The sequence below is a fragment of the Chironomus tepperi genome, unplaced genomic scaffold, assembly GCF_022539635.2.
Source record: "Chironomus tepperi strain 1889 unplaced genomic scaffold, CSIRO-AGI_Ctep_v1 contig_338, whole genome shotgun sequence".
NCBI classification, from domain to species: domain Eukaryota; kingdom Metazoa; phylum Arthropoda; class Insecta; order Diptera; family Chironomidae; genus Chironomus; species Chironomus tepperi.
Genome location: NW_027226460.1, coordinates 1 through 144,179, shown reverse-complemented (window position 1 = coordinate 144,179; position 144,179 = coordinate 1). Strand labels below are relative to the sequence as shown.

Sequence of the window (144,179 nt, the reverse complement as noted above, 5' to 3'; positions counted from 1 at the left end):
AAGTCGTTGTTTACGCAAATGTAAACATGTGATATTGACAAGAAGAGCTTTCTTCTTCTTTCTTGATATCCAAAAAATTCCTCTTATTCTCACTTTTATGTAGGATGTTAAAAATTTTCTTTTCGATTCATTCAAGTGTTTACTTGCTCCTTCATACTTCTTGAAAATACATGAGAGAAATAAGTAAAAAAAGATTTTCATCAAAACATTCACTCATAGAAAGAATGAAAATGTTTTTTCTTTCTTGAAAAGATTTGATTTCTAAAGTAAACTTTTCACATTTTTCTACCTTTTCATTTTGTTTGTTTACTCATCATCCTTGATTTCTTTTCGTTTTATCAAATTTATGCTGCATTCTGAAAAAAATTCTTCTCTTCAATTTGTCCTACAAATTCCTAATGAAAGAATTTAGTTAAATGATAATAAAATTGATAACAAAATATTTTCCTTTTTTATTCTCATTGGAATTTATTTTAGAAAATTTTGTTAATAATATTAAAAATTCTTTCAAAAACTCTACACAAACTATTTTTATTTTTGCATTTATAACTGAAGAAAAGAAAAATCAATGAATGTTTACACGAATGATTTTTAAAAAAAGGGAAGCTTGAAAATTCTTTTCTCAATCAAACATTTGCTCAAAATCATCTGATGCGTGTCGTTCAGATATAATTTTCAACACTCCAATAATTTTTCATGGCTTTAAAGTGCGGAACGATGATGCTTCCTATTTGTAGAAAATTATTTCTACATCAACTTTTTAGCGAGTTTAAGTTTTGGACTTGATAATTCTTAATGAATTATCTATAAAAGTTTACTTTGTTTCTTTGTAATTTATTTAATCATGCATCGATCCTATACAAATTTCAAAATTTTTTGAATTTTTTCACCACAGAAGTTGTAGGACACTTGTCAAACTTATTATTATAATTAACAAAATTTTTTTCTCTTTTATTTACAGTATGTAGACTTCGATTACAATAATTCATCAATGCAAACATCAGCCATGATATTGTTGTGTTCAGTTCTAATTTTAATATTTATTTTCGTATCATCAATATTTATTTGGAAGTGAGTATTTCACATAATATAAATTTCATGGAATGAATTAAATCTTAATTTTTATTTTTTTTTATTCGCAGACATAAAAGAAAATCAAAAGATTCGGTACCATATAAAGCATCAAGTTCAACTGGTAGTCCAATGGATCCATCAATAGTTTTTAATGGTTATGAAAATCCCGACGCATTTATGATTCGATATAAGACACTTGAGAGGCAGCAACAACATTTTAACGTAAGTTTTTAGACATTTTGTTAGATATTATGAATAAAGAACCAAATCATATTGTAGTAAATTTCTTTCCACTTAATTTTATACTCCATATTATATTTATCCTTGTTAAAAGTTTGACCACCGTCAGCTAATACTTGGATATTCTTTTGTTTTTTTCTTCAACATTAGTAAAAAAATGAACTTTTATATAACATTCCCACAAAATAACAATTTTCCTCTTTTCTCCACCCTTTACAGATGTTGCAACCAAAGACTGTTCATTATCCAAGTGGCTTTCCAATGCCACAAACACCGCCTGTTTTCATATGCTCATCACCAGGGCCAGATCCATATGAGTCGAATGATAATCTGTATGAAGAATTAGACCAACCTGATTCACAATCAGATATGAGTCACAATGATAGTCATAGAACTTTACCACATCCAGTACCAGCTGACAGAATGTTGGATAATTTAAACTCATCTGCAGATACGGCTTCCGTAACAGATGAAATTGCAAATAACAATGAAATAGCGACATCATCATCCAATACTAACACAACGAATGGTCTGTGCAATAGAAATATGACTGTAACATCAGCACTGGGTGTAAATGAGAATGAGGTTGAGCGACGTAACCGCATAAATGTTCAAATGTCCAATACAGCATTTAGTGTGGCAACAATATTCAGAGATCGTAATAATATGCGTTTTGGTCGACAACATCATCAACATCCCGCAACAACAACGAGGGCAAACGCTAATTATTATGCACCATCACACAATATGACAATGAATGTTAATGGTATGAGTAGTAATCGAGTGAATATTAGCGACAGTAACTGTCAATTTTTAACTAATCCACGTGCAATGCATTGTTGGGGAAGTACGACTCAATATGAACCAGTACTCCCGTCAGTTTATAATTCACAATGCCCACCATCAAACAATTATCATCATAATCAAGGTGGCAGTAATGAGCCGCAGCATTTTTCCACAGTGAGAAGTTTTAATAGTTTAAGGAGTCCGCATCATATCAATCAGAATACGATAAATTCAACAAAAAATTTATGGAGCTGGTTTAGACGAGTAAGAACTTAAATTAAAATTTTCGTTTCCATTTTTAAAATTGTAAATTTTTTCCTTATCCTAGACTAATTAATTAATTTAGTTGAGTAATAATAATTATTCTCCCAAAAATATATGATTGTGATATTGCCAAGTAATTATTAAATAATTTAAATAAGTAAATAAAAGAAGAAGATAGGAAAATATTTTCCTTAAGGCTTCTTGAGAAAAGGCTGTAAGTGGGGATTAAAATGGCAACATTAAATAATTATAATTGAGATTTTTAAAAAGTGAATTTGTAGTTATTGTTAAACTAATCAAAAAGACTGAGTGCCATGTCAGGCAGATTTTTTAATTTATTTTCATTTTTTCTCTTTTTTTATTCTTCAATTAATTGTATTTCAAACAATTTTTTTTTATTATTTGAGATACTAAAATAATTCACTTACTTACAGTATGAAAAGTTTTGGCGACAAAATTATAAAAAAAAAGATGATAAAAATGAAAATATTAAAAAGTACGAAATAAAAAACAAATTGTTTTATTAAAATAGAAGAATATGTCTAACACTTGCTTTTTAATAAATTATTTTCAGGCATTAAAGATTTAACGGCACTTTTCGTACTTTAAAATTCTTTATTTTCCTTTTTCCTATGTACTTAAATCTTTTTTTAAATTTTAAATTTCAGTAAAAATTAAAACTCTTACTCCTCTATATTTTTCTCCATCCGTATCCTCAACTTTGTGAGACCTTATTCTTATATTGCAAGGGAAAAAAATCTTTCGTTGCTTTAAGTTTTACAGATTTTCATTTTTTCATCTCATCTTGTAGAATCAGTAAATAGTTTTTTTTTTTGGCGCTCTTAGAATAGCTTTAATTCTCATGAAAAAGCATAGCTAGGAAGTTGAATAAGAAAAAAAAGTACAGGAGATTCTTACAAATAATTTAGTTCAGTAAATTACTCTCAACGCGCACCTCATAAAAGGTAATACCACATACTTATTTGCTCATTTAATGCTATAGTAACAAGAAATTTTACTAGACTAGAAAGAAGTTAAAGAAAAAGCGGGATGAGGAATAATAGTTACAATAATAGCAATGAAAGATAGCAGCAAATTATGCAAAGTCACATACACTGAATAAGTGAATGAAAAAAGTACCAAAACGATGAGAAGAAGAAGAAAAAGAGGAAAAGCTAAATGAGAATTTGAAAGGCAATTAGAATTGCCGTATTTGTATGAGCGACTCAATTTCCTAATAAGTAAGTAAGCAAGCTAAGAGGAGGTAATTATCGGCTTTAAAAAGCTTTTTCTGTCTTTACAAGCGAAGCAAGCGTACACTAAATTGACTCAATATTCAATTCATTTTCGTTCTCTTATTATTCGTGAGCGATAGATGAAAATTATATTATTGATTCCCTTTCTGATAATGAGTCTCAAATCTCTGCTATTTATATCTCTCCATTTCACTTCCTCGCTTCTTCATTCAATCATTTATTCATTCATCGTTTCACTAGTTATTTTTTCCTTCCTCTTCTCTATAAATACTGTGTTATATATTGGAGTTATAGTGTACATACCATATAATATGATGATGATGAGCCTCTAATTGCACACAAGAACGAACAATTTCAAGTGAACAGGAAATGATTCGATAATTTGAAGCCCAAAGTTATCTCATTTTCAATATATCTATCGAATTTGAGTCTCTAATCATGATTCAAAATGCTTTATGTCTTTTATTTATAGGCTTAATACATCGAATGAATGCCAATTAATTTATTATTTGAATTAGATAGCTTCTTGTGTGCTTTAGAACTGGAAAATTGATTGCACCGCATAAATAATTGATCAGCATAGAGAAGCATTTTCCTTGTTGCTGAGGAAACTCATTGGTTTAGTTTTTATAAAAAATTATCATTGAATTTTCTTGTAAAAATTTGCAAAAAGGTAAGAATAATTTGATATTTTTACATATTTTGAATCCCCAAAAGAATACATCAATAACAATCTTGTTGAATTTAAAATATTTCATCAGATTAATAATAGACAATGAAAATGATTTAGATTTTTAATAGCAAGTTGCTATAAGCAATAAAAAACTGTAAACTGAGTAGAAGAGATGGCCGATGTAATGAAAAAGAGACTTTATGACAAAGCAACAATGAATTATATTAGGATTCGGGTACAAGAGGAAAAGAGCAAAGACAAGGTAGATAAGGAGTTGTGCTTGAGAACTTTTCTGTTTTTCGTCTTCCTTCCTCTTTATTTTATTTTATTTTATTTTATATTAAGTTCCACAAAGAAATCTTTTTTTTTTTTGCATTTCCATTGTTGTGTTTTTATGGAAATTATTTCCTTTTTTGTATGGTTCAGTCAACTACAATTCACCTATTCTATGCCCTATACCATGTTATAGCATGAAAAAGTATCATGAATTATCCTCACAAATTTGTTATCTTTGCTCTTTGGCTCTCCCTTTCATTTACCGTATCTATCTAACCGAGGGTCTCTTCACAATGGAAAAATTGGATGTATATAAGAAAAAATTTTCTTTTTTATTATACAAGAAAAAAAGGAATAATTCTTCGTATATATTCACTTCTTCATGTATATTCATTCTTTTGTTTTATTATTTCATTTTTTTCCTCATTTTTATTCTTTCAGTATCAATATCTATTGTGACGACAAAGAAAATATTTTAAAGGTTTTATGCAATGAAAGAGAAAGAAAAAAAATAAAGATTTTATTGGATTTTTTTTTTTCTGAAAAACACAATATAACAAAAAAATTAATTTAATTTGAACCAAATAATTCGTAGTGGTTCATGGACTTCTTTCAAGAATGTAACTTCAAGTCAAAGTAAGTTCCAAATTTCACTAATCCATGAAAAATTACTAAAATATTTATACGCTTTAAAATAAAATGAAATCTAAATAAACAACGAAAACAAGAATCAAATAGAAGGATAAAAAGGAAATAAGCAAAGGGATATGCGGAAAGGTATGAAATGAAATTTCATTTATCTTGCTATGATAAACAAAACAAATAAATTTATGAACAAGTGAGCCTGAGAAAATGATGAATTTGATAAAGATTCTCCTTCGGATAATTAGATAAAGGAAAAAAAATAATACTCTGATAAATATTTTTTATAACATTTTCAAAAAAAGTCTTATCCTTCAAGATTTGTAAATTAAATTAAAAAACACACCTAATTAAAATTAATTTGTACATTTATTGCAAAAAATTGAAAATAACCACAGTAGAACAAGAAATATTTTAAACAAGAAAAATAATTAAGTTATTAAAGTAGTTTTATTTCTAAATTTTATTATTTGTTGTAGAAAATAAGAAAAAATATTTGCAATCAAAATTTTTAATTACGAAATAAATAGAGAAGAAAATATGAATAAACTTTTAATTATTTTTATCCACAGCAAATGCATTATCAATTTATTTATAATTTCTAGAAGAATTATTCATATAAGATAATGAAAAATTCATTTTATTTTACACTTTCATATTGCATAGCTAATAAAAATATGAATGAATCGTTCTTTTATCCTATCTATCTCACTTAATTCAAGAAATTAATTATTCATTAGAGTCTGTCTGTCTAGTGTCTGAATGAAATTTTTTAATCCAATTAATCTGCATTTTTTACGTGAATTATATCAATAGAATTCAATGCCAGCTTTCTGTGTCTGGCTTAACTTTGATTTACTCTTAATTCTTTTTTTCCTCTCATTTAATTTAAGGCCTCAAAACACCCACGAGAACAATAAATTTCTCTACTTTTATAATTAAATTTAACGAAAAAATTGGCTGTTTTATTAAGTTTACTATAGCAACAGAAGCAGTTTGAATAACAACAAAAAATATTTAGTGAAAGGAACGAATACAAAAGTTTTATGGAAAAAAGGCAGACCTCAAGGGAAATTAGTTTTGTTTGAAAAAAAGTGTGAATGAAGGAATATGAAAAATATTCAAGAGGGCTGATAATTTTTTTGGTGTTTGTGTCTTAAAACTGGCAAAAAATTGAATCAGTGGAAATATTAATTTTTTTAAAAGACATTCTGATAAAGTAAATTAATGCGTATACCTAAATTCAAAGTAATTTTAATTTTTTGAAACAATAGAATCAACATACTTAATCTATTACATTAATTTCTCTCTTTTTATATAAAATTAGAGTCTCATTTACATTTTTATGAAATATGTCCCGCAATTTAGTTTTTAAACATTTCTTTCCTGCTTGCGTCAAATAATATAATATAATGGGAGAGCTCTCAAAATTTCCACTTAAAAATATGTATGTGTACTATAAATTTTACAATTTCAGAAAATGACTTAATTATTGTATAAATTTAATGTTGAGTACACGACAAGACGAACAGAAGAGATAGTAGTAATGTAATATTGTTATTGTAAATTTTGTCTTGCCACTACTTTTTTATTCTTCTTCATGATATGAAACTAACATTTTAATTTTTTAATGGCCATTTATTATTCGCTTCATGAAATTTACTAACGCAACATATAAAACAGAACATAAATTGTATCATAACAAATAATATTTTAGAATTAAAAAACTTTTTATAACAAATAACAACAAAATGAGGGAATGGGGCAAGTGAAGCGATGAGAACACAAAAAATCTTATTGTTTTATGAGGGAAAAAAGAGTTGAGATTAAAAAATGAGAATGATGAATGTCCGCCATTGCTCAAACAACATTTTTTGCTTTCTTTCTTTTATTTTCATACTTTTGCGGTGTTTAAATTTAAAAATCATATTTGGTAGCTAGTATGATGTATGACTATGGCTACAAAACAAGAACACAATTTCCTGCCTTTAATGTTGTTCAGCTTGGGCTTTTTTGTTTTGAAAATGATGAGAGCCGCACATAATAAACTATACAAGAACCGCCTTTAAATTCACACATTTTTAATTACAACTCTTTTTTCGTTTCTAATTCTATACTCTTTTTTATGTACGCAGTTTTTAAAGGGGAAAAAATTTTCGACACATTGTTTTACAAAAAAAAAAAAGTTTTTCGAGTCATGTTAAATTGAATGAAAATAATATTGATAATAAAATTAAAATTAAAGAATTTTATTTAACGGAAATTCAGTAAATGTTTCTACAATTTTACTCTACAATTTAGTATAAAATAAAAATTTCAATAACAAAAGTTAATGTAGTGTACATATTTGTTTAGAATTTTAAGAAATTTAATCTTAAATATAAATTGAAATATTGTAAAGATATTACACTTTAAATAATTTATTCAATTTTCTGTTTTTTTTTTTTTTTTTCAAAAAGTTCAATTTATACATCAAAAAGAAATAAATCCAAAAATAATTAAAATATCACGGTAATTTTCAAATTGTCTTGTTCTTCTGTTCAAAGTCAAAAAAACAATTTCAGACGAAAATAATTTAGAATTACCGGAAAAAACCGATTGAGAGTCAATTTTGATGTCTATTTATATTAAATATAACTTAAATAACAAAGAATACCTCCGAGCAATTCAATTGATGAGTATTTTATGGAGAAATAAAAACAAGATTATAGGAAGTTTGAAGAGTTTTTGAAAAACTATCAATAGCTCTAATTATTTTATTTCCTCATGATGAGCACAGATGAGCACTCAACAATAACAAAACAATATAATTCGATGACTTGGCAGAAATGAAGAATATTTTAATGTTAATTTTCATCTCTGTTTCCATAAAAAAATAAAAATTTACCATGACATTGCTAGTAAATTAACTCTTCATATTACTCTTTTCTACGGAGTTTCTTATTTTATTATCGTATCGTCTCAACACTGAAGTTTTATTTTGAATTTGAAGTTCCTTTGTGAAATTCCATTTCTTATTCTTGCGTTGATCAATCACAATGAATGATATTCTGAGGAACGTGGAACATATAAATACATGCATTACTCATATTTAAAAAGGTAACAAGTTTCTAACATAATTGTAGCAGTCGTTGATTTGGTTCTATATGATGAATTTTTTTAGGAGACTACAAAGTCTTTAAGTCAAATTTATTTCAAAGTTTAAGAGCCAATTCTATTGAAGCATGCATGTATGCAATTGATTTTGCAAGTGTGCAGCAAAGTTACATGAATATACTTATATTCACACTGACATTGATATATTTGTGTTGTGAAAGGTGATTGAAAAAATTTAAAATACTGGAGAGAAAAACAATTCTTTTATTTTATTTCTTAATTAAGCCATCAAAAATTCATGCCCATTAAAATAAACTTACAACTCTTCACATCTTCATAAACTTACATCACGATAAAGCCCAAAGGTATGCGATGCAATTGCAATGAAACGAACATTATAAAAGAGTGATTTTATTATCTTTATTTAACTGAACATGTTGAAGGAGCAAAAATGAAAGAATTTTTTTTGTTCTTATTTTTCTTTCTCCGATTTTTAAAGTAATTTTTACATTTTAAATGCCAATTTTTGAAAATTAATTAGAAAAATGTTTTTATCTTTTTAAATAAAACTCATTTCATTTCGTAACATTTCCGCATTTTAACAGCTTATCTATGTTATTTTATCAATTTTCGCTTTTAAATATTTCAAAAAACTTCCCATCCCGAAATTTTCAATCACGATCCAGATCCCGAAAATTTATCAGGACCGGGATTTCGAGAAAGCATATTACCTATATGAATAATGAGAAGAAACTCAAAATTACCGCAATATTTTTTTAATAACAGTTTTTGACTGTATTTTTAAAGAAATTACCTGTATTTATGTGCAAGTTTGCATTAACACAACACAATAATAAGAGTTCACAAATATTGACAATTCCTTTAGTTATTTAAGGATATCCTACTAACTCGAATAATTTGATTATCATATTGCAATAAGAAAAATTCTACAGGCAACCTTAACTGCTATTCATATTATGCATATATGTATTTGTTTCATATCTTTCCTGACATTATCATGTAAAATGCAAGCTTGAAATGAGAAGCATAAGGCGTGAGGTTGTATATTAGTGCATTAAAAAATAATCGGGACTATGATTGAATGGAGAGGAGGAGAACAAAACAACAACTAAAATTAAGTATTTAACATAAAAAGAAAATGTTATTGAGATAATGACTGAAGAGTTACAGGAATCAGTGATGTAAACATTACCATGTTGATGCTGTTAAAATTTTTCATAAAATTTAATTTTTTTTTCATAAAAGTTCAAGAAAATTAAATTTTCAGAACGAGCATTTCCTTCGTTTTCTTGTTAATTTCTTCATTCTCGACTGATTTCGTCAATTATCACATCGGTAATTTACACATGGCTAAGAGCAACATGAAGTGGCTGGAAATTTTTCTTTCATATCATTTCAACTTCAAAAATAGACATTACCAATGTGATTAGTAGCATGTTATGCTTCTATCTAATAGTGATGATTATGATGATCATTGATGTTATATTTAATGGTAGATGATGATGAGCATTTGGATAGGAACTAAGGAGGTCGGTTCGTGTTTCTTCTCACATTTTATTGATTTGTTGACAGGAAAATCGACTTGGGTGATCAAAAATTTTTTTTTCGATTCCATATGATCTCATACTACAATTTTAGTTTATCTCAAACCATTTAGTCGCCTGAAAAATAATATGAAAAATTTAAAAGCCACAAAAAGCTGAAAAATCGTTTTTCCCACTATCCAACAATTTCAAAATTTCCATTTGTCTCAATCATGCTGCTTTTTATGTTCGAATTTTTTTTCGTACATAGATAAAAATTTTATTTTTGAGAATGATAATAATTAATAGTTGTTGGTGTGTGCGAGCGAAAGAAATCTTCTTACAATTTACTGAAATGATTGATTGCTTTCAGTGGTTATGTTGATCATCAAACTATAATTTTCTTATATAAATCATAAAATAAATTTCTCTCTTACTGTCTTCTCGTACTGCTTCATATTTTATTTGAGAGCTTATTCAAACTCACTTCAATCAATTTTCATATTTTTGTCTTGTTTGTTAGACTTTGAGATCTTGTACTCAATTTTCATTCGATTAAAATGCGCCTTTGGCCTTCAAAAGTAGTACAAGAAGATTAAAGAAATAAGAACATTAAATTTAAATTTTCAATATTTATTTGCCATTTGTAAGCTTCTTCATTTCTCATCGATATATCGACATGTTTGTGGCATAATTTTTATCGATTATTGTTCCTTTACATTTATCCAACTCATAGCTTTTGAGTGAAAAAAAGAAGAGACTATTGCCATGAAATATTAAAATTTGAATAAAATATAGATTAACGCTTTATAATACAGACAAAATAGAGGATGAATAGAATGAAAATTGATAGAATTGAATTGAAATTGATTATGATTACAATGGCACTTCTGTATATACATACAGACGAATGCTTAATGATGCTTATTTTTTATTCCATGAATTGAATGAACTTTGAAAATACGTAAGCATAGGAATTTGCAAAAATACAAACTATAATTGAAATGGAAATGTACGATAATAATGAATCATCATAACAGTTATTCATTATCAATAGTGAAGATGATTTACATTTATTAAGCTATTTAATAGTTAAATTAAAACAGAATAAGGTAACCTAAAACTTTTTTGTTAATAATTATTTTCAGCTAATGATTAAAAAATATTGTATCTTTGTGAGTAAATATTACATGGAATAAGAATCATCAAAGAAAACTCTTTGTTCAAAGAAAAACAAATTATAAATATGCTTGCATCATATGCAGAAGCACATGTTGTATTAAATCTGGGCTAAATTATTGTTCAATTTCAGACAAATTCTCTTTCAAATTTCATATTCGCACCAAAAATTTTACTATTAAAAATAATCAACGAATCCTTGTTTAAATACCTAAAATGTAGATATAAATTTTACAACAGCTAAAAAAAAGGTAAAGTAAGGTCAGATTTCATATTATAAATACGAACCAGAGTGTGGCTTTCTCAAAAACGACTGTTAATTTTTTCCAAAAAAAATTCGAATTTGAGACTGCCACACTCTGATACGAACATATACGAAAGATATATAGAAACGATATGATGTATTGAGAATTGTTCATGGTTATTGGTCTGATGGTAAAGTTGAAGTTTTCCGTCCAAATTAAATAAAAATATATCTCTTTCACGAAGTTATTGATGTTAGAAATGTATGAGAACCGAATATCTATCATTAATCATTTAGTTCTCATATTCTCTTAACGGAATTTCAACTCATTCCAATATATTTTTTTGTTTACTCAGAATAACTTCAGTCTGCTATCTGTTCATCTGTCTATTGCAAACAGAATTAAACAACGATTAGACATTTTCAGATTTCTAATAAGCAGCAGCGACTCACGCGTGTTAAAAAATTATGTTTAATAACAATCTTTTTCTAGTGGCATTGAAAACTCTTTTCTTAGCTTTAGAAATGACGTAGAGAATGAAAGAAAAATTTGACTATTGAAAAATGATTTGGCATCGAGCCGTGAATTGATCTGACACGAAACAGGCTTTCTCGCACTCAAAATGCTTGTTTTTTCATTCCTTTCCTCCTCATCGCATCTCATTGTATGTATCTTTCTTTTTGAATGACGAATGAATGAACAATCTTTTATCACCTCGAAGGCAAAAAGTTGTTTTTCTCGGTGCGTTTGATTATAACATGAAAAATGTGAAGAGATGAATACTTCTTGATGTTGCGTCATTTACAAAGTTACTTTGTCAGTTAGAGGAAATTTTTTCAACGTTAATAAGCTTTATATTTTCACAACATTATAAGTAACAGCAAAAATCATAACTGTACGATTAATCATAAAAAGAAGTTGTGATTGATAGGATGAGACGTATAAGAAAGTTTTTTAAAACATTTTTTAACCCTTAAAAGCCCGGAAAACATTATGAATTTCTTAAAAAAAATTGTTATGAAGAGTAAGTGTGTGTATGAAGGATGTGCATAAAAATAAAATGTATAAAAATGTATTAAAACTTTTTTAATTTTTTTAATAAAGTTTTTGCTCATATTTTTGACATTATTTTCTCGTGTCAAAAAAAAGATAAATTTCAATGATTATAAAAAGTCAAGAACAATTTGAATACCTTGCAATCATTGAAATTCCATATTTTTTGGAAACTTACGGTAATCATATGTATGTATAATTTACTAATATTTTTCCATAACATGAAAATAAAAACTACGAAATATAATAATACTGAATTCTCAACCCTCAAAAAATTATCGTTATCATCGTAATCATATTCATAGAGCATGGTAGATCACAATCATTTCCAGAAGCAGTTTCAGAATAAAATTTTAAATATTGTGAAAAGATGTTTTATATCACGAGAAAAAGAAAAAAAACTTTTCCTCTTTATGTGTTTTCAAGAAGTATTTCTTTTCAAAAGCAATGCGTTTAACTGGTAAGGATAAGAAAAAGAGAAAATATTTTAATTTCCAACATTTTTGATGTGGAACTTTAACATTTTTACAGCAAGATTTCTTTTTTCTTGTTCTGCTGCTGTATTCATTTTTTTCTCATTATATTGCTTTTACTTATCTTTTTTCTCGTGAGGATAAGTATATATGTATCTGATAGTAGAAATGATAAAAAAGGGAGAGAAAAAAAAATTGTGCCCCGAAGAAATTGGAGTTTTCTTTTAAAAAAATTACAATTTCATGTCAAAGTAGAAGAATAAGAAAAAAATACTTCCATTTTCTACATAAAAGAAACATAATTCTATCTAAAACTTCAATTTTAGACTGTGCTTCATTCGTATTACCGCAACAAATTTGAAATATCCATTTTGCCTCTCTCACTTTCTTGCTCGTAATGCGAAATATTCAAATTAAAATCATAAATTTGTGCATTTATTAAAATTTTCTTTCCCTTCTTGTCGCCGCGTTCCATAATTTTATTCTAACATCTCATATCTCTTCAAATTCGTTCCGTAACATATTTTGAATGAATTTTCATTTTCATATTTTTTCTTCATCCTTGTCTCACTCCCTCGTTTTTGTGTTTTGCGTAAAAAAATGTTGTCGTCGTTGCATCTCATAAAGAATAATATAAAAAAAACGTTATTGGATAAACTTTGCTTTGCCTTAATTTTTATCACGGTAAAGAAAAATTCGGACACGAAAAAAGTTTAATGGTACCAAAGATTCCTCCCAAAAAAAAAATTAATGAAGTGATGAAATTTTTAATTGATGATTTCAATTGAATTAGCGATTTATCTTTAAAGTTCCATAATTTTGAAGAGAATGAATGGGAGAAAGGAAGCATACTTTAATTTTGATAAGGGTTGAAATTGATATCCCATGAACTGTATCTGTTAAAATTTTTTGTTGTAACCTTTTTAAAAAAAGAATCTTATAGCAATTTTTAGCTTATTAGAAAATCATGACATATTATCCAGTTCAAGAATCAAAAGAATTTGAATAAAAACAAAGATCAATGAAGGTAAAATATCAAGTTGCGGAAGAATATCAAAAGGATATGAAAAAAATCCAAAATCAGCTTAATCATTTCACTTCTTTAATGTGAATCATTGAAGCTCATTATAATCAATAATACGCATTACTTTATTCTGCATGCATTTATCATCATGTATAATTTCCTTTTTGCAATAAAATATCGATCATAAAAATCATGTCATCAGTCATTCATAAAGAAAATGATGTATCATCGAGCGATGAAGTTAGCTGCATTGATGGCGGCAGTATAGACAAAAAGAGCGAGAGTGAAAAAGAGAAGATTAATTGATGAATTTCTTAATGCATGTCAACACAATTGCCGAATGAATGTTCACTATTGATATACAGCGATATGACATGACCAACTGAGCCAGTTTCTGTCGCTGGGAATGAATATGGAAAAATTATTAAATGAAAATTAATTTTTGCAGTCTAGCAATGAATCAGCACTGAAAATGATGTAAAATCATCATTTACATTCTCACTAAGTTGACATTTCGATGTCGGATAATTTTTTACCATATTCGCAATTCTTCGTTTTGTTTGTGAGAATACTTTTTTCATCTTTCATTATACTTTCATAAGGACATCATGTAAATATTATTTACCGGCTAAATTCAAATTTTTATTTTTTTATTATTTATACGCTTTTATTTAAGTTATTGTGTTTAAGTATTTCAAAATTTTCAAATCTCTTTTTCGACCACTTCTTTTTTACATAAAGGCTGAAATTTGACATAGTGTATAGTTCGGATACTAATAATTTTTGATAAAGAAAACTAAAAAGTAAAAAATAAAATTACGTGAAAAAAATTTTTTTAAAGATACGCTTTTATTTAGGTGCAATGAATAGCAGAGAATAATATTTAGGTTCCAGTCTCAGATTTAAAAAAGACAAATTTTTAAAAAGCTTTTTTTCACATTTTTATTTCTTTGTGTAAAAATAAATCTTTGGCCTAGAGACATTATAATGCGGATGTAAAATCACCAGCAAATGAGATTTTGAGTCAAAAGTGCTGTTGCGAAAAACATGAAATTAATATATTTTTTGCACAAGTCTCTTTCTTTTCACATTTACATCTAAAATTATCTCGCTTTGAGATAAACTTCAGTTGTAGTTAATCCAATAATATCACAAGTGCAAAAAACTTTGAAAATTAATGAAAGAGGAAGCTAAGCTCTCAAATTGTTGAATATGTTATTAACACTTTGTTTTGACTTTAACATCCCACAAAGAATTAAAAACTGTCATTCGATGATTTTCACATTTCATTCACAAAATAGAATCTGTAAACCACATTTTTTCCTCTTTTTGAATTAACAAGAAGCAACAGAAAAGTTGGCAAGTAAGTATTAAGAGTCAAATTTTAGACAACGCATTTCATTTTCTCAAATAAATTTATTGATTTTAATTTTTTCCATTATCTTTATGTAAAATTGATGTAAAATAAAGGAGTTCATTTTCTAACAATCATTGATTAGCGACAAACTGTGCTTAAATCATTTTATGTTTCATTTATATTTTTTCTTTTTAATCTAAACAAGCAGCAACGACAGCAAAAAAGATTTATCCGCTATGGAATGTGTCGAGAATTTCCATAAGTCTTCTCTCTATAAGTCTAAAGTGTCTATAGGATTATGTTAATTGATGATAGAGATTTTATTTTAATGCCTCTCAATGTGTATATTCGTTTTTTGCTTTTTAATTTACTTAAACAAAAAAATATTTCAACGCTTTAAATTAGAGACTTTGAATATTTTCTCCTCGATGTCTATGACTATCTTTTTTTTTCATTTCATTCTTATGTCTTTTAGCCATACATAAACAAATCACCACTGGCGATAGATATTTTGCCGCATCAAAAGGAAGAAATGAATAAACTATTATGAAAAAAATTGGAAAGCAAATAATTATGGAAATGTAGTGGATTAACAGAAAATATTTTTTTCGGTTGTTTTACTTGCGACTTCATTGTTAAATGTAGAGTACGGCTATTGTTTTTGTTTATACACAAATAATTTCATTCCATACGTGAACAGTTAATTTGCCTTCTTCTTTATGCCTTTCGGCAAGTGCAAATTGAAAAGTAAACACACACAAAGGATGTGCATACTGCAGATGAACATTTCTTTTGTTTTTGAGTGATTTTGCCACAACAATTTACTTATGAAATATGAATGACAGTTTATTGTCGCACATTTAAATATTTTTATGTGAGTTACATGAGAGCAGTTTCGTTTAAAACATCCAACCCTCCTTTTTATTGTTTTTCCTTTTTTTCAGAAATAACTGCTCGTTATTATCATTACTATTATGAAATTTTTGCTGCTTCTACTAAGACTCAAATGTCATCATTTTTTCCTATATTAATGTGTTATCTTTTTAATCTCTATTTTTGTCTCATTTGTTAATTTTAGGATTTCCTTAATTTTGGGAATATGCATTACATTTATTTTAAGAAATTAAATCAATGCCCTGACCTTTAAATACCAATAGAATTTATATAGAAGTTCAAGCATAAATTAATAAACTCTTCTTTATTAATAACAAAATTTTGAATGTGCGTACATTATTAATAAATTCTTTCATGTATCTGTTATGTTTATTTCTATTCAGTTGCGTAATATTCTTAGTCTTTTAATATTATTATGTGCATTTCGTTTTAGGTCCCTAAATGCAATAAATTCTATAAGTGTAATTTTATGAGAATAAAAAAGCCATTGTGAATATAAAGTTAATAATACGAATAGAGAATGACAATAACATTTCCATATTGTTTTTCTACTTCACTTCTGTCATCATCCCTCCTGTGTCTTTATATTACATTTATTTTTAAAAACTAATAAAGTTTCTAAGTAAGTAATTTATGGCGAAAGTATTGCCATTGCATGCCTATTGAATTATTGCGAATGCTTTTTTATTATTTTTATTTCTGTATAAAAAAATAGAATTCATTTTATTTCATTTTAATTTCAAATAATAAAATCTCGATGGAATAACAACACAACGTTTGAGTTGAAATGTCATTTTACATTCTAACAGGAGAATCATTATAAGCATGTAATATGAAGAAGAAGAAAAATGTATAAAGTTGAGCAAGTGTAAGGGCGATGAGCGAGAAGTATATCGCGATGTTTATCATTAAAATGTGAAAAGGGGATGTATGGAATGAAATGAATGTTGTGTGCCTGGTAAGAGGAAAATTAAGGTCGATAATTTAACGTTGAAGGGGTTGATGCGACATAAATAAACTCATTGTGGATTTCCCCCTTACATCATAGAATGAATATGAATGAATTTATATCCATGCCCGGTATCTCAATATCTCTCATTCCTTTAGCGCTCTTATCATTTTCCATTGCTTTTAATTAACATTTTTACATAATTTATTTCGGCATGAAACAACGTCAGGTTCGGTGTATGTGCAAAGGAAGAATGAGAAAATATATGCTATATTATAAAGTACTTCATACCATCTCTTCTTTTCCGGTTACTCATCATTCGACGTTAATTGAAATTTGTCCCAAAAATTTAATTTCGTGTGTAATTTCATTTTTCATTTTACCCCAAATAGAAAAGTTCTTTTAAACAAACCTAAATGGTTCTCTACAAATGAATATACGTTGGGCCATGTATCAAGTAATTTAGATATGAATATTGCTTATAGATGAGAGAATTAATGACATTAAATGAGGATACAAGATGATGATGATCATTTTATATCCTTTTCATAAGAGCAATTCTCATAAGACTGAAAGTAAGAGCTGTATTTGTAAACAGGTATAGAAATCAATACCTTTTCAAAATTCTTCTTCATTTTATTCTACATGCTGGGCTATCTCATTTTAGTTCGTATACGCACAAGTGAAATGACTTTATTAAGAATTTATGTGCTCCTCATTTCATCTAAATGGTTTCAAACATCAATCTTCTTTGAGTTGCCAAAAAATGATTTTTTGCCTTGATGATGTTTAGATAAATATTCAGTATTTTCAGTTAAGAGATAAATGGAATATAGTTTAGGTCTGAAGATTTTATTTAATTTTTGGCTACTTTGCAGATGTTTTACATAGGGTTTGGTAGCGAAACAACACGTTGCATTCAAATTGAAGTCCTATTTGATTTGCACATTAAAAATTTACTTCTAAAACCTTAGTTTTCGTTTAAATTATTAATTCAATTTTTTTTTTTTTTGAGACAAAAGTTTAATTAAATTTTTAAAAATTTCATAAAATTTCAAAAAATTCAGAAAAAAAGTCATATAAAAAAACGGAAAAACGGCTAGCAAAAAACGTCATCAGAAACCCTAGTTTTACAGTATTTTAAACATTTCAGATTAAAAAATTTCCTTTTTGATGGAACCTATTGTACTTACTTTACTTACTTTGCTAGCCGCACAGATCAATTGTGATCCATGACCTCCTTCAGATGCCGTTTTGACCATCATTTGTTTCGAATTAAATAAAGCTAGGTAAAACGAACTTAAATTTCTGCAAAAAGTTTCTATAGACTAAAATTCATATATCAATGGGTATCATCAATAAGACCCTTGAATCATCGGAAAACAATTATTTTGATCCTTTTGAAAATATCAACCACTTGGGTGAATAAAACGCCATAGGTTAAGATAAAAATATTGGAACGTACAAAAAAATATTGATCTAAAATAAAAAATAATTACAAGGAATCGATCACTCAAAGAAGACATTTGGACCTTTTCATCATCATCAATTCGTCGTCAGTTGACTCTTGTCGACAACATAGAAAATAAAGAATAAAGGGAAAGAAAAAGTTTTGAGGAATCTCCAAGATACAAGTGTCGGCAAAAAATAATAATATCGAAAGGTATTTTGTGGAAAAAATTAAATACTGTATTATATTGAAAGAAAATAACAGGTATAAGTTTCGATAAGTTTCCAATTACAGTAGAAGTTGATGGTAAAAATAAAAAAAAAAAATTTTAAGCAAACGTGAATTTGACCGACATTGATGTATTTCTTATTCCAATTTAACTCAATATCTTTTTACCATTTCATGTCCTGATGACAGAGACAAAACAAAATCAGAAAGTTAAACATCTGAAATAACAGACGGTCAACGGTTTTTAATGTCTTATGATGTCTTTATGTCTTCTCAGTGTCCTATATCCTATCTCTTTTTTTGTTTTCAAGCTGACAGAAAGTATCATTTGCAGGATATGTTACATTTTTTTTTCTTTCCTTTAAAATGTATGACAACGAAGGATTATTTATTTCTCAAAATTGTTTCTCTGTTTATATAAACACAGCAATATGGCAAGAAGGAGATATTTTGTCGCTTTAGAAGATAAAAAAAAACTTTTGCGATAAAGTCGTAACAGATTGTACTTGACATTTTCTTTTCTCAAAACTTCAAAAATTTCTTCTTTATCTTTTTATATTTCTTCTTTTTGCTCTATCGCTAAAGACCTCTTTCGATGTATATATTTAGAGAACAAACCATGTTCATTAATATGAAATGGTTTCTCGTAAAAGATAATATTTAGGAGCATCACGTGTGTTGTTTTGGTGTAAAAAATTGACTTCATTAAAAATAATTTAGTAGTACTACAATTATCTAAAATTTAAATGTATGAAAAGAGTGATAATATTAGTAAGTGTAAATTATATTGAGGAAAAAAGTTTTAAAATTTGAAAAACTTAGGTAAAACAACTTTTCCTAAAAACCTAGGAGTCCTAGGATCCTCTTAAACAACTAAATTTCAAAAGTGCTGTTACATTAGTTTAATGATAAGATTTCTTAGGTGTTATAATTCTCTCCTGCCAATGTTGAAAAATAAAAATAGGAAAATGTCAGTAAGAATTCTTATAGAGTGGTCATGCCTCACACTTGTTCATTTACTTTGTTTGAGTTTTATTTATTTTATTTATTTCTTACTTATGTTATATTTATGAGTTATGTAAACTCTACTTTTCCACCTCTCACTATTTTTCCTTCTTAATATCATCCTTTTTCATTAAAGTTTTTTCTCATTTCATTATTAAATTCTGGTAAGATCTTTTTTTCTTATAAAGGAATAACAATATATTCATTCATTCATTATTATGCAATATTTGGAATTACTTAGTTTAATAATGTAATGGTTTCCATTTCTAGTTCCTAGTCTAATATAACTTATATTGCTACTGTTGATCTACTAAATTTTATATAGCGTACTGTAACATTAATGTGATATAAATAAAATTTTATTTGGTTTATTAGTTTTTAGGGGTAGTGAAAAAACATAAATTACATTGAGGATTAGATGCACGTGGATGAATTTTTGCTAGATGAAAACATTTTTGCACAACATATTTATATGTAACTGTAAACAACTAATAATAAAAATGTGTGGTTAAGATATAATCTATTTGGTAAAATTCGATATTGCGTCTATTTTAAACACAAATAAAATGTTGAAAATTTCATCAAATTTTAGTTTAGAAGTCATCTAAAAAGTTTAACTGTACTTTGTATATTCTTTTTTAATCTTAATTGAAAAACCTTACTTATTTCTAAAGCTCTATTTCATGTAAATTTATTTGAATATTAGAAACATTAATTCAAGTTTTCATACAGGCAGATCTAATTCTGAATATGTATTAAAATTCTGTAAATTTGGCTATGGTAATTAAATTCAATAAGAATTCATTTTTGCCCTGTTGTTACATTCAATTTATGCTTAGCTTAAATTATGAATATTCATGAATTTTTGATTTTCAATTAAGATCTATTGATATTATAACTTGAAATTAATTGAAAGTAATAATCGATTTAATTTACTATATTTATGGATATTTATTTTTCATCAAGTGTTTGGATGGATAACTTTTAATATATTACTAAATAAATTATTAAAATTATTTGTTTTTTTTTATATCTAATGTAGTTTTTAAAAATTAATTGCTATATATTTCTTAAAATTTTCTTTTAGAACTCTAGATAAATAATTCTATTGTTTTTTAAAAAAAATAAAATATTACTCAAATTGTTTAAAATAAATTTCGTAAGGAAGAAATTTTTCAAATGTGTTGAAATTTAATTTTTTCTCGCTTCACTTAATTTTGTTATGCTTTGTTTTTAATGTAACATAAAAGAGAGTGAAATTAATGACATTGAATTTTTATTTTTCGATAAACGTGGAAAGGAAACAAAAGAATAAACAAAGCTTGATGCGAGACAAATTTCTTTTTAACAATATCTTTGAAATATTCATTTGTTTTAGGGAGACGGTGTTTTGTGTCTCGATATCTTAATTACAAACATCCCTTTCCGATACATTCATAACGTTGCTCTAAATAAATACAATATACAAAACTTCTTATTTATACAGGTACAAGTTAGGCTTGTAACACCATTATCATAGTCATCATCACCGTGAATGTTTTCCTTAGCTTAAAATGAACAAATAGAAATACATGTAATAATAGAAACCCTCAAAAAGGCTCAAATGAAAAAACCAAGAAGCATCAAGAAGTAAATTTATTATGCACATAATTTTTCTTAAAAAATTATCATCAACTTGGTCAATAAAATTTTTCCTCTTTTTCTCTAATAAAAAAAATTGATTGCTGTTGGTTTGAATCAATAAAAATAAAAAATAAAGTTTCAATTTTTTCATCCATCGAGCAAAGAGTAAAAGACAGAAAGGTTGATTAAAGACTATATAGTTTTTGATATTTTAATTCAGAGGTTATACACACAATAAATTTTGAGTGAAAAAACTACCATAGCGATAATATTTTATCTTTTAATAGAAGAGTCCCGAATAAAAAAATTAGATTGAGCTTAGAAAACACATAAACATACAAGAAATATGGCTAGGAAAGTGTTTTAGTTAATCTCTATATCGAAACAGAAAAAAAAACGTTCCAGGTAGACAACAGAAAAAGGTTGTGAGGGCCACAATATCTGTAGACAACCGGTAAATAAAAAATAATATATTAACACAGAAAAACAAAAAAAAAACAATAAAAACCCATCAGAGGGATAACACATAAAAATTGAACATCTTTATTGTATATATTGTTGTTGTTGTATTGGAAATATATTATTTAATTTTTACTTCTTCTTCTTTCTTAAATCGAAACAATCTAACTTCTTCACGTAAAGTAAAGTGTCTACGTTGTTAAGACATCAAAAATATATATAAGTTAAAATATAAATTTGTTTTGATATATAAGATATCAAAGACGCATTAGTGATTTTGTGTAACACATAGAATTATTTTATTTTTTAAAGATTTTAAATGAAAATATCGCAATATCTTACACTTATACAAAGTGCTAGTCAACAACTATTCGATTTGTTTAAAACCTTTTGTTCTTTATAAAATGTACTCAAATATTAATAAGTACTTTATAAGAGTTAGAATCTCTTAAGGTGGAAAGTTTTTAACAATCGTAATTTTTTTAAAGTGAAAACTTTTCAGTTGACAGCTTAACCCAAAGTGCTTAAGTAACAATCGAAGATCTTTGTTATCAAAAGAAATCTATTGAAGGATTGAGTCAAATAAGAACAAAAGAAGAAAAAATAAAATCTAATAAAAAGAATAACTTTTTCTTCTATCTCTTTTCTTCATGGAACAGAAAACAAAAGGTCGAAGAAAAAAGTTTAAAACAACTTCATTAACTCATCGTATCGTATCGTATCGTTTTCTAATAAATTTTTTTGTCTTGTATTGTTTTGCTTCGACAGATCCTCACTTCAAAAAGATTTATGAAAAACTAAATGAAGAAGTTAAAAAGGGTAAGCAAAAAGAATAATAACAAATATTGCAGTTGAATGTGATGAAAGCGAAGTTTCTATTTAATATTGATTCGAGGAGAATATTTTATTGGGTTTTTTAATCTTACTTCAAATAACATTCTTCATGTAATTTTTCTTTCGAAATTATTTCTCTCAATAACATCTTCCATTTGTGAATAGGCCATTTGTGACCAAATGTATATTCAAAAAAGTGAAAAAATTACAAAATTTTTGTCGAAGCGATCAGTAATTGATTTTTAAGTCAGTTCCCCTTATATAAAACAATAAAACAACCGATTCAGTAGGATTCAGGTCACCTCCAGACCCAAAAACAAGATCCATTAGAACACTTCCAGACCCACAAATTAAGATCCAGTAGGATCCAGGTTATTCAGACCCACAAAACAAGATCCAAGGATCTAGATCAATTTATTTAAGAAATGGAAATTTCATCATTTAACGGATTTTCATAATTTAAACCATATTATGGTCAAAAACATTGTTTAGTAAACACTGTAAAAACGGGATTATGTCGATTGTCCATTCACACTTGTCTACTGATTGTTTGCCCACTGACATTTTCCCACTAGTCTTTTTCCCAGTCAATCTCATAGACTAGTTTTGTAAGATTCAAAAAAACCAAAAGTGTTTACCACCTCTACGAATTTTGAGATATTGAATGCAAAAACCCCGAAGTCTCTAAGTGCTTCCTGCGTCGAATTTTTGTCTAGCCAGGAAGCCAGTCAAAGTAGGGCTTCAAACGCATTGCTTTTGAAGGAATATAATCAGTGGGCAAACGTACCAGTGGAAAAATATAAGTGGGCAAACGTACTAGTGGGCAAAAAGCTAGTGGGAAAATAATCAGTAGGGAAAAGTACCAGTGGGCAAAAAATCAGCGGGGAAAAATCAATGGGGAAAAGTACCAGTGGGCAAGCGTACCAGTGGGAAAAAGACTAGTAAGAAAATGTCAGTGGGCAAGTGATCAGCGGGTAACCGAACCAAACCCGTTTAATTCAGTGTTTGAGCTAAAATAATTTCACAAATGTTCACCATTATTGACACAAAAAGTTTACGAAAAATTGTAAACAAATTATTTTGCCCTGCGTGATGAAATTTTACGTAATTATGAAGCTTACGTGATGAAATTCTACTTAAAAATGTACGTAATATAGAAAAAAAATTACAAAAGTCCTCGTGTTATTGATCGAGGGACTTAAGCGCATTTTTGTCCCAGCGATCAGTAATTGATTAATAAGTCACTTCCAGACCTCAAACACAAGATCCAGGTCACTTCCAGACCTAAAAGCCAAGATCCAGTAAGATCCAGGTCACTTCCAGGCCTTAAACCAAGATCCAGTAAGATCCAGGTCACTTCCAGATCTTAAAAACAAGATTTATATAAAACTTCCAAAAATTTAAGAACTTCATCATTTAACGGATTTTCATAATTCAAACCTCATAACGGTCAAAAAAAATTCAAACATTGTTCAGTAAACACTGTAAAAACATCGACAAACATTGAAAAACACTGTAAAACAATGAAAAAACGTGTTATTGTTTTTGTTGTTGTTGTATATGAAAATGAAAAACTGTTAATTATAGTATTTATGCGTTGATTTGAAACTTCTAAATGACCGATAACCCAATAACTTGATAGAACGAAGCTATTAAAACAAACCAGAGCTCTCTACGATGTCTAGTTTTCGAGATCTCGCGTTCCAGCCGACCGAACAGCCGACCGAACAGCCGAACGAACGAACAAAGTGCATTATTAAGCTACCTTTTTGAAAAAAATTTCAAAAATGCGCTAAAAACTTTGATTTTTTTCATCATCTAAAAAAATGATTTTTTTCATCAAAGATTATTTTTCATTCATCTTAGTCTCTGCTTTTCATGCATGCAGTTAACATGAATTGATAGATGAAAGAATTTTTGCAACCTATGAAATATAAAAGTATCAGTTACATATGTGTCATACAAATGATGACATGTTCTATTTTGTATTTTTTTGTTCATTTTGAACTCTGATTTCGTACTTACTTTCTAGTTTATCTTTATTACTTGCTTAACGATGAATTTTGATATTAACGGCTTTTCTTTATTCATATTAAGTAAATTTAGATTCGTTGAATTTACCGAATATACCCTGAATTTACGTTATAAGCCAGTAACTTATCGGAGGAAAAAAGTTTTCAAAATCGTAAAAAAAGGCTTAATAACGAGTAATGGCTTAGTAAAAAAATGTAAACAAATTAAGAAAAAACGAAAATTTTCATGGAAATCTGAAAAATTATTAATTTTTTCAAGTCCTTACTGATTGTTTATTATCGAATATGCCATTTAAAATCGGAAACTTTATTTTATCTATTCTAATTAATGACTTTTTGGTGGTGGCTTATTAACAGATACTCAATTTTTTCAGAGTCAAATTTCTTTACTAAGCCAGTGGCTTAGTAACGGGTAGTGGCTTATAACGTAAATTCAGGGTAGTTTTAGCCTACCTATGTTGTTTATATTTTAAGAAAATTTGTGCGAGAAAGAATAATATTTTTCAAAAAGAAAGTTGTTTAATTAAATTAAGAGCCATTTTTATGAATTAAATTCTATTTTTTATATATTTAAAAAAATAAGGGATTAATAATCAAGAAGAATCGAGTGTTTTATTCAGCAGATTCAAGAAATATTGCAGATTTCCCCCACACATATGAATATATCTTATGCAACCTGATCGTATTTTTCTACGATTTAAAAAGTTTAAGGTTGAATCTTGTATTCTCAATTAGTTAATTGTTAAAACGCAATCATCTCATTAATTCTACTTCATGGTTTCTATATCTTCTTCTAGTACTTTCATGAAGCATCAACGGATGATTAATTAATCTTGATCTTAATATTATTCAACCTGTTGGTGATTGTTTCAGTAGCGATTTAAGTGGCTCTTGTACTTTTGAAAATTAAAATAAGAAATGAGACAAATTAAAGTATTCATTCATTGAACTTCTCAGCCTACACAAACAATAAATTCATCTTGATCGAAGTGAATGAGATATCAAATGCATCCCACATGAGATAATCATGCAATGAACAATTCAGCTACTCTTTTATTTTCAATTAAGAATGAAGTAAGATAAACGTTTCATTTTAATCTCAAAAAATTTTCAATGACGTGTTTGTAAGATTAAAATTGTGACATAACATGCAATCGACTCCTACCTGAAATAATATTTCATACTCTATTACTACTATACATTAAATAACATATAATATAATACTTCTCGATTTAAAGAGTAAAATAAGTAGCAGTAGTTAAAAAATTTCAAAAGTAATCGTTTTTATCGAGTTACTTCAGCGCATTTTGTCACAGCAATCAGTAATTGATTATTAAATCAGTTCCCGATCTACATAACAAGATCCAGTAGGATCCAGGTCACTTCCAGACCCACAAAACAAGATTCAGTGGGCTTCAGGTCTCTTCCATATAATTTAACGGATTTTTATAATTTAAACCACATAACGGTTACGACAAATTTAAACTTTGTTCAAAACATTGGAAAACACTGTAAACGATGATTCCACCGATGAATTTTTTCACAAAAAATGATATTTCTCTTAATTTATCACTTTTTCACTACTTTTAATGCCTTATATCATGTAATTACCTATTTACTATCGTTTTATGTCATCTAGTACGATGTCTAGATAAAAAGTTTTTGACGTCAGCCGAACCACCGACCGAACATTGCGTCTTATTAAGCTACCTTTTTTTAAAAAAAGCTTCTTTGGTAAATCGATGCGCTAAAATCTTATGGTGCAACAAAAAAGCTGATGCAGCATTGAATTGATTTTGAAAAAAAATACCACTCAATCGTTCAAGTCCGTATGAAAATACAATAACTCAAAATTATACTTAATTAGACAGCAATTGCTTATTTGAATGCTGTTTAAAAAGTGAGTAAAAAAGATGTTTATCTGGTATTCTTGAAGTGTAACTGCAACTGAATTAAATGTCATTTTGGAAATGATTAAATTTTAAAGAAACGGATTATTCAAGTAAAAATTTTCAAAATTCAACCAATTTTCATATGTAAAACGATGAAAAAACGTGTTGTTAATTTTTATGAAAATGAAAAATTGAATTATATTATATGCTTTGAAATATGTTTTAAAATGCCCGGAACCGCAATAACTTTTTGGAACTGATCTTTTAAAACCATTAAGATTACGATGACTTTAAAAAGTTTTTGACGTCAGCCGAACCACCGACCGAACATTGCGTCTTATTAAGCTACCTTTTTTTAAAAAAAATTCAAAAATGCGCTAAAAAGGGAGCAACAAAAAATGATGCAGCATTGAATTGATTTTAAAAGAAAATACCACTCAATCGTTCAAGTGTATGAAAATACAATAATCGATGCAATGATACAATCAGACGATATCTTATACAAGTAGTAAAAACCGGTACAAACAAATGAACAAAAAATCAAACCAAACAGGTAGCTGCAGTTAAATTTTCATTGTGTTATTTAATCATTTTTTTATTTTCGAACTTTTTTAAATTTAAAATTCTCTTTGCCTTGTTTTATATATGTCAATATACGCACAAAAAAAAAAATCAAGTATGTTGAATTAATTATTTATCAATGAAACAGGAAGAGAAATTTATTGAATATCAATTATATTTGAGTCAAATATGTTTTAAAAATTCTGAACGTTAAACTTTTAAGTTTTCAAAAATAAAAAAGGTAATATTGTTGAAAGACCAGACTACATAAGATTAAGGATTCGACTTTAATGGTGCTTGATTGAAGTCCAATAAATCTAGATGCAAACAAATTTTTATTCTCAATTTTCGAAAATTATATAAGAAAAAGATTGATGACAATAATCATATTTTACAGTTCTGTGCTTAATCAAGCATAGAAAAACATTTTAAAACTTTAAATTGCTTATTGTTGAAAAAAAAATGACCAAAAATTACATTTGAAAATCAATTATATATAAGTTGGAATATTACGGTAATTACCGGTAAATATCCGTTACTGTCAAATCCTGATTACCGGTAATTTTCGGACCTCTAATTATTATCATATAAATATACATAGTGTTATAGATATCTTTTAAATAAACTGATGAAATTATTGAATTAATGAATTTAAAATTTTTATTGCTATTCTAGATTTGAAAGTATTTAAATATCATAGAAATCAAACAAGATTTGGTCGTAAAATTGATCGTTGAAAATCTGCATACGAAATTGAGTCAACAAAGTTGTAATAAAATTTTATTGGAATTCCTTTTTTTGTAGAAAGAGTCATCATCAGCTTCTATATGAGTCCAATGATAACTTTATACTAGTTCTGCATTTATCCAAACAAATTAACCCGCGCGTTGATGTGAAGACATTAAAATTTGATCATAAAATTCTCTTTTTTTTTTTTTTGATTGCATCATTAATAAGCGTGAATCACATAATACAATCCAGAGAGAAAAAGAAGACAAAAACGAGATTGTCAAAGAGGCAGCATTTAAAGAATGTCATTTGAAATGATCGAAATTATATGACTTGCTGTTTTATGGGTTAAAATATGTTATTTCTTCTCACACAATTATTTCTTTGATTTTTGATATTTTGTTTTGGTACAAAATGCATAAAAAAAAACAGATTTTAGTACAATACTAAAATAAACTAATTTAACTTACGTTAACATTAACGTTTTTCGTTATGCTAAATTCAAAAATATTTTTTGTCCTGTAATGAATAGTTTTTCAAACCATTTTACAATCTTTACTAAGATGACTTGACTAAGCTAGAAAGTTTCAGTTCTTTAACAATTATTATATTTATCTATTGAATTTCTACAACAACTACTTTATCTTTTAATTTAATTCCTTAAATATGAGCATGAACTCAATATCGTTAGAAATTTAATATGTTATTAATAAACCGTCATTTATTGATTCAAATTTAATGAGTGCAGCATGTATAAAAGAAATAAATAATAAACATTTTATCAAAATCTTTTCCCATCTTTAACTTCTTATTGAGAAATCACGAATAACAAAAACAGATATTATAATGGCATTAAGTAATTTAATAACTTCTTAACTTATTTTCAAATTATTGCTTTAAAGGAGCTTCATTTGGCAAAACTTCAAGTAAGTGTCTATTTAAGAAGACTTAAATTTATTCTTATTGAATCTTTTCTTTTGATTCCTTGAATTTTTTATCTCTTCTTCTTACGAATCTTTGAGTTTTTGATTACAATTTTTTGATATGACAAATTAAAATGAGGCAGCCACACATTAAGAATTTTTATTTAAGCAATTTCTCAACACTTATTTTAGGTATGAATATGTGAGCGAGTTGTTTAAAAGCAAACAAGAATTGATATTTAAGGTGAGATAAGTTGAATACATTAGACTACGTTTTTAAGATCCATGGATCAGGATGGATTACAACAGGGAATAAATGAAAAAAAATTACAAAAGCCCTAGTGCTATTGATCGAGGGACTTAAGCGCATTTTCATCCAAGCGATCAGTAATAAATTAATAGATATCAGTTTTCCTACCAAAAAAAAAAAAAACACAGATCCAGTAAGATCAAGAACACTTTCAGACCAACAAAACGAAATTCAGTAGGTTTATCAAAAGAATATGCAATAATAATAAATTTCTCCTTTAACGGTTTTCTGGGATACAAACTTTCTAACGGTTTTGCAAGTTTCAAAATTTTTGTCTCATTTTTTTTAAAATCATTCTGAGCTCTCAACAATATCTAGTTAAAAAGTTTTTAACGTCAGTCAAACGACCGAACGGGCAAAGTGTCTTATTAAGCTACCTTTTAGAAAAATATTTCAGAAATGCGCTAAAAAAATAAATAAATAAGAAGTTGATGAAGAAATTACCACCGAAAAAGAACAGAAAAAAATGTATGCGGACACATAAGTTTCTAAAAAGCACATATATTAGAGTAAATGAATGAGCTGAGTGTTGAAAAATCTAATAAAATATAATTTATGGTTGATTATTTATCAACTGTCAATAGAAATGAAGAGAGAAAACGCAAAAACTGGTTAGTTAGATTGCTGACCATAACCTGACTTGGTAGATGATAATTATATAAAGAAAATCTCATAGCCAGATGTTTCTTACAGCTTATAAATTATAGAATTGTTAATTTGGAATAAAAGAGATAAAATATCTAACCTCATACATGAATATTTTATGATGACTACTTTGAGGTTAAATTTGAACAATGTAGTGTATGGCGTGTTATGAATGCATTATTATAATGATAAAAGTATTTGCTCCTCTCAATTGTCGAGAACAGTGAATGAATAAGAAGAAAGCATCGATCACCGTACATTAAATTTATACGATTCATTCATTCTTTTGATAATACTGTTTTATAAATTCCTTCTTTGATAAATTTTCTTTTGTGCTGTTTATACATTATTTATTCTTTGAAATTTCCAGTTGATGACGATTATGCATTTACATTATTTAAACAATCTATCAGTGTTTGAATCGACTGGCTGATATAAAATTGATATTTTTATCTTCTGACTCAATAAGATTATTAGATATAATATCAAAATTCACACATTTCTAAGTGCTGGAAACATAAAGTTTCCAAATTGAATGCCTATGCTCAAAAGTATACCTATTCTTTAGACATTTTTTATATCCTAATTTTTATTCTTTCAAAGAGTAACAGCACGATATATATAAACTTGAGATCTTTGGTTTTTGAAGTTAAATTAAATGAAATAAAATGAATGAGAGAAAATCAGCGATTTTTTTACTAGGTATCTGATTAAGTCAGGAAAAAGCAAAATAAGTAATATTAAACTAAAGAGGTGTTTAAAGGCTACGAGTTGATTTCCAAATTTTTGCATAAGCTAATCGTGTTTTCGTAGCTACTTTATTAATAATATATTAAAAGTATCAAAAACTCTAGTTTATTATTTTTCCCCGATCATTGGTTCTATATACATATTTTATAGTACTGCAAAACCGAAAGAAATGAATGGAATATGTAAAGAATGAGAAAAAAATCTGAATGTTATTAAGATAATAATAACATCAACAAAAATCAAATCTCAAATAATAATATTCACGTTATGATGATGCTGATGATGATGATTTTGATGAAGAGAAGAAAAAAAAAAAAACGTTGAAGGAATAACAGAGAAGTGGGGAAGAACTTTAATCCATATTTTCACATTATATTGAGTTATTATTCCTTATTCATCATCTCATTTTCCTCTTTATTCATATATATCTTTATCATTATTTTTATTGTTGTTTTACCTTCAGAAGGGGTTATAAATTCTTCTCTTACCTTTATTTTCTTCTCATGCACTCACTAATTCACTTAATATTATATTATATATGCTCATATTCGGAACGATATATCATGAGTTTATTTATTGTAATTCGTTTTATTATACAATGTACTTAAAATTTTGAATTGGTTCAATCGATTCAGGTGAGGGTTAAAAGCACTAGATTGATTGTTTATCACATACTTACTCGATTATATAAATTGCTAACTCGTTGTCTGAATACTAATATAATATTATTTGTCTGCAATAAAACCTCAGAAAATATGAAAGTTATGATTTTTATGAAATCGAAGTATTTTTAACAGACACGTAAATACTTTAAAAATGTTTTCAGACGAATCATAAAATACAAGATCCTTTTTTACATTTCATAATTTAAATATGAAAAAATCTTTCATCTTATGAGTAAAATCCATGAACAGATTCATATGATATCTTAATGTGATTCTTTTACTGATATTTCTCACTACTGTTGGCTATGTTGAAAATCTGAAACAAAAGAAAAAGAACTTGAGAGCAAAATTTAAGAAACATGAGGTGAATAAGTGGAGAAGAAGGTTCATTTTCAATAACAAGCATATCGTCTCAACATAACATAAAACATACACCATGGAGGGTATAAATCAAGAAATTAGCACATACATTTATCGAGATAGGTTTGAAAACATGAGAGAAAAAATATCAGAAATAAGTTAGCGAAGAAGCTGCAAGTACAAAAGGAAACATCTCAATTTATATACATCGGTTATGCATTTCATTTCCATGTTTCTTTCTCATCAACGAATCTCTTCTTTTTTCATGGTTTTTTCTCTCTTTGAAAATCGCATTAAAAACTAATCATTAAGTTGTAACATATGATGATGTTGAAGATTGAGCATGCTTTTGTTTGATTGAAACGTAAAAAGAAAATACAAGCAATAATGAGTCTTTAAACGCATAACATAAAAAATATGTGTAGAACAGAACAAAAGAAATTCAAGGGCATCTGAAATTTCATTTTTTCGGCACATGATTTTTCCATTTGTTAACTTTTGGTTTATATGAATAGACTAAGGAAAAAAAAAATAAAAGAACACAAAATCTTTTGTGGAATAGCATATGGAGCTATTTCTGTGGAAGCCAATAAAACATTCGGTTATAAATGTTGCAAAAATGTTGTTTCTAATCACTCATGAATATGTAGACAGGCGCATATCCTCATGATAATCCTCATATAGAAGACATCATCAAGTCATTCCCAAAACTCATTAAGCATTGCTTTCTTATCTACTGTTTGTTACTAGTTACTTTGATGGACAGACGCTTCATGGAGTAATTAGTTCTCCTTATATAATACAAATAATTAATGGAACATTCGAATACTTGAGATGTGAAATTCAAAAGCACTAAATGGAGAAAAAATATCAAGAATGTGTTAATGAGATGTTTTTTGGATCTTTATCGATATTTCTTTATGATACAAAAATGGAACTTTAACAGCTACAAATACAGAGTTAATTTTTGAAAACACCGACTTTATTAAAATTTCAAATAAGTAAAAAATATTTCCTAAAAGTTTATTTAACCTCGATTTTAACCTTTAAATTTCAATAGAAAATTTCTTAGAATTGAAGTATTTAATCTCAAAAAACTTTCACGAGACTAAAATGTTTACAAAAACTTATCGTTTGAATTTATATCTATCAAAAATTTTGCCAAATAAGCTAAAAAAAAAGGAAAAAATGAATAATACTTTTTTTGATATTAAACTTTGTAAATAAACTTTTTCTCTAAAATTTCTCTCTATCAAATTCTTTTGATCTTTTTCAAGATGACAAATTTTATTTATAAAGTTTCTGACCAAAAAATAAAATTAATGCAAAATAATTTTTCAATATTTTGTTACATACATATTTAGATTGATCATGGTAAATTAATTTTTTATATATACCTTATTTAAAACTCTTATGCCTTAGGAGAAAAATTTTAATTTATTTTTAAAGATATCTTGACAAAATTAAAAAAAAAAAATTGGCTTCCATTTATTTGATTCTGCTATTTGAATGTGCTATTTGATTGTTTTTTTGGGTAATATAGTTTCATAACTTTGTGCATTTCGACAAAAATTAAACATGGGAAAAATCCTTTTAAAATTTCAAATAATGTTCATTCTTAATATAAGAAACAATTCATAAAAGTAAGATCTGGTTCTTTTTATTCGTTTTAAATAAGAATAAAAGGCAAAGTGGAAGAATGGATAATTTCTTCATCATCTCATTTTTGCTTCTTCCTTTATTCTAACACAATCTTTTCACTTCGATTTTCAGTTCTATTCTATTCTTATTTAAAAAGAATTATGATTATATTCATTTCTTTCATTTTATTCTGAAGAGGCTACTTTTATACAATTTTTTGGTGTGAGAAAGTCGTCCATGCAGCACTCAAAGAATAAAAAAGAATATCGGACTAAACAAAAAATCAACGGATTTTATTTAAAAAATACTCTTAAAACTTTATAATAACAATAAAAAGAAGGTAGCAACAGCAAAAATAGCAAAGAAATGACAAAGAAAAGGAAAGTAATAAAGATGACACGATGAAAATGGTGCTATAACTTATGATCACTGCTATGATATCATTTTCGTGAAATTTATTTTTCTTCGTAGGGTACAAGACACAAAAAATTATCTCTCAATGTCTTCCTTTTATTCTCTCTCTTATATATTTGTTGTAGATTTTTATTTATACCTTTTTGATACTACATATAACACAAAAAACAGCAACAGACAGTAAAACATATTAAAATACTTTTAAAAAAGAAATTGATTTTTGTTGTATCTTAACAAGCCTAAAAACGAAGAACTTAAATAAATGAAGGATAAAGTTGTTTAGTGGTGATTTGAAAATTTCAACAACAATCGATTGAATAGAACGAGACGAAAAAGACATAAAGAATAATAAAGAACTTAATTTGTACTCTCTAATAATAATAATGCCATATGGCCGATATGGGTTTGCTTTAAATTAGATACTCCAATCTAGGATTTAAAATCAAAATTTTGTAACTTTCTTCTTAAATGTAGGAATGTAGGCACAGTACATTTTCAATAAATCTAATATTGATCTGAAGGAATTTTAAATGTATTACTTTTTTACTGATCGGGCAAAATTATTTTTGTCAGCAAATGAACATAATAAATGTTTATTTGTATATTTATGAATAAATTTAAGGCAATAATTTCGTATCTCTGCTAAATTAAATGAAAAATGAAAATAAAAAAACTAAGAAAAATGAGAGAGAATTTAAAAAACACTTTGAGGCATAACAGAAAGAGTAAAAGGAAGTATAAAGAGTGAAATATTATGATCACATTTTGGTGAAAACATTAAAGTCGAATAAAGGCACTCTTATGAGATTTAATGAAGATGTTAAGTAATAAATTGCAAAATGTTTCGTTCTCTCTTATATTTTCAGCTTCTTTTTCCTTTATTTTTTTAAACAATTTTTGGGATGAAACGAATTTAATTTCTTTTTGTTGTTATTTATATATTTTTCCTTATTCGCTAACTTCAATCTTACTATTAATAATGCCTTCTATCATCTTTTTCTTTTCACTTGAGTACGAAGAAAAAAAAGTAACTTAATTTATGCCATTTTTCCTGCCGCCGAATTGTTAACTTATAATTGTTGTATCTTCTTTTTAGTTCTTCATACGAGTACTAGCACAACACCCCATATTCTGATGGGAAAATATAAATTTATCGGTAATTCGGGCTTTTTTTGACATTTTCATTTTTAACATAAAAACCAAAAATTTATTAAACTCGTCGCAATTTTTGTTTTATTTATTATAAAGATTACTTCTAGCTATGATTCATAATTTGATTTGATTAACACAGTTCCTTCTTATTAAAAGTTATTAGCTTTGGAGAGTGTTTCTGAGTTAAATTTACGAAAATTTAAATTTGTTTAATAAACTTGAGCATTTTTTAAATCTGAAATGGTGCCAAAACATTTTCCCTCATTTGAAAATTATATTTTTCATATTTATAATTTAAATTATTGCCTCATTAAAAAGATATTTAACAAAAATAGCATTTCTAAATTAAATTTCTCCAAATTTTCAAAGCAAAAAAAAGTATACAAAACATTTGAAATCTAAATATCCGTTAGATAATTTCTCCGAGAAATAATATAAAAAATTTAAATTTTTTTATGAAATCTCATAAACTTCACAAGTGTAAAAATTTCATTTTATTCGATCTTAGTAGCGGTTTTTTAAGGTCTGGAAGTGACCTGGATTTTATTGGATCTTATTTTTGGGTCCTTAAGTGACCTGGATTTTGCTGGATCTTGTTTTAAGGCCTAGAAGTGACTTGAATCTTACTCGATCTTGTTTTTGAGCCTTGAAGTGCCCAGGGATAAAAAATACTCTCATCAATAGCATAGTTTTCCTACCAAAAAACCAGATCCAGTAAAATCTAGGTAACATCCAGACTCAAAAAACAAGAATAAATTTATGCATATTAAGAGGTGTTTCATGTAACGGTTTTCTGAATTTCAAACTTTCTACCGGCTTTGAAAATTTTAAAAAATTTCTGTAGAAAGTAGTTTACATTTTGTACTGAAATCAAATAGTCATTAATTAGAGTATTTATGAGTTGATTTGAAAGTTTTAAAAACGAACAGACAAAGTAAGTTTTTAAACTACCTTTTTGAAAAAAAAAATTAAAAATGCGCTAAAAATAAAATTGGAACCATATATGATTTGAGAATGAAATTCTTTCACCAGAAATTGTCAGAAAAAAAAAACAAAAAGTAAAAAACAACATTTTCATGCCGCGAAAATAAACGTTTTGAGAATTCAAGAAATATCCAGAACCAGAAATAAAATAAAAGAAGTTAAAATAAGGGCCATAAAGGGAGCAATTCAAATTCTGGAGAAAAAAAAATACAATGAATTGATGTTCTGAAATAACCAATTCAATTTGATTCCACTCTTTATTCGCCATCGACAATGTCGACAAAAATACGGAGAATAAAAATTTAAGTAATATTATATTGTCACGAATTTTACACTTTAATTGTTCCACCTTTCCATACTAAATTCAGCAACAGCAGCTACAAAAATGATACTGGACTTATGGCAATATCCATTCAATGAGGCAATGAGGGTCGTCAGCGAAGCGAGCAGCGAGTGTTTGTTGTTTCAAATAATGACAAATCAGATTTTTTCCTCTTCTCTCGTTTTACTTTTCAATCCTTCGTATGTACATTTTAAAATTTTTTTTTTATCGCTACTCACGATTGAAATTCCATAGAAATATTTATTTTTGATCTCTGTGTGGTCATTCTTCATTGCTTTCTGCAATCGATTTACTTCAAAATTATTCATTGTTTTGTATAAAGAATACAAACTTTAAATTTCTTTCAGATTTGGTTCTAAATTGATGTCTTAATATAATCAAAGAAATGTTTTTCTGATTTTGTATCAAAAAATCACACTCTTTTATAAATACAAACAAAATAAATCATTGTTTAAAAAGTTCACAGTATATTTGATAGAAGAGTTCCTAAATACAAGAAACTTAATTTAAAAATATTGTTATTTTTGCAAACCCCTCAGAATAGAGTACATAATTTACGTTTCTATTAAGTTTCTATAGAAAATTAGAAAATTGAACTCCCTATTCACAGATCTTTTTGATTTAACAAAAAAAACTTTTGATTCAATCACTGTGCACATAATTTGATTAAATTTCCTTTTCCTTTTTTACAACAGATTTTTAGGATGTACTTCTACAATTATTTATCATATACATAAATGGTTTCCTTTTATCTCACTGAATGTCAACCTTCAGAAAAAAAAATCTTTTACAATGAAATGATGAGAAGAAGAAAGTAACTGAGAAAGAATGTAAGAATTATTTTTGTAAATGGCACTTGAAGTATCTTGAGATGATAAACGTACTTGAAATTTGAATTTAATATTAGAATTTTCTATCATCATTATTGTAATGTAGGGAAGAAATTCCACGTACGAGATACTTGAGACATTCCAGTCATAAATGAAATATTTTTCTTGTTAATCTTCATGATTTATGAGCGTGTTTGTGATTGCATGAATATCTTCATACTTTCAAGTAGAAATGATGATTTTGTCGTAATTATTTATTTAATTAACCATTCCTCAAGTGTCTAATGCCTTCATCACAAATGAAATTAAATTTCTAAAAAAATATTCATGCCCGATGAATGATTAAAGTCTTCAGTAACTGCGATGTCAAATTTAATGCTATTCAAAATGATAATTGCATGAAAAAATCTCGTGTACATGCTTGAATTTCTTTCAATTGAAACGAATTAAAACGAATGAATTTAATGAAAAGTTCAAATACGAGATGAATTCATGTGCACATTTAATTTTATCCATACACACAAAAAACTTCACATATTAATGTTAAATTGCCGGATGGCAGAAAAATAATGAAGAAGAGAGCAGATTAAAATGCTCTCTCTCTTACTGTTGGTGCTTGCAACCGCTATGTATGATGCCATGCATTATGCGACAATAATTGCTCTTCTATTCAAAATTTGTCATCTAGAAAAGAATAATAATTTTGCCATCCATTCATTATGATGATTATTGTGCTGAATGTTTACAAATATTCTTTATGCACTCTAAAATAATCATCATCATGTGGATATGTATATGCATGTATTTTATGAAAAGGCAACAAAAACAAACAAAACTTGTCAATGGAATAAATAAATGAATAAAGAGGATGAAAGAAATTTTCATCCATTCAAACTCAAGTGGTCGGGTGGCAAAGTGCGAAAATTATTTCTGATAAACCTCGCCGTCTTTTTGTTGATTTAACTCTTCTTAATTGAAAGGTTTTAATCAATTTTGGATGAATTGATTTTAATGAGAGTATTCATTGCTTGAAACTTTATTTGATCGGTTTTACTTAATTTATATCTTTAACCAAAATCAGCTCAATTAAAATTAAAGTATTTCATTTAATTAATTTTGATAAAAATAAAATGTCACATCTAATCTTTATTGTTTCTACTGACCATTTTGAGTTGTAATCTTCACTTTAATTTACAGTTTAATTAAATTTCATCCCTTGCTTGTTCTATTAATTTATCATCCATAAATTTTCTGTTTTAAGTTTCTAAAGTATGCTACTAATTCCGCATAATTATTTAACCATAAAATAGCATAAACATTCATGTCGAATAAAACATATGGCGCTAAAAATATTTTTCCACTTATCGATTAAAATTACTTTTAGGTATATTTATTAAAACCGAGAAATTCATTGTCAAATACACTTTTGCCATTCATGTGCTATTGAATGAAACTAAAAATCAACAACAATGATTTGCTATCAAAACGATTTATGTTCGTGAATGCATTTGTGCATTCGTTCATCCAAAAAAAACCATTATCATCTGTTCATTATGTGATCAAAGATAAAAATTTTTTTTGATGGTAAAAATGCTTTTTCCATTCTAATTCTATATTTGTGTTTCCATTTACCACTTGCATGTCATACAACCTTTTTATTGTTGAAAATGAGAAAGGGAAACATCAAAAATTTATAGGAATTAAAAAAGGATTGATGTGCACTTGAAATGGAATGCATGTAATCCTCTGATTTTTAGATTTTTGTATGTGTTAATCCATTAAATCACCAATGTGGATTTCTTCTTGAATTAAATTCAATTACCTAGAAAAATACATTTTTAGTTGAAATAATATTTATGTCCTGAATGAATTATATGATTTAAAACTAATACACCAATATTTAAAAGATTTAGACAAAAAAAAAATTAAGAACTGCAAATTGAAAATTTAAATTCAACATTTAATAATCCGAATTTCTAATTTTAAATTCAAATCCCTATTCATGCCTAACTATAAATATTTGATCACCACAAATAACACATAATGTTTTATAGTCACAGTAGCATGTACAAGAAATAAATAAAATCCAATCAATGTGTGAATAAATTTCATCAGCTATCATATAAATTTTTAATTCCTTTATACATGCACAGTACGTGGCGTACTGAAAAAAGACACCATAAGGACATTATCTCGCTCTCCTTTTTTGTTCGTAAAAGAAACAATTTTGTTTGGTTCCATTGTATTCACCATTAATTCAACCAACATTGCTAACAGGATAGGCAACGATGAGCAATTTTTATTTTTTTGTGAGATAGGGGGAAATGTGTAAGGTCTATGGATGCATGACTCTATGATGAACATTTTGTCATATTTATTTTCCAGACAAAAGTGCTGCATTGAATAATAATAAAATGAAAAAAAAAAAAAACTCAATAAACTCAAAAAGTTTTTTTTTTTATTTATATGTGTATTTTATTTTAAAAAATAATACAAAAATGCCTGGGATCAAAATTATCCAGCCACCCTGGCTGAATAAAGAGGAATCATATATAAATGTATATTTTTTCGCCTGCCAAAGTGAGAGCAGTGACAAAATATGGTTCGGTTATAGTAACTTTTTATTGGAATAATCCTATTATCAGCGACACTATACAAAATTTATATATATTTGCCATATAATGCAGTTTTTTCATCACATTTCTTCCTTATTCATTTCGCTGCTGTTGCGGCTGTTGATGGTGGTGAACGTGTATGTTTCGTAATATATCTGAATTTTTAACGCGATTCTCCATGCCAATTTTTTCAGCTTTTTTTTTCACAATATTTCATGCATAATATTTCCAGGATACATAATCCTGGGTTAAATTTTAGAAACAAAAAAATATACTTTATTTGACACGACACTATCAATTTTAGGTAATGTATATTAAATATAATATTTTTTCATAATGACAAAAAAAAGGATAAAAGCATAAACGTTTTTTTTTTTGCAAAGAGTTCATGTTAATAGTAAATTTATGAATTAAGCAATAAGTAAGTATTTATTACACCAAAATTTTACCCTGAAAATCATTAAAGCTTTTTATAAAAAGTTTAACCTTATGAAATTTGTTGGAGTATAAGAATTGAGTGCAGATTAATTTTCTAATTTCTCCATCATTCTCGAGATTCCTCCTTTTTTAGTTACCATCTGTCCGAAGAATATTAATGTCCGAAGAATATTAATATCCTTGCATGTAAAATTTTTCCATTTATTGTTCTGATGATACCACATGAAAGTATAATATAAAACCACAATTCACTACCCTCTTTTTACAGTACTTTCATCAAGCATACATCTATTTAACTCTTTAAGGCTATTAAGAAAAAAGTTGAACCTCATTCTTCATGGTTTCTGTATTTCTGCCTTTTAATAATAATAACATTTTCCTTGAATGAAAATGAAACCGTATTTTTTTGTACAGAAAAATTAGATTATTCATAAATTTTTTCATACATACGCTGGCATCATTAAAATTCTTGTAAGCATTCATCCAAGATGTGGCATTTGCCAAATGACGTTTTACTTTTCTTTATAAATTTAGTTGAGAAAAATATTAAATCCTTCTCTTTGTTGTATTATTTTAATTTAAAACCCTTTAATTCTGTTTCTTATACATAAACATTTTATAGTATCTAGGTGTTTTTTTAGCGCATTTTCGAAATTTTTTTCAAAAAGTTAGCTTAATAAGACACAATGTTCGGTCGTTTGCACGGCTCCAACTAAAAACTTTTCATCTAGACATCTATAGAGCGCTAGTTTTTTTTAATAGCTCAGTTGAGTTATTATGTTGCCGGGCATTTAAAAGTTTCAAATCAACGCACAAATACTTTAATTAACAATTTTCATTTTTTTAGAATGAGATCTGACTTATTAATCAATTACTGATCGCTGGGACAAAAATGCGCTTAAGTCCCTCGATCAATAACTCGAGGACTTTTGTAATTTTTTATTATAATACGAGAACAATTAAAAAGGCAAATGAGGTATTTTAAAGATATAATAAATTTTTTCATATATTTCCAATTGATATTAGAAAATTTATATAAAATAATACAACAAAAAAAAGCAAGCATCAAGAAAAACGCAAAACCATTTAATATTAAAAAGGGTTGCTAAAAAAAGAAACTTCCTTTTGGCTTCTTCTCTTCGTTTAATATATGAACATTTGATTGAAATTAAAAAATAATTTCAAAGGCAGTCAGATGAACAACATTTGTCAACAAAAGTCTGTTATTTTTGAATTAGTAAAAATAATATAATAATAAAATATTTTGTAAAATATTTTTAATTCTTGTATTTATATGTTACAACAATTATTTAAAGTACTTATTTAAGAATTTACGATTTTGTAACAGCCTAAACAAAATTCTTTTTTACATGGACAGTTTGGAAAGGAAGGGGGTTCTAGAAATTCGATTTTTTGCGTAACGTAATAAGTGCCTAGGACAAAAGATTTTTTTGAGTTTCCGCCAAAAAAAATACACTTTTATGGCATGTAAAACCTAAGCTAAGTTTATTCCGATTCATTTTATCCACTTCTTCATCATTGCATGAAAATTTACTGAAAATATGTTCAACTCGACATCAAGTATCAACACAAAAAGAAGACTCAAGGAATTTTTATATTTTTTTCTTCATGCCACTAAAAGCATTTTATGATATGTACAGTACATCACATGCTGCTACTGATGATGATGATTAGTGGAAAAAGTTTTCCAAAAAAATTTACACGTTTAGCCTTTCTCACTTCCTGTATGCTCTGCTTTTCATTTCTACGTCAGAATTATGATGCTGTCAAAACTTTAATGCATGTAAAAAAATTTTATGCTTCACGGCTGTTGATTCCTTTTCACTCAAATTATGCTTTTCTTTAAAATTGTGTTTTTTTTTTATGAGACTATGGATGCTATAAAACAATGCTTTCAAAATGTATATTGTGTAAGTTTAATAATTCCAATTTTAATTTTGATCAGATTTTAACAATAAATAATAATAAACATTAGTATGACATACAGAACTGTTTGGATTCGTATTGTTTGTTTTAAACATAATATTCCATAATAAATTTGTTTATTTGACTATTGTGAAGCGTTATAAAAAATTGAGATTTCCGAGAAGATCAAATTTTAACGGTTTTGAAAATTTCGAATTTTCTTATAGTCATCTCAGTTGTTCTTTGATAAAAAAATGTGTTTAACATGAAATATTATTTTAGTTAATTTAAGTCATTAATAGTTAGTTTAAGTGTAAATAAGTGAACTTATTTAAGTAAATAGTTCATAATAGTTTGTTTTGTAATGGAGATTTAGTAACAAAAACTTTATTTAACGCAGGAATTGAGATTCAAAATTCCCACATTGAGATTTGAGATTCAGGGTAAAAGTAACCTGAAAGTTTCGCAAGTAAGATCTCAAAACAAACAAATACCTGCATAAAATCTAATTAATCTCATTTTATAGGATCAAATAAGTTCTAAGAATCAAATTAACATTGTAAAACCTCTTGACATTGTTACTGGAAAGCAATAAGTGAGTTGTTATTTTATATTTGAGAAAGTTTAGAAACTTACAATTTTGTATCTTACAGAAAGAGGTTTTTTGTTTTTTTTTTTGGGTATTTTGTTTGGATCTTTTGTTTTGATTTTTTTTTTTACAATAGTTGAAGAATTCAAAAATAAAGAGAATAAAGAATTTTGCAATATTGAACCCTATAAATTAGTTTGTTTCGCTACAAAACACATCACTTCATGGCCACTAAAAATTAAAAGCAATTTATCATTGAATTTATCAGATATGTACAATACAAATTTATGGTGCAAACTAAATATTTGTCAGAGCGTCACATTCTGCATACTGAAGAAGTGATAATTGATTAGTGGAAAAAGTTTGAGCACTGGATCCAAAAAAATTTACACAATTGTTATGAATCATCGTGCGACAGTCGATGAAATTTCAATTTTGATGACCGATATGATAGAGGAAGTCGATCGCATAGCAAGTCCATATTCTCACTTCAAATCTGTTATGCAAGAAGTCTGAACTTTTCATTACGGTCTACGTCAGAATTATGATTGCTGTCAAATTGTCACTTTAATTCACAAATCAGCATGAAAGTTTTTAATGTACAAAATTTTATGCAACGTTCACGGCTGTTGATTAATAATAATAGCCGGGCTAATGCTCCTTTAATAATATCTGTTTTATGGAAACAAGTCAATGGATTTTGGACAGAATTTAGTTTACAATTAATTTAAATTTTAATTTATTTTAAACCAAATGAAGTAAGAATTAAGGAAATGAGATTAATGAGAATTAGATAAGAATCTTATAAAAAATTTTGAGAAATCTTTAGATTTCCGAGAAGATCAAATTTTAACGGTTTTGAAAATTTCGAATTTTCTTATAGTCATCTCAGTTGTTCTTTGATAAAAAAATGTGTTTAACATGAAATATTATTTTAGTTAATTTAAGTCATTAATAGTTACTTTAAGTGTAAATAAGTGGATGCTATATTTAAGTAAATAGTTCATAATAGTTTGTTTTGTAATGGAGATTTAGTAACAAAAACTTTATTTAACGCAGGAATTGAGATTCAAAATTCCCACATTGAGATTTGAGATTCAGGGTAAAAGTAACCTGAAAGTTTCGCAAGTAAGATCTCAAAACAAACAAATACCTGCATAAAATCTAATTAATCTCATAATAAAAACATCAAATAAGTTCTAAGAATCAAATTAACATTGTAAAACCTCTTGACATTGTTACTGGAAAGCAATAAGTGAGTTGTCATTTTATATTTGAGAAAGTTTAGAAACTTACAATTTTGTATCTTACAGAAGGAGGTTTTATTTTGTTTGGATCTTTTGTTTTGATTTTTTTTTTACAATAGTTGAAGAATTCAAAAATAAAGAGAATAAAGGCCTTCAATCAAAACATCGGGGCTTATTATTTTGTGCAATATTGAACCCAATTTATTAGTTTGTTTCGCTACAATTGAAAATGTTAAATTAATTGATATTGAAATAAAGCGTCATTGTTTATTCCTTATTATTGTCAGTATTTCTACTTAAAAATAAGCATTTTCATGAGCTTTATCATACAGTAGAAAAAGTTTTTAATTACAAAGTCCTGTGATGAAAAGTGTTATGAGTTTATGTCATTTTGATTTTGCAGCGCATGGTAGACCAAAAATACATAATGTGAGCTAAAATAAAAGCAAAATCACAAAGTAAACGAAAACATACAACTTCATTAATGCAACATGAAAGGCTTGAACTTTATCTATACATACAGGAATATTTGAATGAGATACACATACAATTATTTTTGTGAAGGTATGAATTTTGGATTCATGTGGATGTCATTCATAAATATAACGTATAATGTTGTGCATTGCTATGCATTCCCACATATATTTATTGTACCAAAGCTAAACTGCAAAACACTAGAAATAAATTTATTCAAATTAAACCTTGTCAAGTGCAATGCTTTTGAGTTTTTGTGAAAATACCTAAATTGAGAATTTGAGTTGCAACATAAAATTTTAAAATCCTTTTGGCATTTTAGAAAGTTTTGTCTTTAGATAAAACTAAATTTTCGAATACTTCAAAAATTAATGCTAAGGTATCTACATTTTCTTTCTGTTGCCACTTAAATGTGAATTCTAAATTAAAATATGCAAATATAGATTAAGTATCGAAAATATAAAACGACTCTGTTTCATGTTTCTGTATGTTAGTTAATTGAAGCATTTTACGACATACTAGCTAGTTATTTATCAAAATTTTAATTTTAACACACAAAGTTAGGTTATCTATAGATATCACGTATTCTCTTTATGAATTTGAGAGACTTTGATAATTTTGCTAAATTTTCTCTATGTTCCTTTGACAGTCTTAAGAAGATACTTATGGTTTTTTTTTTTAGTTTTTTATGCTAAAAAGTGATAGATAAAAGCTTTAAATTTATCAATATGGGTACTTGATGAATAAAGAGCTTTTTAACAAATTGAATGTTAAAACCATATATGTGCACATAAAAAAGAAATTTAGAAAGACTAGAGTAACATAAATGATGATTCGATCTTTTTGATCAAAATATTAATCATGTCAATGAATTTTTCTAAAAGGAATAAAGTGCGCCATAAAAACGGATACATTAATGCAATTACGAACACAGAATCAATCGAAAAAGCATGCCTCCATTTTTATGATATATAGTATCTCATGAAATTGATACGTTATCAGTCACACATTCATAATTGAGGTTAATTTAATCACCATAAAATATATCTACGTACCAAGGCAATAAATAAATCATAGATAAGCGAACATGAGAAGTAAATGGAAAGTTCGCTCACCTGAAAATGACTTTTTTCTAGGTTCTCTCGCGTTAAAAGTTTTCTCTCTGGAAAAATTTTCGTCTCTCGTTTAAAGTTTTCTCTCTTCTCTAATTTCACTAAAGTTCTCTTCAATTTACAATTCTCTGAGTAAATGTTTATCAAATCAAAATTTTTCTCTTAATATTGCAAATTGAAATACAACAAAAACATTTTCATTGAACGCAAAAGACTCACTGATTATGCCAACCATCCAGCCAACACAGCATTGAAAAAAGAACAGAAAAATTAATTTTTGTGCTTCGCTTGTGCTGCTTCAATGAGGGAATGAAAAGAAAAAAATGTTTCGATGCATGGAGAGCGCCGTTTTTTCTGTTGAATAAATATTCAGATTGTAGAAACATTTCAACGAGAACGGACGTTATACGGTCGACGCTAAAAAAACTCGAATGTCGTACGTTAAAATACTCGAAAAGATAAAAATTGTTTTATTTTTGTGAAGAATAAAAAGTTTTTTTAATTTTTTTTCTTCTCCTTTCTGTTTCTTCGTCATTTGGCATTATTATTTGTGGCCGTAATATGTAAATTCTTGATGTAGATATTTTAACATTTTTTATGCTGATTTCGGTCGGTTTGGCAAATAAATTCTCTTGTCTTGTTCAAATGAAAGAGCTTTCTTACCATAAGAAGAGATATAATAAATTTAGTGTCAAGTGATAATTAAATTAATCAATAGAGTGATAATAAATTTTAAATATCTTAATGAATAAAAAAATTATCATTAATCAGTTCGAGTACGATCAATTAGTTTTAATAAAGTGAATTAAAAAAATCAATTGAACAAATTTAGTTTTTAGATAGGTATTCAAAAATTTTTGTGAAATAATAAGCCAAACATAACAAAAGTGAGAATTTAGTAAAAAATTTATTACCATTTTTACCGCGTTCAGTGACTTCTTTTAAAACACATTTGAAGGTAATATATTCAATAAGCAAATAAAATTCAAGTTGCGTTCACAAGCAGAGACTTTTGATTTGAAATACTTTAAATTACAAACGTTTTGTACATTTTTGTACACAAAAAAAAAAAAGAATTTGAATGTTAAAGCCACTGTTTTATGGTTTTTTTTAAATAAAAATTGGAGCATTATAAAGTGTTTGAAAAGAGGAAACTTTAAAATGAACATGTGAACTTGAAAACCAATTTAGCACATAAAAAAGCTCGACCTTGAAAAAAATTTCCTTTTGAAAGTAAATCAAAAAGGTGTGAAAACAAATAAATAAGAAAGGAAGAGAAAAAAATTGTGGCTTTCATTTCACAATAGAACCGGCATAACAGCAAGAAAAATAGAAATAGGCTCAAAACACATAACACATCAAGAGTGTAGTACACAAAGGCATGTGTGAGTGATAAAAGCGGAAACATACGCAGCATCACAACAAAAACGAAAGAAATCAGGAAGGAAATTTTTTTTGGTATGGACCTTCGCATTAAATTTCTCTTTCTCTTCTACTCGCCCATGCAAAGAATAATGGAAGTTCATTTTTTATAACTCTAAACAACAAGAGCAGCAACAACATTGACGGTCTAAAGTGGGGAAAAGTCGACACAAAACAGAAATAAATAAAAAAATTCATAGCCCAACTGGAAGAGCAAAAAAAAGTATTTTTTTTTCGGCAATTTTAAAGGAAAATAAAAAAGGCATTCAAATAAATTAATTACATGAGTAATATATAAATAAAAATAACAACACAACACATAACAAACAGTGAAATAAATTAAAAGCAAAGGCAAAAGAGCTGAATAATCAAGCAAGTAAAAAAAAAAGAAAGAGAGAAACAGAAAAGATAAATAGATAGATGGAGTAAAGTTGAAAAAAATTAGACAGAAAATGAAATAAATTGTGTGCGAGTTTTGTTGTGCATGAGTTTAAAAAAAATTGCGGTGATTTAAGAAACGAAATTAAATTGAGTGCTGGATAGACATAGCAAGAGAGACAAAGAGAAGAAGAAAATTGGTGGATTTTAATTTCTTTTTAAATGCAATTCTTTCTCTCTTAACCAAAGTCGGTGTGATTTATGTGTGAAAAAAATATTTTTTTGTCTTTTTTCAAAACTAAGTAAAAATGAATCTGGAGAAGAAACAAATGTAAACTTTCAAACAGAGGAATGCAAACTCTGCAATCTTTATACTTTGTGCCGTGTTAAAAGACATAAAGAACTTATAACAAAGACCAGTAATTTAAAATTTTGCGGTTGATCCACCAATTCAATTACAGAACTAAAACAAAAGCAAAATTGACACATAGCCTCAAAAAAAAAAAAAAAATTCTGTTAAGTACTTAGAAATTTCTTTCACCACTCAGCACATGTGTTGACGAATATATACAAAAAAGAGTGACAAAAATATACAGTATTACATTGGTTGAATGATATTCATCCCGCAAGAGACACGCAAATACCTTGAATTTAACCTCGAAAACATACACCAACTTTTAAATAGATTGATCGAAAAATAATCGCAAAAAGAGATAAAAAATACGTGTATCGACACTGAGCTTTTGATTTAAAATGCAGCAAGGAAGGAAATAAATAATGAATAAAAGAAAATGATGTAAGTAAAAAAAAGAAAAAAAAAAAAACAATAATAACCCAAACATAAATAAGACTTTTCAAATTAAATTGAATGATATGTTGTGAAATTTTTCAATGAAGCTTATTTGAATTATATACATACACAGTTGAAATGGATGGTCTGTGGTTACTTCAAAATCATATCTTTGCAAAAAAAGAGTTGGAAATTGAAAATCTAATCAATGTTCATGTAGGTCAATATGTTTCTAGTACAGTGATTTGATTAATTCATTCCATTACCGTACAAAATAATTTTATAGTTGCAAATAATCATTTGTATATATTATAACGAATGATATACAAGTAATAATAATTTGATGAAAGTAAAAGAATTCTCAATAAATATGTTCATCATTTTCAAGTTGGTTTTCTATTTGGTATAAAATACCATTCTTCTTCCCATAGTAAGTAATTTAATTATGTATGGAATGAATAAATTCAATTTTAGCTTAATAAATATTTTCGTCATACGAATAAACTATAAATATTTTAGGGTCAATAAAACATAAAAAATTTCTCATGCAATTTAAAAAGCTTCAATTTATCAATCTTAAAAATATAAAAAATTAGTTTTATGTAATCTGCCATCAACAAGAACTTTTCATGTAAAATTTTATTCACTTTCATTTAAACTAAATTATATTGTCAACCTATCATTCATTATACACTTGACTTCTATTTTTTATAGCAGTTTTTTCTCTTGTTCAAAACAATAACTGCCAAATTATTCACATTTCCTACCGTTAAATTACCTTTCTTCATAACACTAACGATATAAAGATGACATAGAAATAAAAATGAGATAAAATTGAAATTATCATAAACGATAAATTCAGTGTGTAAGTTGACATTTATCAATGCGACTTCAAACTGAGCACTTTCTAATATTTTCGTAATTTCTTGATTGTATAAGCCGCTACAAGACAAATCAGTTATTGTTGACCAACAAAAAAAATAATGAGAAATAATATCTCTTCGCTTCCACTTATGAACTTCTTACATCGGTATGGTTTGATGAGTTGTTGTTAGAAACAGCAAATAAGCAACGCTAACAACAACACCAAATCATTTTTAAAACCCTGAAATCCGCTTCCAATTAGCACCTCTTAAATAGTAAGAATTTTTATGATATTTTCTCGTTTGACATAACACAGAAACAGTAAAAGAAGGCACGAATAATATTGTAATGGCACTAATGCTATTGATGTTGTTCTTATAATTTTAATGAAAAAAGTATACAAAAAAAACATCACACGGATTTTTTTTATTCTTTCATTTTCAGTTGTTATGTTGTGATTATTTACCATTAACATTACTCATATATGCTAATAAGACAAAAAAAAAATTCTTTAAATAAATGTGAAGGGAAATAAGAAGCAACAGCGCTGCTAAATTGAACAAACTGTGATAATGATTCATAGGTACAATGGAACATGAAATTCACAATAATAGCGGCATCGCCGAAACAAAACAATTGTGTATGTATTAGGGATTATGATGTCTCGTAACTTTTCCACAAGATATAAATTTATTTCATTTAAAATAATTCTAAATTTCCTTAATGAATTTTTTGCTCAATGTAGGAAATAATGGAGTTTTTTTTACCATGGTATTGTGTTTAATAATACAGTTTCAATAGAATCTCTAGCTGCATGATTTTTTCTCCGTTTCTCATGACATTAAGCAATTAGATTCAAATTGGATTTTGAAAAATGTGCCTACAAGGCAATATATACAATACATCTGATGAAAATGGATGACACAGAGGCATTTAATGTTTACTGTTTGCTGCATTTTGTGTGCTTGTATCGTGCAGATTTTTTTTTGCTATAAAAGAAATTCACGTTAATTTTTCTCTTTTATGTCGTCTCCAGTCGATTTATTTATTTTTTGTTTCCTTTTTTACGACAACGGATGGGTACAATAGGAGGAAAGAGAGCTCAGCTTTTTTTGTATTTTTTATTATTATGGAACATTCTGTTATTTTTTGCAGGTCTCGTTCAATTTTTTATGCCATTTCAATCCAAATTTGTATGCACATTTTTCCTCAAAAACAGTTGTACACAACAAAAAATGATACAAAAGGTTGAATACAGGGAGAAATATTCTGAATATCAATGCTAATGCACGTTAGTTGACCGACCGTAAAAAAGTTATACCAATGGATCTTTTTTTGTGCAACGTGTATGCTCTCTTTTATTTTATTCTCATTTTTTATATAAAATTCAGAATTCATTAAATTGCAAAATTTTTGTGGACTCCAGAAATGATGCGATCAGAAAAGCAAAAAAAAAGTTGACATTTAAGAGAGAAAAAAAATGTGAATTTAATTTTTTTAACTAAATGCTGAATCGTGCATTTTAAGGAAAAAGTTTTTCTTTTTGATGTTGACTCATTGCGTAGACATGGAAATAAACTTGCAACGACCATTAAGGATGTTTTTCAATTGTCGTTCAAAGATTGTTAGATTATAGATAACATTTGCTTCATTTGATGTTATTAATTAACCTAAATTTTATATAAAAAGAAAGCTCATCATTTGAGCTTTATGTGTTATAAATGACCAATTGTTTGTCATAATTATTAGAATTGATCTTTTATGGCGATATTTTTGTACACAAGATATGTGATTCTGCATAGATCTTGGAAATTGCTTTAAAAAACTGTTCATATGAATTGTCATTTATTGGATGGATGGAAATAGAAGAAAAGATGACAGTATATCCTCTCACTGTCAGAGATGTGTGCAAAATGTTTGCATGCAAAGCATGCACGAGAAATCATCATCATGAATACACCAAAAACCAATTTTTTATAAAAATTTCTTTTTCGCTATATCGCGTCGCGATTTTTCAATCGATTGGATTTTTTTCTATGTTTTGTTTGATAGAGAAGGAAAGAAATAATATAAAAAAGCAATTTTTAAAACTTCTTTTGTTTTTGTGGCTCCATACAATCATAATTGTCATACATGAAAAATATTGAAAAATACATTTCATAGCAATTCGAAGAAAATATTCACACTACGATTCTCTCTGCCTCAACACATGTATTTGTGCTCGTGTGTGAAAAATGTTAGGAAACACCTGTTTAGAATGATAAAAGAATGTGTGATACTTTCACAAATTTTTCTTTATTTCCGATAGAATAAATAAAAATGAACTGAAAGGAAAAGACTCAAAATGAAATGAAAATAAAGACGAGAATCATGAGGAATGCAAAAAAGAAGAACTCAACTGGAATGACTTGAGTTTTAAGTAGCGGAAGTTGTTTGTGGAAAATAAAAGTCAAGGATCGGCATGAATGAGAATTTTTCAAATTGAATTTAATTTTTCTTTACTTTGATGTTGACTGTAAATGATATAAAAATCAAATCACATGCTTAACAGATTTCACAAATATAAAAACATTTAAAGTATGAATTTTCATTTTTAATGTACTCAATTAACGGATGTAAAAGCTTTAACATATCTTTCAATTGCAGTCAATGAGGCTCTCTGTATACAAAATTAATCGTAAGAAAATATAATATTTAAGAAATTCAACATGTGTACATAATAGAATATTTATTTGTGCAGAACAGTGCAGAGGTGAAGGAGAGAAATTCAAAAATAAATCAAATATTAATTTTTCATTATTTTCTCTTTCTAACTTTCTTTGTGAGGCATACAGAAACCAGTCTAACGTTTCAAAAAAGTTTGCAAAGTAAACGGAATTGAAGGAAATTAATTTTTATTATTGGAAAATATTATTGTTTATTTTTGGATAAATTTTTCGACAAATTTATGATTCTTATGCAAATTTATGAGTATCAAATTGGTTCGTTTGAATAAGCGATTGTATCAAATTAATCTATTTATAAAATATACAAAAGAATGATATTTAATCGTATTGTATGACTCAATATTTATAAAATGAAAAAGAAGAAATTGCCGTTGTGTGGTTTGATTTGCCTTTGAGCGCATCTCATTCCATTCATTTGAATATTAAATTTAATCTTTTGTTTATGAAACGAGAATAAAAAGCTATTAGTTGAATGCATTCAATTGCTTTCTTTTCTTTGTTCTCGTTTTCACTCTTGTAATCCTGATATTATTTATTTTGGCATCGAACCACTAAAATTATCTTTTATACATCTAGAATAATGAAACTTAATATAATTCTCTAGTCCCACAAAATATTAATAAAATGCTTTCTCAAAAAAAATGAAGACAATAGCAAAAATAATATAATTAAAAATTATTTAAGCTTGTCTTACAAGCTTCCAAATGATAAAATAAAGGAAAAAATAAAATCAACTGAACAAAATATGAAAATTAAATTTTCTACGAGGTGCACAAATTTGTCCAATTTTTCGACTGTATAGCATGCCTAACAACCTTACTTGAGAGAAATAATAAAAATTCTATTGAGGTCAGAATGACTTGATGACTTTTTTCAATTTTCTCATCTTCTCGTTCTGCTGCTGCCGTTGCTCGATTCGTATTTTTGATGAAGGCTAGACAGTTGTTGACAATAACAAAACGGCACATATATAAATTCAGTCATATAGTATATTTTTTGTGTTTCATTGTAGCTAAAAGCCAGCATTCTGTTCATTTGTATCGAAAGGGAAATTTTTTTTGTTTTGAATTGTCATGGACTTTATTCAATTAAGAAAAAAATAAAGAAATGAGCGAAAACGACAACCATAACAAATTTATTCAATCTGCCTTCTCTTTTTTCATTTCTTTCTTTAGTTTCGCTTTTCATATTGAATAACATTGAATGCACATTACCTAAGAAAAATCGTATAAATCGTATCATGTCATAGGTATGAAATGAGAAAAATGACAAAAAAGTAGCAAGTATATCGAAAGGAAACCTAGTAAGGTAGACACAATGAAACATTGATACGAGCTTCAAGAAACGATAAAAAAATGTGAGGGAAGAAAATTAAACAATGAAAAACGTGAAATTGAAGAGAAAAAACTGAATTCAATTCTAAATTGTTCAGTTCTTTAGTTTTATTACTTTGAATAAATGAAATGAAAAGTAGCGTTCAAAGTTAATCGATTTCTGGGTAATTGTTACAAGTTTTTTTTGTATCCAATATTCCTTCTTTCGTTTTTATTTTATTTTATCTAAAACGAGTTTATTCATAATTATTGTAATTTTCTTAAACTATCTGCAATAATTAATATATTAATTTAAATTATTTAATGTTTGTTTTATTTCGACTGATTTTTTTTTTAAGGAATTGCGTGTTTAGATTAAATTTTCTCTGTTGACAATTTCATGTTCTGAAAATTGTCATAAAAATGTTTTCTGTTTTTAAAAAACAATTAGGCCATTAAACAAAAGCTAAATTTTAGACACAATATAATCAAAAAAAAGTAATTTGGGTGCAAACAATTAGCACAGAAAGTATACGCAGAGCGTATATCACAAATCACCTTAGGAAATATCACAATGAACGGATTCGTAACGGAAATCGAGAAATAGAAATTTTCTTTTTCAGTGTGACAATTTATTTTAACGCTGATTACTGCTTTGTTGTTGGACCTCACACTTGACAACGGTTTTGTTTGCGCTTGGATTAGTGTTCGTTCTAATATAAAGTAATAATAAGAATAAGAAAAAAACTTGTCATCTGCAGTTTGTGTCACATGAATTTTTCAGTTAATTACTCTTCTCTAGGTCCATTTTTTTTTTTACTTTTGTACAAGTTGTTCTTCATGAATCATTTAAAAAGAATTGTGCAAAAAATATTAACTGCTGTAGATAGAAGAAACACGATTTTTATGTTAAATTATTTCATTATACGGCCATTAAAGCCATCATTGTTTCTTGTTGATCTTCAGACTTTTAACATTGTAAATTTTCTATACATTTTCCACTGGACATTATAATCGCAAGTGAAAAATCAGAAAAAGAGCAAGAAACAGCAACAGAGACAGAAAAATTGTCTTCATTAGGACTTCTATTATTTTCTCTGTAAATTAATTAACGATTTGTCTCGACAACCTTCGACTCTAGAAAAATGTTTTCAGTTTTCGCCCTTTTATTTGAAAAGAAAACAAGACAGTACAATTAAGAAATTTAAGGATGAGAATTATATTTCATTTCTGATAATGGCATAATTGTTGCTAAAGATAAAAATAACTTTTAAATGAATCATCAATTTTCTGTAAGAATCAAACTGATTTTATGGCAAAAGATCGTAAGAATTAATAAAATTTAAAAGATGTTCAAATTTTGATGATTACATATTTCAGATGTGTAAAGAAACTACTTAAGAACCAAGAGATACTCTGTAGTATGGGATAAATATGCTCTGCATATGATTAATATATCAAATTAAATTAAATATTTTAAAATATTTTGCAAATACAAAAATAGGGTAAACAACCTATTTTTTTGTACAACCTATTTTTTTGTACAAAACTGAAAATGACTTTGAAGCACTTTCCAACAAAGCAAATGAATGAATAATGATACAAATGATGTTTTAACAATCCTGACAAGTTTTCAGGATGAAAAGAGCAGCCAATTCTTTTAAAACTCAAAAAGAAATTTTCACCAAAAAAAATTATGATCACACAAAATTTGTATATTTTTTTCATCTCACTTTTCTGGAAAACCTAACACTTTTATCATTATATTGTTTGGGAAAAAAAATAACTTAATTATACATGATTTCATACTGCGTTTCACTAATTTGCTACCGGTTGTCTAAACTTGGATATTTTAAAATTTATGGAGCTTGATTTCCAACCTATTTTTTTGTACACAAAAACCTAAATATTTGTACGTTCAAAAATAAAATAACCGTTAAAAGTTTATGTTTTTATCGGAATCTAAATATTGTTGTTTGATTTTTCGTGAGACAATTTAATTTAATAAGTGTTAAAATTAAATAAAAATGGAAAGCATAGAATATTTAGAAGAATATGCTGACGTTATTGATATGATGGATGATATTGTGGATGAAGATTATGAAGAACAGTCTCAAGCAAAATATAAGAAGTATGATGCAACAAAAATCAAGATGCACTTAAATTAATTAGAACAGGAGAGTCTATTCGTGGTATATCTGCAAGTTATGGCATTCCTATTAACACACTTTATTGGCATAAAAAAATTCGAACGGCGAACGATTATTGAAAAAGAGAGGTGTTGAATGCGTTTTGACGAAAGATGAAGAAAAGGAAATAACTGAATGGTTGATACAGTGCTCGAATTTTGGTGATCCAAGAACAAAAGATGAACTTGTTACCATTGCTGCGGAAATAAGACAATTACGCAGTGATACATCTTCTCCTATGTTTAGAAACGGCAAACCTACTGCGAAATGGGTTGAAGGATTTCTTAAGCGACATCCTCAAATTACTTTTCGAACTCCTGAATCAATTTCTCGTGCAGCTGCCAATGTTTCGGAACAAGGTATTCGCAAATTCTTTCAGAGTCTTTATCAATTTATTTTAGATAACAACTGCCTTGATGTTCTGGATCGTTCAAATGCATGGCTGAATATCGATGAAACGTCATTCCAATTCAATCCACCTATAAAGAGAGTACTGGCAATGAAAGGCTCCAAAAATGTTTACAAAGTAGATTCATCGAAAGCAAAAGAGAACCTGACAGTTACATACTGTTTTGTTGCTGATGGTACAATGCGTGAGACGCAAATTATCTTAAAGAACTCTTTTTCTCGCCTCCAAGATTTTGCTTATGCGTGTGGCCAAGTGAATGCAAATTTTGTAATTAGCCAAACAGAAAGAGGGTGGCAAGATAAAAATTCATTTGAGGCATACCTGAAGAAAGTTGTTGAAGGTTTAGATCATATTCAGAAGCCGATATTTATATCGCTTGACAATCATCCATCCCATATAAACTACCATCTTTTCAAATGGTGCAGAGAACGCGAAGTACACATTTTATCTTTACCACCCAATTGCACACATATTTTACAAGTTGCTGACATTGCGGTTTTTAAAGCAGCAAAGTTAGGCTGGAAGAAAGAAACAAATTTATGGCGACGTAATAATCCAGGCAGGTCAATGGATGAAATTGAATTTGTGAAAGTTTTAAAGAAAATGAATGACAGGTACATCAATGATGAAATGATAATTAATGGCTTTAAAGCCAGTGGATTGTATCCTTTCAACGTGAATAATGTTCATTTTGAGCGATGTATTGGAAAGAATTATGGTCCATCCATTGAAACGGCAACACCACAAAATGAAGAAAATAATTATGCAATGGATGACTCTCATGGAGGTATTAAGCATTTAATCAAAAATTAATCATTGTAACATTTTTCTTTATTCGTAGAATATGTTGAAGAATATCTCGAAGAATACGAGCCCGTTTTGGAAAACGAACATCAGACAGAACATGAATTAGGTATCGAAAAAAATGATTCACAAGGATTTTATAATGATTTTATCACTCGTTTTGTATTTAGGTGTTACAGATGCCATTTTTACGCAAATATCAGCACATCAATCACATTCAAGCCTTGAAGATGATCCTCTCAAGATCATGGAAGAGATGAAACAACTAAATAATAAGTTACGATCCTGTTCTGCAAATTTAGGAACTGACTTTACATTCCTAACTTTAGTCATAGATCAGCAGTTGGATTTAATGAAGCATCAATTTTCTTCTTGTGCAAGTGAGGATTTTACTCAACAAACAGCACAAGCTATCCCTAGTACTTCCAAAACAATTAAGGATATACTTCGTCCACCAGCACAATTTGAAAGAAAAACTAACCGACGATTCAAACGAGCAAATTGTGGAATCCTTACAAGTGATGAAGTCATCGAGACATACGAAAAAGAGATCGAAGAAAAGGAAAGAATTGGAAGAGAAAAAGAAGAAAAAAAGTTATTGCGATTAACTCAAAAAGAACTTAGAGAAAAGTGTAAAAATATCAAAAAAGAGAAATCAGAGAAAGTTAATGTTCCAAAAAAGAGGAAGACCGTCAAAAATAGTAAAATAGTTAAATAAAAAATTAAATTCCTAGAAAGTTTAAGTTTTTTGGGTGAGGTGCATGGACCCGACGGAATATTCCGCGGAACATATTCCGCGGAAGATTATTCCGGGGAATTTTCTTCCGTGGAAGTAAATTCCACGGAAGTTTCTTCCGCGTAATATATTCCACGGAATAAGTTCCGCGGTATTTTATTCCGCTAAAATAATTTTTTAAAAATTGTACCGCGGAACAATATTCCGCGGAACTTTATTCCGCTGGAAATTTTTAAAAATTTGTTACCCGGAACATTCTTCCGGGGAATTTTGTTCCGCGGTATTTTCTTCCGGGGAATTTTGTTCCGCGGAATTTTCTTCCGGGGAAATTTGTTCCGAAGAAGTTTTCATATAATTTTTGTTCTTGACTTATCAAAAATTTAAATTTTTAAATGACATTACGGAGTGGTTAAACAGATCGCAGTACCTTTTCGCCGTTAGCGGACCCTAAAATCAATTCTGTTCTATTCTATTCTAATTAAAAATTTGTTGGATCTGAACTATCAACAATTTTTGACAAATATTAAATCACAAATTATTGGTGCCTAATAATAATAGCATTGATGTGGAATAACTTCACTTGAGGAGTAAATCGCGAGTCAGGAATAATGTCGAAATTGTATTTTCCATCGGGTGGTAATTACTTCACATGCACCTACAAAGTGTAAGTAAAGTTATTCCGACATGGTGCAGGAATAACTTCACTTCAAGTTTCTCTGGATTTCGATAGTTCTAATTTTTTTTTTACCTAAATATGATTTGCTAATTTTAGTAAAGTGTTGTTGAAAATGTCTCAATCAGCATGTTGGAGCATGTCTGTGGAGTCCTGAGTAAGTTGTTTGATTGCAATGAAAATAGGCCTAAATTACATCTATGATACATCCATTTACGTCCTGCATTTAAATATTTTCGTCCAATCTCAGATGTTATAGCTACTCATTATAGCTACTCATATTTACCTTTTTCTTAAAATCTCAGAAATTAAGTGTATTAAAATATTTAAAATTAAAAGTAAAAGAATAGAATAGATCTGATTTCATATATAACATGATATTACTTTATTTAACGCGATGAAATAACGGTCAATGATTTTTTTTAACAAATAAAGGATGCGTCAGACCTCTCTACAGACATAAAGTTTATAGTGAAATCAGAACCACGCTATTGTCAGCTTATTGCCTTTAGCCTACAAAGGAGGGCAGAGAGCCGCGGTTCGATTGCGTATGTTTCGAAAAATGAGAGGCGAAAACTTTCTTCTGCCGAGTCTCGAACTCATGACCGCTTGGTTTATATCATATTAAATAGATACTGCAGTATAATATTATTCCACCACCAAGCCACTTCGACTCAAACAACTTACTCCCGCGTACTTCACAGACATGCTCCAACATGCTGATTGAGACATTTTCAACAACACTTTACTAAAATTAGCAAATCATATTTAGGTAAAAAAAAAATTAGAACTATCGAAATCCAGAGAAACTTGAAGTGAAGTTATTCCTGCACCATGTCGGAATAACTTTACTTACACTTTGTAGGTGCATGTGAAGTAATTACCACCCGATGGAAAATACAATTTCGACATTATTCCTGACTCGCGATTTACTCCTCAAGTGAAGTTATTCCACATCAATGCTATTATTATTAGGCACCAATAATTTGTGATTTAATATTTGTCAAAAATTGTTGATAGTTCAGATCCAACAAATTTTTAATTAGAATAGAATAGAACAGAATTGATTTTAGGGTCCGCTAACGGCGAAAAGGTACTGCGATCTGTTTAACCACTCCGTAATGTCATTTAAAAATTTAAATTTTTGATAAGTCAAGAACAAAAATTATATGAAAACTTCTTCGGAACAAATTCCGGGGAAGAAAGTTCCGTGGAACAAAATTCCCCGGAAGAAAATACCGCGGAACAAAATTCCCCGGAAGAATGTTCCGGGGAACAAATTTTTAAAAATTTCCAGCGGAATAAAGTTCCGCGGAATAAAGTTCCGCGGAATATTGTTCCGCGGTACAATTTTTAAAAAATTATTTTAGCGGAATAAAATACCGCGGAACTTATTCCGTGGAATATATTACGCGGAAGAAACTTCCGTGGAATTTACTTCCGCGGAAGATTATTCCGGGGAATTTTCTTCCGCGGAATATGTTCCGCGGAATATTCCGTCGGGTCCATGCACCTACGCCAGTTTTTTTAGTTATTATATGTGTTTGTAGTAAATTTAACTCCATTTTTAATATATAGGATGATTATATAATAAATCATTCTATGAAAAATATCTTACTTGTAACGGTAATTTTATATTTGAACGTCCAAAAAATTAGGTTTGACGTGTACAAAAAAATAGGATTTGTGTACAAATATTTAGGTTGAGACATAAAACTGCAAATTTTCAATCTTGTGCTGCATAACAACAAAAGGTTTTGGCTAATATTAAAAGTACAATCAAGAAAGTATGGTTTAAAGCAAGTTGTGATAGAAAAAGTTTGCTTTTGTGAAGAAAATTTTTCATTTGAAGTTTGGTAAGTTGAGTTTGTACAAAAAAATAGGTTGTTTACCCTAGTCTCAAGAAGTTTTTCAAAAAGTTTCTATATCAAAAATTTATTTTTGTTGTTTCCTGTTAGACCTAGTCATACCTTATAATCTTCTTTGAAGCGGAATAGAAACCAACAAGAAACATATTGTATAGTGTAATTTGTAATTTAGTTATAGACAAATGTCCAATTTGAAAAACAATGTTCTTATACTTGGAATATTGTTTATGTCTCTCACTGTCTAGTATGCTATAACCATAACCTTTCATTTAATCGTTAATTTTTTTATATCATTTGACTTCGTTGTTTTAATTTAAGTAAAAAGCAGCACATGGAGATAGATATATAAAAATTTATTGAGATTCTATTAAGGCATTGGTAAAGCAATAATCGTTAAAGAATGAAAAAAAAAAATAATGTGTTGAGAGCATGACGGTGGTGGTTAATTATCACATTATAGACATTTTTTTTCTTTAAAAATTCTCATTAATGGAATTTCATTTGTTAACTTCATCGACCCTGTCGTCATCATCTAGAAGAAAAAAAAAATTCTCAAGTGAGTATTTGAAAATGAATAGAAGCAAACGACGCTGAGATTATTATATCATTATTTGGACGGTAATTCCCATTAAAAACACTAAATGAATACTTTAATTTATTCGAATAATTCTAATGATTACTTACAACTTGAGAGACTATACAATATACACAATTTTGCGCTTGCTCAAGATGCGAAACGAATTATTCGAGGTGGCAGCGGTAACAGCAGCTACGACAATGTTGATGAAGATGGAAGACTACACAAAACTGTGATGAAATTAAAAGTTTTTTTTCCTGAGATGAATGGAATTAATTTTCTTCTCTTTCTATGACTTTTCTGTCACTTCTTATTTCACAATGCTGTTTGGTAATACTTAAACTGCCTCATTTTCATTTAGTTTCAATTTTAATTTTTATTTCTTTACTTTTATCACAATTGCTCTCTTACTATAAAATATACCTTTGAAAATTCTGCTATCAAAAGCTATTTGAATGACAAAAGAATTTTTGGAAGAGGTGAAAAAAGGAACTAAAACTTGAAATAAGAACAATATTTATTTAGGAAGAAACAGTAGATGTTTCAGTTTATCATTCTTTTAATTTCCATTGAGATTGGAAGAATGAATAATTTACGCGAATAATGAAAGATTGAAAGATTTTCATCAGATTTGTAAAGATTCATGATAGGTATAAAAAAAAAATTTTAGGAAAAAAGGAATTTTTCAATAGGAACTGAAAATGCAAACGTCAAAAGCTTATTTATTAAGTTGTTTAAAAGTTTTAATTTTTAAATTTAATAGGAGAACGAATAGGAGAAATCAATTCAATAACACAATTTTTGATAACATCAAAGATGATAATTTATTCAATAAACCGTTTCTTAATTCGTGACTTCAAAACATTTTTCTCCCCATATTTTTACCATTTCTATTAATCCCCTAGAAAATCATCATGAAACGATTTTGTTTTCGCATTTTCTTACTTAAGATTTCCGACAAGAAAATATAAAAAATTAATTCGATTCTTCCGTATGTTCATTAAAATAATCTTATTTAACGGCAATGGATGTATTTTGTTTTCCGGACATTTGTATATTGTTAAAATGTGATGGTAAGCAATAGCACATTATTCAAAGTAATATTATCCAATGGTTATGTTTGTATTTTCAACCTTATTAGTTTCCATTTTCAACCCCTAACCAAAACTGAGAACATCCAGATTGAGCAGGAATTGTCGTTTATAAAACGGATGTACTTTATCCTCACACCATTTCAACAGAATTTCTTTCTCATCTGACATTAGTCCTTTCATTGTATAAATTTTTATAGTCAAAAGGAAACAATAATATCAAACTGTGCAGTAAAGCTTTTCGCACTCATTCACATACACACAGACATTTATGTATATACGAAAATCTATACACATACAGAGCATAAATTTTCATTACTGCCATTTTTCGGCATTGCTTGCTTATTTGGTTGCTTCCTCACTCGCGCTTGTATGAAAAATTTCTCACCATAGAAGCTGCATTGCCAACCAAAGAAGGGGGTTTCAGAGATATATTTTAAGAACAACAATGGACTAGGAAACGATGAAAGTATAGTTAGTGAATACAACAGTGCCAATAAAAAGGCAATCTGAGACGAGACTAAAGAGAAATAGATAGAGGGTGGATGAACATGTGTTAAAATGTAAAATCAATATCAATGACACTGTACGATGGTAGTCATACGTACATTGCTAACTACAATGAGTGAATCAGCAAGAATATCCGCATCAGAGTATGCTTACTCTATGTATATGTGTATGGTGATTCCTTTTTCTGAGCTAACTATGTGCTTGTCTTATAGTCATTCAACTGTATAAACATAAAAATCACTCCATATATCCATCGAAATGTTGTTCCATCTCATTCCTAAATGTCGTAATCCCCATAAGATTATGCGAGTGAGAAAACATATTTGTAGAAATATTTGGATTTTCACAATTACGTTCTTTATATTTTTGCTAAAATGTTTCTGGTCGAATATTGTAAAAAAAAAAAAACTTTATATCTTTTGTTCTATAATTTAATAATGATATAAAACTGATTTAAAAATCACATAATTTTCATTGCATTGTTTAGTTGATTATAACCTATAATCCTAGTGTACAAACAAATTATCTTGCATACTCTTTCATCTTGTTTGATGCCAAACCAAAAATGAAATAAAAACATAATGAAAATAAAAATACCGACTATAAATAACACCGACCGACCGGAATATCGAAGAGAAGAAAACTGTAGTGAAATTTCATTACAGTAAAGAAAATATTTATAAGAACCTGTTCGAAAAATGTGTGTACACTTATGTATGATCTTATATGATGATCATTGCAAAGACTTGAATGTGTGTGAAGAATAAAATGAAAAAAGCATCAAATCATAAATATTCACCGCCATTCATTTACAAGACAGAATATTTTTATTTCTTTTCATTTATCGACTTTTTACATTTGATTCTGGTTTTTTCTTCTTATAGATTTCTTGCTTACTGCTCCATGTTATAAGTTTATTTAAAATATGTTTGCTGATAATAATGCTTGGAATGACGACAAAGACCAGCACTCTCTCAATAGAGATTGGAGAGACGCGCTGATTTATTTACATAATGCAAAAAAAATAACAAGCAGAGGAAATAAGTGATAAGGCAATAATTTTTCTTGCTCTCTATATGAGTCATACCCATTTCATTTTATGATATTTCTTGTGTTATAATAAGATATATGGGATTGTATTGTTTTGAATAGATATGGAGTATTATAAATGGAATGTTATGAGCAAATAAATTGCATTTTATATGCATGCGCATCTGTAAATTACTAACATGTCACGACTTTATCAGTCAGTAATGTAACTTATACAATTTTTTCTGCAATAAAAAGCAGTTATGAATATTTAAGTGTTCATTTCATTCGTTTCGTTTTTTAAGATTTAAGTTCTTTAAAGTTAGCTCATTGCATTATTTTAATAAATAAAAAATAATCTCAAAGTTCCATCATATAATTTCTTTACTTAAAGCTCATAGAAAACCATTAAGTTTACTTCTTTCAATAGTTTTAATCATTTTCCCTCCTTCTCGATGTTGAACCTGTTATAAGCTAAATTTCCTATGATTCTATAAAGATAATAAGGAAAATTCTATTTTTTAAGTAGTAGTCCATACTGTATTAAAGTTTCTCTTCTTCTACATCTACCTTCGCTTCGTTGTCTTTAAATGTATACTACAGTGTAAAAAAATAACTTTTAAATCCATATCGATATTTACTTTTAATATTTAAGTCTGAAAATTTTCTTGTGTTGTTAAATTTATGTGCATCCTTATTTACAGCAGTAGCAAACTGTAATTTACTTTATAAATATCTTCATACAATGAATTTGTATTAAATTTATGAAATCTAATTTAATTTACTTTTGTGCCGATATTTTTAATGATTTATTTTAATATGCAAGTAAGTTTTTTTGCGTTTAAAAATTCAATTATGGAAATTAATGGAAATATTTGTTTTCAAAATGAATCTGATTCCTGTGATTGGTATGTAATTTCCATAATATAAATGCTGCTAAGTATATAAATTTATGCAAAGTAAAATACATATGAGAAGATGACGGGAAGAAGAATAAAAATGTATGCTAAACGATTTCACATCTCTCACCTGTAACGTTATTCTAAAAACCTGCTATTGAGTGTGAAATATATTTTCAATCTCACCCATATATCAAGTGTCAAGAACTTGAGGAAAACACTGTATAACAGATGAGATGGGATGAATATGAAGAGAAAAATATGTGTATGGAAGTGAGATGTGAACTACTAAATTACACACACTCAATCGAAACGATTTTTTATTTTCATGCATAATTTGTGTAAACTTTTGCCACCTTTTTTATATTCATAAACAAGGTAAGAGCACATTTGAATATTTTTGTTAGTCTTCGGAATTAACATCATTTTAAGAACATAACGTTTAAAAATGTTCCCTTAGGTAAAGGAAAATAAATCGAATAAAGTTTAATTAGCCAATCCTTGTTTCCTCATACATATTTCATAAAACAGAAATCATTTTGTGTGTCTAATATATATATCTTAATCCACCATTTATCCATTCATGCACATAAAAAAATTTCACTCTCTTCATTCAAATAAAAATCTGTTTGATTCTTTTATCATGCATAATGTTAGCATAAATTTAAATTTTATGAGATTTTTGTTTTACATATGTGAATAGTATGCAAAATTACATAAATGTTGAATAAGAATTAAAACGAGAGTTTTAAATCCCTTTGTTGTTTTTGTGTGTGTTTTAAATTTTTCAATCTATAAATATATATATATTAAATAAACTGTACTTGCAATTGCAGTTGAGGCTTTATACATACATGAGCAAAAAGGATTTTATGTAGATTTTGCATTTTTCTCTTTGATGTTTCTTTCACAAAACAAAATATGCATAATAATTGATGTAAATTAAAGCTAATAGAGCCATCATTTAGCACTTGTGTGCTTTTTATACTCACGCCGCCGTCAAAGGCTCATTGTTGTTGATGAATAATCGGCGCTATAAGAGTATTGTGTTAATGCAAATAAACGATAAAAGTGACGGATTTTTATGCTACGTTTTAAGAATTTCTTTCAACCATGGCATGTTTAAATAAAGTCGGCGGTACAATAAGGTCAAAGGCTTCATAATTGAATTAATTGTAGCATATAAACCTCGACATCATATGCACAAACAACTGTTGTTGCTTACATATTTATTCTCATCGTGTATACAGAAAAAGTTTAAGCAAAATAATGAAGACACAAGTTTTTGCATTTCATTAAAAATTACTTTAAAGAATTTTGGTTTCTTTTTGAAATCATCTGTTTCTTGCTCTTGCAACAATATACCGCACCTTAGCACATTTTCCTAAAGAAGATTTTTTGATTTTAAGATATTAATGAATCTTTTATTTTAGTCAGAAATGTTCACGATATTTTTCATTTATAAAACAATTATTAAAGGTGAATGATGCTTTTAAACAGAATACTTTAAAGTTTTTTTTTGAATTGTTTATTAATTCTTTAAGGGAATTTCTTCGAAATTTTCTTATATGTTCATATTTTCATATTTATATCGATTTTTCCTTTTAATCAGAAAATATTTATCAATATTTTAAAATATCTTAAAAGACAAATAAATTATTAAATTAGAAATAACTATAATATATAAAGTTTCTTGATAAAATAATATTTTTTTGTCATCAAATTCATTTCAACATATTCAATCTAATCATAAAATTTTTGTTGTATGCAAATTAGTCAAACTGAGGAGCATGCAATCTCATTGAATAAAATGAAGTTTTTCCCCTTTCAAATGATGAAAATTCTTTCAATTTTCAACAAATTTGGATGTGTTATCACAAAAGCTTTTTGAATCCAAAATTTTCATTGTTCAATTGTGAATGCAAAATAAACACATCAAGAATTTCAACAGGAAAACTTTATTCTTCTTTTCTTCACAACACCTACAAATTCTGAATTTAATATTTTCCTTTCTCCATCCATTTCTCACATGAAAACGTATGAGATCCTTTCTGTTTGCTTATAATATGTTTATGTCTTCCTCTATATAAACCATGTTCATTTTCTTTGTCATGTCAGAAAGAGAGTCTCTCATCCTCAACATTTACTCAAATCAACTTCAATTCATTTTAGTCGTCCATTTGAAAATCTGTTACGTATGAGCATATAAATACGATTTGAACTGCAAGTGAAATAAAAAAAAACAACAAGTAAAAAATTAATAATTTATGAGACAACATTGATTGTAACTTGATAATGGAGATACAAATATGTATACTTTTCATTTATAAATAATTTATTTTTTGAGATAGAGATTTTTTTTTGATATTTCTAAGTTAGTGCTGGTGGCGCATTTCTCAGAAAAAATGACATAACTGAATAATTTCTTAGTTTTGAAATCTCACTGCAAAATGAAGTAAAGTTTACATGTTGAGTATTTAAAACTAAGGCAGACAGACAAAATATTTTATAAATTTTTTTCGTAAAATTAAGTTTTTTTCATAATGTTCTTCGCATTTCTCACTTGATGTTATTTCTACTTTATACACTTTACACACATATCAAATCGAAGATTTACATACAAAAGGGATGGAATGATGAGGAGGAGAAAAGATTCATAACATCCAAAAAAAAACTGAAATATACTTTAAAAAAACACAAGAAACATGTATGTGGCATTCTTTCAATTGCTCTTTATGCTTCCTCGTTTTGTACTGCTGCTGGATGTTTTTGTTGTTGTTATAGCTTTTGTTGCTGATACTGTTAAAGAATGAAAAACACAAGCAATTTAGTGAAAGAAAAAAAGAAAGAAGTGATGAGAGAAATGCTTGTGAAAACCATTTATGTATGTAGATGATGCCTTTTTCATCACCGAAAACGAGAACGAAAAAATACATAACATTTTCATAAAATAAATAAAAAAAAGGCAAAAAGAAATTCATGAAAAGGTAAAAGAAGGAAAATAAGAAGTAACAAAAGATTTGATAAAGAACTGAAAATTTGCTGAATTTACATGAAAACAAAATCAAAATTTCTTTCATGTTTATGCTGAAAATCAGATATATAAAGTTGCTACTATTTCTCATGTATTCAATCTTCGTTTCATGCTGCTTTGTTGATGAAATTAAAGACTTGTTAAAGACACAACAACAGAGAAAAATAAAAAATAAAAAGAAAAATGCCATTTTCAAAACATATACTAAACAAGTTGCAGATTGTTTAGTTAAGCGAAATTTTAAGAATATCTATACAAATATTTTTAACAGAATTAAAAAAGTCTAAAAATATACAAAATTTTGATTGCAAACAAAATGCTCAGAAAACAGTTAGACAATGAAAAAATTCAATAATTCCTCATTAGGGTAAAAGCGAGTTGACTCGACACGACATGAGATCTCTTTTGCACTTTTAACCACATGCGACCATACTTTTTAAATGCATCCAATACAAAAATATTTTCTATAAAAGCTGAACCAAAACCAATTTGTTTATAAACATTTACATCATAAATATTCCATCCAATTACGCACAAATATAAATTACTCGCATCCAACCTGTAACTATTATAGCACGGCAAGAACATTGATGTGAGAAAAGCGTGACACAATTAAAATTAAAAAAATTCAAGAAATATTCAGCAGAAGAAGAAAAATTGCTTTAACAAGTCGATTAATAAATTATAATCTCATGCTGTAACGAAAAATAATAAAAAGAGGATGATAGTAGGCAAAAAAATTCTGATGTTCATCGTGGAATTTTCATGTTGATTAAACGGCCATTTATGGCTATTTACAACTGTACACTCATGAAGTATGTGTAAAATGAAATGAAAGGAGAAAAAATATAAGTTGAGAGTCATAAAAACCTATCAATGTGCTCATGAGCAATGTTCAAATAATAATATTGATATACACTGTGTGGTGCGGTAATTTAAAATCTACCTGGGATGTCTTGAGTTCGCTGTATGTATGTATATTGAAGAGAATATCGTATTATAATCTAAAGAGTGGTTGCCGTCTTAGTAATATAATATCGAACGATGAAACATGAAGAGCTGAAGAGTTGAGTATCTAAGCGAAAATACGAAAAAAAAAATCGAAGTGAAGAGAAAAGCGAATGAGCAGCATAAAGTAAATCAAGCAACAGCAAGATAAAATTAAAGTATCGAACGTAAAGGGAATGAAGTGCAGTATATGATAGTTTTTTACGATATTAGGTATCACCTTCATTCTAAGTGTAGATTCGTAAAGGAATTGAAATTTATATGCACCAACAATATCTGATTACTTATCATCATCATCATCAATCGTTGAATTTTGCTTCGGAATTCTTTGCATTTTCTCTCTTAACTCTCGCTTGATCAATGAGATTTTCATTAGGTGAATGAACATTGTTATGTGATATAGTTTTGACATTCATCTACAGTTGCTTGGAGTTACAACGGTCGATATATTTTTATATTTTCTATAGGTTATCCAGTAATTAGGTTACTTCATTTGTATTTTTATACATTTTAGAAAAATTGAATCGTTACATAATTTCACACAAATATATAGTTTGGACGATATCAATTATTTGTGTTTTACTTTCCCGATCCGGCAATCCACTATTCTTATTTTGTTTCGATTTACCAAAATTTTATAGAACTTAAATTTTTAAAAAACTAAAATATATTTCTCTATCTATTCTTTTTTATATCACTTTAATCATTCATTTGCTACATATATCTTAAAAAAAATTCATACACGTTCAAGATTGCGGTTTAACATTCCATTATGAGCAGTTGATGAAATCCATACAGTGTAAGCAACAGAAATTTTAATATAAGGGAGAAGGTATTCATCTGAACTGAAGTGAATTGAACAATGCTCTTGAAACAAATATAAAATAACAAAAATTTAAGAGAAAAATTTTCAAAAAAAGTCGACTGGACGTAACAATGAAAGCTATAGTGTACATTCAAAAAGTTCATGCAAAAAGAAAAGAACGAAGAACACCCAAAACACACATTTTTTTAATTTCTTTAGTCTTCTTTTATGCTGTTTCCTTTCTTGATTGCACAATTTCCTTCTATCAAAACATATATGTATATCGACGATGTTGTTGCTTGAATTCAATTTCGCACATTGACAGTTGTAAGACACTTAGAATAAGGTAAATGAAGCATACAAGAGAATAAATAGCAAATTCTGTACGTACGTTAGATGATGAAAATTAAATTGAAGATCTTAAATTATTAACGCAACAAAATTCTTACAGCAACATGTAGCAGCACCATCATGTCACAATTTCAACAATTCCTACTCAATAGTGAGATTAGAATCAATTATGTGTGTCTTCAGTGACCAAAAACACACATGCGATACACACATGAAATTGTAACCGAGAAATGAAAAAGAAATTAAAATGAAATCGATTGCAAAAGGCGAAAACCTCTTCGTTCTCATTATATTCTCTCTCTGCTATGCTCTTTTTTGTCGATATTTAATTGCCTACACGGCCAGAAATGGCAAAACCGAAAACCAAAAATAATAATAATAAAAAACTGTGGTAGAAAAAAAATGCAAAAAGATGTGCACACACAAAGCAGTTCCTTCGGTGCTTATTTTTATGCATAAATAAATATCATTTCAAGATCGGTCGCATTTCTCGTTACAATTTTAAACAAAAATATAAAGAAAAAGTAAAAGAATGAAATTCTGAAGCTCATTTAATAGCACAGCAGCAATACAGAAAAATTTTAACGAGTAAAGAAGAATTTTATGCATGTTTTTTTTTTGTTATTTCTTACTGATGTTGTTCTGTTGTGCAAAGTTAATGTAAGGTCATACTTTGTATACTATGATAATGATTATGACGATGTACACTGTATTTAAATATTTTTTATTGCAATTAATTTTTAACACGCTAAATGTTTTATTATTCAAAATAAAAGAAGTACGTTGGCTTTATGTTAAAATTTGTACAGGTATGTCTGGTTAATGTGAACTTGCACAACTGCTACATCAACATAAAGTAATTATCATATTATTATTCTTATACTTTAGTAATTAAGATGGGGAGTTATCTTTAAAGAGCTTTAATTTTAAGTGATTTTGTTAAACAAAATAATAACAGCGGTATGTTTTTTAAAAAAAAAAAAAAAAAAAGTTCTTTACATTTAATAAGAAAAAATTCTTATGAAAACATTAAAAAACGTATGCAAAAAATTCTCATTAGTGAATGTGAATATGTTCATTTTTGTTAATAAGTTAAAATGTTTTGAGGTGTCAAAAAAGATTTCATAGAATTCGTCTACTTAAAAAAGTCTAACTTGATAAATGATTGTTTACAGAACACCTCATCAACAATTTTGGAGTGTTTTAAAAACTTGTTGTACAACATGGACTGATAAGTGATTCATGGAAAGTAATTTTATGAGAAAAAAACATTACGAAATAGCATTGACATGAGGAGAATAGCATTGTGATGACATGAGGCCTTTCTGGTCAATTTCTTTGAAACATTTGATTTCATCTTAATCGTAATTTTAATTTATGGGAATTTCTGCAAAACGATTTTCATCTTTAGATAGTGAAAAAATAAATAATATTCAGTGATCATCTAAAATAAGCAAATATTGAAATTCCTTTTTGTCATTCCTTCTAATGACTTAATTGATAAGTTTCAACCTGTTTTCATCCGAATAAAATTTAAATGCTAATAAAACCATGTTTTAGATTTGCCTCTTAAGATTTCATTTTAAAATTTTAGTGTGAAGATATACAAAAAAAAAAACTAAAAACTATTGGCAAAATAAAGACATTAGTATGGAATTTAAAAACTACTGTTATATTTATGGATTACTAAAAAGTTAATAATTACATTTAAATAGTTTGGCAAAATTTTAAAGGCTTATGATGATTTCATTGCTTTTATATGTATTCTGATCGATTACTAACAACTTTTTAGAAATCATTGAAATTTACATACATACTTTCTACATAAATATTTTTACAAAATTCATATTTAGATATAAAAATTTCAGTATTAGAACTGACTCATATGAAATCAAATATTTGTGTTTTAAAGATGATTTTAAAAAAGCTTCCATCAATAAAGGAACAATAAAAATTTTCCATACCATTTGTTTACCGTGCATTACGCAAAGTTGTTTCACAACAATCCGAACACATGAGCACAGTACTATTGCAAAACTTTTTATACGTTTGTTTCTCATCCCGTAGTGTATTTAGATATATGGCTATGCATTCGTAGCAAATACAATACGAGAAGAACAAACTTTTGTGTATTTATTTATTCAGATATCGTTGCATATTATTCAATAAATGTAGTTATGTATAAAACACACATTAAATTGCCAGAGAAGAATTTACATTTGGCTGGACAATGAGAGGTAACGAAAAGGAAAAAAGTATTTTCATTATGCATCATTTCATGTTCATGGGAATTTGCTTCTTTGATTTTCTTTTATTATAGAGTTTTTTCCTCGTTTTGTCTACACTAAAACTGTTTCATTCTTGTTTTCACATATGCATATTTTTAAATGAAACTTTGCCATTATTTTTTGTGGGAACAACAAAAATGTTCCGACGATAACCGACGCGAGGATAGATGATAAAATATTCATACACACACAATTTCACTTCTTTGAATTTATTTATTTATTTTTTTTTTTTTCAATAAGAACGAACTGAAATGGTTGTGCTGACTAAACTTATAGAATGTTGCATACGTTTGCTAATTGCCATTACGTGAGGAGAAATTTATTCTTGCTGCTGTGATTTTGCACAGCTAAAATTGTTTACTGTTTTTTCAATGTTGTTTGCACTAGAAATTTCGCACATCTTATTTCTGCATAATATATTTATATGGGTGGGTGGCCATAATGAATAAATAAATAAAATTAAAATGATATAGTGTGGAATTACAAGAAGAAACCTTTTAAGCATCGTTTTCATATGTAAACTTCTATTCAATGGCATGTTAATTCTTGCAGCGAGGCTTTAATTATACAATTTAAGAGAAAGAATGAGACATACGTAATTTATAAATATGAAGAGAATCTTTAAAATGTACATTCCGAGTATGATAATGACATTGAATAAAATATTATTTTTTTCTTTCTTTCTTTCTTTATTAAACCAAGAATCAATTTGATGAGTAATAAAAGGCATTCAAATGAAAATAACTTTAGCGATTCAATATTTATTTCTTGAAGTTTTAAAATGCACTTGAATTAGTTTAAATAAATAAGCATAAAATGTACATTTTAGTAGAGTTCAAACTTGTATTTTTTAATTTAATTACTTCATTCTTTCAAATTTTACATCCCGATTTATTAAATGGAACCCCTAGAAATCAACTTTACCAAGAATATAAATTAAACATTGCGATATTATAAACACACATGAGATGTAAAATGTGAAAATGAATCACAAGGGAAGAGCAAAGAGAACATTTTTTTTTCTTTAAAATTGCGGTTTTGGATCACACATGGCGATGAATATTCTTTATAATGTTGCTATTCAGTGCTTTTTATTTATTTTATCTTCTTTTTCGATGAATTATTTCTGCCTCGAATGTGCACATATTCATTCGTCTCTTCTGCCCTTCCTCTTCATTCAGTTAAGTTTCTTCTGCTGATGATACGAAAAGCCAGCAAATATTACAAAATTTATAAAAGAACTGAAGAACTTTGAAATTTATGACAAAACAATATAAATTGCAATGATATCTCATGAAAATAATAAATTTTTACTCAATCTAATTGCAATTATCTATTATGAATTAATCCATAATAACTAATACATAATATAATTGATAAAATAAGAAAGCACTTTAGTATGAAAAGTAAGAATTTCATTCTGAATTTTTATAATAAAAAAATTGTTTCAAATATTTAATAAAAATAAATTCAATATCGTTTAAAAAAAGCCCAAACGAGTAACGATCATAATTTTTTTAAAAACTATTTTTAATATTTGATATACTTTAATGAGTTAAATTTTAATCCGATTATAATGTGACATTTCCAAAAATTATAATTATCAATTAAATTACCTTTATAGTTTTTTTATTTGCAACATTTTAGTTCATTTTTTACATGTCTCATCCTCTTCATATTCATCATTTACTTCCACTTCGTCTTCATCGTACATCTTCTGCGACCGTATAGGTAATTGCGATATAAATCATTTTCAATGCTCGTTTGCACAAAAAGACGTCTTTTATTCCTTTTTTCCAACATTTCTCATTTTTTGCTTGCAGTTTTTTTATTCATTTCTTTTCATTGTAAATAAAAACGTCTCATAACTTTTATTCACATGAAAAAATGAAAATGAAACGGACGAGAATGAAGAGTCTTTCATAAAAAAGTGCAGAAAGAAGTAAAAATTGAATGATATTAAAATTTTTGCTGACCTAAACCTAACTTAATTCTTTTTTGTATTTTTATGCCATCACTTAAATCATATTGTAATGATGATAATAAAGAAGAAGAAAGTGTAGAAAAATTTCTGACGTGCAAAATGACCTTTAAAGTTAAGTAGACTCAATTCAATTGATAATAAAATGCTTAGTGGCAAATATTAGCAAAAAAAAATTAGATTAAAAATTTATGGCATTTTGTTTTAAATAGATATTTATGAATGTTTTGTGAAATTTTGTTAATTTTTTTTACTTACTTGAATTGCACACTTAAAAGGTTTTGTACATAAAACAATTAAGACTCAATTTATTTATTTTACATGAAATCAGCAGCATGTGAATCCAAAGTAGAATTTCATTTCTGTTCTGAATGAATGAATAATTAAATGAGGCACAGTCAACCAGAATTTTTTTTAAAAAAAGCCAATAAATTGAGCAAAAGGTAAAGGCTCACAGGCATACTGAATCGAGAGAAAGAAAGAGGTAAAGGTATAATGGATAACGTAAAAATTCGGAAATTTATGTTAATTTCCGTGTGTATCCAGAAAAGGTAATAAAATTGAGCGAAAGCAAGTGAAAGATGTGGGTAACAAACAAACAAAGATAGGGTAAAAGCACTAATATAAGCCTAAATTGAGCTGATTCCTTTTACAATTTAAATGAGATATCCAAGTGAATTTTAAATATTTTTGTATGCATTCGAATACTGCTTGAAATATCTACAAAGCATTAGTCCTGAGTTGAATCGGATGTATAAAATTGAGGTTATTAAAGGCAATCACGCGAAAACTTTACGTTAAAAAATCTTTTAATTTATTTATTTTATGCTAACATACCAATCTAAACCAAATTTTAACCAGCCACTTGTAATTAAATAATCACTTAGAGTTTGAAAAGAATTCGCAATTTGCTATTAAATTGAGAGATTCTGGATGAAATAGTCATATCTACAGTGAGGTTAATATCTCTGCGAATAAAGAGACTTGATATATGAATTAAACAAAATTTGATAGCACTTTGGTTGCTTAACAAGACGAAAGTATGTTGAAAGTTTAAAACGGAACTGCTTAGTTCCAATAAGCATTTGTTTGACGACTGGAACAGCAAAATTATCTTTAAATGTTCATATTTCAATGATGGATTGACGAAAATCCAAAATTCTTTCAGATTCCTTTAGTATGAACAAAATGCTAAATATTGGAAGCTGCAGTTCTGCTTTTCCAGGTCTGTAACATCTTTTTTTTACTCTCAAATTTTTGTATACAATACAATTTAAAATGCGTATTTCTTCAAAACCACAACAGCTAGAAATATACAGTAAGTGCCAAATCATTAGGTTTTGAAAGTACTTTCAGTCAGTGTCAGCAACCATTGATATTGTTGAAGTTTTAATGTTTTTAAGTTAAAAAATTGTAAATTTTTACGTGAACCAAAAAAAATTATTTTAAATTTTGTCAAAATTTACGAACTTTTCCATTGATTACTAGATAGTGGCTTAAAGTACTTTGAAAACCTGATCTTTTGGTATTTACTGCATATTTCTAGCTGTTGTGGTTTTGAAAAAATATGCATTTTAAATTTGATTGTTTATAAAATTTTGAAAGCAAAATAAATGATGTTACAGACCTGTAAAAGCAGAACTGCTGCTTCCAATATTTAGCATTTTGTTCATACTAAAGGAATCTGAAAGAATTTTGGATTTTCGTCAATCCATTATTGAATTATGAACATTTAAAGATAATTTTGCTGTTCCAGTCGTCAAACAAATGCTTATTGGAACTAAGCAGTTCCGTTTTAAACTTCCAACATACTTTCGTCTTATTAAGCAACCAAAATGCTATCAAATTTTGTTTAATTCATATATCAAGTCTCTTTATTCGCAATATTAACCTCACTGTAGATATGACTATTTCATCAGAATCTCTCAATTGAAAAAGAACAAATTTTTTTTGTTGATATTTAGAAAGTGTATGACGGAAGGACTAAAAATTTACGATCTATCATATCACCTTCAATAATTAAAAATTCAATGAATATTTCTTTTAATCACTATCACATGAAATGCAATCTTTATTTATTCTTTGCTTTATGTAAGAAAAAAAAATCAAGAATGAAAAATGAGACACAAACCTGCACCTTAACATTGCCGAATTCGGAGTGATCAAAAATTCTTTTTCAATGTTCTTGCATATAAAGCATACACACACACGATAAATATATTGGGCGACATTATCAGGTTACAGTCACTTAATGAATTGCAATTTATAATCACGAAAAGTCGTTTTATTTTTATTTATTTGAACATTCACATTTTTATTTCATTTCAAACAAAGCTGTTCTGATTTTGTGCTTACCTTAACAGTACAATTAAAGCAGTTGGAGAAAAAAAAAGTTGAAATGAAATGGAATGAACAGCAGAAAAATGAGATGGCCTTAAATATATGAATATGTTTACCATGAAATTTATTGATTTCTTCAGAAGTACAATAGCTTGATTACAAAGATGCGATGTGGATTGAAATTTAATATACTAATAGCTTTTGACTTCCCATTGGATATGCTTACATAACAAGAATCAAATATCAAACTCATTCAAACTAAATATCAGATAGATATTAGCTCATTTAAGTATATTTAAAGTTTATTTTCGTTTTTTTTTTTTGCAGCAGCAATTCACATCAGATGATGATAACAAATTGAGAAATGATAAAAGAAGTTTATTTCTTTTAAACAGACGACGATGAAAGAAAAAAAAATAATAAAATCGGAATGAAATTTATGTTTTTTGATGTGGAAAAAAAATTCTTTTTGATGTGAATAGTAAATTTATTGAAATTTTTTTTTTAATTCTTTTCAGTTCTCCCTGTTTCTCTTTTCTCTTTCGTTTGATTCCTAATCATTCTGTATAGTTTGTAGCATTTCTACACACTATTCAATAATAATATATGTTTTTATAAAGTAAGAAAAATTATCAAAATATAACGTAAAATTATAAAAAAATATATATATATTTTCAGTCGTATGTCCAAATTTTTGCCAAACTTCAATTGAAACTTCAGAAAAATTTTATTCAGCATCATCAATTTTTTATTAAGAGGTAGAGGCGATAAAAAGAGAGGAAAAAAAATTAAAGTAAAACAAACATCAAAGAGTTATCATTATTGCAACAACGCAAACCAAAAATGCATAAAAGATTTTTTATAACTGCATGTTGCATTTGAAAAACAAAAATAAATGAGAAAAACTCGAAAATCGTTTTCAATTTTTTAATAAATATTAACGATAATTATTATTACTTCAAACAGACACGTTTCCCTTTCAGCTCTTTCTTTTTTGTATATGAAGCAATTCTGTTTATTTTCGATGCAATTTAATTTAATGCCTTGCTTTTGAAAATTAAGAAAATTTCTTAATTTTTTCACTATAATCACTAAATTTGCTTTATCGTTAAAAAGCAGGACACAGTTTTGAATATTCCAGTGCAAATGTAATACTAATAGTACACAAAAATGTGGTCTAATGTGAGATCGTTTGCACGCCTTAACAGAATTTTAAGAAATTACATACAAATAAATTAAATTTCTGGCCTTTCAAAATATTAACAATTTAATGTGAATTTTTAAAGAAAGTTTCAATCAATTTTTGTTATTTAATACTGTAAAGCCTCATGTTCAACTTCAACTTCAAAAATTGTGGATTACTATATTATATTATTAGATAAAAACGTCCGAGATCCCGGGATGCGGATTGAAACCCATAAAGCAAACGCCATAAGTGAATGGCCCCTTAGTCAAATTTCATTAAATTATAGATATATGAAAAAGCAAGAAGAAATTTCAAGAAGAATATTTTAAATGTATATAATTGAGTAAAATCAAAGTCAGAGAAAAATTTATTCAATGTGATATGATAATAACGTATATAAGGTATTAATGAAGAAATCATCATTTTCTTTCCTTCAATTTCTTTTCTCTCTGTTATATATTTCGCTTTTTAAATTACATTAGTTCTCATTTTTTGTACACATGAAGCAATATGAAGAAGAGGAAAGATTCTTCGGGAATTCTCAAAGCAGAAGCAAGTATTTGTGGCGGGAAGTATGAGAAAAATTATGTTAAAAATGATCGAAGATGCTTGAAGCTGCCAACAGCAGCAACTGAAAGAATATGATGCGAAAGATGAATGTGAACTAATAATAATCGAAAAATAAACCAAAAGGAAAACTATAAAGAAGAGAAATATAAAGACGTGAATATAAATTAACTCTAATAATAATGTAAATTTTTTTTTCTTCATCATCATCATCAAAAATTTAAATTTTTATATTTTTTATCTTCTTTCTTTTAATAACAAAAACATCATTGGAAGATTGCTAAGCTTCAATGCTCAAAAATAAATTTTATTACAAATTCAAATAAAGACAGAACAAAAATCTGCTAATTTAGATATTTTTTAGAAAAAAAAAAAATTATTTTTGACCAATCTTGACCATATAAAAAAAGGAGAAGACTTTAAAACTATACAGAAGGTCAGGCTTGCTAAACTGTATTTATTATGAATTAATGCCAAAAGTTCATAGCGATTTCACAAAGAAAGATTTTAAATTGAAAATTATTCACAACCGGAGAGATCAGCAGCTCCATTTATGGGATGGTATAAGGCATAGTTCCTTTATTTCAATTTCGTGACAATGTTTCAATGAAACTTTCAATTTTATTATTTTCTATTTACATTGTTTTCTTAAATTAGGTACAGCTATTCAAATCAATTTTCAATGATCTTTGCTTAATTGAGAAGTCAAACTGCAGTCAAATTGCAATATTTGCTTTACGTTTCTTTTTATTTTTTTATTTATATAACAATATAATTTTGTAATTACCTATATCTCAATATAATTTTTCAATCAAATTATTCATTCACCTCTGCGCTTTCGCTATTTCTTAGCCTATGCGGTGACTAAATATTTTACTCTCAAAAGCAGCACGTTCGTTTTATGAAATAAGTTTAAATGTTATTTTACATGAGCTGCTGACGTTATTAAAACAATCAAGGGGTTTGACATCATTCGATTATTATATTATAGCTTGTTAGTTCCACTTTTTCTTAAGTCGAAAGCTTTTGAATGCAAGATAATTTTTAAATTAACAGATCATCAAGTCAGATATTAATTATGACTTAAATTAGATCTGATTATATCGATATAATTAATCACTTAATGATAGGGCGGCCATCTGCTGTATTTATGAAGGGACACTGCTGTACTTTTTAGCCTTGCTGCTGTGTCCCGACAAAAGCCTCAAAATGTCCCGATTTTTCATGAAGTCTAAAACTCCATACAAGTTTATGAATTTTTGACAAACATTTTCGTTTTGAATGTCCGAGTTCAAGCCCAGGACTGAAAATATTTTTTTTGGAAATTTCAATTATTTTCTGCACTTTTTGCAAGTTTCTAACCTAATTTAACAAGTTCTTTGAATATTATCACTCAAAATATTCCAAAAGAAAATCAATAGTGCCAAACTTAGAAATGTCCCAATTTTTTTCAAAAGTGTTCCAATATTTTGCGAAAATCCTCTGGCCACTCTACTTAATGATCAAACTACTAAGTTTTTAACTTGTATTGTTGAATTTTGATTATGAATTTAATTAAAGACCTACTTGTCTTTGTATGAAAGTTATTTAAATTATAGCTTTTCTTGTTTGATTAAAACTGATGAGTCATAAAGTAAGGACCAGCTTTCAAATGACTTAATTTCTAAAATATAGAGCTATTCATTAAATTGACATAATATTTCAGTAATGAGAATTTCATAATTTACTCAATATAAAATAAGTTGTCATTCCTTCGAAATCAATTCATTTACTCATACATATAGAAATTGAACTTTATTGTTTTAAATCTTTTTTATTTTTCATATTTATACAATTGATTGTTAAACAATTTAATTTAATTTTTATGAGCACTTAAAATTCTTGTTAACATTTTTCCATACAGCTACATTTCTATTCTCTTTCAACCAGGTTTCTCACAGTATATACCAACTAAGTCATAGACTGTTGAAACTTTCACTTTTTTCTTTCATGCTATATGCAATAAAATTCAAAAAGCAGTTGAAGTCTTAATTACAGACTTTTGCTATTATTAAAATTCTTTATCCACTTTTATTATAATTTTCAATGAGTCATAAATAAACTCGAATTCAAAAGTCGTTGCGCACATAATATTGATACAACAGTATTTAGATGTATCTAAAAATTAATGAAAGACAACACACATGATTTATCATAAAAGTTAGTTACTGTTGATAGATTTGTTAAATCAAACAAAAAAGTCTTGCATAATCGTCACAAAATTTTTTTTATTGTTATTTTGTTATAACATTTTATTCACTTTATCGAATATATCTAATTTGATTTACATTTTATTATTGAACTATGTAATATTGTGGTCAGTCATCAAGTTGGTAAAATGTATTTATGAAATTGTTTGCAAACCAATAAATTATATATTCCTGCCTTGCCTGACTGTTGCCAATATAAATATAAATATGTATTTGAATGTTCACAACCGACTCGACCGTGCCTTTAAATAAAGTTATAAAGTTAATTGGCGGTTTCTTTCATTGATTTTTTTTTCTCTCTCACTATGTGTCTATGTCTTCATGGGATTGAGATATTAGTTAGGGTGGAATTATTTATAGACTTTGTCACTATTAACACTATTCAAATATTATTGTTTTTGCATCAAATCTTGCGAATCTCTTACTTATTGTTTAAATTTTTTATTAAGACAGTAAATGAAAAGCATATATTTTTATCGTGATTTGCAATCTTAATTAATTTTACGTTACTCAATCTCTAAAACACTCCCAATGCTTGTATAACTTATGACTATATCACTCTAAGATGTATAAAAAATATGTCCAATAGTAAATTGCACGAGAAATCGAAATATCATCGATGTTAATTAATAAATCAAATTATTAACGTTTTTTTTTTTACTTTTTTTCGTTATAGGATTGAAATAAGCAGTGTTTATATAAAAATTTTCAGCAGCTCAAGATAAGCATGGTAAAGTTACAACGAGGAAATAAAAGGCAACAAAAATTACTGAAAATTATTTATTGTTAAACAGTCAGTAATTTTTTCGTGAATGCTTATCGTCAACTCCCTAATTTTTTAATTTTAAAACATAAACAAAATCTTAATGTTTGTTGAATGATTTGACTGTGAGGAAATGTACTACGAATCTGATTTTGAGCTCGAATGTGATGAATGTGGCCCTGGACCACCGCCGGTTTTTAACATACCTCCACCACCACGACCGGATTTTCTACAAAATGAATTAGGTGCATCTATAACATGTTCAGAGAATTCACTAAGTGGCTACGATATGTGTGAAGCAATACCGGTAAGTTCTTGTAATTTTGTTTATTTTTTTAATCATATAAGCAGCACCAAAACTTAAATAGAAAATAAAATAAAAAATCATAAAAGTTCCATGATTCTTAAATACTAAGAAAATAGAAATAATCAAATTACTCAATGACATCTTCAAAATCTTTCTCTTTTTTTATACTTCTAAAAGTTCAATAAAAAGTAACGTAACTTTCTTACAACAATATCTTTGACTTGAAAAAAAAACTTTGATATTCAAAACCAAAATTAACATTTTTACACTAGAGCATTATTTTTATCATCATTTTTATATATATAAATATAACTACTCGTATCTACATAGATAAATTTTTTAAAAAAAGTATGTTTTAATATTTAATCTTTTTTGAACTAAACTTTTTGTTATAACCAAGCATTCGATGAACCAAAATTTAATGATTGATAAATTATTTTATTGGAAAATTTCATGTCTGAACAAATGTTTGAAATTATTTTATTTTTTCTTATTTTATCTCATTTAATAATTGATCTATTTAAAGAACCTTTAAAACTCTTAGTCGTTTTGTCTTTCATTGTTTTAATTGCTGCATAATGTGAATAAAAAAACTTAAAATTTGAAGCTTCACTTCATTATCATTAAAGAATTTGTTTTAATAATAAATGAAACAAATTTTTAAAATGTAGAAATTTCAAGTGAAAAATGAAAGATGATATACGAAAGATGTTAATTGAAGAGACATTGAGTTAAATTGCAGAAATGTCTCAGATGACATAATTGTAAAATTGTTCATTAATAAAATAGAAGGAAATTTTTTTCTGAAAACAAATGATGATAAAAAAATTTTAAAAAAAGCAGCGACAAATAATTTTTCTATAGAAGGGTTTTAGAGGGATACTAATTGTAAGCATTTATCAGATTCATCAAAACATTTGTCAGAGCTCAAAAGCGACATTAATTTGTATGAAGCCTTTCCAATGAAAGAAGTAATGCATTTATATTATTTTTTATTGAATTCTTTTAAACATCTCCTAACATTTTTCTTCTTTATTTTATTTCACTTTTCCTTAAAAGCTCAAATAAATTTTTCACCGAATAAAAAATATATTTTACAATCACTCACACAAAAAGGGCTCCTCTTTCATGCCACTCTCATTTTTATGCTTTTCAACATCATAAATATGTTAATATTCTATTCAAATTTGATATAAAGAATTTTTCTTCATTGAAGCATTTTGCGAATGGATGCATGTTTTTATCACATAAAAATAAAGATGAAAAAAAGGAGGAGAAAAAATTTTTAAGACATGCAGAAGAGAGCTTATGTGAAAATGTTTTATGCCTTTACATTTATCCCATTAATGCTATCAGATTTTTCATGAAAAAAAGAATTTTCATGTTATTTTGTTAAAATTATTTTTTTACTCTCAAAATTGAATGAAGAAAGAAGGAAATTTTCTTTAAAGGTTTTGATTTCTTTCTTAAGGATCCTAAATAAAAATAAAAGCAAAAATGTGAAAAGCACTCGTGAGATGTTATATACGGGGTTGAAAAAATTATAATAAAATTTTCTTTTCTTCACCCATCAGGCCATTATTCATCATTCATTCGTGTGTTTACATCTCCGCCATATTACTACACATTTAATGGTTATTCATACATTTTTTTTTATTTTATTCTGCAAACACATTATCATCGACTATATGTATAATGCTTCATATACATGAGCATGAAGAAAAATTGATGTGAATAAAAAACCAACGGCAAAAGTAATGTGAAGTAATGTAAAGAGCAAATTGAGAGGGATGAATACAAAAAACAAAGCCGATTGCGCGCTTTCCTCTCCATTTACATCATTTCCATATTCTCTTCTGCCTTTTATAATATTTTTATTGTATACATGAAAAGAAGGAAAATCTTATATAAACCTGTCATATTTCCTTACGTACATGCTTCATCAACACATTATCACACGAGATAATACATTCAATGATGAAAACTCACATGGATTTATTAGAGATATGAAAAGAAATCTCAAATGGGACTTGCACTAAAAAATTTCGACTTAATATTCACACTTCTGTGTGCTATTTATGTGTACTACATAAAGAAATTCATTTTTTACCGGTAGGCAAATAGCAAGCAAATAGTAACGAAATTTTAGAACCACTAAAATACATGTGTATGCATACATAATGGATGTAAAAGCACATTATAATAACAAGGCTAAAAGAATGAAATAAAAGGGAAACACAAGATGAAGATGAAAAAATCTCAGAAATTACTGGGTTTAAGGGGTAACAGCAGTAACATGTAAAGTGATGCAAAGTGGATGTGATGTATGAGGGCTTAGTAATGGCAGGAAAGCATGGGTGAAATGACAAGTATGAATGCTTTGTTCTGTTCATTGGTGGAAATAAATGAATGGAAAAGTGCACAAAAAATTTATGAATAATTTAATTGAAGGATTTACAATATGTGCATTCAGCTTTTGTCTTTTAAAAGCATACCAAAGTGGCAAATTTTTTTAGTATTTATGATTACTAACATGCAAAAATAAAAATGCGAAACCATTATTTCATTATCTTTCTATAATACATATGCCTATATAATTTTTCTAATACAAACCTTCTGTTTTATTCATGCAACTGAGGCGTGGTGAAATCAAACATTTCAATTACATTTAAAATCGTAAATTTATTTGTCAACCATATTTCGTCATTAATTTCGAGGATTTTTTTATTTTCATGCTCAATATTAAATTGAAATTGGCTTTAATATCAAAAATCATAGCAAGGAAAATAGCAAATGATAATCTTATTTGTTTAAACGCAACAAACTCATAATTGAAGAAACTTAGTCGAATTTTTCTGGTTTTCTTATGTATAGTTCATTTATATTTGTAATATCACAAATTTTAAACTAAAAATTCCACTTTTTCCTAACGAAAACTCATTAAAAACCGTAGAATGTAAAGTTAAAAACATTTGAATTTGATTTTTTTTTCATAATTTTAGCATAAGCGATGTTTTGCTAAATATACGTCCACAAAAATTGAATGACAAACCTTGAAAAAAACTTTGAAAACCAAAATTTGGTAAGAGTGAAGTCAGAAATTTTCAGAAGTAATGAGATTTTCGTTAAAAAAATTACAAAAGTCCTAGTGTTATTGATCGAGGGACATTAGCGCATTTACAAATTTTTCATATAACGGTTTTTTGGGATTCAAATTTTCTAAATGACCGATAACCCAATAACTCGATGGAACTGAACTATTAAATCAATCCTGAGCTTTCTACGATGCCTAGTTTTCAAGATTTCGCGTTCCAGACGAACGAACGACCGAACAAACGAACAAAGTGATTTATTAAACAAGTTTCAAAGATGAGCTAAAAAGTTGAATTACTTTTTTGTCTCTTATAAACGAAAATTTATTGATATTCAGATGAATCAAGACTTTAAGTAAATTTATGATAGTGATTTTTAAGCTAAAATATTTTTAGAGTTTAAATTTTTATGAATTAACATTCATTATGTAAGCACATCCAATTTACTGAGACAAGAATTAAAACTTTTTAAATTTTTCAATCTCCTGTCATTTTAATAAGAAATTTTTCTTTAAATATTTGCTCGGTTTGTTTTTTTTTTATCATTTTTTAGGCTTCATTATCTTAAGTGTCCTACCTTTAAGCTATGCATAAAGATTTTCCAGAATTTTTCCTTCGTTTTGTTGACTTTATTCTTGAACTTGTAAATTTTGTTTTTATTAGATCTTTAGGATTGTAATTTTTCTGTCCCGATTCCATAGTGTGTAAAAAAGAAAAAAATAAGAATTTAAAGAAATGAAAGGACGTAGGTTGTGTTTACCTACGTTGTGATTACCAAAACAAAATTTAAATTAAATGGTTTAGATATTAATTATGATGATTTTGTTAATAATAATGGTTAAGATAAGCAAATAACTTAATAAATCTACTGAATATTATTTAACTTGTAAAATTTTGAACAAATTATAATAACGTTATAGTTGCAGATACACTGGAAACTTTTGCCTTTTCACAAGAAATATCCGTTTACAATTATCATAAAGCACATTATAATGATTCCACTACGAAGGCGATTTACGAAGCGATTTTAGTTCTTTAAAGATTTTTCTCGAGACACACCTTAACATTGTTATGTTTTGCGATTTCAAAAGAAGAATATAAAATTGTTTATGTGTGACTTTTAACAATGTGATGGAAGAGAAAAAAAAAAGAATTAATGAAAGCATATATTGCTTTCAATTGTTTCTCTCCATTACCAAAGATGATTTGCGCCAAAAATGTATTCGTATATTATGAAAAAATCTCTTGATATTTTTTCATCAGTATTCGTTCTTCTAAATGGTTCTAAATATTTTTTCATTTGTTTCTTTAAGTAATTTATATTCATAATTAATCAAAAATATTTTAATGGAATCATCTAAATGTACTTCGGACATTCATTAATGCTGAAAATTAGATGACAAGTTACTGACAAAATTTTATACAAGGGATAAGGAAAAATCATTGTGTGTGGATGTATGAAATAATGAAAAAAATTTTTATCGCCGTTATGCCTTACTCGACTCACGAATTATCAAGATATACTTCAATGAATGACCATTTAATTTCTTTGCTTCTTTCCTTCTTTTTCTTTATCATTATCGTTTTTCTTATTATTATCATCATTGTTGATTATTATAAAAATGAAATTACGTGTACATACGTGCAGGCATTTAGAATAAAAATAAAGGAATAAAAAAAGAGGAGGAGAAGGTGGCAAAAGACCATAATTTATTTCAAAAAAGAGAGATGGTAAACATAAAGAAAGAGAGGAAATTTCTATCCGCAGGTTATGAATACCCATCGCTCATTTTCAATTCTTTATCTCTCACTGATTGCGAAAAGAACTTATGAACGTTAAAAACTGAACAACATTTAATAATAATGTAAAGTTGAAAGGAACAAGGGCCAGCGAGAAGAAAGGAAAATAAAAATGATGAAAGAAGTGCGATGATGAACAAAAACCAACAATTGCTTAACGTTAGCTCGAAATGTTTCAGCTTTCCTTTTACATTTGATTACAGAATTTTGTCAAAATTAACCAAAATTGTTGAAGATCTCATTTTGTCTTTTTGAACTTATAGTATGTAAACTTTAAATAATTTTTAATTTGTTTAACTTTTTAAATATTCAAAATGAGTTTTAAGTTCGTATCAATAAGATCTCTTAATTTATTTTTCAAATTCATCATTGAAACGAAAAATTTCAACAAAAAAAAATCGAGCTGAACCTTGATAACACGATAACACGACCACAAAAGTCCTCGTGTTATTGATCGAAGGACTTAAGCGCATTTTTGTTCCAGCGATCAGTAATTGATTAATAAATCACTTTCTAACCCACAAAAAGAGATCCAGCCAGATCCAGATCACTTCTAGACCTAAAAAAACAAGATCCAGGTCACTTCCAAACCTGAAAAACAAAATCCAGTAAGATTTAGGTCAATTTCTGATCTGCAAAACAAGATCCAGTAGGTTTATCGAAAAAATTATTGTAACAAATAAATTTTTATTCTTATAACGGTTTTCTGAATTTTAAACTTTCTAACGGTTTTGCAAGTTTAAAATTTTTCCCGCAAAAAGTTGTTTACATTTTTTTTTAAAAAAAATGCGTTAAAACTAAGCAAAATACGTATAAGCATGCACTTACTGTGTTATTTACTAAAGTTGAGTGCTTTGTAAATTGCTACATGCAACATTTTCATAATTAAGTTCCTTATTTGTTCTTCGCTTATTCTACGAATATCAGGTGATGAGTTCATTTCACTACTGATGTTTGCGATAATTACGATTGCTTTTGAAATAACCAAAAATTTTAAGCGAAATAAGAAGAATATTATTCATGCATGACGCATACTTACTACCAACTTACTACAGCTCTTGAGTTATAGCTTCTGAAAATCGAAGAAGTAAAGGAAACTTTATTTTAATAGGTTTTTGATCATTTGCTTCATTTTTGTTGAACAATAAGAGTGAAGAAATGCATTTAAGCATTTTAACAAATTGCAAAAAATTCTTTACAGAAATTTCTGATTGTGTGTATTAGCAAACTTGCATAAATATTATGGAAATTTTGAGTAATCATACATCTGCTTTTGAACGTCATCGTATGCACAAATTTTTTTGTATTGGTTACTTTTGAAATCAAATTTGACCTTGAAATCATTTCAGTTTCATTGAAATCATTCTTTTTTCGCAAACTTGTTTTATCTACAATATTTATTTATTCATCTGTCTTGCCCTTATAAAGATCAATATCATGACATATGACAACTTTCTGCCAACCGTATTAGCTTGAAACAAGTTGAAATAACGAAACAGGCAACTGAGTGTCAATGGAAAATTATCAAAATATCGCGATCTAAATCAACTTTAAAACAAGTGTATTTCGTTTTGATTAGGATAAAGCTAAACATAATCTTTGTTTTTCATTGATTTATTAATCGAATTCAATATTGTTATATATGCCAGGATGTATCGACATTATTTCTAAAATAAAAAACATTTTAAAAATCACAAAATTTAGTAAACATTAAAAATTAGGGCGACCATCTAATTTAAGTAGTTCTTTGAATATTAAGGCTCAAAACAGTCCAAAAGAACCAAAGAAGTAAATGCCTTATTTTTTTTTTAAAGTTTCTCGAATTTAAAATAAAAACCTCTGACTACACTATTAAAAGTGCATTTTTTAAATCGGTTTCTTTTACTAAACAAATTTTGAAATTTTATCAACTATTGAAAAATTTTTAAAATCATTTCTTCAATCCTTTGGGAGTATTATATATTTATATTTGGACAATTTTCTACCTACTTTTGATGAATTTCCTTCCTACGTAGTGTAAATAAATAACAAAAGAATGGAGTGAGATCAATTTAAAATAAATAAAAGGAACACACTTAATATAAACCGAGCTAAAGTTCATCTTATCTCTCGAATCTCACATGAGAACATTCAATAAATTATATAAACACACATATACGAATGGAAATATACTTCCAAAAAAGTCTTATCATTGCGAGAAAAGAAAGAATGTATAGCGTGCGGCCTGCATGAAGAAAGGGAGAACAAACTTTTTTGTAAAAGATATCCTGGGTTATTGTGCTTGTACAATGTTCCATCTTGTACAAGCCAAAAGAAATATTTTTCATCGAATAAAGAAATCGCAAAACATATTAAATATGTGTGAGCAAAGATTCATGAATCGGACCATTAAATTTCAATTTGGAAGGAAGAAAAGTTTTTATTATAGTTTGACATCTAGCCATTTAAAAGGAAGAGCAGCAGAGAATCTCACAAGAGCGATTTTCCTCAACTCATAAATTTTGTAAAAGCTGAAATATGTGAGCAATACTCCTCCTTAATATCTTTATTGCTTTTCATATTTTTATAGACATCATACGTATTTCGAGTGTGGGCTTTTTATTTTGAACATTTTGTCATTTAGAGAATTTTAAAACTTTAATTGATCTTAAATTAGTATTTCAAACTCGTTAATAAATACATGAAATGACATCATTAAAAAGTAATAATTTTATAAATGCGCAATAACAGATTAAGTTCATAATTATTGTACTTGTAACAAACTCACAATTTTATACAATCATGCCATACATAGAAATGATATAAAAAAATCAAACAAAGAGAAAAGTAAAGTAAATGGTATGGAATTTAGAGTGTCCTTACATAAAGAAATAAATAACGATAAAAAATTTATACAGCAAAGTGACTGAGACAACACATGAAATTGATAAAAGAAAGGCCCAAATGAAAAATTATCTTTTCTGAAACAATTCTGAATTCGTGAAAATTGCTCAGAAAATTATTGACGTAAAGCGATCAATTTTATGGGGTTAATCATGGTTAATGAGTATTTTCCTGGTTTATAAAAAGTTGACTTCATTACAAATTTTTGAGACTAAATGATTTGCATAAAAAAGCATAAAAATTAATATAAACTTTAAATTTGGCCAAGAAATTACATTAAAAGTGTTGAAGTTGATAAGAGTTTCAAAAAATTATTTCTTATATGTATCATATATCAAAATTTTCCATTCAACATTTTTTTATTGTGAAATATTGTCATCAATTTCTTCATGTTTCATCGCTTGTGAATGAAAAATTTATTCCATCGTGAAAAAACATAAAGAAAAATTTCCTAAGTCTTTGCTTTCCTCTTCAATTTTCCTCTTCATTGTCCTTTTTATTACACTGACTATAAATAAAAAGTGAAAAATATACCAAAAAAGAATGAGGAATAATCAAATTTACACAAAATGTGTTACATAAAAAATGATAAGCAGTGGAAAATATGAAAATGAAATTTTTATTAAATTAAATAAATCTTGAATGTGAAATATCAGAAAGTAAAAGATGGGAGAATGTCACGGACAGCGGGACATTCAAAGTTTTCATTTATGAACGATGGAAAGGGATGATAATATGTAGATCTGATATTTCTGTGATCATAATAAAACTCCACTTAAAAAATATGTATTAAAAACAAACTCAAATTACATATCAGTAAGCAATAGAGCGATAATTAAGAAACATATGGAATACAGCAGTTAACAAAAAGCTTCAAAAATATGCTGACATTCCATATTTTCGTCTTGCCTTTTCATCTCACACATATGTATATTTTCTCATATTATGCAAAAAAATATACTCATATTGATATAAATACATACTACAATGTAGTTGCTTTTAGAAGCAATGATATTGCGGCAAGTATCATGTAATATCAAGAACATTATAAAGAAGAAGGAAAAGAAAGGCAAAATGATAGTAAAGTAGCTAATAAATTCTCAAGATTCAAGATATAAATGTCTCTCCACTTCGATGTGCTTCGCCTTTTTCTCTGTTCTATATGCCTTGTCTTGTAAAAGGAGACATGCTGCTGATTCCCTTAACATACATACGATTTCTGTGTGTGAAGCATTTCATTTCATTTCCTTACCGTTCATCGTCGTTTTTCTTCTTTCAAAATAAGCCTTAATGTACATAAATCAATCGAAATGAAATCGAGTAGATATTTCTTCGTGTGGCTTTCCTTTTTATTATTTCACTGTAAAGTAGCAGAACAGGAGAAAAAAGTATCCAACTTTTAATGCCTTTTTCGTCAACATATTAAGCAGGTTGTATCTACAGTGAGACAAACTATTTTTTGAAAGTAGAAGGAAATGTTGAAGATTGAAATTAAAAGAAATACTGAAATACAAAAATAAAAAAGAAGACAGAACTGTAAGAACTCACAATTTAAAATATGGTGACAATATTAAACTCATTATTCCAGTAACGAAATCAAAAACATGAAAATATTTTTGCTCATTGCTTCTCTTCTTTCTCAGTTAAACATGAAAAATGTGTAAAGCGCGGCAATAAAGAAAACATTTCTTTCTCTTATGTATTACTTGTTCATTTCTTGTGCTGTTTTACTGCTTGCTAAAGCTTCCTTTTATTATTTTTATTCGGAAGAAGTGAAAAGAATTTTTGTGTGTTTTTTCTTAATTTTAGGAAGAATGAAAAGTTTGTAACGATCAGCATTCACAAGATGAAATAATGTTTGGTATGGCAAGTTGAGCAAGTTTAAATTGAAATTGTAAATTATTGCTGTACATTTGATAGCGCATGAATTATTTCAACGAGGGCCTTAGTGTTTGTTGAACGTGTCGAAAATATTGGCGAAAATATAGTTATTGATCGATTTAATCTGCTTTGCTTAAAAAACTTCTATTGTATTTTAATGGATTTTAATTAATTTCTTATTCAAAATGCTTCATTAAAAAACTTTTTTATAGTTTATTTATTTATACTTTTTAATAAAGAATTGAATGTGTAACTGAAGAAATTTTTCTATCAAAAATTTGAAACGAGTTGAAAAAGGCTGATTGTAAAGCATAATAAATGAACGTCCCCCTATAATCATAGCAAAAACACTATTATTATAATTCTTCAGAAATTTTTATGAAAGCAAGCAAGTGAGCATACGAATAAGGAATAACTTTAACAACAACAAAAAAATTGTTTGCAAAGTTTTTCATTTTTTTTACAGTTTTAATCCCGAAAACACAAGAAGGAAAATATTTTCACTTGCATACCAAAATTGTTTGCACTTTCAGCAAAAAAGAAAAAAACAAGAAGTAGAGAAATTCTTTGAAGCAAAAAACTTTTCTTTTCTTAATTTCTTATGTTTCCAGAATGTAATAACGAGGAAGTTAGAGTGAGAGTAAGCATGAGAAGAGAAGAGCAAACAATAAACTTTAAAGTAAGAAAGAGTAAGATTTAACTTAAATCGCCTTTTTGGAAAGTTAAAGAGTTGAGGTGTGGTACTGAAAAGAAAATTAGGAAAAGGAAACAATTCGATGAGAAAAATTCGCTCAACGAGAGAACATTGAGCACAAAAGAAAAACTTTTTTAATTTCTTGATTGCTTTACAAAATAAAAGCATAAGAAATTCCCATTTTATTTTCAAGAAATAAAGAATAAATTTATGACTCCAAGACTGTTTTTCCTAATTCCATTGCAAATTTTGTATCTAAATACATACATACATATAACTGCTCTGGTTGATTAATTTAATAAATTTAAAATTTCTGAATAATTTTTAAAATGTTTAATGTTTTATATATCTCATTAAGATACATTTTAAAACAATTTATTAACATATTATGATTTTTGTTTCTCATTTCTTAAAAAGCCCTACTCACAAAGGAAAGGAAAAAGAAATATTAAAAAAGACTCGCAAAACAATAAAAAAGGCACGAAAACTTAACAAAATGAAGAAAATGCCTTTCTACTTTAAATGAAAAAATGTGTTAACTTACATTAATAAAAAATGATTTATAATTTAACGTCGGAAGCTTTATGCTTCTGCTTGCAACCGACACGAATGAGAAAAACAAGAGCCATAAGTACAAAATATAGTGTAAGGACGACGTGAATCTTCTTCCGTTAGGGACAATTGTTAATTATTCAACATTTTTTTGGGTCCTCTTTATAATTCTCTCATCCATTTAAAAATATCAACCTGGTTTCATGCATAAAAAATTTCATCACCATAATTTTTCACTTTTTTACAAGAATGAGTAGGCCAAAATATGATAGATTGGTGCATTTAAAATTTGATGCTGCTGGTGATGTTCATCGATAATAAAACAATGAGAGTAGTCTAAAAGTCACGTTTTTCTATCACTTAAAAGTTTTCTTAAAAGTTAAAGAGTGGAAAAAAATCATTCTTGAATCAAAGTCAAGACAAGAAAGACAAAACGTGACTTACATGACGAAAATTAAATACAAATAATTTTCTTATAATGAAATTTAAAACTAATTTTTGTCCTCTTATTTTCTCTTTACAGATTTTAGACGCTAGCTATCATAGCGGACCCTCATTACAGACATCAGCAATGATACTTTTATGCTCCGTATTGTTATTAATATTTATTTTTGTATCATCAATTCTCATATGGAAGTGAGTAGAAAAAAATTCATTTAATTTCATTAGCAAAAAACATTTCAGTCATCAAGCTATGAATCGTGCTGCCCCTTTTTAGGGTTTTAATACGAAAACATAAAAACATTCATCTCATATAAATCCCTTTCAAGTAATTTAAAACATTTAAAATGATCTTTTAGTTAAGCTCACTTAATGTGGATGGATCACATTAATTATCACAAATTATCTCCTAATAATCCTCACTGAGTTTATCACAATTTTGGAGGTTACTTGTGTCTTAAAATCAAATTAAATCTAAAAAATGCTTCTATTATGTTTGTTTTTTTTTTTTGTTTTATTTGACAAAATCCTCTAAATGTGCGAAACATTTTTTTTATTTTCTTTTTTGCTATAGCAACAATATTGTGATTTTGTAATTTATTTTCAACATTGAAATAAAATGATGATCCGCCTTTTAAATTCAACAAGGAAAATATCAAGAGACAAAAATAAAATATGAACTCAAGCAGAAAAATATTCGCGTAGACATTTTTAAGAAAATTAAAGATAGAAAAATTTCTGAGCAATTTTCTCCGACACATTGTTGTTAATTTCGTTTTGGCTTCGTTTTGATTTCAGACAAATTTTTTTTTTCGGTATCCCGCATTCCCGGGTTTGGAGAAGCTTCAAGATTTCATTTCATGTTAATCCAAAAATGTCAATTTTTAGGTCTGAGATTTTAAATAAATTAAGATTCACACGTTTAAACAACATGTTCAACCACAATTTTAGAAGTTGAAGTTAAACATACCGCTTTCACAGTATCAAATATCAAAAATTGATTTTGAATTGAGAATTGATTTTAAACTATTATTAAGAAAGACCAGAAATTAAATATGTTTGCATGTATTTTCTTAAATTTACTAAAGATTACTACCCGGGGAATCCTGAAAATTCTAATCCCGATCCCAAAAATCTATCAAGATTGGGATTTTGAAAAAGCATATTGTTGATGTCTTGACTTCGGCTTTGAAGAAACAAATCTTGGCAATTTTTTTGACATTAGGTTGCTTTAAGCTATTTTTTGTCTACTTAAAATGATTCTTTGAGCCCCAAACAGTATTACATTTGCACTGGAGTTTGGCCAAAAACAGCATTAATTCCGGGATAAATTTTTAAAAATACGTAATCTCGGGATTGTAATTTCTAAACGCAGATCAGCAGCCTTAAACAACCTACTTCAGACATAAACAAACATCCATATAGAACATCGGTATTATTCTCTTCAAAATTCTCCATAAAAATAATGTTGAAACACCTTCCTTAATGTTCTATGTCAGAAGAGCAATTGTTAGAAAATGCGCTTCAATCATCCATAACTAAAAACTTGAAACATCATTCGTTTAAAAAACAGTCAAGGGAAATTTACAAAAAAAAAGAAAAAATAATGTAAGAGACGAATCGAAAGACATTCACATAAAATCTTCATCTATCTCCTTCATTTTAAGTAAAATATGAAGTGACTTTGCTTCATCCACTGCTGTACTTTACAAAAAGAATATAGTAATTGTAAAAAATGAATGCTCGTTATGAAGATATCAAATGTTCATAACATGAATAGAGAGATAGAGGAAGCAGAAAAATATATATGAAAATAGAAAAAATGCATTTTCAAATTGAAATTGACAGCCGGAAAATTGTGTGGCTCGCTTGTCTCATTTTTCCCATTTATTCTTCTCTTCTCTATGCACTTACGTTGATTGCATAGATTAACATTGTCATGATGACTCATGTCATGACGGAAGGAATAAGAGAGAATGAGAGCTTTGGTTAAAAGAGACATATGGCAAATGGCAGGTCACCCATTATACTGTAAATATATTTAATATGAACATCGAGAAACAATATTGTTAATTAAACGTCGCTCGAAAGCTTACTTAAGGCAATCTAAAGTTTCAACTTTTTTTTCGTTACCATAAAAAGAGAAAAGGAAAAACTTTCACATTCTGGTTTTGTTACATACACAAAATTCAGACACAAAAATTTACATGCAAAACATGGAACAATAAACATATGAGACAGTCATTAATTGTTAAAACACAAAATGAATGATGAATCAATAAATAAGATTGCCAATGTATGAATTTGTTTTCTATCATTGAAGTTTTTATATATTTCCATGTACTTTTTAATAACAAAGAAAATGAAGTTCTAATGGTATACTATATTTTAGCACTAAAAACATAAAGTATCTAATACATATTTAAATATGATCATTTTTTTTGTAAGACAGATTTTTATTTCTATACTGTTATCATTACATCAATTGTTGTTTCTTGTTCAAAAGAAGAGCTATCAATGAAGTTAAAGGAAGAAGATATAGGTTAAAAAATGAACGATGTGTATGAAGAACGTGATCAGAATATGCGGAAAATATTGTGATAAAAATCATTCAAGAAACCTTTAGTTAAACTAACAAATTCTTAAGAAAAAACTTTGGATGATTTCAACTTTAGTATCATCATCATAATCATCATTTTCGATAATACTTCAAGGAAGGATGAAAAAAGTTTTATCGACAATAAAAATTGCTGAATAGTTGAATTTCATTGAAAGTGAGAAAAATGGCAAGTGCACGATACCGAGAGAGCACACTTTAATTAAATTTCTATATAAACTCATATATACATTCCAATTGAACGAATCAGATTGCTTTCATATTTGATTTTTATCTTTATTGAATAGCGTATTGAGCCAACACATTTTTTTTCATTCCTTCTGCACGAAATGAATTCAGGAAATTGGCTTAAAAGCGAATTCTCTACTGTTAAACGTGATGCTACTTTTCTAACTACTATTGAATACTAAATTTTTTGTGGGAAATAATAAAGGCAAGCGAGCATAGAACGAGAAGAGACATATATATATATATATAGAATGAGAAGTAAAGTGGCCGTTTCATCGCTGATAATTGTGATTATATGGCCCATTGAACTCTTAATGAGCGCTTCTTAATTAAATGAAATCTCGTGGAAATCTTTTTTTTTTTATTTGTTTCATTTTCTCTCTTTTTAAATTCGCTTTTACTCATGATTTTTATCATATTCAGTATTTACATTCTAAACGTTTGGCTCTTATTCCCGTAAACATTGTTAATGATGATTCTTGATTTTGAAAGCTAGTTTTTTCCAACAAAAATAAAACATTTTTAAAAGTTGTGATAGGGTTTAATGTTTTAAATATTTTTTTAATAACATTTAGTATCAGAAATCTCAATAGTTCTATATCAAAATAATTCTCCGTCAAATATAAAGTGAAAAAATTATTTTGGTTATCAGATTAGTAGTAATAAATCCTTGATTTATAAATTTCAGACAGATACATATATTGCTCAATACAAAAAGCTACAGTTCAATTTTAGTCAAAACAAGAATTTGCAGTTACATCCAGGATCAGCATAGATATTTAAACAGCATAGATTAGTATTTGAGATATTTGATATTATTTTAAATACGTTAATCGGACATAAAAAAGCAAACATACGTAACTTCAAATGAGGAATAATAAAATATTGAAGGAATGTGTTTCTTTTTATTTTTTCAACAGATTCAAAAAATTTGAGATAAATCAGATTTTTATATAAACCGTATGAAAATCAAATGATCGTTATGAAAAATTAAAAATCCCATAAAATAAATTAATTTTATATGTTTTACATTTTTATTTTCGTTTCGTTTATTTAATTGCAATTCAGCCGCATCAACGATGAACATTTTTAAAACAGAATAAAATTTCCTCAGAGTTTTGTAAAAAAAAAAAATTCTTTCTCTGATGTGGTATTGCATCTAGCCTCAAAACAGAAAAACAATTTTTTTATTTCATTTTCCAACTGATCCGAAAAAAATTTATCTGTATACACAGAATAAAAATAGATGAAAGAAATTTAATTTAAAACTTCCGACAGCAGAAAATTTTATTTGATTCTTCTGCAATATATCCTACTTTGCTGAATTTTTTTCCTTTCTTCTTCATCATCTCCTTTTTTATGCACTTATATCATATATAACAAAAAACACATTTTTGAGAATGAAAATTGAATAAACTGCTGAAAAATTGCCACAGAGAAAAAAAAACTTTAATGCCACATACAATTTTGATAAACTGAGTGAAAGAAAAAGTTTTCAATGAAAAAAAAAGTTTTCAACACACAGTGAAGTGAATTGAATAAAGTCAGCAACAGTAGTAGCTATACTATAAACTAGCTTCTAATATAATGGAGAAGTATCAGAATTCAAAAAATCACAAGTACCGCATATACATACGACAGTCAGTATGTGAAATGTCAATGAAAAAAAAAATAAAGTTATCGTAAGTACATTTTACATCTACATAGCTATATATTGTCGGTTGCAAAAGAAAAAAGAAAATAAAGAAAAATTTGAAATCTGATCCTTTCTAATGATGTCAAGAGTCAAGATACGAAGAAATAATAAGAACTATTCAAAAAATCCTTTTAATCTTAAATCAGAATAGGAGAATTTTTGGTTGACGAAGGAAAACACAAAAAAACCAAGGCGAACTCAAGTGAAAAACTTTTTTCTTCTCGTTCTCTTTTCACTTTTTTATGTGTCAAGTTTATCAGTAGTTACGAAAAGGAACATAAAAGAAATGTCGCATACAACACTTTTGTTAGATTATTTACTTCTAATCTATGATGATCTTTTTCCTGTTTCACTGTCTTAGGGTCTTGCTTCAGAAGAAAATAATAATGAAGAAAACATTTCAGAAAGATTTAATTTTATTATGCAAAAATACCAACCATAAACAGTATGAAGTGATGAAAAAATGGTTAAAAGATTTTAGATCTGTTTTAACGACCAAAGTTTAGAAAGAAAGGACAAAAAACTTTAAGAGCGATTTTTGCGTAAAACATGTTACTTAATTAAATTTTTTAATAATATTTGACAGTTTTCTTTAGACATTCATGATCAATCAACAGCTATTAATGATTTTAATAAGTTCTAAATTATTTAAGCATCCCCTTCACAATACTCTTAAATACACGCTAAATGCATGAAATATATTTTCGATTAAAATCCGCATTGAATTTTTTTATTGACCTTAAATAGCATTAGCATTGGAAATTCCCAGCTATTTTGTAATGTAAGCTATTCATGATTATCACAATTGCAATTTCCGTAAACTCTCTAACGATGAAAACTCAAAGATAGGATAAGTATTGTGGGAACTTTTGAATGTGTTACAAATTTTTATCATCCCCGAGCATCATCGTGTTTTCGTTTATCTTTACCGCGTAAAATTTTTTAAAACATTTTGACATAAAAATGCTTAAGTGCTTTAAAGTCTTGTTTTATTATGTACATACGTATGTGGCGCATAAAATTAATATGCACAGTGAAATTCAATAAACAATGAAGTTAATTTAACGAAATAATTTTTATACTTGAAAAAGAAACAATAACATTTCTTTTTCCTTTTCTCACTTAACAAATTATTCTGTTAGACATTTATTGATGCTGGAGCATAATTTAAAGTCGCTTTCCTTCTCTTTAACGCGAATTGAGCTTCATAAAAATCCATTTACTTTGATTTCTTTCTTCCTTTCATTCTTGCTAACATTTTTTCTTCATTCTGTTCAATTTCACAAAACATTAACTCTGTTGAAAAACGGAGAAAGATAGAAAGAATAATAAGAAATGGCAATAATAACATTAACTGGAAACAGCAACAGTAAATTTTTACAAAAGGAAGGAGATACATTAAATTGTTAGCTATATATTTTGATGATTACGCTAATACATTTTTTAGTAGACATGAATCAATGAAGATTAATCAAATTGAAGGCTCCCCATACGTCCTGAACTTGCTTATGCTTTCATTGACAGAGATTTATATTTAAAATGTTATTTTTTGCAATTTTTAATGTGCTAATAACTCTGCGGAATTAATTTTACATTTCATGAGCTTACATAGCTACAAAATAACTTGGAATTATCCTAAGCATAACAAAAATATGCTCCTGTCCGTACTTTTACTGCCCTTCTCTCATCCATTATTCTTGTCTGTTATTTAAAAACCGTAATCAAGAAATCGACCAACTTCCGTCAAAATTTGATTTCAAACTTTATGAATTGCCTATTTCAAAAAAAAAAGTATTTTTTAATTCAATTATGTATGTATAAAGCTAAAGTTTTAATTTTTTAAATTTTTTATATAATTAAATTCAAAAAGTGAGTTACTTCCCGCCAAAGAAAATAACACAAAGACTTAAGAGAGTGAAACGTTGCATCAGAGATAATGTAATTACCTTGATTGAACTAATTAATGAAGAAAAATGTGTCTATAGCATCAAGGATAATTTCCGTGAAAGCATTTCAGTTCTAGTACTGCCGATTGATAAGGTGATTTATAGGCGTTCATTTGTTTCTGAGTGGGATGCATTTGAAAAATGTGTCATGAGCTTTTTAGATGTATGACTACATCGTTGGATTGTATAAACTCAATTAATGACTCTTATTTTAATTGTTTGCCCTTTCTTTCCTTCATAATCATCATTCTCTAGCTTTCTTTTCCATCCATTAATTACCTTCGAATAGAACAATAATTAAAAATAAAATAAGTAAGTAAGCTAAAAAAACCATCAAGTTTCATTTATTTTTCAAATTTCAATCAATATTTGAGTAACATTAAAAGTATATAAAAGCAAGAAAGAGAATCTACAGTATGTTCACGCAAAGAAATAACATAAAAGCATAAAAAGAAAAGGAAGGAGATAAAGTAACAACAGTAAATGTATGGATTTATACAATAAACGCAAAAAAAATGAGATGAGGTTGAAATGAAGAAAAGGAAGAAAGGGCGTTCAAAGAGAAGAAAAAGTCTCATCACCTAAATATGATGATCAAACAAGAGCTGTTTGTTATTTGATAACGTTGTGATGTGAATATGTACATAGATTGAGAGAAACTTTTAATGTTTTATTTAAATATTTTGCTTGTCTTTCTTCTATGGCACGAAGCAGTTTATGAGAAACTTCAAAAGACCTCAAGTACGGCGAAAAAATATTCATTTTTCTGCTTTGCGAAGGAAGAGAAAAAATATCAAAGGAAATTATCCGAAACACTAATATGTGTTTGGAAAGATTCGAAAGTTTCAAAGACTAAGCAATCAAAGTCACAATGTTTAAAGTGACAATATCAATATTGAAATTATATGTCCACGATTCTATACATTATACGTCCATTGTCTTTTAAAAATGTTGTGAGAATGAATAACAAAAAAAAGTTGTTCAGTTCTTAGAAGAGTCTAAAGATGACACAAAACATTAATTTTAAGGTATTTTAAATCTAAAATGTGATGGTAAATAAGTCAACAGGTATAATGTAAACAACATACATGAGGATGAAGTTTAAATATCCATTATATCTCTGAGTAAAAAGAGGAATAAACATGAATGAATAAGAAATTCTGACAGATGAGCATCAACGGAAAGTAAAGAAAGCAGAGGATCGCGCTTGACGTGATTAAAAACATATTCTGCTTCGTGCAATGCCGCATTTTTCGTTGAAAATTTTTTCTCTTTGATCTTTAATCGCGCGAGCGTGTTTCAATTAAATACTGCCAGTGGAATATGTTAACATTCTCTCATGTCGCTGCTGTTAATGGTATTATTTTTTTTATTGTTGAATGCTCTTTGTGCTGCTAAAATCAATGAAGATGACGATGCTTGAGGTTTAGTCTTTAACATTTCGTTCACTAAACTTCAGCAAAGCGTTCAAGACATTTTAATGAAATGGGCGGGTGCGATAATAATTTCACCTTTTAAACATACGAAAAAAAGTCCCTTGCATTGCGTGATAATGAATGGAAAAAAACTCTGGTGTTCTCACACTCATAATGTTGAATAGAGAGAATAAAAATATCTCGCAAACATCACGTCACAATCGCACAGCAAGAAAAGCGTAAATTAATGTTACGGCATGATCGTACATCAAATGTCATTCAAAATAGACATAGGAGATAGAGAATAGAAGAAACAACAGAAGATTGCTTAGATATGAAAGCTATTTGCACCTTATTTTTTAATAAATATATTTTCGTTCTCAATATCGTGTTAATTTTGATTCGTGTAGACCTGATGCTTTAATGAATGTAATAAGAAGTAATATAACACCAATCGTGTGTTATTTTTTTTTTTTGTTTCATTTTCGTTTACAATATTTTTCGAGAAAATCTTTCAGACTATTTTCATATTTCTCATAAAAATTTTTAAACTTGATTGTAATTTTCAAGTTAGTAAACTAAGTCACTTTCCGGTGTGATCATCAAATTATCGAGCAATTTATTAAAAATCTTAATAATTAAGACAAATAAAAGATAAAGGCACTAAAGAATATATAAAAAAAATTACTTCAATTAAATGTTACAATTATGTTACATTACAAACCATACGTTTTTTTTAGCTAGAATCTTAATCATCGAATGAAATCTTACACTGCATACCTCAAAAATCCTTTAACTTAATCCAGCCATGAAATTTCTATCTCCTCACGAAAGTTAATCAACAAAATTCATGTGGTTGACCAAGAAAAAAAATCCAGCATAAATAGACAACTAATTCTCCATTTAATAAAGACACTGAATAAAAAAAAAATATATGAAAATATGTACAAGAGACGGGAAACAGAATAATAATCAGTTTGTGATGAGAAATGAAAGAAAATGAAGAAAAAAATCATAAAAAACGAATAAGAAGAAAGGGAATTGAGAAGAGGGATAAAGAAGGATTTATACAGTTCATCTTTAATTTACTACAGGTCACGTGAGCCGCAGAATAAAAACGTCTTTATTATGCTCACAAAAAAGTATAAAAACACAAAAATCCCTGTGCATGCACTACATCATGACTTTATTAATTTTTTCATGAATTTCTCTCAACATTGACTGAAGGCTCTTTTTTCTGTTTTTTATTTACTACATTTTTCGTTTCTCGTCTCAATCATAAAATAAAGAAGTGAACACCGAGAATTAACACACAACAAGAAAATGAGATGATGGAAACATTAAGAGAGTGCCTTAATACCTTCTTCACGTTTATTCGTCGTTTTGTGCATTGCGTTTTTGTTTTCATTCTGGCAAAGTCCAATTTTATGAACAATTATTCCCAACTTTGTAAGTTCTTAATTTTATGACTTGACCTATCTTCTTTTTCTGACTGAATAAGCAAACTAGAATAAATAAGAATAAAAAACGTGGGTAATGAAATAAAACTAGAACTTTATGTTCCGTGTATGTTCACATTTAACTACGTACACACTATTTGAGTAATTAAAATTCATTACAAGATCGTAAATTTATTTCTAGATTTGTAGGAGAGACACAAAAATGATATTTTAAATGAATGAATTTGTAGGTTTTTAAAGAGATAAATTTTTTAATTAATTCTCATTATGAAACATCCAGCATTTGAAAATGTGATCCGTTTGAAAAACTATCAATAATGAAGTGTAATCTACCTATTGATGAACTTAATATTCTTTCAAAACAATAGATCATAAAAATTAAATTTTCCGCACAAATATTTATATAAGAATGAAAAATTAATTTTATTTTATGAGAAAACTATTAGACATTAACTTGTACAGTTGATATAGTGTATATCCTATTCGAGTCACAAAACACATAGAGGAAAACATCAACGATAATACAAGACAAGAAAATAAGACATGAAAAAGAAGAAAAAGAAATGAACACAAAATTCGTGAAGCATTGAGTAATGAATATAAAAGTAATGTAATTAAATTACAGCAATGGCAATAAGCATGCAAGCGACGGCAGTATAATCAATTTTATTGTCGGCCAAATTGACTTTATTTTTACATATAACTAAAAGAAAGAAGAGAAGAAAATTCTCATTGACAATGTGCTACTTCTCTCGTAAATAAAAATAAACTGGGCACCTGTTTCCTTTTCACAATGAACACTTTTATTCTCTCTGATTGCGCTCAAGTCAACAAATTTTGAACTCTTTTAATGTATTTTGCATGCATCAAAATATACAGTTTAAAATAAATAAAACTGTGAACAAAATTAATTGACTGTAATGTTTCAGAAGAGAATGTCATGCAGGCAGTTCTATCATATTTTTTCTCACAAACATGTGACATTTCTTTTCCCTCTTAATTGTTTCAAAAGGAAAATAAGTGAATAAAAATGCTTACAAGTCGTTATTATGTCTTTTGAAGTTATTTTTCTTAATGATATGAGAACGAAAGAAGATTCGTTAAATGTGCTCATCACTGCCATAACTTTATTTTATTTTTATCCTTTATGATTTCGCTTTAGTTCATCAAGGCTTTCAATATTATGAAGAAATTGAAATTTGAGAAAATATTTCCTGAAATTGCAGTTAAATATTTTTTCTATGGTTTATCGATAAAGCTTTAACAAAATTCAATCATAATTAATTAAAGTTGAAAGAAACCGAGAAGGCAATTAGTACTAAACGTGAACTAGAGACATGAAGCCCTCAAAATGAAGCAAATTAATCAATGTAAAATTGAAAGCATCAACGTTAACAGAGAGAAAAAAAAAGAAGTAAAAAAATGTAATTAAAAGGATGCTTGAACATGTAAATACACATCAAAATGTAGAGTGAACAATATTCAACGGCAAAAATTGAAGTCAGTTGAAAAGCGAAAAGAACTTGGCATCCTATTATCATCAACTTCTCTTTTCCTTTTTTATTTTTTTTTTATATTTATTTTTGTAAACGTAATTAAATTAACTTTTTTTCTTTTCTCGTTGTTCTCTTAATGTTAAAGAGATTGCTTCTTAAAAGTATAAAAAAATTGCACATATGAAAGAGTTTGGAATACAAAAAAGTAGAGTTCTCTCTCATTCATTAAAAAAAGAAAGAATAAGAAACGGAAAAGAAGAGAAATGTAGTGCAAAAGCATAACAATTCGTGAACATGAAAATACATTAAATACATACATTCATGTGGTAAAGAGAGGGAAATGTTGTAACAATATTGCTTTTTAGTTCTATCCTACCTACCAGTAATTAATCTCATTTCATTAAAAATAATCACATCACATTGCACATATATGCAAGAAAAAATATGTATGTGCTTTAAAAGGAAGGAAAAAGTTAAAAAAAAATAATAAAAAGGTAAATGGCATCAAATGTGAAGCGAATGGAAGTAAATTGAAAGAAAAAAACAGCTTAATAGCACACGATCTGATGCGATTGTTAATGTTATTAAAACTCCATGAGAATATCTAGTATAATAAGTGTCGTGGGTGTTTTAGCTTAAGTGTGTTGTAATTTATTTGCATTTGCTCTAAATAGTTTTATATTTTAATTTCATAAAATGCCGTTCATTTTTAACGTTACGCAAAAAAATGAGTTTTCAGACCCCACTCACTATTTAAAAAGAATTTTTTCATAATGCAACTATTTAGTTTTGATTATTTCCTAAACTTGTTTAATTTCGACATCAATTTAAATCTAATAATTTTATATTTAATAAAATCCCATTATACTCATCAACTTACTAAAAAAATGAATCAACAACATATTTGTTACTTTGGTAGTTCGATGATCAGTTTATTGATTTGAATAAACTTAATATTTTATTTATTGTGACAGTGATGATTATTGAGACTGAATAAAACTGCGGATGAAAAAATAAAAAGGAAGTTGCGACAATTTTTATCATAAAATGCAACTTTGTCATTCTTTTATTGCCATCAACCTCATCTCCAACTTGTTTGCATTATTTTAACGACATGATAGTTAAAATAGTATGTTCTTTATTGAACTGTATAATTTTAAGAAACAAGATTTCACTTATAAAATATTAGAATATTAGCAAGAAATTTTATTTGAATAGAAGTCAGTGTAGAAAGAAAAAAAACTAGTAACATAAATCTGCACAGTATATATACATGCTAAAAAAATTAAGTTAACTTTATTTTTCGTTAATAAATTTCTTAAAAAAAAATCAATTTATCAAAACATATCAATGTGTAGACGTCAAGACAAACTGCAGGTATAAACTTGTTTTAAGCGCTCTTCAAAGTCCAATTACCCAACAAACAAGCGTCAGAGAGGTATCAACAGAAGCAATAGTAACAAAAATATTTTTTATAGCTGCAACGTGACTAGTATAGCCAATTGGTATAATATAGTGAATCGTGGTATCACATCGTCATTGCTTTAGTGAAATGAAAACTTTCATTCTACAATATTATTACATCCTTGCATTTATGCTACAAACAGCATCAGCAACAACAGCAATGACGACATTCTTCAAATTATATGCGCAATTTTACGATAGGCAACAATCTCATTCTCATCTACCATGTACAATTTTTTCTCATTTTATGCTGATGCCAGTCTTTCAGTTCTAAAACTAAACTCTAGAATGTTTGAGTTTTCTTTTTTTTCATTTGATTTTCTTATTCACTCTCTAATATCATTCATACACCATCTCTCTAACCATTTATATCTTACACAAGATATGTTCCATCGATGTACATTAAATATGTGTGGTATGAAGCACTTGTTGGCATAATAAAATTGCTTCTACAAGTGGAAAATCATGCATCATGCAATTTTTGTAAAAACAATTCTCTTAATATCCATTGAATATTTATGTTTTTAAAAATAATGATGATTATGATGATTTATTGCTTCATAGATTCCAGAGTATTTTCCTTATTCAAATATTTACGGGAAGAAAAAAAATTAAAATTATGTTGGATGAAATTTAAGCTACTGAAATGATAAGAAGCACTATTGAATTTAACATTTAACATTTGAATTAATGGCATTTGTTGATTTAATCAATTCTTTTCCTCAGAAAAACAATTTACCTAATAAAAAATCATTGAGTTTTAAAGTACAATAATTGGCTCCATTGAGATCTTTCATGTTTCCACAGAAACCCTCAGAGAGTTCAATTGAACAAATCAAAAGAAAAATAAAATTGCTTTTAAAAAAAAGTCCTTTAACCTAAGGAGATCCGCTTTTCGTTATATAGTCGAATTTGCTTTAAACAATCTTTAAACCTTGCTCTATTTTTAAACATTCATCTCTTTTTCTATCCTTCCATCATTCTTCATCTCATCACATTTCATTTCCATTCCATCGATATTTATTAAAGTTAAAGATGAAAGAAAATGAGAGAAAACGCGTCAAAAGAGAGATTGTATAACGAAAAAATCTAGATAACATCATAAATAAATAGACCTTCACTTATAAAGCATCTCCAACCTTATGATGATGACGACAAATTTAGTAAAGAGCAACAGAGAGGGAAAGAAAAGTTTACGTGGGTGAATAAAAAATATGAAGTAAAATAAAGAGGAAAGAAAAAATCAATAAAATGAAGGCATTGAGACAAATGAGCCCATTCATGGTATCAACTTCTTTCCTTTTTATGATTTTAAATAAATGAGGAAAAAATTGTCTCGAACGCCGAAAAATCCAGTATGTAGATCTGATATCCTTCTTGTAGTTTTTGTAGATGAGTTTTGCGATGGGTCTCACGGCTAGCTTGTAGATGAGAAGTTTGTTTCGAATGTCGAGATGTGAGTTCCTGCTGATGAGGAAAAAGTAGTCTAAGTGTGAGCTTAAGTTTGTCACTCTCTTGTCGATTATATAATTTTAGTAAGGCTATTTGATTTTTCTGATTAAGAGAAGTCTCGAAATTTTCTTGGAATTAATAATTTTAGTCTATTTGATCTCTAAGGAAGGAAATTGGTATAAGGAATGAAATTAAGAATGTGATTTCTACTTAAACACAAAATCACACGTTTTCCGTTGATTGAATTTTATTTGTAGAAATTGAATTAGCTTTATAAAAATTCTTTCGGGGTTTAGTTGTTATACGAAACGTAAATGAAAATTGTCATGGAATATTTTAGTCCTAATAGTCTAATTAAGATATTCTTATATAAATTTATTTATTTTTTCCTAATTTTCTATTTAATTGTTCTTTTTCGCGAGCAGCTTGGATAGAAAATGTCATGCACATTATGTTGTAAACATGAGAATGTCAAGATACATCAAATCCTGAATTAATGAAAATAATCATAATAATGATAATAGCAGAATAAGTACACGAGGAAATTAAAGGGAAAGGAAAAATTTATTTTTAGTTTATTTTTATTTAACGCTTTCTACTTTTTATCACTGCTTTAGATTGCTCGAAGAAGAGAAAAATGTGTTGGAAATGCTAAGAACAGCTTTTATGTTATCAGGAAACGGGCATTAAATTTATTGATTTTTTTCCTGAAGTTTTATTTCAAGTGACAATTTTTTTTTTCTTTTCTTATTGCCAATTTTAGCTCCATTTTTTTTCCTTTCCTCATTTATACCATACTTCTTGTCAGTAAATTAGTGTGGTTTTGGTAAGAAAATTTTTTTCTCCATCTTCTTCCCTTTTTTCTGCTTCATCAGTAATTTCTTTCTATTCTTTACTACTGAACGTGAGAGTAATAAGAAGGAAGTGATAGGAGGAAGCTTTACCATCCTCAAACATTTCTTTATTAACAGTGTGTCAAACGCTTCTTTGAACTTCTTTCTCTCCATCATATCTTATTCTCCTTCCTTCTCATTTATTTCTTTTGTTTAATGAAGCTTATAGTTAAAGTAAACACAAAAGCTGACTCACTGACTGACAATGTTGATTGGCTTCTATAGCTATAACTTGGAATTACGCAACAGTATATAGTGAGTTGAGATAGGATGAACTAGAAGTGTCGAAATTTGTCATTAAATGTTTGACCTATTTTCTCACAAATTTATTGATTTATTTTCTTACTATGATTTTATTATTAATCCAGTCGACTTTAATAATTTTGTGTCAATAAATGTGTATGACGAGTATTTATAAAAATTTGATGTATTATGTCTAAAATTTTAAGGCATCAATACTTTAATTTCAACATTATAAATTTAATACAAATTTAATTGTAAGTTGAAATCATACATTAGGGAAACTTTTGGAAACCTAATTTTCAAAGCTATATTATCCAAAGAACAATAACTTTTTATGCTCATAAAAGCTTCTTCGGTAATCATAAACGATGATTGATCACACAAAATAAAAAAATGTAGTTCACAGAGAGGCGAATGCAATAATGAATGTATAAATCATAAAGAAAATGGGAAGTGTCAAATTGGTTTAGTGACCGAAAAATTATGAGACAGAATTATTGTTGACCCATAAATCCAATACAGAAAATTAACAAGCTAGTTTTACTCCACCCTATAATATCCAATCAGTATAGAATGAGAACATATACATAATCGATAATTAACATGAGGAGTGTAGAAATCCATTATTGAAAAATATGAAATATGTTATCGATTGATTAATGGGAGTTGGTGATTAAATATTACGAAAGACATAGCAAATGAATTACGCATGTTAACTAATCCGTCATCAATAATGCCTAATTATAAGTTATAAAGTAGTTCTTCATCACCTTTTATGTATTTTTCAGCATGAATAAACCTTATGCGTATGAAAATTCTTAACCAGCCATGCTATGTCTTTGCGAACTACATTTACTAAAATTCGTTTCGCGTCAACTTCATTTCTTTTATCCGCAATTTCCTGCATTTCTTTTCCTCTTTCTCGTTGACTAAACTTTTTCTTTCCTTTTTCTTTATTCTGCTTTATTCATTGAACCATAAGGTGTAATTTTCTGAAAATAGCTTTACCATTATGCTAAAAGCCTAAAAAGAATGAGAAAGAGAGAGAGAGTGGTGATGATTAGATGAAGTGCTTTTTTTCGCTATTTCACTTCTTATTCCTTTTCTCATCATCTTCGTAATGTTCATTCCTATCTTGTATCAAGGGCTTATGAACTTTAAATAAGAAACCATCAAGAAACACTCAAATTAATTTACGCTTACGTTACACATTTTTCGCGATTCTTAAAATTTTTCCCCTTAATACATTATGATTATATCCAATGCTATGATTACCCCGAGATTTCCTCCTTTGTGCCAAAATAGATTTTCGCTTTATGTTCATTGAGCTTCTTTAGAGAATTTTCAATTTCAATCTTATCGGCATAGCAGGAAATTTAAATGTTAAAATATGAAAAGTAAGACAGCATAATTGAAAAGAAACGAATAAGGGAAGTTTGGTAAAAAGAAAGATATTGGGAATTGAGTATTATTTTCAAGGTTAAACGAATTTTGCTGTTATATCTTGATGAGCCCTTTTGGTTACAAACCTAAATTTAACTAATTTACTCAAAACTTCAATTACGATTCTTTAGTCACATTAAATATGTATGTATGTGGCTTAAAACAATTATTAATTTCGAAAAATTGAAATTTTTCAAATAAATCATAAACCGCTTGTTCCAATTTTCACCTCGTTTACAACCAAATAATGTTCTGTGTTGTCTAAAATTCTCAGACGCATAAATACATTTGCCTAATATAAAAATTTACATAATTCCAGCGCTCACTTTTCGTATCATAATACTCTAAACTCCTCATAGGAATGTTCTACAAGGGGAAAATGTGTAAAAATTCAAAGAAATTGTGATAAAAAGTATGAAAGATATTAGTTCATGAAACTCGTCGCGCGAGAGATGGCTTGGGACATAATATTGAAGTGAAGTAAAAAACCTGTCTGTCTATACACCAATAACTCGGTTTGAATAATATAAAGAATAAAATATAACAACATACAAGGCATTGAAAGCCAGACTTCATATTCTCTCTTTTATATTTTTAAATGAGCATTTCTTTTTGAATTTTATATCATCATTATATTCATTCGAAGTCATTTCATTTCGTATATATACAGGCTTTATATCTTATTTAATTACGTTATCAGTTGGGTATATGTCAATAAATATGTTAATTTTTTTCTTCTCTCTTCTTTTAACACATACATGTAGTTCGACAACATTTTTATAGCGAACTGATATTTTTATTTACTATTTCATTATAAATATTTTTTCCATTTGATGATGTTCGACATTTCAATAGATATCTTCCTTCTTAAAGCCATTACTTTTTCTTTAACATCATATTATATATTGCGTTCATTCTTAAAAGTTTGATTTACTCCAGTAAGAAATAAAGCAGCGAGAGATTTTTCTATTTACCAACTTTTACGGTTTTTTAATGATCCATTCTTTTAAACAATGCGATAAAGTGATCATTTCTATGCAAAATGCCTCTTTATTTTGCTATTTGTTTGCAATCAAAATCTACGAAACCAGTTCTTGTGGTGTCGTTCGCTTAAGCATTTAATATAATATTTCTTATCATCAACTTTGAAAAAGCGAAATGGATAAAAAAAAAATTGATGATAAGTGGGAATTTTGCTTTGTTTTCATCTGTACTTAATATTAAATTAAATGAGAAAAAATGATGAATATAATGCTAATAAGCTCAAAACTTCATCTTTTACAACTTCAACTTCTTCATTTAATTTTATCAGACACGAATTGTAACAAACTCTATCATTTTGCTTATTTGAATAAAACAACAATAACAAAATGAAAAATACAATAAAGAACAGAATTATATCTCAACATCTCATTTGTATGACTGCCATAAAGTAAATATCAAGAAAATGTGCGCACATAAAATAATTCAACTAAATGTAAAAGAAATTACACACATGCATTAAAATAACATGTACTCGTATATACAGCTGATAAAAAGTCATGTCTGCAAACATTGTTCGAATACCAACAGAAAGTGAGATAGCGCTGTTTATTATACAAACAAAAAAAGGAGAAAATACTGCAAAATATGGAAGAGAAAAGGAAGCAAGTAGATACGATAGAGTAACACATTTAATTAAAAATTATCGCATTGTCTCGACACTGACTTTTCACCTAATAAAGGATAATTAGATTAACGCTAATAAGCCGTAGTTACTGTAAAATAAATGACAAACTTTTGTTCCTTTTATGCTTTTGTAGCAATAAAAATATTTCTTCATTTCTGTGACAGAATGGAATATGAGATATACGACAAAACTCCTTTTATCTTGCAAGCATTAAAAACTCTTTATATCATATTTTCTTTATACTCGAGCCAAGCCACCTCAGATGTTTTAAATTAGTAATAAAATTCTTCCATAAGGAATATATTGTTTTCTTTTAGACATAAATGTTTTATTTGAATTAGCGACTTTTAAAGCAAGAAATAAAATGTAAAGATTTCATTGAACATTTCTGTTAATGCCTGAGGTTAATTTTAAATCTTGGAGACTTTTATGCGACTTATCAACCATTAATGTCAAGATGAAGTAGAGCCCCTTACTAATCACCATTACTGAATATTTCAAGTTCATACAAAATATTCATAAATCAAAATAATATTTTTGGGTAATTTTTCGGTAAACTTGACACGAAAAAAATTGCAATCTATCCTGCCTATAGTTTAAACTTTATTACTTTTAATGAATACAAAAAGATTGTTTTAAAACGTGTAATTCTTTGCATTGGTAGCATTTATTTTATATGTACACAATAGCACTGCATGAATAACATCAATAATACATTAATTTATATACTTTCGTACTGGAATTATTCAACTTTTATTGGTACTTGAACTGTAAAAATTTGCAGTACTAATATAATTAAAATTATTACAATTAATATAACTGTGAGCTCAACACAAATTGTTTACCCAAAAAATAATGAAACTAAGCATAAAGTTTGAGTTGCAAAGTTAAATATATCAAAATTATTAATGAGATTAAACCGCACAGTAGTTAAAAATTTCGTTCACATAGTTTACAATGCATATATAGAGCGGCCATCTGCTGTATTTTTGCCCGGACGTTGCTGTACTTTTTAGTCTTGCTGCTGTGTCCTTCAAAATGTCCCGATTTTTCAAAAAGTCAGAAACTCCATACAAATTTTGGAATTTGGGATAAATTTTGAACACTTTCGTTTTGAAGATCCGGATTCAAGTTCTGGACTGAAAATATTTTTTTCTGATTTTCAATCGTTTTCTGTACTTTCTTGCAAGATATTAAAGTAATTTAACTAGTTCTTTGAATATTAGGACATAAAATAGTCCGAAAGTACCCCAATATTGCCAAACTAAGAAGTGTCCAAAATTTTTGTGAAAATCTTCTGGCCACCCTTTGCATATACATTGTTGCTTCATATCACGTATGTATATCATATGAAAAATATTTATATTCAGTCAACGACACCTGCTGTATGTTGCTGCTTCAAGGTTTAATTTCAAAATTACTCAATTATTTATGGTATATAAATTTATTTCTCCTCTTAACAATCCTTTGATTAAAAATGTTTCCATCATAAAAATAGTGGATTATTTTATAAAATTACGTAGCTCTTTAACAAAAGGTTAATTTTTGATGTTAAAAAAAGAGTAAAATCTAGAAGAACGAAAAGGAATTTCGAGATTCCATTCGTACACAATGATTTCATAAAAATAACTTTATGTCGAAGCTGGAAAAAAGCAGGATCCAGCAATAAAAAAATTCTTGCTCTTTCAAAGTTTTCGCCAATTTTAAAACACGAGATCTCATTAAGTTCAACAATTTGATGTTTTTTCTTCGTTTTTCTTATACTTTATTCTTTTCTTATTATGCCCATTGTATAGCATTTACAATTCAACATTTTCCTTTACTCTTTTCGAATTACATACCAGAACATTTTATTAATATTATTAAAAAATATAAAAATGTGATAATTCTTATGTGCAAAAAATAAAATGTAGCAATTGTATTGTTGTTAAAGGCACATGGAGACAGGGAGAATAAAAACAGAACATTATGTCCTAGGAATGCGATTTTGACATTTTAATGTCGACATTAATTTCATTTGATGGCATTAGCAACAACAGCAGCAAATAATGAATGTGTATCGCGCGGGAATCTTTATTATTGAATACACATATTTGCGGTAATATCTTTATGTAGTATGTAATGGATTATTATTATTATTGTGGTGCTGTGTAGCGGCTCATTCATTGCAATGCATTGAATTATATTTCAAATTGTTAATTGAATTGTGTAGATTCTATGGTGAATTTAGCAGTCGTCGCCAGTTAAGCTCTTCATAGAAGATACACAATGAATTAAATACATTTTATGATTACCTTAACCACAAACAGTCATCATTTTAAGTGGAATAGAATCTATTTTGATCTTTTTTATAGAATTTGTTAATTAAATGTTGAATGAGTGCCACAAAAAGCTGTAGTTAAAAAGACATAACAAAATTAGTTTCGAAAATCAATCAAAGATTTTATAAAATATAATTCCATTACAATTTATAACTTAAGTATTGGTAATAAATAACAATAAGATCTAATAAAATAAAATTAATTATAATAAACAACAAATCATGCAAAAACTAGCACTTCATCATGCAGAAACTAATATCTTCCATTCCCCTGACATTTTCAACGAGCCATTCCATACATCATCAATGATTTGCATATATACATGAAGTCTGAATAATACGAAAATGATGATTAATTAAATAAAATTATTAATCCGACTGTAACTGAGCCAATGGATCTATGGCGACGATTAAAACTCATTTTCAACAACAATAAAATCCAATTAGTCATGCGGTATACATGTAAATATTTGATATTTTCGAGATTGATGATTAGTCAAATGTATTGTAATACATTTAAAGGAATTGACTTGAACATATTAGTCATAACTCTAGATTGAATTAATTATTTCGTTGACAGTTGTGCACAAAAAATCTATCTATAATTTGAGTCAAATAAATTCTTAAGAAATTCATCTGTAACGAATGTAAAATTTGCTGACTTTATTTCTTGGTAATTGTTTATATTTCATCAGATGTATGATAAATTATTAGAATTATTCAGAAATGTCTCTTAATTTTCATCATGATTATAGCTTCATTTCGTAAAACCTTAGGTACCATAACAACATTAATTTCCAAAACTGATTGCCTTTCCATTCAACAAACCAACAAAATAATCATAAATTTGTTCCTGTAACTTAGCTTTTATTTTTGCTTATGTAGGCGAATATTTCAGATAGAAATTATGGAGCAAAAACTTTTTTCGTTCCTTAAATGTTTTTCTTTTTTCATGAAAACATAAAGCAGAATGAGAATAAAAACTTTTTTTCTTGTTGTTTTGATGATATTGCCACAATTTTACAAACCTTGTATGTGTTGAACATAATGTGTTTCATGAAGGTTAAATGATAAAAACTAAATTTTTGATGATTTTGGGAGAAAAAAGTTAAAAACCCAAAGAGAAAAAGTTTATTATCAGAACTGTATCCACCTTTAGAAAAAATTCTATTTCCTCATAAATACCAAAACTTTTCTTTGGCAAAATCAAATGATTTTTTTCCCCAACAGTCCAAAAATATTTTACCATACTAAAATTCTGAAAATCCCCCTTATCATCATCATCATCATCATCTACATGATCACTTCTTTCTTGTTCATTTTTCGGAAAGAATGTACGAAAGGCTACGGAATAAAAAAAAAGTTTCTCATGTTTCTCCAGAAAAAAAACCATTGAAATGTGTTGATGAAACTCAAAACTTTCGCATAAACTTAGACATTTGTATTAGGTTTGCCTTCTTCATATGTTGTTCAAATGCCAATGTCTGCTGCTTCGATGAAAATCATGTGAGAGTAAAATAAAAAACTTATGCTAAAAGGATGTATAATAAAAGAACCAAAAAGAATAACTCTTGTTATTTTAAGGAACAACAAAGAGTATTTTTCTTATTCGCTTCGATTTTCTTCCGACATTTTTAAACTCAATTATGTGCAACTCAATATAAATGTTTGAAAAGTTTCTATTTTAAAAATATTCTCGATGAAAACTTAACTATTTTCGAAAATAATAAAAACATCTCTTTAAAATTTTGTAATTTTCAATAAATTCAATTGAAAAGTTTTGATTAACAAACAATTTTAAAATATTCGGGATGCCTATAATATAAAATATGAGAGAAAAATGAAAAGTAAATTTTTATACTAAGGAGGTTTCATTGAAATTTTTGAAAAATGTCAAAATTAACATCTCATAAAAAAGATCCTGAAATATAGAAATTTGTACCTAATTTTTCAAATAGAGATTTTATAGCAAAAATATTTTAATGTCGATTTTTAAAATGTTTGAACTTTGCTTGCTCATCAAATCAGAACAAATGCTCGCATCAGCAACTTTATCATGCATTATTACCTCTAAAAATGTAAATTTTATATTTTATATACATACGAACAAGGAGAAATTTCATACAATGGAATTACCACATTTATTATCATGTTATCATGATTCTGAATATGCAGTGTAATGTATAACATCATAATTTACGATATTCTCCCTTTTTGTTAATTTTTTTAAAAAAAAAGAGAAGGAAAAATAGCCATAGGTTTGCAACATTGTTAATCTGCTTTTAATTAAACATGTGTACTGCTTGCATTTAAAAATAAATGTTGAAAAAGTATGAAAAATATAAAAAGGGAGGTTCCGCGGGGCTACTATCAATGGATATAATTTTTTTTTTTTTCATTTGATATATGCAATAACACGAATGAACAGCAACATTTTGGAAGTACGCACATAGACTATATAGATTTTATAATAGCTGCTGATCTTATTTAGAGGAAAGAGATGTTTATATGATTCCTAGAATTTCAAATTAAAAGAGACATTTTTTAATCATTTTGTCTCAATTAAAGTATTTCGGTGAAATAATAGGTACCTAGAAGAAAAAAAATTACAAACTAAATGCATAAAATTTACAAACTTGAAATAACTTTTTACTTGTAGTTCATATAAACATGGACATGTAACTCCACAATATTTGCATAGTTTATAGGAGTGAGTAATGTATGTGTCTGGCTTCAATCCATTCATTCACCCATGAATGAATATCTTCATACTTTATTATTGTGGATGTTGATGGTGAGATTTTTATGACCACCGACTTTATCAGCATATACATACTGATACATACATACATGTGCATGCATAAACTTTCATATACTTTTATATTGTGGCAAAAATTTTTGTTTCCCTTTCATTCCCTTGGACGACAGTAAAGATAAAGTAGTATGATGCATACATGTAAAAGTAATAATATGTAATGATGATGCTATAAAATCCAAAAGAACGGAAGTATAAGAATGGAAAATAACAGACAATAATGTTTGAAGGAAAAGCTGTTAAATATTTTTTTCTTTCATTTCTAAAGCATTAACTTCAGGAAGCGGAACATAATGTCCGAATAAGGCAAAGCTCTTTTGAGATGCAAAAGACAAGAATGAAAAAAAAAAAATGAAAAGTGCTTAAGATTGTTTGCCATTAAAATGTTATCTCGAATTGCAGAATTTAATAATCATTAATATTATTATCTCAAAAGCAATTAAATTTTTTTAATGAGTACTCATTATTTTTCCTTATGCTGTATATAGTATTCTTATGCTTCTCCTCTATCAAAACAGCATTTTTATTCATCGCGTATGAATACCGTGGACATACTTTTTACATAAATTTCACTTCTAACAATAAGAGAATGAAAATCTTTTATTTTATTTCTTTAGTGATAATGACGTGCAATTTAAGGTTGCTCTCTTCTTTCATATCTTTTGCTAGTCACTACCATGCAATTACGAAATCTTTCACAGATTTTTCGCTATATTCTTTTTATTCTCTTTCTTTCCTATTTTACGATAAAAAAAAATTTATGTCATTTATTATCCTCCATTAAGGAGAAGGTCTATTCATAGAGGATTTATAGAAGGGAATAATCTTCAACCGACCAGCAATATTTTTATTATACAATCCCCCTATCCTCATCATCGCCAAAAAAAACCTTCTAAATAAAGTACAAAAGACGGTGAAGAAAAAAGAAGGATTGGCTAATGTCATTAAGTAGATAGATAGGTAAGATCCATAAATTGAGATTTACAAAAAATTAATCTTTGAGTGGAGTATATATATCCTTGACAGTCTTTTCTTGGAAATTAAATGCAAGTTTTACGTTTCCATTCTAGTTTTCAATCATAAATTGTGAATATGTCATTAATAAACGATGATAAAGTTGCAAAAACGAGAATCTGTATCTAATATTAATCATATATCAATAAAATTCTAAGCCTTGATTGAAACCTACTTCCAATTCTTGTTCTTGATGTTCTTCAATTTTTGATTAATTTAATTTCCCTTCCTCTCATAAAATGTCAAAAGAAGACAAATGAAGAATGATTGTGATGGAAGATTATCCCTTTTTGTAAGCGACTTGATAAAATTAAACTACATGATGCACTTCATCTTTTTTTCTTCTTTCACATTTCAATCTTCCTTTTACTTCCTTCGCTTTTGTATGTAGTTCATATACAAAAAATGTAGAGCTGAAATTGACTTGACAATTCTTTGATAAAGTTAAAATATGATGTATCATGATATTAAATAAAAACACATGTAAGTCATCATGCCAGTATAAATGATATTTGACAAAATGAACAATATGACTTTATCTCTAAATCTCCCTGTTGCCGTTTGACAAATATTCAACATGACAAAATTGAAAAGGGAAAAAATTCTTTTTTAAAAAATAATTTTCCTGAAGAGTTAATTCCTCAACCTTTTCCAATTCTTGAAATTATACAAAAAAAAGAATAGATATTTAATCCTTATAATACTCTCTTTCCAGTACAACATTCTTGAGAAAACTGGATATTTGCGATGGAAAGAAATATTATTAGGAAAATCGGTGGATATTTTTTTAGTTCAGAATAAAAATAGCTTATTTTATTAATTTACTTGTAAAAAATTCAAAAAGTCTATTAGTGCTGTTTCAACAATAATTTTTTCTATAAAAATTCATGAAAAAAATGCCTTTGAAATGATCTCCGACGAAAAGCTAGAAAGGAATTTTCATACAATGCATTTATTCATGTCAACAAGCACTGAAACCTTTTCCATTAAGCTCCACTTTACTTTCCTTCCTTTTCATTCATTCAATCCCCGGGATTTTCAGCTGAAAGTATTGCTGTTGCTTAAGGTTAGAAAGAATGCAGTAACGATAACAATAGCAGTCATATACAAAAAAGTTTTCCTTGCACGATTACCATGTTAATTGAACTTAACTTCTCATCCTTCGCGTAATCTCTGTCTTGACTTCCTCGCACACTATTATTATATCTATCTTTCAGACTATTATTTATACAATGTTGATGAAGTGAAACATTCTTTCACTCAGCAAGAATTAAGCTGCAAACTATTTTTGGCATGGAATTTTATTATTTACGCTTCGTAACTAATTCATTCTCGCTTTTCCTAAAGCATGTTCATGAGGAAAAGGGTGTTTTTTAAATATGACAAAATGTCTCTTATTAACTTTGCTTTTTCAATTCGAAAATTCTAAAATTTTTCAATAAGATGTTTTTGATAAAAAACTTAATATGCGCTGTCAAAATGGAAACTTTGTGCTTGTTACTATTATGAGAATAAAGATTCTGAGGTTTAAGTTGAAGGAGCATTAACAATTTTCTCATTTATTTCAGACTCTTCTGCATAACAAGCGCTCGTTGATTCATTGTCTATTTGTCTACAATAAGAAAATGAAAATTTTATAGAAGGAAAAACCACTACAAGATAGCAATTTATCTTCATTTTAGAAAAATCTGGATGTAATGAATATTTCAATTTCTGTGTATTATTTATAGTATATGTATAGCTTGCTCAACTTTACTAAAGAATTTTTTGAGAACGTAGTGATTTGCAAGAGTTGATGGCATTATTCATTATTTTCTCTATTCTTAAAGTTTTTCAATAATGAGAAAAATTTGGAAAATTGCTAAATGTTAGTCCCCATGGCAATTGAATAATCATAATACCCCTATGGGTAGTTTAAAAAATAATTTATATCAAGTTAATTCTGTTATAATTTAATATTATGCTAATAATTTGGAAAGCAATATTGGAAATTTAGTTTTAAGTAGTGTTAGAGAAATTTATGTAAATTAGGTAGGTATTATAAAATCATGATAGTATATTTTAATACGACAAATTAAAATTTTATGGCAAATATTAATATATGTCTAATCATCATTTAGGTATTAATGAATATTGATTAAAATCTGCAGAAAAAATTCCATTAAAATTTAACTTAAGCTTAATGAATTTGACTTATAAAACCATTTAAAATAGAAATTTCTTGTTTTTATCGATGAAAAATTAAAGGATCCGTATTAATTTTAAAATTTAAATTTCCTCAAAATGCTTTCAAACTTCTTGTATAAATTTCATTTTATGCAAATAGATATTCCAACAAATTAAGTGGAATGAGTAGCTTTTCTGGTCAAAATACAATAAATTTTTTGGATAAAATAAAATCAAAAAGACATTGAATTGAATTTTAGAACAATCATAAAAAATTTAGCATTATCATATTGATAATTTTCGTATTCATTTTGGATAATGCTATCTGGCTCAAGCCCCAGTCTCCTACCTAATATCTTTTAAGGATGTTTATTCAAAAGCTGTTATTTCCCCTAAAGAAATATCCTTACGTATTTCTCTTATCTTTTAAAATATATTAAATGTATTTTCATATAATATGACATGATGTAAATAAATCTACGCATAAACATTATCTTTTTTATCTTAGAAAAAGGCATTCAATATTTATGAAAATCTTGAGTACAAAAAGGAGCATGAAATAAGTTAAATTGAAAATTCTCTGTTTCATAAATTTTTTGACTACAGCATTAGATTATCAAGAAATGTCCAAAATACGGTTTTGTGGGGAAAGAAAATATATGTATGTACATGTTATTCATGAGAGAAGAGTAAGAAGAAGTGAATGACGGAGACTGAAATAAGAAGAAAAAGAAGAAAGGATCAAGCGGACCCCACAAAAATAACAATAGCAATACTCATAATATTATATACAATAAAATGTTATTATGAGACTAAAATTCTTCATAATTTTTAATGATTTTTAAATCATCTGAAATTAATGTATATCTCCTTTCGTCTCTCACTCTTGTTCCATTCATTTTGGTTGAAGAGTAGACTGTTTGATATTGATATATTGTCGGTGAATGACGTATCGAAAATTTATAAAAATATTTATTAAAAATTATATATCTTTGTGAAGCTGTACACATAGGCATTTTATAAATTTATATTATAAATATGTTTATAACCCAAGCAACACAACGTGTTCGCTAGGGTAACATGAAGTCGCCGTGTAAATGGTAAGACTCACTACATTGTGCTGCTTGAGCAGTAGATAGAAGAGATGTAATAAAATTTAATTTAAATCTAATTTCTTACTGTTATATAATTAAATTCAGTTCAAAACATTCCTGTATTTAAAATTTAAATTATTTTATTTAGTTTGTGCGTTTAAGTACCTATTTACCTACAATAATTTCAACTTGTCATTTATTATTTATTTCTACTATAACAGTTATTAAAAATATTTTAAATAAAACTTTGCTGTCTGAGAGGGATTTCCATTTCATAACTGTAGGGATTTATGCTTTCAAATGATACCGAGGACGTATTGTATGCAGACACTGTGATTTCACAGTTTTAAGCATCAAGATGAATATTTTTTATTCACGAGTTTAATATCTTAACCGGCTCATGCAATGGAATTTCTATAGATGAATATAACAAAAAATAGTAAATTCCCTTTTTCATATATGTCCGAGTGATATAAAATCCTTATAGCGTATCTAATTATGAATTTCATAAATTTCTTTCGGTTTCTCTTTATTAAAAATCATAAAAACTCAAAAAATTTCATTACTAGTCAAAAATGCTTATGCATTGAGTAAGAATAATAATAAAATCAAGTTTCAGGTCGTCATCTGTGAATTCTTTAATACTCAGCATTAAAAAGGAAAATCTCAAAGTATGGTTTAGAAGAGGGATGCTAGCATCCATATACACGTAATATTAATGAATATGCACATGTTGAAGTCGTGAAAAAAATGTTTGCGTCATGAAGTTTTCTGTTATTTTGTCTATTTTCAACCATCGTCAGCATCGGAATATATAGCTTACTAAAATATCTTCTCTGTCATATACTCACTCATCATTATCATCGTCAACTTATTTCATATTAGTCATGTAGAATAATATAACTACTGTTACTGAAAAAAAATATTGCAGATATTATAGTGATCATAAAACTAAAAAGTTTTCTTCCATCGCATGCGACATGTTTATATGTCTGCACTACTACATAATGTTATGTGCTGTGTGTGCATTATTCCACCACCATAGTCGTCATCAGCATCATCATCATTCCTCTCGCCACTATCTTATTTTTTCTATCTATGCTGGCTTAAAATGCCACTAAAAACTCAGCATTATCTTCATATATCGCATCTATCTGGTATTATATGACTATGCATAGATACATAAAATGATAAATATTTCAGTTGACATTATATGAAAAAAAAAAAATATGTGGAATGTGAAAAGAGACAGAAAATTCACTAATAGAAATTTTTTTAATAAAGAACTTTTTGAAAATTATTTTGATTTAATTCATCAGCTATTTGAGTTCTCAAAAAAAAATCAAAACACCTAAGTAAGGATGACAACACATCAGTGAAATTTGTTTACCATTGTTTCATCCAGAAAATGAAAATTTGTGTTAATATACGGCAGAGAAATATGTTCTTAACTCTTTTTCGAAAATCATTCCACATGCTACATTTTTCCACATGTGTATTTCTATTAAACCACTGTCACATCACACCAAAATCTAAAAATAAATCTCTCGCATGCTTTTATCAGTCTCGTTCTCCATATTTACTTACTATCATATACGAGTCAAACAATGACATAATCGTAAAAATATTTTTTCATATATTATTCTCCTTGATTCACTTAGTAACTTCAAGTCATTGCATAGTTTTGCTTCTCTTTCACAACATGCCGGAATTGCCTTTTTTCAACTGTAAATACACCATGCGATGTGTGACACTATAAAGCACTAAAAGTCTCACAACTGGATATCGTAGGGGAGCTTCACAATCCAAATACAAATTTATCGCACTTTATACATTCCATAAAAGAAATAATTCTTCTCTCAGTTATGACATGTTTTGTGATAGAATGGCAATCCATAATTTTTTCGCTATGTTTGTGATTCTTATCCACAATATGTGTATTTACAAACACACATTCATAACATTTATGGAAATAGAAAATTTGGAAATTGTGAAAAATGCGTTTTTAGTGTTCATTTTTATGTTCAATGAAACTATACATGGGGTATTTTATGGTATAAATGAAAGAAAACAGAAATTGAATTTCATCCGCATCGACAATAATCCTATCTGAAGCATATTTCAATGACATAAAAAGTTTTTTTCTTGCTTATATTTACTGCAAATTTTTATTTCCTTCATGCAGCGAAGATGTAGAAATAAGTCGAAAGACAAAAAGGAAGTTTGAAAGGGAAGTGAGCATTAATCATAAGATACTTTTATAAACATGTGAAGCATAATTCTATTGTTATTGCTATTTGACGGGTCTTTAAAACTGACTGCACAATATGTGCGATTTTTTATCCTTAAAATATTTTTTTTATAACAAAAACTGCATGGTACATTCTGAATGTAGAATCAATGTAGAATGTTTTGATATGCACAAGCAAGAAATGTCATGAATGTTATGAGCTTCTTATTGTAGGATTTTTTTATCAAGAGGGAAGAAATGGAAATAAAATGAAAAATATTTTTAACAAGATGATATCAAAATGTTTCATGTCGAATGATTTTTCATCCAATTTAAAGAAGTTATAAAGGCATTTTGTGAGCTCAAAACTCATGATTTGCTGGAAAATAATGTTAAATCTATTTTCTCATTGCTCATTGATGCTTAAACTGAAGAAGATTAAATTTTCATAACAAAACCTTATAAAATTTATAATTAGTGTAATTTATCGGAAGAAATTACATTCTGAAATTCTATTAACATCAATGCAGACATGATAACATTGTAGATACTTTATAATGAACACAAAATCGATAATGAGGAGTACTTGTAAAAGTATGACTTTTAGATTTAATATTGCTACAGAACTTTTAAATGATTGTTTCAATATTAATTTCAAAAATTTCTCCTCTGCATAGCTGAATATGATTTTAAATATATCAAATCACCATAATTCCAAGTAAAACTAAACTCAGTATCAATCATGAACTGTTCTCTATTCTAAAATTCTGATTAATTGCAGATTGAACATCTAGGGATTTTGTTTTGATTATTTCCAATCTGTCACAATGATGCTAATTATTTGCATTACAATGTTAGATTACACATGAATGCTTATAATTTTAAAGTTCATTGAAAAGCCTTTGCATAATGATACTAGAACAAAAAAATAAGACAGACTTAAAAATGACGAAGATTGATTTACATGCAAATTGGCATGGATGATTTCTAAAGAGGGATAAATTTATAATAATAAGAATAATAAAAAATGAAGAGCGAGGATGGAAATAGAAGTATAAATATCACAGCATGCAGATTGCGTACAAGTGAGTAAAAGGGGTGGAATTATTTCATTTGCTTCACCATGTCATGAATATAATTTTTCTTGATTCTGCAATTTTATATTTTTTACCATCTTGCTGTTTGTAACGCTGAACAACAACTGCATGTAAAGGATATGAATGATGTTGATAAAAAAGGGTGTGTTCACAAGTGAATGGGAAGGGCGCTTTTAAGTAGTGAAAAATTATGAATGAGTAAGGATCTCCTCATTATTGGTTTTGGCGAAAATAAAGATTTCCTGTCATAACACAACACGCTATGCATGTAGAAATTTCTGGGTCTTTTGTAAATCTTAAAATTGTTCAAAAGGGTGAATTTTTAATTAAAATTATAGGATATAAAATCTTTTAAAATTCAGTGAACCCTAAAAACCCCTTATTTAATTTAATCTATGCACAAAAATTCAACAAGAGAAAATAGAAAATATCATAAAATGTAATCCATCTTCAACCGTCAATTGTTGATTGTTGATGAATCTTTTGCGTGAGTGCATGTACATAAGTTGTGTACTTGTCATTATCAGAAAGAGAGTTTAAGTACTCTTGAGAGGCGCTTATCTCTCTTCTTCAATTTAATTCTTGATTTTTTTTCAACTTATTATGTAATAAACAAATAAATAAATGCACATGCTCTATTCAAGCACAAACACTTTATTCACATGTATTAGAACTGTGTGAAATGAGGATGCAGATTATGATTATCATTCTTTAAATGGCATTATGCATGATTTTGTTTTTATCATCCAATCTCAATATTTTCATTTTAATGAAAACTTCCCTTTTTAGAGATTTTGTTTTAAAAAATTTTGCTCGTGGGAGTACTGACTTTCTTTAAAACGAAGTGTCATGATAGTAATGAAATAATGTTAGGGGAATTTGAAAGATGATTGAATGCTTCCTATAAAATCAAAGATGATAGAAACAAATCATGTAAAATTTAATTGATGATAAAATCCTTAATAATAATCACTTTGACATTTTAAGACACATCTTTTAGGGATGTAAACCTTTTATGATATAGAGAAACATAGACATAAATAGATTGATATAAGTCTAAAGAAGTTAATTTTTTAATGAATCAACATTAAAAATTTAATGATCATATCTTATTTGCAGCATTTAAAGTCAGTGATTCTACTGGTCATTGCGTTCGATGACTTAATGTTTGTCAATAATTTACTTTATTGTAAAATTAATAGTAACATGAAAGTTGTTTTATTTAATAGTCTTATATCAAATTTTATGAAGGAAAAAGTATGCTTTCCCGAAATCCCGGTCCCGAAACTTTTCCGGGACCGGGACGGGATTTTTCCCGAAAAAAAATATGTACCAAAATGTACAATATTTTAATGTTTTTTCGGTATTTTTAAGCTTAATTTGTATTTTCAAAAATTTAAAGATGAATTTAAATTTTCAGAACACTTGAACCTGACTCATTTTGAATGATTTTAAAATATAAAAACACTAAAAAATTTTGAATTTAACTTTCATATTCACCGTTTATATGATAATGAAGAACAAATCTTAGTTATGAGAAAAAATCTCAATTATTTGTGATCAATTTAGAAAGCATTAAACCTTTGAAAATCTATTGGTTTATTTGAAAGGGTTTATTTGATTTGGGTTTATATTATTTGCCACTACATTACAGAACAAAAATCAAAAGACCACAATATATTTTAAACTTTTAACTCAAAAATATTCAAAATACGAATTTAAAGCTCCATATTTCTCATGATTTTTGATAAAATTATATAATTTATATTGATTTTAAATTTTTGGTTACAAATTAAACGTTTTTTATTTTTATTATTTTTATTTTGTTAAGAGTTTATATGAAAATTTTTAGAACCTAGTCCCGCGGGACCAGTCCCGGAAGATTTTCGGGACTCGGGACGGGACCGGGACGGGACTGTCCCGGGATTTCCCGGTCCCGGTCCCGGTATCGAGAAAGCATAGGAAAAACCAAAACATAATTTCCATAATTCTTCAAAAGTATTGTAAGCGGTTATTATGAATGGCCAAATACAAGATGAATTTGTAATCCCATTATCGATAATATAGTCTTTTATGACATTAGACGATATTCATGCATTATAAATTATCTAAAAATGCTTGCTAATATTTGCACGAAAAAGCTTGTTTATCATATTACAACTAATTATGTATTTAATGTGACTAATCTTACAATATAACAAGAATCCTCGAATATCCTTAAGTATAGCAATAATTTTTATTAGTTTATTACACATAAAAGTAAATTATTCTTCCTTTTCATTATTTCCATATCCCCCTTAAGTAAAATAAAGATTCAAGCAATGTGTTTGTCACAACAGCCTGTCATATATCATACATTATAAGTGTTAACATGTACAGTGTTCAAATAAATTATTTATTAAGCTTGTTTTTGTGTACATTCTTGATATTTGTCTTCCGAGTATACCACAAATATTTTGAGACATTGGTAGGAGACTCGAAAGAGTTAATTGGTTAATTAATAAATCCTTTATGGCTTTTCATCACTCCCCAATATCTTCCGAGTGAGTTAACAAATATATAAATTTGAATTAATGATTTCCATACATCCACCTACTTTTTTCATTACATCTTAAAAATGCACCGCAATCAGTAATGATATATGTGAAAAAAGGAACGGAAAGAATATTACAAAATTCAAGACATATGTATGTACTAAATAAATAAAAATGTAGATTTAGACATATATTTTTGTGACTTCATAAAAAATCTACTTTTTTGCTTATAGTCAAAATAACTCAGTGCCGCAATTTTTTATTTTGTCACATCGCATAATTAATTTTTCTTTCCTCTTTTTGCTGTTTGCTCCACGCAGAAATGATTAAAATTTTTATTAAAGAATTTTCACTTTTTTTCATTCTGTCTCAAGTAATTTGAGTTAAATTACAGATGCCATTTGAACGACAACAAGAAAAGTATCAAACAGAAAAAACTCAAAAAAGATGAAAAATTTTGTGTTGTTAAGGAAAAATATGAAAATTATTCTTCATATTCTTCATATTTCTACATTTTTGACAGCCTTTGAATGTTTAAAAGAGTCAACAATTCAAATTAAATTTTTGATTTAATAAATAAACAATTTTCATTGCATCAATGAACTTAATTAGATTTAAATTTAGTTTTATATAGAAATAAGAATTTTACATAATAAAATATTATAAAGTAATGTAAATTTTTTCATTTTAACAAATTAAAAGACGTGATGAAATACAAACTTTATTCTTTTCTCCTTCATTATTTTACATTGTTTCTTTTCCAACTTTGACATTATTCATGAAATAGAAAAGCAATATCATGAAAAACTTTTGTGACACTTTTCCTTTTAATATTCAATCTCATTCATGATAAAACATACTTTTACCTCCATTATATACATGATGAGACTTATTTAATAATGCAAAAGGAAAAAATGAAAAAACTTTTTCAAAGAACAAGAACAAGAGTAACTCTCAGAAAACCAATGAGAATAAAAGCGAAAGAAGGTCTTAAAAAATCTAGAATAGCTCGTGGAAAAAGTCTTTTTAATTTATTCATAAATATACCATAGTCAATATCATGGCTGTAATAAGTTTTTTATGAATTTCAAAAACCATTCAACAAATTTATAAAGATTCTTTAATTAATTTTACATAAAGTACATTAATGAGTTCATTTTATTAAAACGATGCAATTTAATAAACAACTTAATATCTTTGAGTCATACCTCAATTTTCGCAAAAAGTCAACAAAAATTTTCTCACAACGTTAACCGAACGAAAAAAATCCTGAAGGCACAAAAAACAAAAAATAAAAGTAAAAAGATATTTGAAATTTTTAAGAATAAACAAGATATTATGATGAAATTCCTGCTTATTATATTGTCACAATAAAAAAATATATAGTTTGTAATGTATTTAAAAAAATTTTGTCAGCTCATTTTTAGTTAGCTTTAAGTTCAGTAATTTCTATCTTTATTCTTGTAAAACCATCTCTTCCTTTAAAGTAATAGACAAAATTTTTTTCTACAAGAAGTCCTTTGCTAAAATTTCTTTGTTATGTCATTCCAAAGAAAAAAATTAAATTTTAATCTAAACAAACAGCAAGAATCTCCTGTACACATTTCTCTTCTTCATCCAATTCTTCGGAAATGACATTTTCCCTTCTCAATCTCACTTCTCTTCGTATATCCACTACATTTTACTTTTCTCCAAGTCCTTCAAGATTCTTTTCGTTTCTTTAAATATAAAAAATGTCAATGTACTTATGTGGAGTATGTATTTATTGTAAACACATATGACAAAGGAAGACGTAGCTGGTGACATATGTTTAAAAACCACTCAATAAAATGCTTGCTTGATTCTTCTTATTTTTTCCTGCTTTATCCACACAATATGCCACAGAAAGTAACAAAATAAGAAGGAAAAAATAAAAATTATCATCATCAGCAGTAGACATAATGGTGCATTGTATATCTGAATTGAAGAAGAAGTTGAGAAAGGAAGGAATAAGAAAACAATTTTGATGTGAGGATTTATTTATTTAAAGGATTAAAAATATTTTAAGTACTACAACAGATTGATTGAAGTTTCTTTTATGAAACATGTTCTTTTAGTAGCCATATGACCAAAGTCTACACGTCTTGAATAAAATTTGAAAATTTTATTTTAATACAAAAAAGTCAAAAATTTCAATTTTACACAACTTAAAACTCATTTGGCATCTATGTAAATATTTAATCGTGATCAGTCTGAGGATTTCATTATTTGCTGAACATTGAATATTTTTAAATCTTCTGCTTGAAATATCCCCTAAGGAGTAGACTGACGACATTTTTCATGGCATTTCGCTTTCAATGAAGATCTCTTTTTCTCATCTCATAAATGTCCTTTACCTTATGTCTCAATATAATGTAGTACATAAATTCACATAATTTTTTTAAATCAGACATTGATTGCATGCCACAAAAAAAAATATTCAAAGAAAAGAAGAAAGGAAGAAATTTCACATAGAAAGATGGAAGTAGAAGAAACTAAATAAATTTATTGAACTGCCAACGGCTTACTTATTTTCTTTATGTCTCTCTCAAATTTATTTTAGCTCCATATAAATAGAAATGTCTCTAAATTACTTCTTATATATATTTTATGCCCTCAAGTAGTACTAGATGAAGCTAAAGTAGACGGAAAAAAATTCCGAAATGACGAGCAGATTTGAGCTTGGTTGATATAAATTATTTAAATGACATGAAAACGCGACGCTTATACAACACTGACGACATGATTTTCATTCTTTTTGGTTATTCTTTTCTTTTTATGTCTGATGGCTATCCAATGAGATTTATTTATTTATTTATTTATTTTTTTTTTTTTTGATTTTTAATATCATTACCGTAATAATTTAGATAAATATTTTTAAAATCACTTCCCATCATCACAGATGAATTGATATTGTGAAGAATTTTTCAATCGTAAATTTGATGAATTTTCATGTAAAATATTTTGTAGACAAAAAGAAGAGAAGAAGGAAAAATTTACGACCTCCAAATGTTTCTTGTATGTTTATGAGGCTTCTACTTTGTTTCTTTAAAGAGCACATTTGGGAGTTCATTGGAATTCGGTATTGTCTTATTTGTTGCTTAGCAATTTGTTGTTTTTAAAATTTTGTCTATGATTCATTCAACAATTTTAGTCATTTACATCTACACCAAAAATTTTCCTAATGAACTAAACATCAACACAAATCATTTTTGATTTTTTGTACTAAATTGGTTTCAATATCTTTAAGTTTTATTATAATATAATCATATACCTAGATGAGATTAATATATTCTATTAATTTGCATTAAAAAGCTAATTGTTCTAAATATCGATTCGTTAGCAATTTAATACAATAGAATGATTTTATAGTTTTAAATTAGTCAGAAATAATTTCGTTTCTAGAAATAATCATCCAAACACTTTATAACCTTTTCATATTTAGCCACACCTTTTATTGGCAAAAATTTGAAAATAATATTTAGCAAGCAATAAGAAGATGGACAAAAGTAACCGCAACATAATGAATATCGAGGAATTCCTTTTCATATGTATCGAAAAATGTATTATGGATCCCACTTGAATGTGTCCATTCACATCCATTTTGTAGTATTCTCGCCAGTGTGGTTAGCATTTGGCTATTTTGAATACAAAAAACTGTTTTAACAGTCGCACGATCATAAATCGTTTAACAAAAACAGAATCTCATTTCTTTCTACATCGTTCGTGTGGTTTGTTATCATTGGCGAAGGTTAAAGACAGATGTACAGTCAGTTCTTCCAAAAAACCGCGAAGAAGAATGAATATATAAAAATTGTTACTTCATGTTTTCACTCATTTGATTGCCAGCCCATTTCATGTCTTTCAACAGCTACGAGAACAGTGTGAGAGACAGAAAAAATTTAAAGACAACTCAACAAGACAGAACATAAGAGAAGACAGTAAGAAAATCGTTTATACGAAATTTATTACATTTATAACACATGTTTTCTTTTTGAAGTTATAGACACTATGAGACATAGAGCAATGTATCACAATAAAATTAAGTCCCGTAATGTTCTGTTTTGATATTTAAAATGAGATTCTCATCTAATCTGTTGGGAAAAATATTCCTCATATTCGAAATTTGTTTTTAATTTCCATCAAATAAATTATTTTTTTTTTATAAGTTTTTATAATGTAGCATAAAATAACATATCACATAGAGTTACATCACATTTCATTTCATTATGATCGTATTGCATGGCATCATCATCAACACATTGTGTTGTGTAAAGGAAATTTTTTTATATGTTCATTGCAAACGACATAAAAAGATTGCATGATATAATGCGTCATCATGCATGTACATATGCATCAAACATACATATCTCATATTCTTTACGTAATAATAATATGGTATATTTAGAAACATTATGTGTCAATAATATAACATGAGAATCTCATAAATCGTGCTCATAAAAATGAATAAAGTGTGTGGCACGTTGCTAAAAGTTTCAATACCAATAATGTGTATCAGTAATCGTAGCAATTATATAAAGGAAGTCATGTCTCGTAATGATTTGAATCTTCAAAGGAAGTGATTTAGTTTGGTGTAGAATTATCAAAGCACTTTACCAGATTAAATGTAGTAATTAGCTGTGGATAGGAGAAAGAATAAAAAATGATATATCGCTCGATTTTTGATAATTAAAAAAAGCTTGAATCTTGAAATAGATTCCAACACAAACTTGTTTACTTTACTTTGCTAATCGAAATTGTTTATTCAAAATCATATAAATTTTATAAATCGATGTGAAAATTCCGAGTTCAACTGATTAAATTGTTAAAGCTAAGGTATTCATTGAAATAATAATACTTGAGCATACTCATGAGAGTACTCTATTAAAATCACAATAAAATTTGCTACCCTAAAGCTAACAAGGAGTGAAGCAAATTGTCAGCACAGTACATTTGTGAACTCGAGAATTTCTCTATTACATTTCTGTAATATCTAGCCATAAAGACAATTCAATTTACTCTATCTGTATTCACATCAACTGCAGCATTTCAATTTACTCAATAAATTCTCTCATTACATTCATAAAAGTCATTTCAAGTCAATTCTGCTCATAATAATAATAATAATGATAATGTCATTTCATTCCATTACATTACATTGCATAAAATAAATGGAAGTAGAAGAACAAAAAATGCAATAAGAAAAAAATGAGACATTGCTTATATTTATAAAATTAAAATGATATCGACAGGCAAGTACATCTCGATTGGTGGCTGATTGACTTAAATGAATTGTTGACAAGTGGAATGAGCAAAAAAGCTGTAGCGGTAACGTTTAGCAGAGGAACTGAAAAAATATATCATATTACTTTTATAAATGTTAATAATTGACATGTTCAGAAATTTTCCGATGATTTATGCACATTCAGCTAGTACAACAAATATAATATTGAAAATGATCCTATTGAGGTTTGTAGACTTGAAATAAAATATAAAAATTTGCATTTCCAGATTTAATATTTAATTGCTTTATTTAATATAAAAATATCAGATTATCAAATTTTTCTCAGAATCGACAGAACAACATTAATTTTCATTTATACAATGCCTATTAAACTTCATAGTTATATCTGTTCAAAACCACAAGAAAACAAAGATACAGTCGATGACATAAAAAACTCTCATAAAAGTCAGTCAAAAGTTTGATGCTGTACAATTTTAATGAATTTTTTGCTGTCGATGATATCATAACATATCATTGCATGTTTCTATTTAAAGTCTAACTGCTTTTATACTGCAAGAACATCTATGAATCTCTGTATTCATCGCCGCTCGAGTAGACTTGAGTGATGAAAAAAGTCAATTTTAAATCAGCCATATAAAAGCAAAGAGCAATAAATCAACGAAATTGGGAATCGAATCAAATCTAAAAAGCACGAAAAGAAAAGAAATGTTGAAAATACTTTATGGATGTTGCTTTTTATTTTCGATTTCTATCTATCTAATTTCTCCTCCCTTTTTCTGTGCGATGCCTTTCCATCCAAAAAATCATCATCTTCCTCGCACAAGACTATAGAGAGAGAAGAGATCGATGGAATATTGAGGATTGTTGAGATTCATCACATCACAGAGTATTTGAAATGAAAAAAAAAAATCATAAAAAAATATTATTTCAACACAGAATAGATAAAAAAATCTTTTAAGCAATGTATACGTACGTACAGAACATTGAGAAGGGGATATAGAAATGGAAAATTATTAAATGATTCTAATATTTCGTATTTTTGTGCAAACCTTCAAGAAAGTCATGATATTGATGCTCCATGTTTGATCAATCCAATAAATCCATATAATCGTAGAAAATGCAATTTAGATTTTTATTTTGGAATTTTCTCTTTTTTTTTATTCTATAACATATGATTCAAAAGAATCTACAAAATATAAACTCCAATAAGCCACAGTAAACTTTATCCAAGTTATGACACGGGCCATTAAATTTTATATACAGAAATGCTACTGAACTAAGGTAATACAACGAATAAATGAAATAAAAGTACTATACGCTTTTAGCAAATCTAAGAAACAAAAAAAAATTATAGCTTATAATTATATTGATCAAATGATTTGTATCTTTCTCATGTATATGATCTGAATGTCTGATAGTCTGATAAATATCAAACAAAGCATTTGAATGATCCAAATTTTTCCACTTTAAAATTAATGATACAAATCACGTTACATAAGAACAAATCGCCTTTTTATTTTTATAGTTTGGCTTGCCGTTCAATCGTTACTTTTATTTCTAATGACATCCTTTATTCGTTCTCTTTTAAGAATATACGGAACCAGAGGAAATTGATATTTATATTAATATGGTCCAAATATGCAGAAAATTTTGCCTGACTCATGTATTGATTGTGAAACAAAACAAAGCAAGAAAAATGTATAAATTGTAGATAAAGAAAAAAAGTTTTGCGGGGGAGTAGTTTCCAATAGAATGTGTAGAAGGGGCCAAAAAAGAATGAGCAAACCAATAATAATAATAAAGTTATATCAGACCAAAACCGATTCTCTTAAGCATATTTCTTTTTACATATTTATTCTCATTTCAATTGTGTACCAAATATAATGAGATATAATCAGCCATTCTCATAACCATAGACGAAAAGAGAATGTGGGCATACGCACTGAAGAAGGTTGAAATAAGAATATGAGAATATAACAATAAGTATATTGAAAATCGTTAGTGAAGAGATGAATCAGAATGTAAAGAATGAAAAAAACCAGAAATGGATCTTGATTGCAGCCTTATTTGCAATCAAATGGACCATTTCTGGCTTCCTTCTATCTCTTTATCTACCATTCTTTTGATTTCCTTCTCATCATTTAAATTCTTTACTTTTTACATGAGCCATATCTATTCCTATTATATGTATTTTAAAGAATGCAAAATAAGAGCAAGAGTAGCAGAAGAGATTTTCTCTATCAATTTATTTTATTTATATTCCAATATGAATACGAATTTAATGGACCTTAAGCATAACATACTTATTATGCAAGAAAGAAAAAAGAATAAATCGCATTAGTAAGAAATTTCCTTTTCAATTCGATTATACTGAAAGAAGATAAGGCAGAAAGAAAGAGTGAGGCTTAAGAGATCCCTATAAAAATTACATGAAATATCTAGATCTCTTACTCTTTCATTTTATTGACTTAAGATTTCCTACTGAATTTTGCTAACGAACTATGAAAGGAAAACGTAAGAAAAATCACTAAACATTTAGAACAGTCTCGTTAAATTTCAACATAACTAGAAATTTGAATTTTTGCTTAAAGTTTTATACAAGATTTATATTAAAAATTTTATAATTTACTATTTATAAATTTTATTATTTGAGTTAAAATATTATCTTTGAACTCTAATGAGTATATTATTAATTTAAGTATTCTCAAAAAGATTCAATAACTTTCATACAACATATATTTATTATCAACGTAATGAAATTTTGAAGCTACAATATTCGAAATACTCGCTTCTGAATATTATGATTGTATAGAAAAAAAAAAACAATGTACTCATCAAAATATCAATCTCAAAAGATGATTATATTCCTTTTGTTGTCAGTAAAAGGATTTCATTTAAAAACGAAGTAGAAGAAAAGCATGAATAATTTATTTATGATAAAAAAGAATGAAATCAAATTTATGAGTACGAAAGCAATGAAATGAAATCTGAAAGGATCATGGAATGTAAAAAAGCTCTTAGACATAAGTAATATTTAGAACGCATTTTTCATCTTTCAAAAAAAAAAAATAAATAAATGAAAAAACTAACTTTATTATTTTATCAAACAAATAAAGTGAGTATAGAATACAGTAAAATGAAATGTCCACTGGAGTACGCTACTAACTCATATGAAAACAGATACATGCAGTCAGAGAAAGCAAGAAAAAATTTAGAATATATCTTTATTTTTTATGATCTTCATACGTAAATACAATAGAACGTTGAATCACCCAGCATTATCAATATACATTTGAACATAAAGAAATATAAAATAAAAAGTAATTCAAATTGCTCCACTGTGTGCAAATAAAATAAAAAGAATTGAATTTAAATTTTCTTTTCTTCTTACTTTATCTCATTCAACTTGAGCTTGAGCTCTTTTACAATTGGAATTGAAAGCAAAAAAAAAAAATGAAAAGGAGAAAAATGACAAGATGTGAAGCAATCAAACAGACAGGAAAAAGAGGAAAGATAGCAAAAAATCGTAACAACTTCATTAAAAAATCTCGCATATGTATCTCGCGATAAATGTATGGAGGATGTATTTAAACAAAACTTGACATGACATGAATGCTTAAAATTGATAAGGAGTGCAGAGATAAATAGTGAATTTCAAAATTTATATTGAAATATTTTCTCCGCTGAATTTGTGTTTAAATTAAATTCTAAACTTAATCAAATAAATATAAATCGTAGGATGAGTTCTTATCTAACCAAATGAAATCGTCCTCCATAAGTAAACAAATTTATCATGCATTGAATGAAAAATGAGCAACTTCCTCCTGTTCCAATCCGCTTTATATTTTCAATTTGCTTTCTATTATCCATACATAAATGGTAACATGTGATATCAAATTTCATTGAACAGCGAATAATGCGAATAAAGTTCAAGCTTTGTTGCTGATAATATAAAAAAAAGAAAATAAGAAAGCAACCAGTGGTAGATCAAATGAGATTCTGTGTTAAAGCCTTATGCCACATGTTACAGAATAAAAATTAGTCGATGTTGTACAAAATAGATATTCAATAGTGAACAGTACAACATAAAAGAATGTTGTACGATATTGAAAAGAGATGATGAATTATAATTGGGAGAATGGAAATATCCTGTTGCTGCTTCCATTCACAATTGTTGTATTCATAGCTTGATATTAGAAGTAGATTATTTTCTAAAAAAAACTCTTTTCCGAAGTAAAAATTTAACAATTTTTCTTTCAATTTTCAGACACAAAAGAAAAGTTCAAAACTTTCTTCCGTGCAAAACGCCATCGAGAAATGCATTAGATCCAAGTGTAATACCTGTAGGACAATCATTAACATATGAAGATCCCGACATGCATCTGGGACATCATAGACCACTTGTGATGAGACAACATCCGTTAAATGCTGAGGTGAGAAAAAATAAATTAAAAAGTTGTACATTATTGCTGACTCATAATGCTATATTTTGTTTGATGGGAAGTAACAACATCTGGCATGAGATTATTTCCCCAAACTTTATGCCATAATATTGAACACGTATATACAGAAGTTGTCAATAAATATTTTAATACGATTATATGGCGGAGTGAAAAAAATTAGCATTTCAGAACTGTAATACAATAACAATTTTGCTATAGAATAAGTGAGTGGCGTACGGCAGTAACCGTGAAAAATAATATTATTATTAATAACGTATGATGCTGAAAGAGTAAAGAAAACTTATGAACTCATAAAATTAAACCGTTTTCATCGGCAATTTCATTGACTACTTTAACTGTGTCTCTTGCGTTTATGCAAACATTTGTACATGTTGTTGAATAATATATAGTTTTGATTTGAAGTTTGTTAAACAGCTTATATGCCAAAAATTTGAAGAACTTAAATTTCAGTTTAATCATTTTTCCATAATCAAGTCGTTATTAAATTAATACATGCTTTTATTTTACAATTCATTATTGTCGCAATTTTTTACTAGTATGTATGTTACAGTATTTATTAACTTCTGTAAAAAAATTGTTTAAAAAAATGCTGAAAACATAAAGAGAATTATTAATGTCTTAATAACTTCGTAAGCTCATTGCTGATTTAACTGCTATTGCGAAAATAATATTCACATAATAAATTATATATAACGTGCACACATTTACTCAGAATATAGTCATCAAATAATAAAATTAGCGAGGTTTCATTTATTGCCGTAGTAAGTACAAAATAAATAATAATCTAAGGCGCACACATAACTGGGGGAGAAAACAATATAATAAATTTTACAAAAGCAGAGACAAGTACGTAAGAGAAAGATAATTTAAGTCTATTAAAATTTAGAGCTATCGAAAATAGAATAAACGAAAATAAGTATTTGCAACGTCTTAAAGTTTCATTTTAAATTTTTTCTTACTTAAACATAAAATTTGTTTATGTTCTTTTATCATTCTGTTCCATTCATTCAATTACTTAATCATTTTTTTATTTTCTGTTTTGCTGTTATATTCGCATTAATAATGAAAGCCGATTAAAAGTTATTGGAAAATTAAGTTATATAGTCAATGTAGTCTATAAATTTCTTTCTTTGTGTGCGAATTTTTTTACACAAGAATCACAAAAATGTGGAGAAAATTAAAGAAGAAAAGAAAACTGAAAATAAATTTCGTGAAAAGGTTTTTTTAACATTAATTTTTCTTTGATGAAAGCAAATTAAATTTGTCTTTGTTTTACTTAACATCATCATCATCATCGTTATTATCAGCATCGTCGTTGTGATTGTCATTCATTGCTATATAGTGTATATGATACAAAAAAAGAGCCTCAACAAGGCAAGCTGGCAGGGAACTGATTTATTTATGACAATCAAAATTCTTCTTTTTTATACGTCATATAGTCGTTGTTCTTGTTATTGTAATAAGACACACGCATGCTGAATAAATGTGTGTATTCCTACATATATGTGCGGTTATACAATTTTGAAAGTAAAAACCAAAGAAAAGAGAGACAAGAATCAATTTTAAGTGTCTTTTTAATGTCGTCGTCATTCACAAAAAAACAGGAGACAGATAAGATGAGAAGAATGGCAGAGAGAACGAGCGAGATATAGAACAAGTTGTGGTGTATTAAGTCATTGTCTTTGTCATTATTTAGCAATATCACGAGCAGCAATATCAGCTCTTTCAATGCGGTTTCTCACCGCCTCAAAAATGCTGCCACTTGGATGTCAAAAGAATAAAAATGAAACAAAAAAGAAAAAAAAAATTGTTGAAACAGACCCTCAAACATGGCACTGTAAATTTTTTGTTCTTGATTCTACGTTCATTCGTCATTCACAAAAAAAATGAAACAAAGAATAATAATGGTTTTATAAAGGCATTTTTTGCATCCTATTCAATGATGTTTGTGTATCAGGAAAACGATTCTCAAAGCAATTAAATTCAATTAATTAGATAAGTTTCTATCTTCATTCTTTGCCTTTTCTGCATGTCTGAGTTCAATCTATTAAACATCAGCAACAATTCTTTCAGTTCAATGTTAGTGATGAAGACAAATTGATTTAACTCTTGTTATTATTTCGTTATTTTCTCATTAAATGGATATCTTGCAATTTTTGTTAAAAGAGAATTGTCCAATATGAGAGTAAATTGACAGACAAAAGTGATGTATTTTAATTTGCAGAATGTTAAATACACCTCGATTTATTTTCAATTTGGTGCTATTATTGGTGATTTTTTCTTCTTTGCCATTTTAAGGACACATGAAACAATAATATTTCTGTAAATTATAAACAAATATTTGGCAAATACCTATGATGTTACGTAAAAAATATGTGAGACTAAAGCTAAAAATTCAAATAAGATTCTAAAATTCTATCTGAATTTCAGGATATTTCCTTTACCTAAGCTTTAATATAAAAACAAATCAAATATCTGAAACTGCTGATTTATAAACTTTTCATGGCTGTTTGATAAGAAGCCAAAAAAGATTTGAATTAAAACCAATATCGCATTACACACCAATTGGCATTGCATTTTTTTACTGACTACCTCCTTTCTTCACATTTATTTTATTTTCTTTTATTCGTTTAATCTTTTTATGGCAATTTTTCATCATCTTACACTCTCATTCACAACAGTTTTAGTGTGCTTTTATTTCATGTGCTGCAAAGAAAAGTAAATGAAAAACTCGTTAAAAGTTAATTCATTAAAGAATAAAGAAAATGAGAAATTGGTTTTTATATTGGAAGTAATTGAATTTGTTGAGCTACAACATGAAAAAATATTTAGTTTCAATTCTCTTTTAATGCCCTTTTTTGTTAAAGGTATTTTTCGCATCAATATTTCATATTAAACGTTGGTAAATGTTACAGTCAAGCAATTCTTTTTTCTGCTCATTTTTGTTTTTCTCGTTTTCAATTCTCTTTTACTCTATACACGCATGCATACATCATCGTTTGGTCGTTCCATCGTCATTATTATGATTAATAAAAAATGATATTGAAATTTGATATGTTTCAAAATATCTGCCTGAATATAAATGTATTATATAGAAGATATATGAACATATTTATGTACGCAAGCAATAAAGAACTACAAGCAATTTGAAAAAGAGGAAAAAGTAAAAAATCAAAAGCATAAGAAAGAAAAAAATCGAATGAATGGAGATGAAATATGAAGCATCCAAGAATGATCAATTACCATCGATAGATAAGAATTGTTTATAAACAATACTTAAATGTATGTGTAAAACATTGATTTTAGCTTCTTACAATCAAAATTATTTTAATGACCACATAAAATACTTCGAGCTTGACGTTATATGATCGCTTAAAAATCTTATTCTGCTAAAATTTTAACTGAATATCTAAAATAAAACCTTTTAAGTACTCAATATAATAATTTGGAAGAATTCCTTGAATTTAATCAAATAATTTGACTAATGAATCATTTATTTAAATATATAGACTTGAATAGTTTGAATACTTTAAATAGTATAAACTGAGAATAGTGCAACTTAAATTTCAATTTTAATAGAAACGTCAGAAATTTCACAAAAATACATTTCATTCATCATCAAAAGATCCATCATGTGAAAGTATGAGCTTCACACCATCGATCATATCTTCTTACTTTACCAGTTCTCTTCACTCACATCTCTTTTTAATTTTTTATTATTTTAAAGATCAAATTTCAGACTTGTTTTATAGGTGATTTGAATGAGTCGTAAAAGCCGTTAAAAGCATTCTCCCATTTATTAAGAAACTACCAGTTTCGATTGCAAAAAAAAAAATTAAAATGTGAAGAATGAGCTTCAATGCTCAGTGACAGCTGACATCCAAAAATGAAAAGAAAGGCTATATATAAAAAATATAATTTGCTTGTAGATGACTCAAAAATGCTCTCATTTTTCTTCTTCTGTTTTTATTGCTTCTTCTCTTCAAATAATGCGCATTGTGTTTAGATGAATGAATTTGAATAAGAAACCCTTTTTCCATCTCATATTTAATATACATATACACACTCTGTTGTCATGTCTTGATTTCATTCATGTGAATATAAATTAATAATATCCAACGACTAGTGGTGTATTTTCTTAACATAAAAGTGAATAGCAGCCAACACTTATGAACAAAAATATTGGTTATGAAAAGAAATTGAAATTGGAGATGTGAATTATGCTTTACATGGGGATGGATAGAAAGAAGAAATTATTCTTTAAAACTAAAAATACACACAACAATAATAATGTCATATCATATTTTGACATGTTGTGACACATTTCTGTCTTAATATTGTGTCAGGTTTTCCTGTTCTTTTCTTTTTTTGTCTCCGTATATCCCCATGCTCATGATTGCTTGCTTACAACAATGGGGAAGAAATGAATTTCGAGTCTTTTACATTCCCACTTTAAAATGGCAATTCCTGTTCTATGTCATGTCTTTATGATATAAGAACACGAGGGAAAATTGAATTAAATGTGAACATGTGAAATTGAATTTCTATTATAGTGTCATTTACATCATTTTAATGCAGGTTTCTTTTATAATTTAATTTCCTACCTTTTTGCAACTTTTTATTCCGTACTCATATACTTTCTATAGCTCGCGAGATGACAACGACATAGACGATATTAGTGATGAGATTGCGATAAAATGAAGCCGGAAATTAAAAAGAAGAAGAGTTTTCCTTTATATTCGTACCATTTGTTCTTCATTGATTTCTTATGAGGCAAAGAATGAAATACAGAAATTTTTCATATGATATTGGCATAGTTGATAATTTTCTCAATGAAATTTCAATTAAAATTGTTTTTCCCTTGACAAAATCAGTTTTTGATCTTTGTCTTAAATTGATTCAACTCAGAATTACATTATCGGAAAGTATGGTTAACAATTTTTTGAAACTATATAAAATTCATCGACGACTCATGTTTCAAAAATTAAAAACATATTTTGATCATTATCTTTAATCCGTTTTCACATTATTTTTGAACACGACTAAACCACTTCCTTTCTAAATGTCCTAAAGGTACATTAAACCCAACAAGAAAAATTCTTCGCCACAAGTACAACATGAGAAAAAAGAGGAAAAAACAAGAAGAAGTGCAGACAGTGGCATGCACATAGAGTATCATCAATGTCTAAAAAGAGAAAGAAGAAATTCAAGAATCATTTTTGAAAGAAAAAAAATTAAGAGAGCGGAAGAGAAGTTGAACATAAATGTACAAAAAAAGAATGTAAAGGAAGGCAGAACATAACCAGATTATGTGACACAAAAGCTATAATGGAACATAATGGAATGAATAGAGAGATGGGAATGAATTTCTTCATGTGTCATGTAAAGCAACCCACCTTCATTTCTAACACACGAATGCATGTCTCAAGTTACCTAACATCCACCTTCCATATATGCAACGAATTTTTTTCTTATTCTTCTTCCTTTTTCATTTTTTGCATATGAAAAGTGTCATAGTGAGAGGAAAAGACATTTCTTAATGTTAAACATGCACTACTTCAAAAAATGTTCAACATATTCTGTGATGTATGTTTATGACTTTTGAAATGAATTACAACCAAGTTTAGCCCACTATGGTTTAGTTCTTTTCTATGTTTACCTTACTTTCTTGTATTCTCTTTTTGCTCTTAACTTGATAAGTAAGAATAAAAGCATATTTAATCGGGCATGATTGACAATAATTTTTTTTTAATTTTTTTTTGATCTTTCCATACCTCATAAAAATACAAACAGAAGATAGATATTAAATTTCAAATCTAAATGACTATTTTTGGTGTGATAATGCCAAAGATTTCAAGTCTTAAATTTCATTTAAATTTTAACAAAAATTTTATGAACAGACGAATAGAACCATATTATCATTAGGTTTTAATCCTTAACTCTTTCAAATTGCCATAAGATTATCATATTCATATTTTTAAGCCATATGCAAATGAAAAAGTTTCTTTAAACAAAAGTTTTATGTCCACAGTCCTCTCTTTATCATAATAAAATTTAACTTATGTTTAAAAAATTAAATTTTTTTTGAGAGCTAAATAAAAAGCATTCCGAAAATTTTTCAATTTAAAAATTTACCATAAATTCACTATCTAACCAATCTAAACATCATTTTATGGAATAGAATAGAAAATATGAAAAAAAAAGAATACGGAATCCACAAAGTCGAGATTTTTCCTTCTCAATTTTTCATCTGATGTTAGGGAATGAAATATGAGATTATAGCTCTATGAAAATTTTTCAAATTTATATGAAAAGTAAGATGCACAAATATGAGCTAAGAGCAAGGCAATACCAATATGAATGGAAGAATGATTTGAAAACACAAATACACACTTGCAAAATCCCTTACCATAAAATCTACTTTTTTTTCTCAATTTACCCATGAAAAAGGCATTTTTGTGGAGTTACTGGTGCACAGCATTGAGTTTGAAGTGAAAAAGCCACTACAAAAAATACTCTCTTTATTTTGTTCAGATTTGAAATGGAAAAGGAATGGAATTTTCATTGTTGTGGTAAAAACTTTAGTTTTACCTTTTCAAAAAATCACAAAAAGTCATTGATGTTGTACGGTTGTTATTTGAAAACTTTTATTTTACTAAAAATTCTTTTGTGAAGATTTTCTTTATGGGAAGTTGTTAAATAATTTTATTTGAGCTCGAAAAGCAGAAAAATTAAATTTTAAGAAGAGGAAGACATAATTTATCGAATATACAAAGTTGATGGGAAATTATATGATTGCCAGCAGCAGGACAAACCTCAATATTTTGTTGACATGATACCATTTAATGCCTCTCTTTCATTCAATTTGATTCAATATTACAAATTTTGTGTTTTTGACTATAGTAACAAAATTAATTTTTTTACTCCTACCTGCATATAAACATTAAAAAAAATTTGTGTAAAAACTATCGAAAAACGAGTAAGGTGAAGACAAATGGGATATCAAACATAATGATCATAAAAAAAAAGTTGAACAAAATATTGTGTCTGTCTGTTAAACAAACGTTATAGCGCTTCCTAACATGGCTTAAAACAAGATGAGAATGAAAAAATTCCTTTCGTGCAGTTGGAAGAAACAAAAAAAGTTGAGGAACAAGTAAGGCGAATCATGCAACATCGTAATAAAAGCAGCATAATCAAAGGCAACAAATAATGAAAACAGCCACATCAAAAACACAAGGAACTTATATCTCGCTTTGTCCCCCAACTTCTACTTGTTTCTCTTGTTTTATTCACAAGAACTAATTTTCAAAAGCGTGTGCTGTTGATGACTTTTCCTCTTTATTTTCCACTACTTTCATCATTATCAACATCAGCAGTGTCTGAAAGTTTTTATTTTTATATCCATTAAAAATAATTCAAGTGCCCCTTAAAGCATCAAAAAAGGAGAAAAATAATAAATTTTGCTCAAAAATATGCAGCACAGAAAGAAAATTTTCAAACGCAACAACAGCAATGCAGACATTGTCTATAATTCATCGTCCTAACTTACAATATTCTATAAAGCACATTTGCCATATTCCCCACATGTGTATAGAGCTCTGTGCGAATATAAATCCACACTATATGAGAGTTTATGTGTCTGCCGTAGACTGATGCAATAGACGAAAGTGCTTAAGTATAAATCTCGACTTTTATGCAGCAGGCATAAACACACGAATGGAAATGGCCATATGCTACTCTTTCTGTCTTTTTTGTTTTGCTAATTTTAAATATCACATTTGTGCGTGAACATCACAAAAGAATTTAAAACGTCATTTAGAGCTGTCTATGTGAATTATTATTTTTATTTATTCTTCAGAATAATAATCCTGAAAATTAGCATAAATTGCTCTAAATACTATTCTGAGTCTGAGCGAGCACACGTCTCAATTCTCGTGCGCTTTGAGTATTGGAGTGATTCTGAAAAACAGTTGTTTTTTAGGTAGGATTAAATTGTTTTAAATTTTATTTTGAGTGATTTAATCTATTGAGAACGAATAGTAGAGAAATAACTTTCTTAAGATTTAAAATTGTTAAGTCATTATTTTGTGTAAATTATCCTCAAAATGATCCATTAATTTTCAATTTCAAGAACTATCTAACTTTTTGCATATTTCTATTCTTCTTGCTTCTCTTTATTTGCCCATAAATCCTGTCACTTCTCCTATCTCCTCGTTCCTTTTTGACAAACTCATCTTAAATTAATTCATTTCTTACTTAATTACATCTTTTCACTTTAAATTCTCATCATCACAATCATGAGAATTTTAGTCATCAAGCAACTATTTTTAAATATATATCAACTCATTCCATAACGAAAAAGAGATGCCACGAGGAAACTTTATGTCTTTAGACGGAGAAACTTTTCTATGATTTTGAAACAATTTATCATTGCCGGATGTTGATGAGGAAGTGGAATGAATAGAGTAAAAGTTTATTCGAAGAACTCATGAAATAAAGACGGAAATAAACATTTTGCATGACATTCATACTTGCCTAAAAATAACCGAAATGACTGAAAAAGAAAAAGTTTTATGTAACAAGATGAAAATTGAATGCGGTTTATGTTATCCTTATCTTATTCATAAAAGTTCCATCTGTTTGCTCTCATAATGCATTAGAAATTTGTTTGGTTGATGTAAAATTTAAAAGACATGAAAATTTATATTTTTTTCTTTTATTTTTATCTCAAAAGATACAAATTGTAAAATATTCACATGTAAATCCTATTTTCTTGCTGACATTACAAGAATAGTAAAGCATCTCGACACTCCTTTTCAAACAAAAAGCGAAAAAATCACAGCTGCGTAGTGATTAGAGACTATCGTTCTAACGATCCAGGTTCGATCCCATGGAAAGTCTGGTCAGATTCGGGTGCTATTTCTAGCCACACACAAATTGTGACTAGATACATTGTATTGGTATTTGATATTGGAGAAATTTGGCCCTAAAATTTTTCAATGGTACATTCCATTATCGATCAATTGAATATTTTTACACTTCATCATTTTTACACGATTCTATCTTGTATCAACTCGAAAAGTACTCAGTTAAAAATAAAATTCAGTTATAGTGAACACTACACTATTGTAATGCAGAAAAGGGAAATAATTTTCTCGCTTTTACCAACACAATGTACATTCTGCATTTCCCCATCACTTTAATGCTGTTGTGAATGAATAAGAAACTGTACTACTAAAGATGCAATTTACTTTGTATTTCTTTTGTATAAAAATTGTTTCTTTTGATTCTTCTAACAATCTAAAGGGATTCAACTGAGGAAGTTGTATAGAAATGGAAGTAAGGGACTTTTTGCTATTTGTAAAATTATATGACCGTTAAATTAGAGAATAAACAAGTAA

At 27.6% G+C, this 144,179-nt stretch overlaps 3 protein-coding genes across 3 annotated transcripts in view; all 3 read left to right on the top strand.

The window, feature by feature from the left end:
* Window positions 1–2,827, top strand: part of LOC139093810 (GATA zinc finger domain-containing protein 7-like) — a 5,778-nt gene extending 2,951 nt beyond the window's left edge. The window contains exons 3-5 of the mRNA XM_070644651.1: window positions 962–1,071; window positions 1,143–1,296; window positions 1,534–2,827. Coding sequence (XP_070500752.1) covers window positions 962–1,071; window positions 1,143–1,296; window positions 1,534–2,376 — 1,107 coding nt within the window. The 3' untranslated portion in view covers window positions 2,377–2,827. The remainder of the gene's footprint in view (window positions 1–961; window positions 1,072–1,142; window positions 1,297–1,533) is intronic.
* A 43,875-nt stretch (window positions 2,828–46,702) lies between these two features.
* On the top strand, window positions 46,703–134,745 carry LOC139093809 (uncharacterized; the record flags this gene model as incomplete). Its single annotated transcript, XM_070644649.1, has 4 exons — window positions 46,703–47,853; window positions 80,021–80,414; window positions 91,840–91,952; window positions 134,580–134,745. Coding segments are annotated over exons 2-4 (453 nt in total), but the record flags the coding sequence as incomplete, so codon positions are not given.
* LOC139093807 (uncharacterized) lies at window positions 54,778–56,870 on the top strand. The gene is made up of 4 exons (XM_070644647.1): window positions 54,778–54,881; window positions 55,027–56,135; window positions 56,190–56,261; window positions 56,323–56,870. Exons 1-4 carry the CDS (start codon window positions 54,778–54,780, stop codon window positions 56,868–56,870), a joined length of 1,833 nt encoding a protein of 610 aa, XP_070500748.1.
* Window positions 134,746–144,179: the final 9,434 nt, after the last annotated feature.

Bases quoted from the DNA above. Each gene is read 5' to 3' on its own strand.
- LOC139093807 (XM_070644647.1), top strand. From the start codon at position 54,778: ATGGAAAGCATAGAATATTTAGAAGAATATGCTGACGTTATTGATATG. The intron at 54,882-55,026 runs GTATGATGCAAC...ATTGAAAAAGAG, and splicing joins TCTCAAGCAAAATATAAGAA to AGGTGTTGAATGCGTTTTGA. The intron at 56,262-56,322 runs GTATCGAAAAAA...TTTTGTATTTAG, and splicing joins TCAGACAGAACATGAATTAG to GTGTTACAGATGCCATTTTT.